The sequence below is a fragment of the Gracilinanus agilis genome, chromosome 5 (genome assembly GCF_016433145.1).
Source record: "Gracilinanus agilis isolate LMUSP501 chromosome 5, AgileGrace, whole genome shotgun sequence".
NCBI lineage: Eukaryota > Metazoa > Chordata > Mammalia > Didelphimorphia > Didelphidae > Gracilinanus > Gracilinanus agilis.
The window spans coordinates 225,125,595-225,260,833 of record NC_058134.1 but is presented as its reverse complement, the minus strand read 5'-3'; the positions used below and the strand labels follow the sequence as shown (position 1 = coordinate 225,260,833).

General features: G+C 41.4%; 1 protein-coding gene across 1 annotated transcript; it reads right to left on the bottom strand.

The window, feature by feature from the left end:
• Positions 1-16,788: 16,788 nt before the first annotated feature.
• Positions 16,789-114,107, bottom strand: SLC41A2 (solute carrier family 41 member 2). Its single transcript, XM_044677633.1, has 10 exons — positions 113,553-114,107; positions 106,606-106,713; positions 94,231-94,302; positions 91,305-91,449; positions 82,622-82,768; positions 70,317-70,464; positions 67,558-67,637; positions 39,025-39,156; positions 37,821-37,969; positions 16,789-17,411 (listed from the first exon to the last, which is right to left on the bottom strand). Exons 1-10 carry the CDS (start codon positions 114,105-114,107, stop codon positions 17,226-17,228), a joined length of 1,722 nt encoding a protein of 573 aa, XP_044533568.1. The 3' UTR covers positions 16,789-17,225.
• Between the last annotated feature and the right edge of the window lie 21,132 nt (positions 114,108-135,239).

Here is a 135,239-nt window from a genome sequence, read left to right as displayed (position 1 = left end):
AGGAAGGAAGGAAGGAAGGAAGGAAGGAAGGAAGGAAGGAAGGAAGGAAGGAAGGAAGGAAGGAAGGAAGGAAGGAAGGAAGGAAGGAAGAAAGAGTCCTTGCCTTCAAAGGGCTTATATTCTCTTGGGGGACTGGGGTGGGAAATGCAACATGTTTACAGATAATCAAATATAGGATAAAGACAAAATAAATATAGAGTATCCAACTCTCAAAGAGTTCTCCACAAAAGCTACCCAAAAGAATGAGCAAAGACAGAGGATCTGAATTCTGTAATCATGAGGTACAAGGAGAATATCATAGCAACCTGAAGAGTATTCTTTGGAGTTCTAATAGAACTTAGGGATGTAAGGGTTAAATTAGGAGTTTTGACAAAATAAGAGAGCGGCTTTTAATAATCTAAATTTTAATGAGAATGTAGTAGAGTTGTAAATTAATATTATCCCTTGAAGCCAGAGAAAAGAAAACTTCTAGCAGCTTTTAACAATTAACAATTTAGTTTTATTAAAATAGAGATAATAAAAGAATATACTAAAATGAATATAGTAAAGGAGGGAAATATAGAAAAGAGGTAGAGAAAGAAATTTCTTAATGTCTATACTAGTTATCCTATAACTACTATCTAAAACTGCCTATATCTACCTATAACTGCCTATAACTACCACTAATAACAACCACCCCACAAAGTTCCAACCCAATCCACCCAATCAAAACCAACCCAATCAGTGTTTAATCCAACCCCAATTAGGTCTGTCATCGAAGACCAACCACCTCCCAAAAAGTTCGAGAAAGAAAAAAACCCTAACAGCCCAAACCAAAAGCCAAAAGCCCTCTAAAGGCTAAAGCCCTCTCAGTAAGCTCAGACTTGCCTTTATATTCCAGCAACTAAACGACAACCACCAACCCAACACACTCCCAGCAGCCAACTACCCTGCAACTGCCAGCACCTACCTGTCAGCAACTGACTTCCAACCCTCACCAACTGACACTGGCCCCTTTTATCTCCCCTTCTTACCTCACTTCTGTCTCTCTGGTTTTTACTTCCTGTCACTGAGGGCTGGTTAATCCGTACACATCTCTATGGTAAGAGGACCTCCAGTTCCTCTGTTAAATTAGAGAAAAGGAATAAAGAATTCCTTTTTGCAGGGATAATTAGAGATTTTTCTAATTGCAAGTCTTTAATTTCATCCACTGTTTACACCAACCTGCTCCCTCAAGGTAACCTTGTAGATTTAACCAAATCATTTGGGAAAGGCTTTTGTGGTATTAGGATATCCTTGTAGTCAAGATGGAGTGATATGGGCAAATAATGACATTCAATGGATTCAGATCAGACCCAATAGGAAGTTAGTGATGAGAGAGGATCAATGTTGACTTGGAGGGAAGTCTCTAATGGGGTTAATAGAGTTCTGTCATTCACAATATTGTTAAAAATTATTTGGATAGAGGGAAGCTAGGTGGCTCAGTGGATAGAGAGCCAGGCCTAGATACAGGAGGTCCTGGGTTCAAATGTGACCTCAGCTATTTCCTAGCTATGTGACCCTGGGCAAGTCACTTCACCCCTATTGCCTCGCCTTTACTGCTCTCCTTCAGTATTGATTCTAAAAGGATTCTTCCAAAAAAAATAATTTGGATTAAGTCTTTAGTGGCATGATTAGGAAGGTGACATATGACACAGAGCTGTCAGAAACAGCTGACATTTAGGTCCCCCAAGTATCTCAATAGTCTAGAAGGATGGACCGAGTGAACTTAATAGGTTAGCCTTTAATAGGGAAAAATGCAAGTCCTTAAGAACTCAATAACTACTGACCCACTTAACTACTGGCTCATGTCTACAAAATCTTTACTGGAAAAATCTATATCAAGGGCATCCTTCATGAAAATATAATAAGGGAGTGGGCAGGCTTTCAGAAACAATATTCTCCAACAGATAGCTTTATTAGAAGTCTCAGTATTAACTGAAGGGAACAAATGTTGTCTCAGGGATCCTTATTTGGGTCCCTAGGATTCTGTGAGTCTCTGAAATCCCATTGAGTTTACCGTTTGACTGTAAAAAAGCATTTAATTGGATATAGTCAGATGCTTATTTAAGTACTCTCTTCTAACAGGCATCTGACTTGGGTTCCATGTCTGGCTCCTTGAGGGCAGGGATTGTTTTTTGTTTTTTTTTTAAACCCTTACCTTCCATCTTGGAGTCAATACTGTGTATTGGTTCCAAGACAGAAAAGCAATAAGGGCTAGCAAGTGACTTGCCCAGGGTCACACAGCTAGGATGTTTCTGAGGCCAGATTTGAACCCAGTACCTTCCTTCTCCGGGCCTGGCTCTCAATCCACTGAGCTACCCAGCTGCTTCCGAAACTATGATGTTCTTGAGAATCAACCTGGCATGGTAGAGTGGGAGCAAATCTCAAAGCCAGGATGATCTGGCTTCTAGTCCCACAGCTAACATATTGTGTTTGGGTAATCACAGACAAATCACTGAATCTCTCAGTGTCTTATGCAGCAAAGATTAAGATGACCTAAAAAGCAGATCTGACCATGCCAACTCCTTACTCAGTAAACTTCAGTGGCTCCCTATTACCTCCAGGATCAAATATAAAATCCTCCATTTGGCTTTTAGAGTTCTTCACAACTTGGCTATTTACTGTCTCTCCAGTTTTTTTAGACTTTATACCTCGCTGGACAGTGACTACATCTCTCTTGCTGCTCCTTATACAAGATACCTTCCATATTGGTTCTTTTTCCATCGCTATCCCTCATGCCTGTAATATGTGCCTTCCTTGTCTCTGCCTCCTGGCTTTGCTGGGCATCATCCTTCAAAAACTCATCTCAAGGGACAGCTAGGTGGCTCAGTGAGTGGATAGAGAGCCAGGCTTGGAGATGGGAAGTCCTGTGTTCAAATCTGGACTTTGAAACTTTCTAGATGTGTGACCTTGGGTAAGCCACATAACCCTAGTTGTTTACCCCACCACTCTTTTACTTTGGTATCAATACTTGTATTAATTCTAAGACAGAAGGTAAGGGATTTTTAAAAATCCATTAAAATCCCACTTTCTCCAAGAAGCCTTTCCCAGTCCCCCTTTAATGCTGGTGTCTTCGCTCTGCCACACTTAAATCCAATTTATGCTCAAGTCAAAAGACATCAGCAGTGAGCACCAAAGATGACAACCAACCAACCAAGTCTCCTATTAACACTGCATGTGTCTTGCTTCTACAAAGTTGTTTACATCTTGTCTTCCCTTTGACACAGAGACCTCCTTGATGTCAGGGCTGGGACCATATATATTTTGGCCCTTCTGTTATCCCCCCAGTACTTGGTATAGAGCCTGGAATATAGTAGGTGCCCAATAGATGCTTTTTGATGATGACCATAAGTCATAGAGGAGCTCTTTCTTTGTGGAGGGAGTTTCCCATACCAGTTAAATCACAAGCCCAGTTTTCATCCCTGTGCTATGCTTACATTCTACTTTTCCACAAGATGATCCATGGAGTCAGTCCATAAATCTTGGACAGATGCTCCAGATGGATAAGCTTTCCTCCACCTCATTCAACAAAGCTGGGTGGAAAATGGGTCACATTTTGGCAATTATGCCCACCACCCGAAGCTTCTCCATCTTTTTCTTTCCAATTTCCTTCCAATGCTCCAATGTAGCCAGAAGTCATACATGATCCCAGGCTCTGTTTCTAAAGAATCAAAAGTTGTGGATGACCCAAGGAGTAATGAAAAGGCAGAAGGTGGGCATGAAGGGACCTCGACATATCAGCAGAGACAAATGGCACCCTGTAGCAAGAAGCCATGTACAAGGCATATATACCTAGATGGGTGGGAAAGGAAGCGAGCCAGTCACACGGGGAAACTACGAGAGAATAGATGGATAAACCATGTGCTGCATGGGAATGAAAAACATTTATTAATTAATAAATTAAATTAATTTACTGTATGTACCAGCCATTATGCTAAGCTGAGGGTTACAAATTCGCAGAGTAAGACAGTTCCTGATCTCAAAGAGCTCACATTCTAAGCAAAAGTTCTTAAACCTTTATTTGTGAACTTGTTTTTTTTAAATATATTTTGATGACCTTACTTCAATAGAATTGGCTTTATTGCTCACAAGAACAAATGCCAAAATTCTTTATAGGCTTCTCTGGCATTCCCGGGGCATTTCAGAGGGCAAGGCAACATTCTAAGTTCAATCTCTAATGAGATCTAAACAGTGTAATAATTAATAACTTTTCCAAACAATAAAATAAAGCATTTCCCAGTTTCCTTTGCCATCTTAAGTATTTTATTTTATGAATTTTAAAACGTTAGTCTAGCTTTGATTACAGAGCTCCAAGCAAGAAGTAGTGAGGGGCAAGGAGAAGGTTGCATGGGGCAGGGCAGATAGCACATGGTCAACATAGAGGGCTATCAGGGTAATTTAGGGATTTGGGACTAGCTGGATAAAGCCATTTCTATGAGTTTGCATGGGGCCCCAGAGCTGGAGTTCCAAAGCTGAATGGAAGTCTTAAGGTATCCAGAAACCTCATGGTCAGCACATCTCTAGATTTCCTTTATCTTTGAAAAATCATTGGAAAAGGAAGAAAGGAAGACAAATGTTCTCTTGATCTTCACCAAAGAGCAGAATCTTCAAAGTACAGTCCAGTGTACTGAAATTCTTTGTGACTTCAACTTTTATGGTGGAGAAGAGTGCTACAGATAACCCTTCTCTATACGTCCCCCCATGAATCACTCCTCATCTTTTGTAAAGGTCCTTAACCAGGAATTCCAGAACCCAGAGCAAATTCATTTAAGTGGGGACTAAGAGGGCAGCTTATGTGCTTGGGACACAGGCTTACAGAATCACCCGTCTAGACCTAGAAAGGACCTTCTGGACCATCTAGTCCAACTGCCTCAATCTACAGTTGAGAAAATTTTGCCCATAAAGATTAAATTTGATTAGATAGATTTAGAGATTAAATTGGTCATTGTGCAGGTAGTAAGGGGAAATGGTGGGATCTGAACCCAGGTCATCTGCCTCCACACCCAGGACTCTCCTCTATGCCATCTTGCCATTCATGATTGAGGTAGACTTTAGAGTTTAGGTAGACATACTAGTGACAGGGTTTGGCTAAGGAGGCCAAAGGAATTAGGATGGCTACTGAATTTATGAGAGGAGAGACATGGGGGCTAACAGATGGCAGTGACAAGGATCTGGACAAAATGGAATAAACCTCAGAGGAGGAAAGGTGGTACCAAGTCATGGTCATAGGTGGAATTCTGGTCTGTAAGTGGGAGGCAGAAAGAATGTCCATTCCTTCTAGTCCTGAGTTAGGGGTGGTAGGAGAAAGAGCAGCCAGCCTTGTAGAAGATGCCAAGAGATTTGCTATCTTTAGGAGGAAGCCAGGATTCAGTGATTCCAAGAAAGAAAGAAGGAAGGTTGAAGAAAGAAAGAGGATCTATGAAAGGAATTGTTAACAATAAAGGAGAGTTGCAGAAGGCACAACAGAAAGGGAATGGGAATAAATAAGGATAGGGACTGTCGAGGGATGGGTCTGAGCTGGATAGGCATGAAAGAAGGGTATTAAGAGAGAACAGGAGGGAATTTTTAGTCCTAAGGGAAACCAAGATAGCCATCAAGGAGTTCACTATCTAGTTGGGAAAACAAAACTGATACGCATGAAAAAATTCTTGCAGGCAGATGGTGGCTTTTTATTAACAAAAACATGGCAGTAAAATTGAAACATGTTGCTCTTGACAAATATACATGATAAAATGCATAAATGGGAGCCAAGGCAGTTGGAAAAATAATGATCGTATTTTGCTTACTCTTATATTTTGGCTTCAACATTTGCATATTCTAAGGCAGAAAAGATTTGGGGAATGTCTAACTCTAAGTCAAATATTTGTCTGAGACATAAGACTTATCATAGTTTCAGACACAAGGATTAGAAAGACTTGCCTTTACAACTCTGAGTTACCTCACACCTCTCAAACTGGCCAATATGGCAGTAAAGTGGTAAATGTTGGGATGGGATGGAGAAAAATTGGGACACTGAAGCATTGCTGATGGAGTTGTGAACTGATCCAACCATTCTGAGGACAATTTGGAACTTTGCCCAAAGGACTCTGAAACAATACATACCTTTGATGTACTAATACCACTACTAGGCTTGTATCCTAAAGAGATATTTTTAAAAAGCAGGGGGAGAGCTACTTTTACAAAAATATTTATAGCTGTGCTTTTTGTGGTGGCAAAGAACTGGAAAATGAGGGCATGTCCATCAATTGTGGAATGGCTGAACAAATTGTGGTATATGACAGTGATGGAATACTATTGTGCTATCAGGAATGATGAACAGAATGATATTAAAAAAAGCTGGAAAGACCTCCATGAACTGATGCAGAGTGAAATAAGAAGAACCAGGAGAACATATTGTGGGATGATCAACTTTGAAAGACTTGGCTGCTCTCGGCAGTACAATGATCTGGGACAATTCTGAAGGACATGACAAAGAATGCTCTCCACCTCCAGAAAAAGGATTGTTGGAGTCAGAATGCAGACCAAAGCATATGATTTTTCACTTTGTTTTTTTTTTTGGGGGGTGGTTTATATGATTATTCTTTTACAAAAATGAATATGGAAATGTTTTGCATGATAATACATATATGACTCAGATCAAATTCTTGCCCACTGGAGGCCAGAAGGACAATTTGGATCATATAACTTCAAAAAACTTATGTAGAAGTTTGTTATTACAAATTATTGATAAGATAAAATATCTATAAAAATTTTTTAGGTTTTTATCAATAAAATTGTTAAAAATAAAACAAAAAGACTCAATTTTAGCTTTAGGATGTGCTGTCTGGCTTTTCTTAAAGCTGAATATGATGACTTAGCCTACAACCTTGATTGAAGAGGTATAAACCTGTCCTTAATAGGGTTTCTACATGAGCAGACTGGAGCCATGAGGGTTACCAGGTGTCCCAGAAGAAAGGGGATTGCTCTGCCTATTGACAATCATAAGAAAGGTGGAGTGCTGTGCCCAAGAGGGATTGGAGGTTCAGGGGAGAGAAAGAGAACTGGGGTGTCCATCAGGGGAACAGTAGAGATGAATAACATGCAGCTTGGCTACAGACCCACCAGAGAATAGTGACTGACAGAAAGAAAACTGGTCTAGAAGAAGTAACCCAATGGCATGACTAGGATGCATTACCAATCCTAAATTAAACACGGGGGTGGCCCCTGCACGCATCCCCTGCCACATGATTTTCCTGTGTGCCAGTATGCATGATCCTTATGTACATTCACCCTTCTCATAAGTGTACTTATGGGAAATGTACACACTTAGGGAAAAGGTGGAAGATAAATACACCATTGAAGCATTTCTCATTGTGCCAGTCAACTAAATGTGTTTTAAGTAGTCTGTCTTCTGACTGTTAAAAATAGATTCATGGATAGGGACTTACAAGTGGTTTTTTAATTGATGTGAACCACATGTTCCATTAGACCAGTGGTTCCCAAACTTTTTTGGCCTACCTCCCCCTTTCCAGAAAAAAATTACTTAGAGCCCCTGGAAATTAATTTTTTTTATTTTAATAGCAATTAATAGGAAAGATAAATGCACCTGTGGCCATCACTGCTCCCCTGGATCGCTGCAGCACCCACCAGGAGGTGGTAGCGCCCACTTCGGGAATCACTGCATTAGACCCTACTTTACCTTCTGCTTCATTTTTACAAATAAAGAAACTGAGGCATAAAGAGCAGATGGGTTTAATGAAAGTTGAATAATTAATTAGTAAGAGAACTGTGGCTGGAACCTAGAGATGGCTTTTTTTAAACCCTTTTCTTCCATCTTAGAATCAATACAGTATATTGGTTCCAAGACAGAAGAGGAATAAGAGCTAGGTGATTGGAAGTGACTTGCCCAGAGTCCCACAGCTAGGGAGTGTCTGAGGCCAGATTTGAGCCCAGGACCTCCCATCTCTAGGTCTGGCTCTCCATCTACTGAGCTACCCAGCTGCCCCCAGGATAGTTAAAAAATGTTTTTAACTTAATTAAAATTTTTTTTCTATGATTACATGATTCATGTTGTCTCTCTCCCCCCTCCCAGAGCTGACAAGCAATTCCACTGGGTTACACATATATTATTATTCAAATCGTATTTCCATATTATTCATTTTTGCAATAGAGTATCAGGATAGCTTTTTTGAGGGCTACAAGTGCTACATTAATTACTCATACAAGAAAGTATATAAATGGATCCCTGAAAAGAGTAGTAAACTGAGAGACCTTGGGTTCCAGTCCTAGCTCTATGTCACCTTAAATGCCTTCCTGTTTTTGGATCTTAGCTTTTTCATTTGTAAAATGAATATGCAGAAGAAGAACAATTGCTTGATCCCATGAGTTGATGGGGATATGATGGGGGATGTAGAATCTAAACAATCACTCTATTGCAACTATTAAAAATATGGAAATAGGTTTTGACCAATGATACATATAAAACTCAGTGGAATTGCACATTGGCTATGAAAGAGGGGTGGGAGGATGGGACAGAAAGAACATGAATCATGAAACCATGAAAAAATATTCTAAATGAATTCATTAGGTGAATTATTTTTTTAAAAAATGAATATGGCAGGGATAGCATAGTACAATGGGAGAAGTGGTCAGTTTGGAACTCAAGGCCCTGGGGGGTCAATTTCACACTCTGTTGTAAAAGGGAATTAATTCTTGGTTCTCTTTCAGTTCACACTTGTGAAAAGGGAATCCTTTATTCTCTTTGCCTACTTGGAGTTAACACTTTGGTTAACGATAATTTTGAATCAACACAAGCTTGAACTAGGTGGAGGAGCTCAAAAACCACTTAGTGAATTCACACCCTACTTAGTACTAGGTGAGAAGCCAGCAAGATACTTGGAGAGTTCCACCCTTTTTTCTAACTCAAACAGTCAGAAACTTGTGAATTCTTTTTTTTTTTTAAACCCTTGTACTTCGGTGTATTGTCTCATAGGTGGAAGATTGGTAAGGGTGGGCAATGGGGGTCAAGTGACTTGCCCAGGGTCACACAGCTGGGAAGTGTCTGAGGCCAGATTTGAACCTAGGACCTCCAGTCTCTAGGCCTGACTCTCACTCCACTGAGCTACCCAGCTGCCCCTTGTGAATTCTTTTAAGAGTTCTCACCCTCAGAAACTGTGAACCCTTTCAATGAGTGTTTACCCCTCCACAAGGTGAGAGGTGGTTCCCACAAACACTGCCCTCTGGGCAGTGCTAGACTATTTGGAAGCTGTGATTGGCCCCTGTGAAAAGGGAAGGAGACAAAAAGTCACTATAAAAGGCCCTGAATTTCTGAAGATGGGGAGTGAACTCCAAGAGGAGAGTCACTCAAAGAAGAAAGTCGGCCTCAGGAGTCACCTTGAGCTCAAGTCATTGTCTTGACCTGCCTCTTGGAGGGAACTTGGGTGAGTGGATAGCTGGCTTTCCTTTCCTGTCTTCTGGAGAGAGTTTAATTCTGGTTTAAGGTCAACAAGTCCTGGCTGAGCCAAGCATTGGAACAATATTTAGTTAGATAGGTTAATGTCTTCTCTACCCTTTTGTATTCCTGTTTTCACTCTTTCCACCTCTTTTGTAAATAAAAGATTTACATATATTTAGCCAAACTGTTCATTTTAACACTTACACTGTTATGTACTAGTGACTTTGGGCAAGTCTTCTCTGTTTTCATCTATAAGATGAGATAGTTAGATTAGATAACTTCTGAAGTCAAGTCTGGGGACTAAGGATTATTTGTGTTCAGAGAAGGAAGAGATCAATGAGGAATGGAAGAAATCAGTCAAGCCTTCATGAAAGAACAAATACTTTTTGAAAGCTGGACTTGAATTTTATAGCCAAAGGGGAAAGCAGAAAAGCAGTTCTAAGATCATGAGAGGGTTAACATTGGGCATATGGAACAGAATGCTGGCATGGAAGGCCTTGAATGCCAGGCACATTATTTCAGTTTTCTGACTTCTTTGGAAAAATGCCATGTAGGAACCAAAAGAAAAAGGAGGAATTATGAACGTGATATGACAGGCTGTGAAGAAGTCCAGAAACTGAATTTTGAAGGGTAAGGAGGAAAAAAAGTCTCTCTCTCTTTCCCTCCCTCTCTCTCTCTCCTTTTCTCTCTCTCTCTCCCTCTCTCTCTCCTTTTCTCTGTCTCTGTCTTTCTCCTTCTCCCTCTTTCTTTCTGTCTCTGTCTCTCTATCTCTCTGTCTGTCTGTCTGTCTCTCCACCTCACCCCCTTTACAGGCGATACAATGTGTAAAAGCATTTGGCACAGTGCCTGGCACACAGTGGGCGCAATTTAAATATTTATTCTCTGGGGCAGCTGGGTAGCTCAGTGGAGTGAGAGTCAGGCCTAGAGACAGGAGGTCCTAGGTTCAAACCCGGCCTCAGCCACTTCCCAGCTGTGTGACCCTGGGCAAGTCACTTGACCCCCATTGCCCACCCTTACCAATCTTCCACCTATGAGACAATACACGGAAGGTTTTTTTTTGTTTTTTTTTTTTTTTATCCTGGGACTCCATTCTAGGAGCATAGGGCCACAACCAGTAGGCAATGGGACACACAGTCGCTCAGGGTCACCCAGCTGGGAAGTGTCTGAGCCCGGGCTTGAACCTAAGACCTTTCGTCTCTAGGCCTGGCTCTCAATCCACTGAGCTAGCCCAGCTGCCCCTACTTTAGGTTGCAGTTTCTTTAGCAGATGTAGTTTTTACAGGGTGGGGTTGCTAGCCCCACGCCCAACCCTCCTCCTTTTTTTTTTTTTTTTTCATCCGGGCTAGGGACCGTCCTTGGCCCAGGAGTGGTAAGGGTGGGCAGTAGGGGTCAAGTGACTTGCCCAAGGTCACACAGCTGGAAGTGTCCGAGGCCGGACTTGAACCTAGGACCTCCAGTCTCTAGGCCTGGCTCTCAATCCACTGAGCCACTCAGCTGCCAATAAATATTTTTTTTTCCATTTTTTTTTTTTTATACACCGAAGTACAAGGGTTTAAAAAAAATGGAAAAAAAAATGTATTCTCTTCTCTCCCTTTAGATGAATGAGAAAGGCTAGGGCTGAAGGAAGAGACCTCAAACATGGAGTCAGGAGGACCCAAGCTCCAATCCTGCCCACTCGCTGTGTGAGTCACTGAACCTGAGTGTCTCAGTTTCCTCGGCTGTAGAACAGGGAGAGCTCAGGAGAGCCTCCCAGGAGTAAATGAGATCCTCTTTGTGGAGCGCCCTGCAAATGATGAGTACTCCATGAGTGCTACGACTTATCATGATGTGATGTGTAGTAGAAAGGAAGGGAAAAATGAGAATGGGGAAAATTTGTTTGTTTTTTAACCCCTTCCCTCCTGTCTCAGAATCAGTGCTGTGTACTGGTTCCAAGGCAGAAGAGGAGTAAAGGATGAGGCAATGAAGATTAAGGGACTTGCCCAGGGTCACACAGCTAGGAAGATCTGAACCCAGGACCTCTCATCTCTGGGCTTGGTTCTCAATCCACTGAGCCACCTAGGTGCTCCCTATGATTGGTGCTTTCAAAGAGACACTTTTAAGAAACAAAACATATCCCTTCTCTTCTTCCACTGTCAACTAAGAATCCCCCCAAACCCCAATCAGCTGTTGCCTCCAGGCCACCAAAGGTGCCAGGCAAATGGTTCATACTGCTGCTGTTCATGAATTCTCACAAACAAGAATGCTGCGTCAGCTAGAGAAATTTTCACTTTTAATCATTCTAAAAGTATCACTTCCATCAGTGAAATTTAAAAATACCTCAAAGGAGATGATGCATGTGAAAGGTCATTTTTTTTGTTGCCATTTTCTTCTTCTCCATTAAAAATAAAATAAGACAAACATTTCCTTAAGCTTTTAATTACTTATCCTGTTTTAAAGAAGGTCTGCCAGGTGGACCCAGAGTCAGGAAGATGAGTTCATATCCAGCATCAGATAGTGACTAGCTGTGTGACCCTGGGTGAGTCATTTGCCATCTGCCTCAGTTTCCTCATTTGTAAAATGGAAATAATAAAGAGTGTCTATACCTCCCAGGGTTATTGTGAGGACAAAAATGAGATAATACATATAAAATACTTTGCAAACCTTAAAATACTCTAGAAATACTAGCAATTATTATTAGTTACCCTTTCCACTAGGGTTTCCCCAAAAAATGCCCAGACAACTAGATCACAGCTAGGCAAGCTTTTATGAAATCAGGCAGTTTACATCACAAAATCCCTTAGAATATGGCTGTAACGCTGAACTTGATCTTAGAAAAGTCACTTTTTTGTACAACTTCCCAATTATGACCTTGGAGGGGGAAAAACATTTCTAAGAAGTCAAACTATGAGTGGGATTGCTCAGAAAGGAGTTCTGGAAACTGCTTTTGGAACTGACTCCTTACTTTATTATTATTTTTTATTTTAATTTTTTTCCCCATGGTTCCACCATTCTTGTTTTCTCCTCTCCTCTTCCCTCCCAGCTCCCGGAGTTGATGAGCTATCGCATCAGGTTACACATGTATTATTGCTCAAATCTCCTTCTTGCTTCAGACACAATCCTAACCAACTTTATCACCTGGTTTTTTAACAAATTGCAAAAAGTAAGAGGATGAGCCCAGGCTAGAGGCAGGACGGCTGGCAACAGGACATCGATGATGGGTGACAGGAAAGCTCTAAAATCAGACCACAATCGGCAAGGAGGAGGCTCAAGGGATAGAAGAGGTCCTGGGTTCCAAAATGATTTCAGACACTTCCTAGCTGTGTGACCCTGGGCAAGTCACTTCACCCCATCACCTAGTCCTTACTGCTCTTCTGCCTTGGAACTGATATTTAGGAATGATTTTAAGACAGAAGGTAAAGGTTAAAAAAGGGGGGGGGGCAACCTGGAGGCTATGGGCACCAGCGGCTGGGAGCAGAGGATGGAGAGGGCCAAGAGGATGCTTGACACCTGCTGGGAGTCCTCAGCTGAGGAAGAGAAACCTCGGGGAGAAGAAAATGAGGAAAAGCAGCAGGGTGGTCCCAGGAGTCCTAGGGGCTGGGCACACCCCTGGGGGTCCCTCAGAGTTTCTCCATCTTTTCTTCCAAGCTGCTCCGTAGGGCTGTTTTGGGGAGGGTACCGGAGGCTCAAACAGCCAGCTTTCTCTTGGTCCGGAGCCTAGCCGGAGCCTAGCCGGAGCAGGAAGACAGAGCAGAGCGCTGAGCCGGGCCCTACACTGGGCTCGTTCTCGCGACGACTCTGGGCACATTGGGAAGCCACGCCCACAGAACCGGGGCACATTGGGAAGCCACGCCCACAGAACCCGGGCGCTTTGGGAAGCCACGCCCACAGAACCCGGCCAGGAGCTCGCCAGCTACGGAACGCAGCCGGTGCTAGTTCTCTCCCAGGGAAGCGCCTCTCCTGAAGGCTGGTTCGGCACGGAGATCCACAAAGGCTCGACGCCGAGGCCTCCATGTGGCCTCTTCTCTACGAAGGCCGACAAACGCTCTCTTAGCTGCATTTTCACGGAACTGACCAGACAGCAGAGGCCCAACATGGCAGTGGCCCATCGTCAATAGGTTCCCGGGACCCCGAGGGCCGACAGGGCCAGGAAGGAAGTCCGATTCGCTGATAACACAATGACACGTGCAGACACGAATGCGTCATTTTTTTTTATGTCTCCTCGAAGATACATTCAAATGAAGTTTCCACTGTTTTCTTTTCAAGAAATCTTCTAGGGGTTAGCTGGGTCGTTCAGTGGATTGAAAGCCAGGCCTAGAGACAGGAGGTCCTGGGTTCAAAGCTGTCCTCAGACACTTCCCAGCTGTGTGGCCCTGGGCAAGTCACTTGACGTCCATTGCCTACCCTTACCACTCTTCTGCCTTGGAGCCAATACACAGGTTTGACTCCAAGAAGGAAGGTCAGGGTTTAAAAAAATTTTTTCTTCTAAAAGGAAAAAAAAATGCTTTATCACAGATAAATGAGAGGAATGATCAGGATGATCCAACAATGTAGGCCTCTCCCCCAGACCCCACCAAAGACACGTGTCTAATAAGTGATTAAAAAATTGTGTGTGGCTGTTTTTCCTATTGTTTTAAAATAAGCACCATACTGAACAAAATTACTGGGAGATTTTTGACCTATGTTCGGTAATGTGTTGTTATTAAGAAGGATATGCTGATCCATTTTTCAGATTTTAAAAAATGAGTCACAATATCTCCAAATCTCTAGCTTATTAATGATGAACACGCAGAGTGGCGTTTGTATTTATTTTTATTTTTTTAAACAGTGTACTTCCATTTTATAATTAGCTCAACCAGTGGATGATTGTCTGGGCTGTGGATTGTAAATAATGTTTGGGAGGAAGGCGCTTTGCAAAGCCATGAAGTGCTATAAGTTGGGAGCTTTGGGTCTCCAGCAGTCTGGTGGGGTACACAGCTCTCTGGGGGTCTCCTGGCTGGGTGACTTGACCACTCAACCCTCAGCGTCCTCACCTGAATGGAGCAGGTGTCTTGTTAGTTCCACACGAATGATCCTGGGCACTGGGGCCCCTTCTCTTCCCCCTTCCCGTCACTGACCTGCTCTACTGAGCAGGAAAAAACAAAAGAGGAACCTCGGCAGCCCAGCTGCTTGTACAGTTGGTGGAAGAAAAAGGAAAAAAAAAAAAAAAAAAAAGGCTGAGGCATGGAGTTCAAAATGTGAACCCCAAGTTCTGGGCTGATCTAAGGGTTTTATGAACATCACTCATCTGTGGCCTGTATGTACACCTGCAATTAAAAAATGGCCCTGGAGTGGGGGGAGAGAGACAGAGACAGAGACAGAGAGTGTGTGTGTCCTTAAAGGATGCCTATCACACAGGAACTCTCAAGAGGCAGCCTGAAATCAGGGAAAGAGCATTGGATGTGACACAAGAAGTTTTGGATTGGAGATCCATGCTCTGTCCCCAACTAGCTGGCCCTTCAACTTATGAATCAGTTTCCTCATCTGTAAAATAGGGCTGCTGTGAGGATCCCCGTGGGAGATCATCTATGAAGAACTAGATCGGTGTAAACTATCATAATTATATTTTTTAGGAAATGATCGTTCTTTACCAACACTGATGAGGAAACAGATGCAACCAGAGGCTTTGTGAGCGAACGGGGAAGAGCTGTGTTTGGCAAATTCTGTGATGTGGCTTTTTTTTTTCTGCTAACAGCAGACAAAATAAAACTAGGAATTTCAGTCTCCACACAAGTTCTCTAAATAATTATAGAACATACAATCCAAGTGTAAACACATATTTTTCATACTCTTTAAATAAAATCAATCTAAGTATTAGTGGATCTTTAGAAAACCTTCTCAGTTAAATATCTGTGAACTTAGACGTAGTCTTTCTTTTGTAAGAATGTTCGCTGTGTGACACCATAACTCTCTAAAGGAGAAACTCTATTTCCTTCTCTTATTGCCTATGACAGCTGCATTATAAGGCAGAAAAATGACATAACCACAGTAAAAAAACAAACAAAGCAAACCTAGGACTAATCCATTCTTCCTCTCAACAGGAATGATTTCAGTGATAGGGTTCTTCTAGAACTTACGACTTAAATAAAGCAAATATGAACATACGAATCACAAAATTCAGAGTTAAAGTGGAATGCCCTCCTTCATTTGTACTAATAAATTAAACTATTATACAATTGATACACTGATAGGGCAATTCCACTGGTTTATTGATTTGTTATAGTGTATAGAAAATGCTGACCTTTTGCAGTAATTAATCACATTGGTGCAAGTATTCCCAATAGACATTAGAGCTTCTTGAAAAATGAGAAAAGAAAAACTACACCCTCTGTGTATGTTATGGTCCGTTTGTGAGAATCAGCCTAATAGGCAGTGTTGGGAAGGCCTGGGCAGATGGGCCCTAGAGTCCTTTGCACCCCCCTCAAAGAGAAGCTCAAGTTTTTCTTTTTTAAAAAACTTCTACCTTTTCTGTCTTAGAATTGATACCAAGTTATCGGTTCCAAGGCAGAAGAGTGGTAAGAGTTAAACAGCTGGGCTAAGTGACTTGCCCAGGGTCATGCAGCTAGGAAGTATCGGTGCTGTATTTGAACCCAGGACCTTCCATCTCCAGGCCTGGTGCTGCTCTCTCTATTGAGCCACCTAGCTGCCCCCAGCGTAAGCTTTTCAACTGATTTTTTTCAAAACACTAAAATCCTCCACTTGCCTGTCTGTAAATCTCATTCCATTTTCTTGCTGTGTGAGCAAACTAGACTAAGCTTCCTCCTTTTAGCTGGGGATCATTTTAAATGGGGGAACATTTACAAACACAAGGATTAATTCAGGCTCTCAGCAGACCTTCTGGATAAACAGTGTGCCTGACAATGTTTCACAGCAACACGCTTCCAAATAGATCTTCATGCTGATGCCTCATTCCTAACCAAAACTCATGTTTAATTTTCCAACAAAGCAGAAGAGAAAGTGGTTTTTCACCCTGTGTAGTGTCGGGCAAATACTGCTGCTTCTTCCTCTTGTTTGATTCTACCTTTGGGTTTGGGGAAAATAAAATCAATGGCTCCCAATGACCTAATTGTTCTCCTCCAAGTCCAACCCCTTGTGTCCCCCTTTAGCTCCCCAAATCATCCTGTTCTTTACAGACTGGCTGCCAATAGCTGTGGAATAAGAACCATATCAGCAGCAGTTCTGGGGAGCTCCCAGGCCTTCATGTGGTGAAGCCCGAAGTCTCCATCTCTGGTCCAGTGTCTTCTGGGGGCTCGTCATTCGTAACTTCAAGGTCAGCTGTTGTAGAGGTGGAAGTAGTTAAAACTTTTTAAGCTCCAAAAGGGTATTTTTTTAATTTAAATTTTCATTGAAATCAAATTCATTAGAAAAGAGGCTAAATTGCCAATCTTCCATTACAAGTCAAACACTGACCCGTACGTTCCTGAGGTGTGTCTAGTTACACAATTACTCGTATTTAACTCCCTCCATATTTTCTGATTTAATTAACTCCAAAGATTGAACTCATATCTGTTGCAAAGTCAAATCATCCTTCATTCTCTCGTATGAAAGGCAAATCCCTTCATTTTTATTTTCTATTCAAATTCAGTTTTAAAAAAAAAAAAAGTTAAGGCCTTTTAATCATATCAGTTCCAACTTTAAATTAACCTGGCCAAAATGAGATTCCTGTATTGTATTAAAGGCCTTGAAGAGGAGTCCTATGCGCCATCTTCCGTTTTCCTTCTCCAGGATCTGAGAGCAGGTAGCACTTCCATATCTTATTAGTCTCCGACATCTCCATCTCTATCCCCGATGAGCCACAGAAAATGAAAGCTCAAGGCTAGTAAGGCCGTCCCCAGCAGATCTCCCAAAGCCGTAAGGTAAGGGATGGAGAAGCTGTCGGGATCCTTTCCTTTTCTCCAGAAGTGATGCACCATCCAATCGGCAATCCACAGCAAGGTGAATACCTAGAATGAGAAGCCAAAGTTCATTTCTGGTGGGTCCATTAAAAGTCTGCAAACAAGCTCAAGCCACGGACTTCTGCCCCAGAGAAGGAAGAATAAAGAATCCATGGAGGGCTGGCCAGGGAAGCGTGAGTGCCTTGGGCCCAGGGTTGGCAGGGGAGCTCCGGACACGCTGGCACTCACAGGATGAGCGAGGGGGGCTCCTTGTACTCGGTCTGGGCTGCCAACCTCACGCCCTGATCCTGTAACTCAGTGCAGTTCAGGAAAATGGCATGAAGGGTCGCAGGTGCACCCTTCTTGGTATTAGGGATAGAGATGGAGGGCGGATAAGCTCAGGAAATAAAGTAAGAATGAAAAGCATGGCCCTGCATTGTGTCACCCTATGGACGGTTTAGAAGGCTCTTCAAAGATCTCCTCTCACTTCTGCCCAACCTCCCCCAACAACCCTAAGGCCAAGCCCACTTATCCCCATTTTCTACCCACTGAACCCAAGGGGAAAGGGCTCTGCCCAAAGGGATAAAGCGTTCCAGGCCCCTGTCCATCGGCCTAGGCCAGCCTTGGGGAAGGGCTTCAAGTTCCAGGGCCCAGAGAGCAAACTGAGCTGCCTGTGCGCTGCCCCTGCCATTACTCAAAGAGGGAGAAAGGGGAGGAAGGACTCGGGGCAGCTCCCCGCGCTGGCGGAGCTCTGACCTGGGGGCTCCGGGCTGCATCCCTCTAATGCCCCGGGTGGGGCACTTCCCCAGGCCCCGGGCTCTCCTGCCAGGCCTCCGCAAGGACCCCTCCTCCAGCCTACACACGCACAAACACCCAGCTCCCTCCCGGGAGGCTGCTGGGCTCCGGAGCCAGACCAACAAAAGCTCTGGGCTTCCTCCATGTCCCCACCCCGAGACACCCCCCTTCTACAGAACTCTATTCATCCGGCCTTTGGCTTGCAGCGTGCCCGGGCTGCTCTATGCATGAGCCTTTAACCCCTAGTCTGACAACTGATGGGGGGGGGGGGGGGGGGCACTAAGCCTCTACTCGGCGTCCAGCCTGCTCCCGCCCTCCCACGTGCCACGTACCACGTGCCACGTGCGGCAGGCGGGGCTTCCCTTCTCCCAGAGCCTGGCAGGACCTACTTACTGCTTGGGGAAGGGGGAGGGACGAGGGAGACATACGGAACCCTAAAAAGTCAGAAAACAATCTTCAACAATAGCTTCTTGGGGTAACCGCCCGCGTGCGTCCTCCCAGCGGAGGCGGCCCACATTACAACTTGGGTCCTGCAGCTCCACCCCAGCCCGGCGGCTCCTCGTTTCTCCTCCGCCTTCACTCTGGGGCACGTGAGACATCTCGGAAGGAGGAGAGCAGAGGGTTCTCCTGGCAGCCTTTGCCCCATTACTTACACGGCTATTAGAACAGAAGCCCCCCGAAGGAAGGCCCCGCTCAGTCTCTCCAGTAGGGAATTCCCAATGAATAAGCCTCTGCCCAGGCCACCGAAAGAGTCCTAAACAACTGCCTAGACACGGAGCGGCTGCTGCCCCGGACAGAGCGGGGCGGGGGGCCAGCCCTCCCCACAGCACCATCCGCTTCTCCAAGCGGCTGGCCTTTCGCAGAGGCTGCCGGCATTCGCTGCGTTCCTGGCCCTTCCACAGCCACCCAATCCCATCCGCTGCTTCTTGGTAATGGCTCTCCCGCGTCCTCTCCGAGCCCAGGATCCCACTCTTCCCAAGGCTAGGCTGGATCCTGGAATAATCTCACAAATGCCTCATGCCTCTGGTTCTCTGCTCTCCAACTCTTGCGCAAGGCTGCCTCATCAGCCCGTCTAAAACCTCATCACTCCTGTGTTTAAAACCGTAAATGAGGCCCTAGAACTGTGATGGTGAACCTATGGCATGGGTGCCAGAGACAGCACGCAGAGCGCCCTCTGTGGGCATGCGGCCACCTCCTCCACCTCCCCCTCTCTTCACCCCCATTGTCTAGCCCGTAATGCTCTTCTGCTTTGGAATGCACACCCAGTACTGATTCTAAAATGAAAGGTAAGGGTTTAAAGGGAAAAAAAAGAAAGTATATGGATAGTAAGAAATAGTAGAAGTCAGTCACAACTCTTAAGGCTTACAACAATAAATCTGTCCTCAAATCTGTCTCTTAACATAACTAAATAAAACAAAAATTAAACATTGTGATGGAAGGAGCCCCAGTCCAGGAGACAGAAAACCCTGGATTTCTGCTCTTGCCACAATGATCAAGCAGCCCTGGGGCACTGGGGGAGTCATTTCTCCTCTGAGGGTCTTGGTTTCTTCCTCTGTAAAAAGGTAAAAAGAGGAGATTCCTGATGAGAGGTTAGAGTAGAGGCCCTTTGGAGCCTCTATTCCAGACCTGAAATTCTGTGGAATTTGTACTGAAAAAAGCACATCTCAAACCAAACCAAGGTTGGATTGCAATTTTTTTAAGTTAATAAATATTCCCTGTTTGTTCTTTATGAAATATGCATAACTTCTTAAAGTAAATACATCTTCTGAAAAGGCAACTCTGTAGTCTCAGCTAATTATGCGTGTTCTAGGTATGTTGCTTGGAATTCAAACAAATAATACAGTAAATGAGAAGGTGTTTGTTTTGGAAGATAGAGATTCGGCAGCAGCTTCTTCCATGAATTAACACAGACCAGCACTTCTAGGCAGGAACATTCCTTTAAAGCATTCCAAGGCTCATGCCCGGGCAAACAACCATATGTATCTTGTAGTATGGAAGGTTACTTTTGGAGATCATGTCTTATAAATACTATACTGAAAGACTTTTGGACTAAGAAATTCGTGTTTTCCTACTTACTAAGTTTAAAAATACCTAACCCCCACCTCCCACAACAACCATCACCAAACAGCAACAACAAAACACCCCTGAATTGATTTCACTCTGATACAAACAGGACTCGTGAACAATTTCCCATCTCCAAATATGTCAGGGGGAACCTCAGCCCCTAACCGCCAAGCGTGCGGCCCACTCGCCCTTAGATATATATAGCAAACATTTTCACAAATAATCAGTGGGGTAACTCACTTGAAACAAGAAAGGAATAAGTATATCCTCTGTCTAAATTGAAGGGTTCTTAAACACTGCATCCCAGCACCTGGCAACTGCTTATTCTTTTGGTCAGAGAAATGCCTAGAATATGGCAAATCAAAGATGTGGGAGCCTCGCTTAGGGACACAGGCATGGAAAAAGACAGAGGCAGCCTTACCCAGCTGGTGGTTTAAAAAAAGAAAGAAGAGCTCACAGATGGATGGAGACAATCACCTAATAAATGTCTAAAGGCTTCTCCCCTTCAGTAACTTTTTGCTCTATTAAGATCACCCTTGATACTTACTCTCCCCCCTCTCTTCCTTCACCTCTCCTTCCTTCTTCCTTCTCTTCCACTTTCTTTTTTCCTTTGTTTCTTTCCTTACTTTCCATGTTAAAATTAATACTATGTATTGATTCTAAGGCAGAAGAGCAGTAAGGGCTAGGCAATGAGAGTTAAGTGACTTGCCCTGGGTCACATAGCTAGGAAGTGTCTGAGACCAGATTTGAACCCAGGACCTCACATATCTATGCCTGGCTCTCAATCCACTGAGCCCCCTTTAATATCTATTGAAGAATGGCCCCAAGTGCCCTTTTCAAACCCCACGAAGTTATCATACCCCAAATAGTAAACTTTTCAAAGAGAATATGGAGATGTTGGATACTTCTAGGAAAATAGAAATGAAGCCTGCTGAAAAATCTTAAAAAGTGACAGAATAAGTTCTAGAAGCAAAGAGGGCATAAAATTTCCATATTTACACCAAAATTTCATTGCAGCACTTTTTATGATATTAGCAAAACAAATGGGAACAAAGCAGATCCCCACTGACTGAGGAATGACAAAAGTTGGAGAGAAGAATGTAATGGGATATATTACTATGGCTTAAAAAAGACATGATGAATTCAAAGAAGAATCTGAAGGCACATATAAACTTATATAAAGTACAGAAAGCAGAACCAGGGAAATATATACGATGACAGCCACCACGTATATGGAAAAAACAACAAAGACAACCCAAACCATAATGACAACGTTCACACTTTGCCCTTGAGAAGAGGCACGTCCATCTCTCCCTTCTTTACAGAGGTGAATGGACTAGGGCTCTGGAACACACAGAGTCTGACTTGGTTGAAATGCTGATTAATTTTCCATGATGGCCTTTTCTACTTTCTTTAATTGTTTGCTATAAAGGATGGTGGGGGAGGGGGAGTTCTGGGGAGGATATAATTGGAAACAAAGGTGACATGAAAATAATACGTTATGAAAAATGTTTAGAGGAAGGACCAGAGGCATCACTTGGAATTCCTGCCTGGCATAGGAATGTAAAATCACAAGTGGGCAAAGATAAACCAATACATTTTAAGGATTAAAATGTCTTTTTTAAAACTGTGTGACCCTGGGCAAGTCACTTAACTTCACAGTATGTGTGAATTACCCAGGACAAGCAGTAGTTTAGATCAGGGTCATTTGGTGGCAGCAAACTGTCATCATTCTAAACATTAGGCTGACTTGGAATGTCTGACCAGATCGCACTAGTTTCTCCATCCGTGTTCTACTTTGTAGTGGTTTTTATGTTCCTATTTTTGTGCTTTGAAAAAGTAGATCAATGACCTCAAGGAAACGTGCAAAAGTCGTAGCTCTTTACAAGTCAACTTTAATGACAGTTAGAGATATCACAGTGGCTGTTGGCATGGGGAAGTCATGTTTCCAGCATCAGTCAAGTCAACAGTGAAACAAGATCAGTCACAATGAAGCAGAAAACACGGGGCTGTCCGACATAAGAAGCAAAGACCTTCAGAGGGACCTGGATGCTAGAAGGGTGGCTAGTAATTCCTCTACCATGTGGGGGAGGCTTCTTAAAATTGGAAGAAGGACTAGAAGACTAGTAAAAATCAAAATCTGCTAACCATTGTTATGAAAAATATGTATGGGACAGCTAGGAGATACTTCCTGGCTGTGTGACCCTGGAAAGTCACTTAACCCTATTTACTTAGCCCTTTCCCTTCTGCCTCAGAGTTGTTTCTAAGCCAGAAAATAAGGGTTTAAAAAAAAAAAAAAAAAAGAAAAGAAAAATGTGCTTGTTATGGCTACGATAGTTCAAAGAGTAGAGTGCCAAAGATTAGAAAAAGGACATTTTGACTGATGAAGTTCATTGTTTTGATTCAAAACTATACAAAAACCACTGCCTGGAATCTAAGTGAGTCTGTAACTTTGAAGCTTCTTCATCAGACTGCAAAGCAGCCATGCAAAAAAAGTTGGAGAGATTTTTTATTTCTAATGGGTCTTATCCCAATTGATGGAATGATAAATTCTGATAAAAAGAACTAAAGCTGAGATATTCAGGAATTACAGAAATTTCCAAGTGGAGAAAAGAAGACCATGACATGGCCCTCTCCTGCACTATGCCCCAGGTCAAGAAAGATTAGGAAATATATGCTTCAGTGCCTGGGAAGCAGTCTGAGTAAATGTGAATGAAAACATATGGCTATAAATTAGATCAGACTTGAAAAAATGGACTGTTCTTCATCTCTGATATGATAAAAGTATGGTCTATGCTGGGCAATTAAAGAATATGTCAGAATCTTTTGCTCCAGACGTCAAATCATGCAAAACAAGTGACAAGAGAAATGAGGGTATATTGCAGGCTGTTACTAAATGGAATTATTTTACCTTTTCCCAAGTATATTTCACAGCACTCTTAAGTTGCAGAAGACATGCTGGTCAGTATTTATACGAATAGCTTCTTTATTCCAGGGAAGGACAAACAACTCAACCAGTAACAAAACAAATCAAATATTTGTAAAAAGAAGCAAAGGGGTAGGCACAGTGGACAGAGAGTCAGGACAGACTCCCTCCTAGCTGTGTGACCCTGGGAAAAATCATTTAACTCCAATTGCCTAGCCCTTACCACTCTTCTGCCTTGGAACCAATATACAGTATTGAGTCTAAGACAAAAAGCTAAAGGCTTAAAAAAAAAATAAAGAGGCCAAATCTAACACAAATCCTTAGCTATTTGCTAGACACAACCAAATGAATTAACAATAGAGAAGTAAAGAAAATGCTTTCACGGCTCCTTTTTAAAGGGAAGGAGCTAAGGATATGGATCAAGGGGGCATCAAAGACGAGACTCAGAACATAGGTCTCCTCTGGATTTTAATGATGTCAGGTCACTGACTTGATAAACAACTGAGCACATTTGTAGACTTGGCAGCCAGCAGGCTTGATTGATTTATCCAGGAAAAGGTCATATGGAATTATTTGATTAATGGCTTGAAGGCACAGGCAATAAGAGAATCTGCCCAGACTTGAAGAAGTCTTTGAATACAGCATCCCACAGCTCTAAACCCGGGCCTGTAGTCTTGAGACTCCAAGCCCAGTAATCTTTCTACTAAATCAGAGGGGAAAAAACCAATAACCCAATCCATACAACTAACATTACTACAGTCCATTATAGTTTTCTTCTCTCTCTCTCCTTCCTCTTTGTTTTAAACCCTTCTTTTCTTAGAATCAATACTAAGTATCAGTTCCAAGGCAGAAGATGGTATGGCCTAGGCAATTGGGGTTAAGTGACTTGCCCAGGGTCACACAGCTAAGAAATGTCTGAGGCCAAATTTGAAACCAGGACCTCCCATCTCCAGATCTGGTTCTCTATCTACTATGTAATCTAACTGTCCCCAATTATAGTTTTGGAAACTCCAAATCCAGCATTCTGATCACTCTTTTCACAGTGATTCACACACTGCTTCCTTTACTATCCACAACCACCATGTAAAGTGAGATGACAAGGGAATATTAAGGTGCACACAGGCGAAGTGCAGAAATCTTCTTGGCCCTTCTGCCTATGGGACTAGCTTTCCCTTCTGAAGCCAGCCTCCTGTCTCATTCTTCTCCCCCAAGTATGTAACAAAAGTCCTAATATCTGAATAGAGCCATCACTTCCCCCTTGTCCAGTTCCTTTAACCACTCTTTATCGGGCTGTCTGAATCTCTTCCCATCCCGATGACCATCCTCTGGACATGACTCAGCTTGTCCGACTCTCATAAAGTGGGCTGCTCCTGACTGAAGAAAATGCTCCACGTTCGTTCTGAGCAGGCATGAGACACTTCTAATCTCGCACACGATGGGGCAGGAATCCATGGAGAAAATAGAGCTGTACAAAGACAGTTAAGCATCTCGGGGCTTTTGAGAATGTAGAGATCTAGGCCTCGAGATCTCCGAGCCAGATGCAGGCAAAAAACTTCTCTTGGAGGCCAGGCAAGGCCTGAGAGAGCAGCACTGATTCAGAGCTCCTCATCACTGGGGAGTGACCGCAGTTACAGACATCAAGGCCCACTCAGGAGTGGAACCAGTGTGTTACAGGTCAGAAGTCATTGTGAATGGGACAGAAACAGAGGATGAGCCCTCTCCCCATCCCCTAGAGGAGGGCTGCTTCACTGAACACATCAAAAGGCCTTCCAAGGAAGCCTGGAGCCTGCCCCAATACCCCAGGCCCCCACGACAAGAGAGCTGCCACCCAGGAATCCCCAATTTGGCATTCCTAAGGAGGATGCTCCTCCGGCCAGCCGGAACACAGAGGACCTTGGGGGAACTGGCCCTGGAGGCTGGCTCCCAGGTAGGATGGGGATAGGAGGTGCTGCTGGTCATGTGGCAGAAAGAACAATGGTCTCACTGGTCTCTGAAGTCACAGGATCTAGGGTTAAGCCTGGCCCTGGCTCTAACACTGACTGGTCCACTTGCTCTACCTACCTCAGTCTCCTCACCTATAAAATGGGAACAATAATACTTATACTATCTTCCTTCATAAGCTGACTGTAAAGAAAATGATTAGTAAACCTTCAAACAATAAGTGTGGGCCACCATCACTTAACTTTTTTTGCCATACTAAAGTTTTAACCAATGAGAGATTTATTTGTGTTAGCAAGCACTCACTTCTATTTATTTATTTTTTAATTTTAATTTTGAATATTTTCCCATAGTTAGATGTTTCATGTTCTTTCCCTCTCCCTAAAACCTCCCCAACCCCCCTTAGCTGATGCACAATTCCATTGGATTTTACATGTATCATTGATTAAGACCTAATTCCATATTACTGGTAGTTGGACTAGAGTTATCGTTTAGTGTCTACATCACCAATAATATCCCCATCAGCCCACGAAGCATTCACTTTTAAAAATGCTAGGTGGAAGCAGATTGGCTAATATGACAGCAAAGGAAAGTAATTAATGTTGGAGGGCATGTGGCAAAATTGGGACACTAATGCATTGCTGGTGGAGTTGTGAACTGATCCAACCATTCTGGAAGGTAATTTGAAACTATGCCCAAAGGGCTCTAAAAGATTGCCTGCCCTTTGATCCAGCCATATCACTGCTGGATTTGTACCCAAACTTGTACATAAATATTTATATCCTCGCTCTTTGTGGTGGCAAAATGTTGGAAAATGAAGGGATGCCCTTAGATTGGGGAATGGCTGAACAAATTGTGGTATATGCTGGTGATGGAATACTATTGTACTCAAAGGAATAATAAACTAGAGGAATTCCATGTGAACTGGAATGACCTTCAGGAATTGATGCAGAACTAGGAGAACCTTATACACAGAGACAGATACACTGTGGCATAATCAAACGTAATGGACTTCTCTACTAGCAGCAATGCAGTGATCCAGGACAATTCTGAGGGACTTATGAGAAAGATGCTATCCACATTCAGAGGAAAAACTGTGGAAGTAGAAATGCAGAAGAAAAACAACTGATTAATCACATGGGTCGATGGGGACATGATTGAGGATGTAGATTCTAAACGATCACCCTCATGCAAATATTAATATGGAAATAGGTCCTGATCAATGACACATGTAAAACCCAGTGGAAATGCTCATTGGCTACGGGAAGGGGGAGGGAGGAGGGGAGGAAAAGAACATGAATCATGTAACTATGGAAAAATATTCTAAATTAATTAAATAAATAAACAATGTTTTAAAAAATGCTAGGTGACATAGTATACAGAGCACTGGACTTGGAATCAGGAAGTCATCTTCATGAATTTAAATCCAGCCTGGGTCACTTTCTAGCTGAGTGACCTGGGCAAGTCACTTTGGGCCTAAAAAAACAACAACTCATATAGAATGAATGAATGAATGAAAAGGCATTCATTAGTCCCTTCTTACATGTGCCTGAGTATAAAAAGATTGGAGACAGGCCCTCCCCTCTCAGAGCTTATATTCTAACCCCTCATGGGAAGGTTAAAGTACCAAGTGATCTTGAGCAAATCCCTTCCCATTTCTGGACTCTCCCTACTCCATCTGTGAAATGAAAGAGTTGGGCCAGATGGTCTCCTATGAATCTCTCTTGCTCCAAAATTCTATAATTCTGTGAAGAGATCCCTATGCCATGAAAACTGTATTCTACTAGCATGAATGCATATCCACTTCAGCTCATACAAGAAGTTTTTTGCTGGTTGAAATTAATTTAAAAATTTTTTAGATCTCATAAAGACTCTTCCTAGGGATGGCTACGTAGCCCTGTAGATAGAACACCAGGTCTGGAGACAAGAGGTCTTGGGTTCAAATCTGACCTCAGACACTTCCTAGCTGTGTGACCCCAGGCAAGTCACTTAACTCCCATTGCCTAGCCCTTACCACTCTTCTGTCTTGGAACCAATACCCAGCATTGATTTTAAGACAGAAGGTAAGGGTTTCACAAGAAAAAAAAAATTTTAAAAAAGACACTTCCCTTGATACTTTCAAACATCTATGATTTCATCAGTGGAGGTAGGGAGGAGATGCTTCTTACTACCAACACACCTCAGCTCCGCAACTCCACCCCCCTTATAGCAGGATTTTGAAAATTCAATCATCTTAGAGACCAACCTTCTGGCAAGGAGTCACCCTGACCTTGGGCTGGCCCTCCCTTAGATAACAGTCTATGGAGCATTAAGCCCACATTCAAAGCCCCTCCAACCAATGTGGAGTTCATGAGACAGACTTTGAAAAGTAGAATTACTCATTTGTTTTTCTTCCTTAAGATTAGTACAATACTCTGAGACTTCCTTTTCTCTCATAAAATGTCCCTTCCAAGTACCAATGACTAAAGGAAATCATGATGGAATGATTTTTGTTGGAATGACGTTTGTTATCATTATTACTATGAAGGACAGCAGCATAAATGAATATTTTATAGAGCATATTGCATAAATGGTTTGTTGTTGGTCAATCATTCAGTTGTGCCCAACTCATTGTGACCCCATGGACCACAGCCCACCAATACTTTCTGTCCACAGATTTTTCTTGGCAAAGATCCTGGAAACGGTTTGCCATTTCCTTCTCTGGTGGATTACAGTAAGCAGTTGTATAGCTTGTCCAGGATCACACAGCTAGTAGTGTCTGAGCCTGGATTTGAACTGAGGTCTTCCTGACTCTAGGCCATCCCCTGAGCTACCTAGTTGCCTCCAGTATAAATAGTGATAAGTATAAAATATATGTAAGTACTTTAGATTTTGCAAGACAGGCACCATCTAATATCTCTGTTGATGTTCACGACCCTGCGAGTTAGAGCTAATAAGCATGGTTATCCACCCCCATTATATATACCAAGATGTCTCCAGTAAGGGAGAGAGCAGAAACTCAAGCCCAGCTGTCTGGATTCCAAGACCTTGTCTCCTATTTAAATAGTAAAATACACCTGACAGGAGTTTTAGTTTTTAGGGTTTTTTTCCCCCACAGCATATTCAGAAATGGGGGCAGCTAGATGGTTCAGTGGATAATGGAAAGCCAGGGCTGGAGATGGGAGGTCCTGGGATCAAATCTTACCTCAGATACTTCCTAGCTGTGAACCTGGGCAAGCCACTTAATCCCAATTTTGCCCAGCCCTTACCACTTGGAACTGATACTCAGTATTGACATTAAGGCAGAAGGAAAGGATTTAAAAAAACAAACAAGCAATTCCAGTATATTCACAAATGCTTACAAAAATAGTCTTTAGCTCAGACATCATTGGAGATACAAAGCTACTTTTGGTTTTAAAAAAGAGAACATATGTTTAAAACTGCAGAGCAATGTTAAGCAATTTTTTATAAGTTCTAGAATGTTCAAAACATAAGATTACTTCAGGCTAATGAAAGTTGGGCGTGCTGGGGACATAAACAATCATTTTTACTGTGGCAAACGCTGCCGGATAATGGCTTCTATAGTTTCCCATTAAATGCTTATTCTCAGAAATCTTAACCCATCTGTCCTATAAGATTTGATTGGGCGATATGAAAAGTCTTTGGAGTCATCTTTGCTATCTCAGCAGGATTCTGAACACAGAGAGAACCTTTCAAATGCCCAAAGCAGGATGCTGGAAAAAAGGATGGCTCAGTTTCTCAAGCCTTGCCTTCGTTTTGATCAGGCTTGACAAGGCTGAAAATAAGCCCTTTTCTCAATGCCTTGCTGCACAGAGTTACAGACATGCTATTTCTCAAAGAGGGCAGACAGTCATTTCATCTTCTGGGTACTGCTGGCCTACAGCCCAATGCTCTCTCTTTGGAGTCTAAATCATAAATATGGAATTGGGGAAATGCCTCCATTCCCAAACTCCACAGCCCAAGTAGCAATAGCACAATCACACTATTCAAAGCACCCAATTATATCATGAAAATGTACTAAATGACAGGAGGAATACCCTACAAAGTCATCTAACCCACCCGCTGTTTTCAGGTAAAAATTGCACTCAGTCCTGGAGGTGTTCACATCATTATTTTTATATCAGAACAAATTCTAAGAACTGCATTTTCTCCTTCCAACTTTCCTCCCTGATTCCTTCCTCCCTCTTGATCCCATTTCCTCCCCCAACCCCATCCCCCAAATGACAAGCCTGGAACCGTTCAAGAGAACCAAGGAATAGAGAAAGTTCAATGAACCATGCTTCCCGGCCAGGGCCGCCATGTTTAGGAGAGGCCAGGCCTTCCTTTTTTCTTCTTTTGGAAGTTTAGAGCCTGGGGATTAATGAGCAAAGTGTATGACTGCTCTGTGGCCTAAGCTGCATCCCCCATGGCTGGTGAGGCCTCACACGTCCTCCAGGGTCTTCCATGAGGCAGGGCCTCCATGCCATTGAATCAACACTGAGTAGCATCTACTTGTTCCAGGCAAGGAGCTAGGTATTGGGGGTACAGAGGTGAAGCCCCACGTGGTCCCCGCCCCAACGAGTTTCTCATCTAGCCCCCAGTCCTGTGTTTCCTTAGTAAGTGTTTGCTGTTCAGCTGGAAGGACAGCCCATACTGGGAGCCACACTCGGACATGTCATTCAGGACTCTGACCGTGCTCTTCCTTTCAGAGAGGAGCTCTGTGCAGGGAGAGGGAGCTACATCCAGGGCCCTCCCCAGACCTCTGCTCTAGCCACAGCCACTCGTGTACATGCATCAGAGTGGGCGCAGAGCAGATAAAGGGAGCGGGGTGAGAAGAGGCCCAGGCCAACCGCCCTCGGGCTGAAGGACACAAGCACAGGGCAGCCTCCAGGGAGGCCAGGAGACCACAGCTCTCTGGGATAGCCCCCCCACTCCCGCCTCCCGCCCCAGCCAAGGCCAGGCTAAGCGGCCTCGGTTTTCCTATCACTTGATGCCGCAGAAGGAACAGAAGGGAGGCTGTTTCGTCTTCCAGTACTGCTGCTGCCCTCATAGGAGAGGCTGCCCTGGGCCTCCCCAGGAGGCATTTCCTGACAGTCAGCACTGTCTGCAAGGGGGACAGCCCCAGCCCCGGGGGTGAGAAGCTTCCAGGCAGAGCCCAGACTCTGGCTCCGGTGGCTGAGAAGGTCTGCAAGGTCCCCTCTCCCTCCAAGATAGGGGTGAAAGTCTCCATTAAGAGCCCTGCCTGCCCCACCAGGCCGCTCTGCTGCAAGGCTCACGTGAGAGCCCGCATGCAGTAGGGCAGCTCTCCATCTCCATCATGATGATGGAGACCTTGGCTGGGTGGCAGGGGGCGGGGCACTGAGGGAAGGGTCACCGCCCCCAACTGCTCCAGAACATGGGCGTGTCTGGTGATGTCAGCCCCTCCCCGCCCCCCCCCCCGCCCCCAGGCTAGGACTTCCATCTGAGCCACGACTGGACGAGGCTGCCATGATTTGTTTCTCCAGACAGCAGTTGTCAAAGGGAGGTCCAGGAAGCCCTGGTGATGCAGCGCCAGAAGCCCAGCGCCAACAAGGCCGCCCCGCCGGCTCTCCCCTCGCTCAGGATGAGCACAGAGCAGCAGCCCTCTGGTGTCTCAGCTCTCTGATCACCGCCCATCGGCCCACCTGGCACACCAAGCCCGTCTCCTCTGGGAGCCTCCCGGCCACCGCGCGCCGTCATTCTACTTGCATTCCACTTCCTAAGAGCTTCCGTTTTTAGGCTAAGGACTGGCGCCCATCCTTGCGGAAGGGGGTGTCCCTTGTGGCCCAGGCTTCCTCTCCTGCCCTCCCCAAGGCTGGCCCGCAGCCATGAAAGAGTGTGACAAGGGCAGGAAGAGAGGCGAAAGGCTGGCCTGGCTACCGTTAGAGGGCGGCCGGAGGGGCTCTTACAAGACTCCATTCTCAGAAATAACAATTTTAAGAGATTTTAATATTGGCCTCGCACCAAGTTAATCTTGCTTGACTCTACACTTCTTTCCTGGGAGTTTTTCCTTCCCGGCACCATTCTTAGCCCCTCAAAGGCAGGGACGGTAACTTCTGCCTCCTTTCTCTCTCTGAGGATGAGGAGCACAGGACGGTGCACACAGGAGCTCGTGTTTGACATAGATCTAGTGACTCCATTTTGAAAATGTCTCATCTTGCCTTCATGAGGTCATTGCTTGTTCACCATACAGAAATACTCTGTATTTTAAATATGAAAACATAAGCATAAGGTTGAGGGGCAGCTCGGTAGCACAGTGGATAGACTGCCACACCAGGAGTCAGGGGGTCTTGGGTTCAAATTGGACCTCAGACATTTCCTAGTTGTGTGACCCTGGGCAAGTCACTTAACCCCATTGCTTGGCTCTTACCACTCTTCTGGCTTGGAACGGATACTTAGTACTGATTATAAGATGGAAGATAAGGGTTAAAAAAAAAAGTCCATTGGGGAAGGGGCAGCTAGGTAGCACAGTGGATAAAGCACCAGGCCTGGCATTAAGAGAATCTGGGCTCAAATCTAGCCTCAGACACTTTGTGACCCTGGGCAAGTCATCTATCCCCAATTGCCTAGGCCTTGCCACAATTCCGTCTTAGAACTGATACTAAGAGAGTAAGGGTTAAAAAAAAAGGCATAAGGTCACAGGAAAGATTTTTATAATGGATTTTTCATAATACTTTGTTCAGCCAGGATTTTAAAATGGTTTAAAAACCTAATATTATGTATAAAATAGTTTCTACCTAAAACAGGGAATTAAACATTTTATTTAGAAATGAGCTGAATTGACTGGGACACAATTATATTAATAGACACTGTGGGAATTCTGAAACTTTGAAGCTAGAATAGACTCCATTTTTTACTTCTCCTGAGATGTTATATTAAAGAGAATATTAATATGTTTCTTATGTATCCAAAATTAAAAAAGAAAACAGGAGTAAAATCTAGTTTTATTTTCATAAAATGGATATGATTAATAAAGGGATTTGAATATTATTAGACTTCTTCACCCTTAAGAATTTTCAGAAGCAATTATTAATTTTAAGCATTATTTTGTCCAGATAATAGTTATTTTGCACCTGATTTAACCTACAGCAACTTTTTGTTGAACTTATTATTTATACTGACTATAACAGAGGTCTCTCTCATAGAAAAAAATATGAAGGGTTTGTAGCCCAAAGAATAAACAATTGGAGGCTTTGTAATTTAACAGGGAAAATGAACCATGTGGTCTACTGATCTTTTGTTGCTCAAGAAATTGCCATTTGGCTTGTTTGATGGATAACTAGAAAGGGAGTAATTATCTTTGTAGTTAGTGAGACTTACTATACTGGCAAAGGAAGAAGTCCTTGAAAAAGACCTTTGGGAGGAGGACAAACAAATGGATACGAGCCAAAAGAAAAGAAAAGAAAAGAAAATTATAAGCTTCCCTTCCACATACATCTATGAAGGAAGGCCAATGAGGTGTGACACAGTTTGGAATTTCAGACTATGCTTTCAATGCAATAAATTAACTGGTTTTGAGAGGATAATGAAAGATTAGAAAAGGCAAAAATCTAGGGTCTTGAGAAAGCATGCTATACTGCTGCTCACAAAGAAAGAAAATGTTCCTATGCAAATGAGTAGTAGAAAAAAAGGAAAAGTCCAACCAGAATAGAATTCCAGAATCACAGGTTTGGAAGGAAACTTCAGAGGTCAGCTGGAACCAGGCTCTAACTGAAGTCTGAATCCCTTCCACAATAGCTTTTATGAGAGGTCCTGCAGGTTCTGCTTTTTAATGCTGTTTAGGGATGGAGAACTCACTACTATGCATTATTTGAAGCAACTCTGCCCTTTGTGTTTGCCCATGATTAGCTCAGCTGGGAAAAGCATAAGACCATAGAACCAAAGCTATGGGTTCCATAGCTGTAGAAGTTAATTACTTTCATATAAAAGGAATTCTATTCCAGTCCAAGATTATGGTCTTAAATGCAGTGAACTGTGTCACAAATGCATATTGATAAGAAGGTAATGGATGAGAACACACTTCTGCAAATCTCTTTCCCATCATCCTATTGGAATAATCATTTGAAAGGCTGAGGGTAAGGCATAGATATTTAGACATCTGTCAAGCTATGCCTTTACCTTTCAAAGAGTCTCACTGCCTTATGGGCTGTTGGCCACAAGGAAACCTGCAGAAGTAGAGGCACTATCTGGAGAATTTGCCATGATTCATTTTCTCCAGGAGGGTCTTCACCCATGGAACAGACAATAATGAAGTTGTCCTTGATACGTGAGATAACACTCCTTACTCACCACCACCAGGAGGATTTATGCTTTGAGGAGCTTTTCTGGTAGAAGGTAGTTATTTACCCTAGTCCATCCATCTGTCTATAGCTGATGGCATGTGGTTTCAGGACAACTGGAAGGGGTGCCTAAAAAGTATGCATCCAGGGAACAAGGCAGGCAAACTAATTTCTACAGGTATCAAATGTTGGAATTTGGCCTCCCTAATTCTTTGAGTTAACCAGCTGAACTATTTTGGTAGGAGGTCCTTTGGTCTCCAGGTTTAAGCTTCAGAAAGGGTACTCGGAGCTAAGAAAGTTGGAGTCATAGATGAGGGTTGGATACTAGGAATCTGAAGCATTAAACAAGAATTGCCACTTCTCAACAACTTTGGATAACTCCAGATTGCTCAGTACTAAGGCAGTCCCATGATGCCACAAAATGCACCCCAATCCAGCCTTGGTGAGCTGATTTGAAACTGAGGCTTAGGATGTAAATGTTATCTCTTTATATCTAAATCATTTACATCCTAGAGGTTTCCAAGACCCTCAGGAGAGCAGGGTAATTTTGAAGACTCTCCTTGAGGTCCAGCATGATTTCAAAGTTTGGGGGGATGGGGGAAGAGGAAGGGTCAGAGGGACATCTCTGAGATGTCTGGAGCTTAGAGTCACCTTTTAGATTTTCATTCACAGATAGAGTGAAATTGGATAGAGTGAAATTAGGGAGAGAAGGCAATTCAAGGTCTTAGGGAAAAATGTCTTTATTCAGCCACTGGGCAACTGTCCTTCAATCAGATATCTGTTTGGCTGACTTGAGGAACTCAACTTTAGAAAAAAAATGGGTCTAAAAAAAAAAGAAAAAAATAGGGCCAAAAGAAATGAAAATTCTAATCATTTAATAACAAATTACCGAGTGTCTCCTGTGTGCTTAGCACTCCACTCAATACTGTAAGGGACACCAAAGAAGAACAAGTTTCCTGCATTCGAAAGTTTATGTCTAGTTGGAGAGAAAAATGGAAGAAACATCAAATTATTAAACTGGGGGACTTATTAAAAAGAGATCAGAGTGTCAGTGTGAACTGGAAGTTGGATATTATTTCATAGAATCTAAGGTAGAAAGTAACCAACAGGACACAGATGAGTGGAAAGTGACTAATCAGCCAGAAAAATTATCTATGCCATGTGTCAAAGAGACACATTCAAAGTGATGGGGAGAAGCATGGAGAAAGGGCATATGGCCTAAGGGATCTTCTTGTCTCAACTGTACCCTTCTCAGATCTTCAGGTATGCATTTGATGCATGCGTAAATCATTCCCATTCAAATTTAACTAGAAATGGTAAAGTAAACATCTGGGCCAGTAATTATTAATATTCTTTTGAGTTTTCTTTTCTATAATAGATTTTTCCCCAAAAACTTTTGGAGTTTTCCTGTCTTTCTGAAACCTTAAAATTTGATTTTCCATGCCCTCAAAACTGGGTCACCTCTAACATGGATGTCCTTTGTATAATCTTGGTCTAGTTCAGTTGTTATTCACATTTTTGTTTTCTTTAGTATCATTTCTACTTCTGCATGTGGCACAAAGGGACTGTGACTGTACAGTCCAAATGGGTGACATCACTCATGCTAATGGGGAAAAATGTGTTATCAATATGTATTCAGATGTTTTTCCTTTTCTCTCTGTTCTCCTACTTTCATCCTTAAATGCCCTTGGGCTGACCTTTTCATTTCCAAACCTTTTTTTAAAAATGTGCTTTTCTCTGTTAGAGGAGCCAAGACCGCTCAGGATCTTCCATCACACAACTCCATTAAGATTTTCCAAATGAGTTTTTATCCATGTTGTCCTTAGTTTTCTCATCAATCCGCTCAACAACATCAAGGGTTAGCTAGCTGAGGCGGCTTCTAGGCTCCTTCCTTCTCTCCGTTGTGGTGACTGATTTACAATGGGTAATTTTTTGAAATAATAATAATCTGCTATCTGTTTTTAAAGGATTTTTCTGGCATCAACAAGTTGTTTTCATGGGCTTGTTTGGGGCTGCCTCAAATACATACCATATATTCTCAATTGGATTCTTTCTTCTAATGTCAGTTTGATAAGCAGCCACTATGTGTGACAATTAAATTAAGTCTACACAAAGGTGAGAGCACCTTCCAATTCTGGGAGGTCCTAACCCACGTGTGCTAGAGTGAGTAACCAATCAAAATTGAGGCACCGCCCCCCTGCGCTTTCTATGAGAATCGTCTATTGTGATTGGACATGTGAATTAGGAGGGAGGAGCAGGAAGTGCCGCATAAGTGACCCCTTTAAAAGGAGAAGGTCCTCAGTCAGCTGAGGGATTGGATGGAAGAGAGCATCTGGTGAGGACCTCTTCTGGTTCATGGAGGAGTGCTGGAATGCTGAGACTCTGGTGGGACCTCTGACTGCTTCCCTTTGAATTGTCATGTGGCTAAGTTAGGCTCTCTCCTCCCTTAGTGTTTCTGGAGGCTCCAGCCTTAGGGAGGCCTCTCTTGCCTCTCTAATTGTAAAAGACCTTGTGGCTAGAAGCCTTGTTTAATTAACCTCTGTGCCCCTCTGCTGGGCCTCTAAATTCTTACCTGGTCCTGGCTAGAGTTTCTCTCTCTCAATCTCCCTACCTTCAACCTTCCTAATTGTAAATAAATAAACTCCCATAAAAGTCAATTCTGACTTGAGATTATTCCTTAATTGGGGAAATTTCCCCTGGCGACCACCTTTTAATATATTGAACCCATAAAACCCCTTTCTCCTCCTTACATACATGCAAGGCATTGTGCTAGGGGCTGGAGTTTGATTCTAAGCTTTATCTTTGTTCTAATAAGCCAAGTTATATGTACATATATGTATATATACATGTGTATGTGTATTATTGGAGTACTGGCTGCCAATGAGAAAATCATTTAGAAAATATATATTTATGTGTGTGTGTGTGTGTGTGTGTGTGTGTGTGTGTGTGTACACAAACATATTCCTAAATGATTCCCACATTGGTAACCGGTCATCTCAATAATATTGTGTTGACTTCAGACACTTCTTAACTGTGTGACTTTGGACAAGTCATTTAACCCCCATTTAGCCCAGCAATGGTGAACCTATGGCGCGTATGCCAAAGATGGCATGCAGAATGCTCTCTGTGGGCATGCCAGAGTTGGTTACAGAAAGGCAGAGGGACTTGGGCGGAGCTGCTCCCCTCCCCCTATCCCCTGCCCCTCTGCCCAGCAAGGGAACACAAAGGAGGAAGGTGGGCAACTCACAGGAGGCAGAGCTGGAGCAGAGCTCTCGGGCCACTCCCCTCCCCCATCTACACTTGCTGAGGCCTTTTCTCGCATGTCCGGCCTCTCAGCCCAACAGCTAGTGGGAGCTCTTCCTCCCCTGTGTGAGGTAAGGAGGGGCACAGCTGGCACTCAGAGGTGGTCTCTAAGAGGTTCACCATCACTGGCCTCACCCTTACTGCTCTTCTGCCTTGGAACCATATTGCTTCTAAGATGGAAGGGAAGGGTTTAAAAAATACACTTCAAACTTCAGTGAAGAGCTCAGATTTCTTCTCTTTAGACTAGTTCCAGTCCAAGGCAGGGCCAGGCACACATTTCCCTTAGAGACTCTGTAAGATGAGGCGAGGCAGGCTGGTGTCCGGGGGAGCTCAGCCCTTTGGAGCTCGATCTCCAGCGTCACCGATTATTAGCTGGGTGATCTCGGGCCATTCTCCCTCCTGTGCCTTGATTTCCTCGGCTGTAAGATGGGGAAGGGTGCTCCCTACACTCCACAGCTGCGTGCCAGATAGAGGAAAGTATCTGAAAGTAGGTGCTTATATAAATGTGACCAATTCCTCTCAAGAAGACTTTATCAGCCAAGAGGGGATTATGAAATTGTTCATTTTCAAAGCACAAGTCAATAGCATAGACTCTTAGATTCAGAGCTTGAGAGGACCACAAAGATCACCGAGCCCAACCTATTCATTCTGCAGATGGGGAAACTAAGGCACAAAGTAGGAATGAGATTTTCCCGGCAAGACCCAATTAGTAAGTGTCTAAGGGGGTACCCTGACTCCAGAATTGCAAGGTCAGCGCCCTCTCCACCAATCCATGCTGCCCCATCCTGGGTCACTTCCTCTCTTTTCCTCTTTTATTCATTTTTTTTTTGTAACCCTTACTTTCTGTCTTAGTTATAACTCTAAGGAAGAAGAGTGGCAAGGGCTAAGCAATTGGGATTAAGTGACTTGCTCAAGGTCTCAAAGCTAAGAAGGGTCTAAGGCCAGATTTGAACCTAGGGCCTCCCCACTCCAGGTCTGACACTATCCATTGTGCCACCTAGCCACCCCTTCTTCTTTTCCCCATTGCAATCAGGTCCCATACCCCCAGTAAGAAAGAGAAGTCAGTGTGCACAGTATATAAATACATTCTCCTTTGACTGCTTATCCAAAAACAACCAAACACTTTATTCTCAAAGGAACTTGGGCACCAACCTTTTTAAAGGTTTAAGTTCTTACCTGTAACACAGCAGCAAATAAGAATACGGCGATGAAGATTGCAGTCAGAGAAGTGTGACCACTTTTCATTAAGTGGATGGTATAGAGGAAAATTAAATGTCCAGGAATCACTAAAAGTAGAAGGACTTGGGCAGATTTGTTATTGACTCCTGTAAGAGAAAACATAAAGGCGCTTAAAGCTGAATTGAATTTGGGTTAATCATGATTAAAGGTAATAAATCATGATTGAAGGTAATAAAATTCTGCATTTCACTATCATTTGGGTAGCACGCACATCCACTTTAGGTTTTTCTTAGCATCACTCACAGAGGGATTCAGTTTTTAAAAATCATCCAACACTCTTGCTCCCATCAAATTCTCCTGACTGGTTCGTGAAGACTTGCTAAGCAGATTGGCCCAGAAGTCTCTTGTGAGAACTGAGGGAGAGCAGGGAGGAAAAGGGAAGAAGCCTTTTCTCCTGGGAAGTTCCCACCTGCTGCTGCTCTCTGAAGCACGAGCTGCTATCTCAATGTCTATGACCTTGTCACAGGGGAGAAGGGAAAGAGGAAGCCTGGCACAGGAGCTCTTTTTGACTGGATCCCTCTGGATTTGTATTAAAGAACATGATTCTTTCTACCCCCAAGCATTCCTGGGCCCTTCTCCTTCAATCTCTCCCAGTCCCAACAAGTTACCACAAGTGAGAAGCTAATTCTCCCTCCACAGGGATGTTGAGAGCCATGTCACTGGGCTTATGGGATAATGTGTGTTGTGTCTTAACCCTTCTTCTGGAGGGACCTTGGAAATGCCCTACCTCACAGTCAGCACTTCCTCAGTGTTGGCTGAAATGGCCTTCTATGCACCTTGCTCTCTGGCCCGCTTGGCACTCAGAGCTTTTCTCTCTATTTGGCTTCCCTCATGCTGACCCATGCACACAGTGTCCCAGAATGAGCACCCAGCTCATCATCGGGTGATCTCTCTCCCTCTCTCCCTCTCTGTCCTGAGAATGGACCCCCAAAATGGTAAATCGGGGCTTGGAATAAGAATGACAACAAATACAGATTTATTGGTGAGAGTGGGTAGGTTCAAATCTAGATCTATGCTTCCCATTCCCTCCAAACAATGCCTCATATGGCACTTGACCAGAGGAGTTCAATGGGTACCACCTGCCTGAAAGCTCACCAGTCTTACACAAGATTAAAAAAGAGGATCATCCCAAAGCACATACCTGGACCAAAAAAGGTTCGGCATGGGTAGTAGCAGCCTCTGGCTTCATCAGGCACCTCGCCTGGCTTGCCGTGTAAATGGAGGTAGGTAGAAATTCTACTAGCTTGTATAGCTACTAAATTACCACCAATACCTAAGACACAAGAAAAGACAAACCCAGATACAAGTGGTTAGGTACACTTCGAACAAAGACAAAGCTTTAAACCTCTAGGAAAAGAAGAGGCTGTGAAAAGCTGCAGGTCATAAGTCTGGGGGTTGGGGGCCATGGGTGACTTTGGAAGGGGTATAATTTCACCCACCTAAGCCTTATTTTCTTCACAAATGGTTATTGAACCCACTAGTAAAATAAGGCTGAAAACATTACTTGGCAGTAGAATATGTAGAAGTAAATGACAGCAAGTGATTTCTAACAATCAGATATCCAATTAAGTCAAGTTTCTTGTTGATTTTAAAACAAACTAGAAGTGCTCTTTTTTTAACTTTTGCAAGAGAATATTTCAAAGGATTAAAAAATAAATAAAAATGCACGCATGTCTATACACACATAACACTCCTTTTTCTCTTTACTTTTTCCTCCTCTTTCCTCTCTTCTTTTCTTTCCTTAATAGTCCTGATCACATCATCAACCTGCTTAAAGAGCTTCAATGGTTTCCTATTCTAAAGTTTGCTTTTTTAAAACTCAAACTGTATGTCATCTTCATCATTTTTGGATGTCATGGGAGAAAGTGATTTTCCCAGGCCCATGATTTTACAATTGTAGCCTGTTCCAACTATGTAGCTAATAGAAAGAAGCTAATGACACTCATTTGACATGGGAATGCAGGATCTTAGGAGGAGGGTAACCTACTGGTCACAAAGTCCCTCTCACAGGTATAATAAGACAACTATACTACCAGGTCCCTGAGGTCCCTTAAAACAGAATAGGAACTTAGGACAAGACTTTTCTTTCTTCCTGAATCCTATTAAAAAATCAGATTTGCTCTTGTACTTAACCTTGGAAACCAAACACAAGCGTTCATTATGTGCCTCATTGTGCGAGAGACCAGCAAGAGAAAGATGAAATATCTCTCCTCCAAAAACCTAATCATCTTACACATTTAAGATTTGGGGACAAGGTTATGGTTAGTAGGTTTTGTGTTTGTTTTGTGGGAGACCATTACAGGTTGAAATCTGAATTTTCATTCAGGAAATCCTAGTTCTGTGGAGGCAAACCTTGGCTAGAGGGGGCACTCAGAGCCATCGCCCCAGCACAATGTTTGCTACAGTTTGTTACTAGAAAGCCAGAGGGATGTGGGGCTGGGCTGCTCCCCTCCCCATCTCCACATGCGCCTGAGGACCATTTATCACACCACCCGCCCTTCTAAAAGATTCACCATCACTGTTGTAGTCTCTCTTCACATGCCTTCTAGTAGTGGTATCCAAAGTAGGGCTGGGGCTCATTTTTTTAAAATCCTTACCTTCTGTCTTAGAATTGATACCAAGTACTGGTTCTAAGGCAGAAGAGGGGTGAGGGCTAGAAAAATGGGGTTGAGACTTGCTCAGGGTGGCATAGCTAGTAAGTGTGAGTCCAGATCTGAACCAAAGTCCTTCTCTATCCACTGAGCCACCTAGCTGGTCCTAGGGCTGATTTTAAAGGAGGAGAGGTGGGGTAAGCAGTTAGTCAGAAAGTGGGAAGCATGCCTGCAAAAGCCAATCATACAGTCTGTCTCCAATACAACACTCATCACTCCACCTTCTCCCTCCACTGTGCAACAAGCTCCCACCTGAACGCTCCCTCTGAGCTAGATACTGGGCCTTCTGAGTAGCTCTTACTTAAGTATGACCCAGGTACCCAAAACAGCTGTTGCCCCGGCACCTTTGGAAAACCCCTCTCTCTCACCATGCCCAGCTCTCTCCCCAGACCACCTCGTGGCTTTGGTGGGCATCCTCCACAGGGTTCTGTCTTCTGAGGCAATCATGGGTAAAGGAAAGTTGATCCCTTTTTTCCTTGTGGGTGGGCCAGGGTCTCATGAGATGAGCAGGCACGGACAGGTTGTGATTTGCATTCCTGATCCCAAACCCAGCTCTCTTCTAAACTTTCCAAATGATTCCAAGTATTCAATCATCCTTCCAGTCACCCAAGTTCCCAACTTTGCTGCTATCACCGTCAGGACTCTCCCTTATCCTTACATATCCCATCAGTTGCCAAGCCTCTATAGCCCCAGTACTTCTCATGGTCCCTTTCTTTAAAACATCCTCTACAAAACTGCCAAAGGGATTTAATATATCCATATATATACACATATATTTACCAATTACATGTAATAACAAATTTCCACACAAGTTTTCCTAAGTTATATGATTATCTGGGTTATCCATGTATTATCATGCAAAGCATATTTCCATATTGTTCATTTTTGTGAGTGAGTAATCTTATAAAACATGAACCCAGAGGGATTTTTCTAAGGCACTAGTCTAACCCCACCGCTCTCCTACTCACTACACTTCCTGTGCTCCCAACTGACCAAACAGCGTTTCCTTTTTCTCATACTTTTACAACTTTCAGTAGTTTGGTCATATACATACTTACTGGCATAGTAGCACATGTATATAATTGACAAATTAATGAATATACACAGTAGGGGAATATTAAAAATGTTTTACTTAGAAAGATGTGTGACCAAAAAAGTTCGGAGACTCTGGTCTGGAGCACACTATGGTAAGTAGATATAAAATCATGAACAGCAGGAAGTCAGCGTGAGACCAAAAAGACTCCAAAGGAACTCATTAATTGGTCAAGCATTTATTAAGCCCTCAGTACAGAAGTACAAAACCCTATGGTAAGGGTGCGGATGTAAGGAGAAAAGCCGGCCCAGCTCTCCAGGAGCCCAGGCTCTATCGGCAGAGAGAAGACAGGGAGGTTTCAGCTCTAAATCAAGTGGACAGGTGCCATAGTCTTTCGGTGCAGCAGGAAAGCAGATGACGATGTCTCTTTTTTCATGGATGATAGAATCCTATCAGCTTCTGAGGTTGAGCTATTTGACAGTGCCAGGGGCTTTGGTGACAAGAACCTTCTTTTCTGGGTCTTGAATAATTGTGACGATAGACTCCACAGGGGCAGGGCTAGGCTGCATTTCCATAAGGATCACTTTCAGAAGAATGGGCTGGAAGCACTGCTATTCCATGGGCTCTTCAGTTCAAGGTCCTGAGCCATCTTTGTCTGGGTCCAGGAGGATATTATGGTCATGGTGGTGATGGTGAAGGTTTGATTTGCCTGGCCCATGCTGCCTCCTGTCCTAGACTGGCATGCCTGCCCTGTGAGTGGCAGTTGGTTGGCAGCTGGTGGAGAAGGCTGGCCTCTTCCTTGGATAATGGCTGTGAAACTGGGCCAGTGGTCTGGATGGCTACTGCCACTCCTAGGGTTCTAGTATGTGAAAATGTACCCAACAAAGGAGGGCAGGACCCAAATCAGGAAACAAGTCATCTCCACTAAATGGAGTAGAGATTGTCTCAGTCAAACCACACTGCCTTATGACTCCATCCACAAGCATTTCTGAAACATTCCCTAGGTGCCAGGCAAGGGTGAGGTGTAGGGATACCAAACCAAAAGGGCCCTGGGGAGACAATGTGTCCATATCATACAAAAATATAGAGAATGCATACAAAGTCATTTCAGAGGGCTCTAGCTGTGGGCCTAAGAAAGTAGGACTTCAGCAGAGCCTTAGAGGAAGAGGGGGCGGCCTGGGATGTACTAGAAGCCTAAAAGTGAGCCTGCACCTGACCATGATGGGGGAGATGCTATGTTCCTTGAGAAGAGCAATGAGAAGGCCAGTTTGGCTGGGGTGCAGAGTGCAGGGAGGCTCCAGAACAAGCCTGGAAAGGTGACCTGGAGCTACACTGTGAAGGGCAAACAGCATATGGTGTTTTATCCTGAGAACAGCTGGAGCCTTCTGAGCAGGAAGTGACATGGTCCATACTTTGGCAGCTGTGAGGAGGCTGGATCAGCATGCAGAGAGGCTTTAAAGCAGGAACCTCAATTGGGAGGCATGTTAGGGTGGGTTCTAAAGAAGGGTGCTGGCCATACAAATAGAGAAAAGAGAGTGAAGATAGAATTGTCAAAACCTAGCAAGCAGCGGCTATGTGAGTCAAGGGGGGGGTCTCCATGTTTGTGAACCTAGTCACTAGGAAGCTGGTGCTGCCTTTGAAAGAAATTGGGTTTGGGGAGAAAGAAGATGAGTTTTGTTGTGGACCTGTGGAGTGTGAGATACCTACAGAGGATGTCCAGTTAGAAACGTCCAATAGGCACACTTTGTTCTGCAGGATTTGAGCTCGGGAAAGAGTAGGAGTAGATATACTTGCATAGAGATAAGAAATGAATCCATGGGAATTGATGAGAGAGAGGCAGACAGACTGCAGTTACCTTGAGGATAGAATTCTGCAAAGGCAGCTACAAAGATCTAAAACAGCAGCATCATAAACCCCCCCAGAGCAGTGAAAAGAAACAGGGGATGGGGAATCAACATCATTAAATGATGAAGAAAGATCAAGAAAGATGAAGACCAGGTCAGAGCCATTGGACCTGACAACTAAGAGATCACTAAAACCTTCATTGAGCAACTCCACGTCCAAACGCTGTGAGAAGTGAGGAGAGGCCATAAGTTTAAATGGTTTTTCTAGGAGTTTGGCTGTAAGAGGCAGGGGAAAGATAGGATGATTGCTTAGGGGAGAAGGGAGGGCCAAGAGACGTTTTTCTAAGAATGAGGAGACCTGAGCAAGTTGTTAGCAGCACCTAAGAAGGAGAAAGTTGGGAGGGATTGATGGTGAGGGTAAGGGGAGATAAGTGTAAGGGCAATATATCATTAGAGACAGAAAGAATGGTATCAGGAGCCCCAGGGTGGAATGGGCCTTACTGAAAAGGGTCACCACTTCATCAGATGCTGAGGAAAAGGAGGATAAGATAAAGGATGATGGCAAGAGATTCTGAAGGGTAGAGCAGAAGGGAGGAAAGATCTTATGCTGAAACAACCTCTAGTTTCTAGTCCAATGTAAAGGTAACAATACTTTTAGATCAGTGATGGGCAAACTTTTTAAAGAGGGGGCCAAAGGAAAGGAAATGCTCATCTGTCGGTCTGTTTCTAAGGCAACTCTTTCAAAGTTTCATTGTACTATATCCTACTCATTGTACTCGTCAGATTAGGAATAATGTCCTGCAGCCGGATAGAACATTTCAGGGGGCCGCACCTGGCCCATGGGCCATAGTTTGCCCATCACTGCTTTAGGAGGCTTTGGGCAAGCTCTGCCTGCACATGAAAGGATCAAAAAAGTGGCTGAGCCAGGAGAGAGGAAAAAAGCCCATTCATCTATGGGAGACAACAGAAGAGGCTTTTGGGTTGATTATTTTTTGTCATGACTCATTTGTATCTCCCACATGTGTCCAACTCTTCTACTGTCATACATATTTGAGGAAGAGTATGACCCAGAATTATGGGGAAAATGGTTAGTTGCTATATATTTCTCATAATGCTATTTCATTATATACCCTTTTATTTTTAATTAATTGAGTCCACTGTTGGACTATGAAAAGTAAATATGCCAATGGGGTTCATGAGCCATGGTTTTAGGAGTACGGACTGATAAAGCACATTGAACAGGGAGCTTTCCTGGGGAACCCACAATGTGAAATAGAGTAGAGATGTCCTCAGGCACATGTAAGTATGAACAAGGTCCTCTATAGAAGGGAAGGGGCAGTGAGGAAGGCATGAGAATAGAAGGCAGGAACCAGCTGCTGTGGAAAATAGGATAGAGAACAAATCAGGGAAGAGTCTAGAAGCACTAAATAAATTGGCCTAAGTCACTTATTTCTCATACACTGTGGAAAAAACCTAAAGACCATAGGTATGAAGGGAGGGGTGGAGGAGGACCTGTGCCCTAGATCCAGGAAAGAGCAAATGAGATCTGATGAGTGTAGAGAAATAACAAAAAGTGGAAATACCTTCAGCTGATGAAGATCAACAATTATCTGTCATGCACGATTTCTGAGAGCTGCCCAGGGGCCCTAAAGATGAAGTGACTTGCCCAGTAATCACATAGCAAGTTATGTGTCACAGGCAATCATTCTGGGTTCTTCCCCAGGCAGTCTGCTCTGTCTGCCCCTGCATCCTCCAGACTTTGCTATGTACCCTGTCATGTATAAAGTCCTTCCCCATTCCCTCAATGCTAGTGCCTTCCAAGAGTACCTACAATCTGCCTCACAATAGGGTTTATGTATGGCTATTTGCATGCTGTCTCCCCTTTTAGACTTGTAAGCTCCTTGAGAGCAGGGATTGTTTCCTTTTTCCTTTGTGTTCCTGCATTTAGCACAGTCCCTGGCACACAGAAGGGGCTTAATAAATGTTGGTGACTTGTATCACCAAGCCTCCAAAAACCTTGTCCTGGACTTATCCCATTTAGCTGGGGAACTACCACCCTGTTCTGATGAGTGAATGAGTTTCCCAGCCCACTCTATCCAGTCAGCCTGGCCCGTTTTCCTATCATACCCCAATCATGTTCTTCCCCTTTGCCCTGCCCACTGCTAAATGCTATTGATAACCAGACCTTGCTGTCTGCTCTGTCACAGAATCCTGCTGGGACATATCCTCTTGGCTTGGGAAATGCTGCCCTGTGTAATGCAAAAGATGCAAGAGAGGCTTTTGCTCTTGCAGGGGGCCAGCCAACTGAAAACTTCTGGCAGTTAGAAGCCTTAGAATTCTGAGAGAAGTCAGTTGGTTCCTGAGCCTTGAACAGAGCGGAAGGACCAACCAGAGCTCTCCTTTGGCTTCCGGTTTTGCTTTGGCCTGTGCTTTGTCTCTGGGACAATTTGAACCTAGCTAATTTCTCTGGACTTCTCCCTGACCTTCTCCATATTATTTCCCTGTTTTCCCTGCATGTTTCCCCGGGGCTCTGGGAGGCAGGGTGGCTTTGGGATTTTAGTGAATAGACTTTGTGGGTTTAGTTTTCCCCAATAGGCAAGTAGGACATCCTTGAATTAAAACTATTCCTTTAGTATTCCCTCTACTTTAAGAGCAGCCAAATCTTCCCTGGCTGAGAGAGCAGGTTCTCTCTCAGTCTAACCCATTCCTGAGACCCTCCCCCATCTTGAGTTTCTCCCTAGCGGCTGTCAGAAACCCCAAACCCCTCTCTCCTTCCTGACCAACTCAGAACATTAATAAATCCCTTTGTTACCTAATCAAACCCTCTGGAGAATCATTGTGTTGTAGAATTAGGCAAGGGTTGAAGGGGAAGGATTTATTCTCTTTATTTCCTGAGGGAAACTGGAGGCATCCATCTTGGGAGGAAGTAGTTGCCCAACGCTTCTTCCTGAATCCCTTCAGTTTCACTGACAGAGAGGAGTCTTGTGACTCCTCCTTTGAGGACTTGAGAAACTGACAAGAAAGCCCTCAAGTCAGATTTCAACCACTTCTGTCTGGCCCTATTCCTTGTGTCTGTAGAAGTACCTTTCCTGCCTGGAAGGGTTCAGCCTATTTCCCCTCAGTATCCTCTGTCTCTAGCTTGGGTGTCTAGTCTGTGTTACCTGCCTCTCCTGAATACCTCACCCTGTACCCTTTACCATCCTAATACCGCCTTGTCCATTCCTCCCTAAACTCAGCCATTCCTGTCATTCCTCTCCTATTACCTCAATCACCTTTTACCCCTCCGTCACTCACAAGGGAAGGAGAGCACCCCCCAACTTTAGTGTCCCCCTTTTTATCCATAACACCTGGGGCCTGCACCCGTCAGCAAGTCCCTCAAATAGCATTTCATTTGGGGCCATCTTCTTGCCATCCACACAGCTGCCACGTGCATGCTTTCTTATTTTCTACCCAATCCCCCAACCATTCCCTCTTTCCAGCTCTGGAACTGTAATCAAATCAAATCTGCTATTGTTCATGGAAATGGCATGTTCATCAATCCACCTATGACTCCATTAACCATCCCTGAAATTTCTCAGTGTGAAACACCTCTCTCTACCTCCCCTCCATGTGTTTGTTGTCTCCACTGATCAGAATGGAGGTTGCTTCAGGGCAGGAATCCTCTCAGTTTTGTATATGGACCCCTCAAGTTTAGTATTTGTAATTCAGTCGTAATGTTGTGTCCAACTCTCTGACCCCATCTGAGGTTTTTTGGGCAAAGATACTGGAGCAGTTGGCCATGGCCTTTTCCAAGAGTTTAGTATTTGGTGCTTGGCAATGTAGTGACTCATAAAAGCCTTTTCATCCATCCATCCATCCATCTATCTAGTCTTATCTCTCCAAGGCCACTATACTGTGTTGTCTCTCACATAAATGTTTTTACCCTAGAGTACAGATCCTATTTCTCAAGTTTCAAACCTGAGAAATAAAGAGAAAGCTCTACTGTGAAATCAGATTCCAAATTCTGAAAGACTAATCTTCTAAAACACAAAAGTAAAATAATTCTCTAGCTTTAAGATATTTATCTGAATCCTTTATAGTATTATTTATGACCAATACTTTCAAGAAGACAGGACAAAAATAAGCATATAATTTTCTTTAAAGGTAAGTATTGCATATAATAGATGATCTTTGAAGGAACTTAGATGGTTTTGGAATATATACAAGAATGGGGAGAAAGAGCAACTAACTAAAAGAAGGAAATTTTGAGATACTTGTAAAATTGTGATTAAAAAACTAGCAGTAAGCAAGCTTCCAAACACCCACCATCCTGATTTAAGAACCAGAATGTGGATGAAACAGAGACATTTCATTCTGGATCCTTAGGGTAATAAGGGCTAGGCAATAGAGGTTAAGTGACTTGCCCAGTGTCACACAGCTAAGAAGTGTCACATTTGAACCCAGAACTTCCCATCTCTGGGCCTGATTCTCTATCCACTGAGCCACCTTTAAATGGTTATGCCTAAATCAGATGCAAACTTTTCCCATGTTTTGAAAATATAGATTTTTTTAGAGCTGAAAGTGATCTTAGACATCATCTAATTCAATTTCCTCCATATCCCCATTTTTCTAGATGTTGAAAACTGAGGCCTCTGGAACTTTAGAGGGAATTGAAGGGATTAGAACAGCAAGTGGTAGTGGGAATTGAGTGAACCACAATGACTTCATTTTGTGACTCAATTCTGGAGCAAGCTTAGTTCCCTTTCTATTCAATTATGGACCTAGACCAACTTCTGTCTTGTGAGAAATTTTTATTCACTTGTGGGAATTGGGAGAAAACCATGTTGCATTGTTTGAACCTAGCCCTTCATAGCTGGGAAGCTGGACTACCTGTATCTGCTGTTTAGAGACCCTTAATTTAAGACCTAGATTATGTTGACCAGAAACACAGTAAGACCCAAAGATTGATGCAAGTTTTCTCACATTTATATATCTCAAGGAACCCATATGTCTTTTTTTTTTACATTTTTTTAAACCTTTAACTTCTGTGTATTGGCTCCTAGGTGGAAGAGTGGTAAGGGTGGGCAATGGGAGTCAAGTGCCTTGCCCAGGGTCACACAGCTGGGAAGTGTCTGAGGCCAGATTTGAACCTAGGATCTCCAGTCTCTAGGCCTGGCTCTCAATCCACTGAGCTATCCAGCTACCCCCAACCCATATGTCTTATCTGAAAATTAGCCCTGTATTGATCAATCAATTATTGTTTCTCTGTTCTTTTGATGGTTTATAGACACTTGGAGAAGACTGAGACATTTTTTTTTTTCAAATTTTAGGAAACTGCATCTGTTTGCTCTTCCCCTCCCAAACTGGAAAGTCCTTAATCTTTCCTTCAATTAGAAATCAGATTACCTAACACTGTATCCTGCTTTGTACCCTGTTCATTGTTTTCTTTTAATTAATTGGTTTTATTTGATTAATTGTTCATAATGTATAAACATTTGTCTCCTCCTGTATTTGGAATCTAGTGCCAAAGCTGAGGAAGATGCTGGTCCCAATTTGTTATGCAATTGGCATGCAACTGCTTAATAAATCAATATGCTCAGAAGCTCCAACCTTTCTTTCCTCAGTCATTCCCTCTTTCATACTCCACAGAAGCCACATTAGTTACTTACTACCTGAACTGGGACTAGAACCCATCTCCTTCTAGTAAGACAAAAAATGAATTCCAAGTGAAAAAACTCAGGCATCTAAAATAACTCCCACTATTTAGAAACAGTCTAACAGAAAGCTGGAGATGTGACAGACAGGAAGCCTGCAGACAGCTAACAAGTCCCTCTTACACCCATGCATTCAACACTACCAATTTTTTTTAACACCACTACAGTACCCTCTCCCCACCAAAAGTAAACAGAAAAGTAATCTTAACAGGCGACAACAAGGAATGAAGTAGCTAAATGTCAGGCTGAACTAAGAAAGGGAACTATCCCAAACTCTGCTATCATTAGTGAATGAAAAAGGAAGGTAAGGCCACTCCAAGGGCTTCCTATGGCTTCATGGTCCCCACTGATGGATGTGGCAGTTTAACTAGTTATTTTCCAAAGAGAACACTCTATGCACAGACCAGAAGACATGACCCCAAACAGGGGATCAATATGCTTAGATTAACATACTTCTGGACAAGGGAAAGGCTCTTAAACAATCAGCCCATTCGACTAGGCTTACTGTTATACTGGAAGGTGAGACTGTGAATTAGCCTGAGCCCAGAGGTTTGGGAGGGCCTGGAAAAATTATGCCTGCCTATGGCTGATCAGGCTCAAGATCCTCCTGGACACTGAGAAATGAGGGTGGGAACACAGAGGTTCAGGGTGAAAGAGAATGAGGTGCTCTGGCAGATGTGGGGCACAGACCATGATGACACTGATGCCAACATTCACAGGCAAACAGAGGGCCCAAGACTGACCTTTAGCCCAGCATTGCCTCCACTGGCATCCAAGGCACCCTGGTGGATCATAGCTGCCTCCCAGCACTTGAGTGCTGACCCAAGAAATTTTTCACATAGGAAAAATGTGTAATTTTTTTGACTGAATTGAACCACATTGAATAGTTCTTAAATGATCATCTGTATCTGACAGATACTTCTAACTATTTAGTAACTTTTGGGGCCTAGATGCCAATTATTAATTTCTCATTTGTTGTTACTATTGTTCATTCATTTTCAGTCAAGTATAACTCTTTCTGACCACATTTGGGATTTTCTTAGCAAAGATTCTAAAGTGATTTGCCATTTCCTTCTCCGGCTCATTTGACAGAAGAGGAAACTGAGGCTAACCGGGTTAAGTGACTTGCCCCGGGTCACACACCTAGGAAGTGTCTGAGGCTGGATTTAAACTCGGGAAGATAAGTCTTCCTGACTACAGGCCCAGCACTCCAACCACTCTAGTACATAGCTGCCCCACTAACTTCTCATAGCTTCTTTCAGAGATTACAATTGGCCTTTGTGAAAGAATGGAGGTAAGCAGAAAGATGCCTAGAATATCTAATTTGCAAAGTGGAAATAAGAATTTGAGTGTGTTTTTTTTTTAATCTTTTGAAAAACAGAAAAGTTCAGCAATAGCAACAACAAGAACCTCCCTTGAAATTTGCCCTTCCCCTCCCCTTTAAAACAGTGCAAGTCAATCTCTTTTTGTGCCAATGAACCCCAAATAAAAGTCTGGAGCATTATGATACTTTCAAAATGGAAATGATAATTACTAGGACTTAAACCAAATGTAGCTTCACAATTTCCTCATCATGTCTCATTTAGTAAACACAAAATTCATTAGCACTAACTTAAGATGATTAAAGAAGAATTTCCCTACAAATATGAGAAAGTTAAGAGAAAGTTACGAGGGAAAATGTGAACAAGCCCCAGAAAGGTACATTTTAGCGCAAGAAAAGGAAAGACTTCCTCATGACTGGTGCCTTCTGAAGACAGAATGGGCTCCCTTAGATGGCAGTAACTGCTCCAACACTGGGGAGCATAAACACAAGCTGGACAACTTCCCTGCTTCTATTGAAGGCACTGCCACTATTTCCAAGCATGCCGGAACAACAACTTTTCAGTCAAATATATTATTCTGGTAAAACTTGATTAATATATTTCTATATTTTAATTTTTCATCCAATTCACTTTCTAATTGTACTAGCCGTAAACTATTAAAAATTCTTTGTTTTCTACAGTTGCTTGAACAATTTGAAATGACTTTTGGATAAAGAAAGGCAGCATCATATAGTGCATAATTTGGCTTAGAAGCCACAAAGTCCTGGGTGTAAGGAGTCCTACTGTTGGCATATACTGGATGTGTGACCTTAGGCAGTCCCCTGTCTCAGTTCTCTGGACAACCAATTTGCAGAAGAGATCCCCATATACATAGATGAAGGGAGATTCCACACTGGAGGATCCTTATACCAAGGAAATCATAGTTCTAGTCACTAACTCCATCTCCAGTGCTCATTTGAGAAGAGCACAAATAAGGTCAAGAAATATTCTCCATGGCCCTGGAATAATGATCATATATAGAGTAAACATGCATGTGAGACTAAGAACAAATATCACATATACCACAAACTCCTCAACAGTCACTGGACATCTCAGGAAAAGTCAAATAAAACAGAGTTTCCTTTCACTCTCCAAGCAGGTTCCAGAATTCTCTATGAAGAATTACATTTGAAGCAAAGAGGGCATTCGGATAGATTTTCCACTCCAAGGGATCTGACACAGAAATGCAGGATATGATGGTCTCCAGCTCATCTTAATGTACTCTGGGGACTGTCTCTGGGTAATGTTCACTCAGGGTTCTATTAAATAGGGAATGTTTCAAAGCAAATGCAAAAAAGCATATGCTATTAAACCCCAGAATATCTGTGCCAGCTGCAGCCTCCTTTGTGTGGAATTTAAAACAAGAGATTGCTAATGATCAGCTGTAACTCTTTTGTAAAAAATCACAATTTGACTACAAGAATTTTTATCATTGTTACTCCTCAATTAAAATGTAAAAAAGTGATTTTTAAAAATCCCACCAGGTACATAAATTTGTATATCTACTATTTTTTCTTTTCTGGACTAATATTATCAGAAACACAGACATAATAGCTATTATAACAAATAGCTGTAAAGAACTAAAAATCAAATTAATTGAGGCTTTGAAAGAGAATAACAAAATTTTCTCAGACAAATCAGTCAAAATGAAAAGTAAAGAGCAGAGCTGGTTAAAAAACAAAATGATGTTTTATACCTACCACGATGGCAGCTGATAGACTGTTGGTTAATTCTTACCTTGTAGCTCTTAAATGTTTTCTTTTTTCCTCAATCTTTCTGGCTTCATGACACACACTTTGTTCCAATTCCCAGCTGGGCTATTAACATTTCTTTAGAGTTACCCAGCATTAAAAGAGACAGATACAAATGGTCTGACTGAAGGAGCTGAAGGTGCCAAAGAGAGTGTTCCACAGATTAGCTCTGCCAGCAACAGAACAAACAACGGGCAGAAGACCCTGGGCTCCCCAAGATCTCATTTTCAGGGCCTACAGTTAGAGGAAGCTCAGTGATTGATGGTACAGAGAAATTCTCAGCAGGCACATCTGGGGATGACTTCAAAGCTCAAATCCATGTTTTGTTAAATGAAGAAACACACGTTTCCAGTAAATGTTTAGTGCTTGCCCCATGGAAGATCATTCAGCTTCTGATAAGGGCTCATTTGGCTAGATGCCTTAGGCTTACTTGGCAATTCACATGAAGAAATATAATTTTTCTCAACAATCAAAAAAAACCCAACCCACTCACAAATTCTTATAATTGATCTCTATGTCAGAGAGAAAAAGAAATCTGGCTACCTTGTGTATAAAATATTCTGTTGCAAGGGATCAAAGGAAGGAGATTCAAAATGTCCTCCACATTTCCAGGGAGGAGAGAGAAGAGATCTGATCAGCCTATCTTTACATGACTGTTAGATTATTTTCCTAAAATACCACTCTGAAAACAGAGAAATCTCCTTAATGAACAGACCAATCTCCTTAATGAACATAGATGCAAAAATCTTAAATAGAGTACTAGCAAAAAGACTCCAGCAAGTGATCATGAGGGTTATTCATTATGATCAGGTGGGATTTATACCAGGAATGCAAGGATGGTTCAACATTAGGAAAACCATCCATATAACTGACCATATCAAAAAGCTAACAAATAAAAATCGCATGATTATCTCAATAGATGCAGAAAAAGCCTTTGACAAAACACAACACCCATTCCTATTAAAAACACTAGAAAGTATAAGAATAGAAAGGTCTTTCCTAAAAATAATAAACAGTATATATTTAAAACCATCAGCAAGCATCAATTGCAATGGTGATAAATTAGAAGCTTTCCCAATAACATTAGGCATGAAACAAGGATGCCCACTATCACCTCTATTATTTAACATTGCACTAGAAACATTAGCAGTAGCAATTAGAGAAGAAAAAGAAATTGAAGGGATTAAAATAGGCAATGTGGAGACTAAAGTATCACTCTTTGCAGATGATATAATGGTCTACTTAAAAAATCCTAGAGAATTAACTAAAAAGCTAATAGAAATAATCAACAACTTTAGCAAAGTTGCAGGATACAAAATAAATGCACATAAATCATCAGCATTTCTATATATTTCCAACACATCACAGCAGCAAGAGGTAGAAAGAGAAACACCATTTAAAATCACCCTAGACAATAGAAAATACTTAGGAATCTATCTGCCAAGATAAACACAGGAATTATATGAACATAACTACAAAACACTTTCCGCACAATTAAAACTAGATCTAAACAACTGGAAAAACATTAATTGCTCATGTGTAGGGTGAGCTAACATAATAAAAAATGATAATCTTACCCAATTAATTTACTTATTTAGTGTCATACCTATAAAACTACCAAGAAACTTTTTTACTGGATTAGAAAAAAACTATAACAAAGTTCATTTGGATTAACAAAATATCAAGAATATCAAGGGAAATAATGAAAAAATATGTGAAGGAGGGGGGACTAGCAGTATCAGATCTTAAACTGTACTATAAAGCAGTGGTCATCAAAACAATATGGTACTGGTTAAGAGACAGAAGGGAGGAACAGTGGAATAGATGGGGTAAATGACCTCAGCAAGACAGTGTGATAAACCCAAAAAGCCAAGCTTTTGGGACAAAAATCCACTCTTTGACAAAAATTGCTGGGAAAATTGGAAAACAGTATGGGAGATCTTGGGTTTAGATCAATATCTTACTCCCTACACCAAGATAAATTCAGATTGGGTGAATGACTTGAATATAAAGAAGGAAACTATTAGTAAATTGGGTGGACATAGAATAGTATACCTGTCAGATCTTGGGAAAGGAAGGAATTTAAGACCAAGCAAGAGTTAGAAAATATTACAAAATTTAAAGTAAATAATTTTAATTACATTAAATTAAAAAGGGTTTGTACAAATAAAATGCAAGAAGAATTAGAAGGGAAGCAACAAATTGGGAAAAAATCTTTATTAAAAAAACTCTGACAAAGGTCTAATTACTCAAGTTTGTAAGGAGCTAAATCAATTGTACAAAAAAGTAAGCCATTCCCCAATTTGATAAATGGGCAAGGGGCATGAATAGGCAATTTTCAGATAAGAAATCAAAACTATCAATAAGCACATGAAAAAGTGTTCTAAATCTCTTATAATTAGAGAAATGCAAATCAAAACAACTCATACCTAGCAGACTGGCTAAATTGACAGCAAAAGAAATTAATAAATGTTGGAGGAGATATGGCAAAATTGAGACACTAATGCATTGTTGGTGGAGTTGTGAATTGATCTAACCATTCTGGATGGCAATTTGGAACTATGCTCAAAGGGCTTTAAAAGACTGTCTGCCCTTTGATCCAGCCATACCACTGCTGGGTTTATACCCCAAAGAGATAAAAGTAAAAGACTTGTACAAAAATAATTATAGCCACGCTCTTTGTAGTGGCAAAAAATTGGCAAACAAGGGGATGCCCTTTGATTGGGGGATGGTTGAACAAATTGTGGTATCTGTTGGTGAATATCTTTTATTGTGCTAAAAGAAATAATGAACTGGAGGAATTCCATATGAACTGGAAAGACCTCCAGAAACTGATGCAGAGTTAAAGGAGCAGAACCAGGAGAACCATATACACCTAGGCACAATCAAATGTAATGGACTTCTCTACTAGCAGCAATGCTAGAATCCAGGACAATTCTGAGGAACTTATGAGAAAGAATGCTATCCACATCCAGAGAAAGAACTGTGGGAGCAGAAACACAGAAGAAAAACAACTGCTTGATCACATGGTTCAATGGGGATATGATTGGGGATGTAGACTGTATGCGATCACCCTAATGCAAATATCAATAATATGGAAATAGGTCTGGATCAATGACACATGTAAAACCCAGTGAAACTGCTCATTGGTTAGGGGGGGGGGGGGAGAAGGGGAGGGAAAGAACGTGAATCATGGAACCATGGAAAAATAGTCTAAATTAATTAAATAAATAATTTTTTGGGAAAAGAAATGAAGGTGATATAAAAACAAAATGTTTCTATTAAAATGTCTTTAAAAAATAAATTCTGTGTACAAAAGGCATGACTTCTCAAAGCAATGAATGCTGGCATTAGTATTCTTGTTCATTTTCAAATGGGATCCTCTTCAGGCTTTTTACAAGCACCTTGCCACTCCCACTTAGAGAATGAAATGCTTCTGACAGGATTTCAGTCCTTTAGTCAGACAGAAATGGTTCATTAATCACTGGCATTTTGCTTCTTAATTACCATAAACTAATTATATGCCTTATCTCACTGGAATAAAACTTCCTAAGCTATGTCTTCCTTTTGAAAGGTTTGAAATAACTATTTAGAAACTTTGAGTAGCAAGAAAATAGATTTGAACTAGGTCATTTTTCACAAGGATGACCCATAAAAATTGTTTTGAATTTCTATTGTTCTTCCTTTATTGATAAAAAGGAGATATATTGCTACTCCATGTTCTCTAGAGAATTCTGGAGCTGTAAATGTTATCTAGTCCTTTCCTAAAAGAGAATGAGATTCAATCTTGCTCTTTAAATGTATACTCAGAGAAAGAGGTTAAGCAATATCCTTTTAGTAATCTACAATTAATGTTCTTAAAGGCCAAAAATATATCTCTAGGCACCAATTCTTTCTTACCTAAGGACATTCAAACCTTCAAATTCTCCATGGTTGCTCTTTCTCTGGAACACTCTTAACTGGGGAAATATTGCCTCACAAAAATTGTACTCCATCTCTAGAAAGGCAGCTATAATTTAATGGAAAGCAAGAGAACTCGAACTAAAATGCTCTTCTAAATTAGAACAAAGGATCTTCCTCTAAACTCAGCTCTGTTATTTTCCATCTGTGTGACTAACCTCAGGTGCCCCATTTAAACTGCCTAAGGCTCAGTTTACTCATCTGTAAAATGAAGAGGGAGGAAGATTGCATTAAAAAAGAAAAGAAAATTGAGTAGTCTGATGATGCCATATTGATATTTGGAAAGCATATTTTGAGGGGTCCACAGAAGGGATAGATAAGATTCCATAGATTAAAATTCTATGAAGAAATGTGAGGCAAAGTTTGACCAGGGAAGTCGGTATCGAAAGGATGCAGAACTTTTAAGAATTATATTTCCAAGTAACAAAGAAAAACAATTCTGATGAGAAAGGAAAAAAGGAATTGTCTGAAGAAACCTAAGTGGATGAAAGGTGAACTCCCCAACCCACACAGAAGAGGGAAGGAGGCAAGGAACTGAGAATCAACCAAGAGTAGAACACACTCTTTTAAGAAGTGTCAAGGCTACTCAATCCTAAAAAGAGCTGAGGCAGGCATGGGATATTTGTGACTTACAAAAAAAAAGTTTGGTTTTTCCTAGGAAAAAATACTGAGAGAAAGAAGATCTCAAAAAAGAAAAGATAGGATGATAACCGTGGAGGGAGAAAAGGTGTAGCTGCTTAAATCTTTTGTTTGTTTTCTCTGCCAAGAAAAATGATCTTTAGGCTAGAAACAATAGGACAAAAAGGCCTAAAGTGGTCCTGATAACCCAGATAAAGAGGAAGACATTGAGAGCTGTCCATGGCATACTGGCATCCCCAGGTCCAACCAAACTACTTCACTGCTTCCTGTAAAGACTAACAACTGTGATGGCTAAGCCACTGTCAGTGATCCCTCCAAATTTGCAGACTGCAGAGGGATCACATAACTGAAGAAGGTCGAGTGGTACCTAGATATTCAAAAGGAAGAAAGAGAAGAGTCAGCAGACAATATGTAAAGTAGTTCTACTTCAATTTCAAGAAAATTCTAGAAAGCATTTCAATTTTCACTGATACTTTTCCTATCACTTTCATTTCCAAATGAAGTCTTCCCCTCTCAATGACCTAGTGATCCATCCCTTGTAGCAAAGAATAAAAAAAGAAGAGAGAAAAAAAGCAACCAATTCATCCATCATGACCAACAATATATGTACTATTCCTCACCCACAGCCCTCTTCCTCTGCAGATAAGGCATAAAAGGGTATGTGTCCCAACTCTAGAGGTTTTTATTAAAGGAAGAAAGAGCTTGAGGTTACAGTGAAAGGAAGTGGGGATTCTAAAAGCCCATCATGATGCCACCAAACATAGTTTATGCCACATTCAATTCTTTTCCATACAGTATTGTCAGATCCTTACCAGCTCAAGGGAATGCTTCAGACAATAACTTAGCTAGCCTTCAAGAAGCATTTCATAAAATCTCTCCTGCTAGTCCCTTGGGCAAAACGAATGCCATTTAGACAAGAGCACAATTAAGCAGATTCAAAATGGGATAAAAGGCCAGATGCAACCAACAACTGCTAATAATTTGATGTCAACTTGGAAAGAGATCTCTTGTGCAAAGCCCTCAAGGATTTGGGCTTGGTCCTTGGCCATCTGAAAGTTTTTATCAATGATTCAGGTTTTATCATGATTCAGATTTGTTGTGGGCATGTTTGTCATGGCAAATGGCACAAAGCTAGGAGGGACAGTTAACATAACAGAGGATAAAGTCTAAATCAAAAGCAATCTTCAAAGCCTAGAATACTGGGTAGATCTGAATAAGAAGGCACTTAATGGAGACATGAGTGGAGAGCAGCTCCAGGTGCATGATAGCTGGCAAGCCCTGCATGAGCCAATAGAGGGACCCCGCAGCCAAAGGAGCTACATTAAGAGAACAGAGGGGCAGCTAGCAGGCTCAGTGGACAGAGAGCCAGACCTAGAGCCAGGAGGACCTGGGCTCAAATCTGGCCTCAGACTACCATTTTCCCTTAGGGTTTGTTCATCTCCATTCTAATCATGACCTAGTTCAATGATGTTGAATCTTCTAGAGAATGAATGCCCAAACTGCAACCGTCACACTGCATGTGAGCCCCTCCTTATCCCAGACAGGGGAGGAGGAAGCGCTCCCATTGGGCTGCTGGGCACAGGGGCAGGGATGGAAGAAATGTCCTCAGGAGCACGTGTGTGTGGGGGGGAGTGGCCCCCTCGGGCACACGTGATATAGGTTCACTAACACAGGTCTAGTTCCTTCAACTGAACCTTCACCAATCCCTTCCCCATCATCCTCATTGTCCTCCTTTCCAGATGTACTTCAACTTATTGATATTTCTCTTGAATTTTATACCACATTGCAGAAGTGGTTTGCCCCGGGGAGAAGATGATGGTCCTACCACTTCCCTTGTGTCCTTAGTTCCTTCTTCCTTCTTTTTTTAAACCCTTACCTTCCGTCTTAGAACTGACACTGAGTATTAATTCCAAAACAGAACAGCAGGAAGGGTAAGGCAGTTGGGGCTAAATGACATGTGCAGGGTTGCACCCCTAGGATGTATCTGAGGCCGGATTTGAACCCAGGATCTTCTGATTCCAGGACTGGCATTGTGCTACCTAACTGCCTTGTATCAATATATTTCTTAGATCATGGCACCCAGAACTGGGCCCAGTACTTCAGATGAGGACTAAAGGGCAGAATAGAGTGGGACATTACTTCTCTGTTCCTAGGAGCCATACCTCTCTCAGGGAAGCCCTAGATTACATCCACTTTCTTGGCCACCATAGCCCACTGCTGATTCAAGATGTCTGCGGTCCCCTAAAGTTGCCCTCTGACGATTCCGCTGCCATCTTCTACTTGGGACAGTGATTATGTCCGCCATCCCAGGACTTTACATTCATCTCTAATAACTTTCTTCTTAATGGTGTTCTTGCTTGTTGAGATCCTTTTGGGCTCTGGTGCCATCACTCACTGTGTTAATTATCCTTCCCTTCTGGCTTCATGTCCTCAGTGACTACAGAGAGGCAAATTTAGGTTTGCTCTTATTGAAAAAAAGAAATACCTTCCTAACAACCAGGGCTATCCCTAAGCAGAAAAGCTGCCTCAATACATGTGGTAAAGAAGGAATTCTTGTTTGTTTATGAATTGAATGGAATGGTCGCTGAGGCCCCTTCTATTTCTGTAATTCTTTGATCTTTAAAGTCATTCTGTTTTATTTTATGACCCTCACATTGAGATATGGCAGCCTTGCCTCACATTCCTTCCCATCCTGTATTCTATACTCCAACCAAAATAGGCCCACCATGTGCTAAACAAAGCCTTCACTTTCTTCACTATACTTGAATATTCCCCAATGCTCTGCCCAGTACTGACATCTTTACCCATTCCTTCAGGGTCCAATTCAACTGTTACTTCTCCCATGACATAGTCCTACTTCCCCCAAATTCTAAAGATTTCTATCTATTTGTTCTCACATCACTTTATATTCATCTTGTAATTAATTAAATTCTAATTTGTAGCTTATTTGTATAAATATCTTATCTTTCTCTATTGCACTACAGTTTCCTTGAGAGTAAAGACATGTTATATATTCCTTAGAGATACCCTTAGCCTAGAAAAATACATTGTAAAAAATAGATTTTATTCAGATTAGATTTGAACAGATTAGATTAAATCCATTGTTGCCTACATTCAAAATTAATGAAAAAAGCTAAATTTCATTTAGAGGTTAATGAAAATAATGATGTCAATTTTTATAGAATGTAAAGTTTTCATAGTTGGGCAAACTAACTGGAGTTAAGAGAACCTGAATTCAAATCTGTCCTCAGACACTTCCTAGCTGTGTGACCTGGGCAAGTCACTTAACCCCAATTGCCTAGCCCTTACACTCTTTGGTCTTAGAATGGATATTAAATTCAAATCTAGCCTCAGATACTTCCCAGCTATGTGACCCTAGGCAAGTCACTTAACTCCATTTGCCTAGCCCTTTCCCTTCTGCCTTAAGAGTTATTACTAAGACATAAGGAAAAGTTGTTTGTTTTTTTTTAAGTTCCCTTAGTCCCTAGGTAAAGAACTCCTAAAGGAGAGGATTTTTATTCAGCTTATTCTGCTAATACATATTCAATTCTGCTATAGAATTTTTAAATTTATCCATGTCTCCTTGACAACAGAAATTCTATTACCATTTGTCATTTTCTTGCATACTTATTTCTACATATTCTTGCTTTGAATGCTTGTTTCCTACTTAAGTAATTTTCACCATTGATCTGGCTGCCTTTTAACAAAACAGCCAGTGAATATTCTACAGCTCTCTTTGTAATAACTAATAATAGAAACCTGAAGCACATAATTTGACAACTAAAATACTACAAAACATTTGTTTTGCAGGCATTTTCATAATTTCTACATAAACACCAAACCATCTGAAGGCATACCTATACAACATTCTTCTGTTATGAAAGAGAAAAATGGTTAGGGAGTTAGAAGATTTGAGTTCTAGTCCCTGTTCCACTGCTAAATAATTGGGTGACTCTGAATTCATTCTCTAAACTCTCCTGGTTTCAGTGTGTGTCTTTGTGAGATAATAGATCTCCAAGGTTGCTTCTAGCGATGTAATCACTCTATGGTTACACAATAGTGAGTAGTTTTCGTTTTTTTTTTAAACCCTTATCTTCCATCTTAGAATCAATGCTAAGCATTAGTTCGGAGCCAAAAGAACAACAAGGGTTAGATAACTTGGGTTAAGTGACTTGATCAGGGTCACATAGCTAGGCAATATCTGAGCCCATATTTGAACCCAGGTCCTCCTGACGCCAGGTCTGGCTTTCTATCCATTGAGCTGTCCCGGTTCTATAGTCTTTTAAGGACTATACTTCTAAAGGATCCTAAGTCCCCTCCCCCAAACATCATAAAAAATGGGAGAGAAAGCTACTGTTTATATTATCATTTTTGTGCATAAAAGAAACTAGTGGGGTCTCATTCTTCACTGGACACAATGATATCAACTCCCAAAGCAGCTAGGAAAAAAAAATCAAAATTCTGCTTTGCAAGTCATCTTCAATCTTCAGTCTCTGTTTGGTCTGATCATTCCACTATTGCTGCGTACTTGTTATATACTATATTCTGCGCGTAACTTCTCTGTAAACGTAAATTCCACCTAGGGAGAAGGCAAATCCTTCCAGGGCCATGACTATTTATATCTCCATTGCCTAGCCCAGTGATTAGCAATACAGAGATTTAATAAATCCTTGTTGGTTGGAAGGTAAGGGTTTAAAAGAAAAGCAAGATATGGTTTTAGCAACAGAAGAAACACTAAGGAATATGTATTAAAGTCTCCTTTGTCACTGCCCCCTAAGATATTTATGCTGAAACTTCCCATATGATTTGTCTCCCTGTTAGAACGTGAGCTCCTTAAAAGCAGGGCTGCATGGACTTCCTACTTGCTTCCCTACTGCTTAGCATAGCCCTTAGCATATAGTAAACACCTAATAAATGCTTTTTCATTTTTTCATTCAAAAGATATGAACAAACAGTTCTCAAAAGAACTGCACTCTACCTATGACCTCATTAGTGACACCTCCAAATCGCTAATAATAGAGGAAATACAAATCGAACCAACTGTGAGGTTTCACATCTAATCTAGCAAACCACCCAAGATGGCAAAAGGCATCCTAAGGGCCTATTCGGAAAGTCCCAGAATCCTTGAAAGCGATTTAGAATCCTGCTCAAGGAGCCCCGGGTACCTCTGTGAGAGGGAGAAATGCCTGCTAGGAGATGAGTTCTGCCAGCTGCGTCGCCAAGATTACTAAGGAGAAAGCACAGGCTGTTGAGCTTACTTAAAGCATCTGTATTCTATGCTCTGCCCACCCTGGAGGAGCAGAGGTCAGGGAAATGCAGCGCCCAGTGGTGGGATGGCCCCGGTCCCATGAGAAAGGGATGAGCATCCGTACCCTCTGACCTCTAGAGTCCTCTGATATCCTGAAGGAATAAGAGGAAAGAAAAGGCTCCATATACACCGAGCTATTCATAGCAGCACTTTCTGTAGTAGCCCAGCACTAGAGGCCAAGTTGAAACCCATCAGCTAGAGAATGGCTACACAAGTTTAGGTACAGTGCTTCAGGGAATGAGGAATACAGGGATTACAGAAAAGCATGAAAAGACATGTGAACAGATGCAAAGTAAAGCAAGCAGAACCAGAAAAACCTATACAAAGACAAAATCAATGGAAAGAACAGGAGAACAAATCAAACTGAATTCTGTGAAGTTAAGATGGCCAAGCTTGGACCCCAATAAAAATGTCCGCCTTTCATCTTTTCCAAGAGGGAGGGAAGCAGCAAAGGGATAGCCATGAAGGTTGAACTCAGTATACAAAGTAAGATTTCACTGATATGTTGGTTACCAAGTCCTTTCTTTTCCCCCTCCTTGAAACTTTTTTTTATTATAAGAGGTTCTTTGGAAATGCAGGAAAGCATGTAGGTGATGTAAAAACAAAAGAAGTAAATAAAATTTTAAAGTGTGAATTTGATTAAATCAACATTAGTGAAATATATGCTATGTGCAATAAATATAAATAAGAGGCCCAGAAAAAGTGAGAAATTGGAGGGAGAATCTCACTTTTAAATGGGAGATGCTCACACTATCAGAGAGTTCTCTCCAGGAACTGGCTCACACATAATGGAACAGCATGGGAGCTTACACAGTTGTAGAGAAAAGTCAATGTGAGAACAGGCTTAGGCTTAGGGTCCACCAAGATAATCTGAATTGATACCATGTCCCTTCTTTTTACAAAACAGCAATTGGGGGCTGCTGGTAGCTAAGGTCCACAAAGCTCTGAGTTCATTCTCACACTGTCCAATAGAGAGAGCAAGGAGGATCTCACTTGGATGGATTGTGACCTCTGTGGTGGGGGCCCCTTTCAATGCTATGGACAATAGTCCACAGACGTCTTTTCCTCCTTGTTGTTTCTTGTTCAGAGCATCCTATAAATCTTCAACAAAGCATGTGCTGTATGTGGTAGAGGACCCCCAGCAGGTCTTTTAACACTCTGGCCTGCCATGAGCCTTCTTTTCCTCTAAAAGATGGGCCCTTTCTACTCTGCTCCTGGACATCATCTTTCATAGGAAGAATTATAAAGGAGATAAAGTGCTGGAGGGGTGAAGTCAAGACAACCTGGGCTCAAATCTGATTTCTGATGCTTAAGAGCTACGTGAACACAGGCGAGTGACCTAATCTCTGTCTGAGGTTAAAGCAACTCCCTAAGTTATGGAAGGGCCACAGCCCCTACAGAGGAAGGAGTCTGTGTACAGATAAAATGGTGTGAGAGCTTGCCAAGGTCTTTTCGGAGCTGCTATTCCTCCCATGGCACCCAGCTCTCACCTGTGGCTCTAAGAAGCTATAGCCTAGACAAACAGCCACATCCTGGTTAACTGTCTCTGCAAATAGACTAAATCAGTTTGGGGGCAGTTAACAGGCCTCAAACCCATTGATTTAGGGGGATGTCGATTCCAAGCACATGAAGACTTCCCCAAGGGGTGGATGAGCATAATTTGTTCCAAGAACCATGGTGGTGACTAAAGTAAGTACTGTGGAGTGCTTAAAGCTCAGTCCCATATTGAAGAGGTCAAGGCCATCCACTGCACCCCAGGCCCCTGCTGGTCATCTTGACTTTTGTCTTGCCATTGGACTTGAATGACTCTGGAAGAGAGAGTGAGGTCGATGACTTCATACAACTCTGCCTTATTCAAATCCAATTTATGTGACAGTCAAAGGACATTACCCTATGAAGCATTTTGGTCCTCTTCTAATATGAAGGACAATAACCAATAAATGAGATATTTCATATTTTCTTCTATTTTTTTATTCATTTGATTTGATTTTATTGTTTCTTGATGTCTTGTGAGGTCATTAGTTTCTATTTGCCCAATTCTAATTTTTAAAGACTGAATTTCTTCTATGACCTTTTGATTCTCCTTTTCCATTTGGTCCATTCTATTTTTTGTGGAACTCTTTTTTGCATTGAATTTTTTGCCTCTTTTTCCAGTAGGTCAATTCTGTTTTTTAAGAAACTCTTTTTTTCATTGGATTTTTTAATACCTTTTTTCCAGTTGACTAATTTGGTTTTTTTGCATTCCTTTTTTTCTTTTTCTCATTTTTTCTTCAACCTGTCTTATTTGATTTTTGAATTACTTTTTGAGTTCTTCCAGCACTTGAGACCAATTTCCATTTTTCTTTGAAGTTCTGCATATGTTTGCTTGAATCTCACTGTCCCCTGTTGATTCTGTGCTTTGCTCTTATCATTTAAATTTTCTAGGGTTAGGAGCTTCTTTTGCTATTTGCTCATTTTCCTACCCTTTTTTTTGCCAATACACTGGGAATTCTGAATTCTGATTCTGTCTCCTCTGCTATTGGCTTGCAGGGCTTGGCCTTGAGGCTAGGTATTTACCTCAGTGCAGGTTTGAAAGGGTTTAGCACTATGTACTTCTCAGCCTCACTGCAGACTGGTGCCAGGGCTTGGAACTTCAAGGGGTGGGTTTAAGGTGCTCTTTTGTTAGTGTAGCCCAAGTCCCGGGATCCCAAAGTTGGCCTATGCCTAGATTTGGAAGCTGGTGTAGTAGGTAGAGAAGTGCTTGGCCAGCATTCCTATGTGTAGTTTTGTTTCCAGTTCCCCCTTATCTCATGACAATCAACTCTCTCTGCCTCCCTCTCAAGTTGTATTTGGTGGGAGAGCCCCCTCACTCCATCTTGCTGTTGGTTTTTTACTTCTATCATTTTGAGACATTTTTAAAAGACTGGTTTGGAAAGATTGTCAGAGCAGTTTTAGCTTTTCTACTACTCAACCACCATCTTGGCTCCAACCTCTGGCAATAATCAATCAGTTAATCATCAAAGATGAAATGCTGAGACCATCTCTTTCCCCGACTGAATCTCTTTCCACTTCTCTCAGGTTATGTGCTATTTCAATTCTTTGGGGGTTGTGTTACTCATAGCACCATTGGGAGAACATCAATATTAAAAAAGCTGAGTTTTGTGTCTGATGGGAATGGTCTAAGATAACTATAAATGCAAATAATTATGTAGAACAAAATATACACAAGATAAACTGGAAATGATCACAAAGGGAAGGCGCTAGTATTAAGAGACTGAGAAAAGCTTTTCTTGCAGAAGGCAGAATTTAGCGGAAGCCTGAAGGAAGCCAAGACATTCATGAAATGGAGATGAGATCAAAAGCCCCAATTGAAGGGGGTAGCAAGTGAAAATGCCCATGTTAGGGACTTCCAGCAGTGGAGCCAAGATGGTGGAGTAATCCAGAGTAGCTCTATACCACCACAAGAATGCTCTCTGACCAAGATTAAAATATAGCCACAAAATGAATATGGGAGTGAAAGAACCAACAAGGAGACAGAGTGAAACAACTTTCAAGAAAAGAAAAACCCAAAAGATAGGCAAAGAACACCTGGGGCACTGGGGTTAGAGGAAAGTAGAGCCAGCAAGAAGCTGTAGCAAGGAGGGAAGAGCAAGCCAAAAGTGAGCCATACCCCCTCTCCACATCTGCTGTACAAGGTTTGGAACCTAAGCCCAAGTCATCATCCAGACTGATATCCTGACTGGGCAAATAGAGGTATAAGACAACTCATAACCCTTGAAATTTCAAACCTGTGGAGAAGTCTGGAGCCCCATGCCCATGGAATTCTAATCTGGGCTTGGAATAAGGACATAGTTCACACTCTGGGGTGACTGAAAGTGCTAAGTACTTATCTTTTTGCCTAAAGCTCAGAGTAGGGCTCCAAAACAGGACAATCAAGGGTGTGCCTGATTGGATCAAGTACACAGTGAGACCAAAAACTTGGGCCTAAGCCTGGGACTAGAATTTGATCAGCCCCAGACCTGATCAAGATCAGAGTGAGTGCAAAACCTTAAACTTAAGCCTGGGGCAATTCTTTAAGCCATTTATATCTCAAGGGTCAATTGAACTAGCAGGGGAAGGGGGCTCTCAGAGCTCTCAGCACTCAGACCATGGCATCATCCCTGAAGTCTTCCTATAAATTAAATAGGAAAGATGAGTAAACAACACAAAAAATACCTAATTCTAAAAAAATTTTTATGGAGACAAAGAGCAAGGTACAGACACAGAAGGGGACAGTGAAAGCAAAGGAAACACAAGAAAAGTCCAAAAGAAAAATATGGATTGGACACAGATTCTGGAAGAACTCAAAAAAGACTTCAAAAACCAATTAAGAGAGGCAGTGAAAAAGTGGGAAAGAGAAATGAAAGTGATGCAAGGAGAAATGAAAGTGATACAAGAAGAAATAGGCCAATTGAAAAAGCCAAAAACTGACAGAGGAAAATCAGATCTTAAAAATCAGAATTGGTTATTTAAAAACTAATGGTTTTGTGAGAAAACAAGAAACAATAAAGCAGAATCAAAGGAATGAAAAAACAGAGGAAAACATGAAATATCTTACTGAAAAAACAACTGACCTAGAAAATAGATCTAGGAGAGACAATTTGAGAATTATTGGACTACCGAGAAGCCATGATCAAGAAAATGCCTATGTTAGCTGTGGGGCCTGTTCACAAAGGGGCCTCTCTGCTATATCTCTAAAGTTGAGGGCCCACTCAACAGCAAGGACACCATCACCCTCAAAGTACTTCTTGGCTCTGGAGAGCTCCATAAAAGCTATGAGGATCGGCTCAGATTCGTATCCCAGCCTGATCCAGCTCCTTCCCAAGAGCAGCAGCTTGTGCTCTCTCTCTGACTCACAAACACATCTATGCTCTGTGTCCCCAGAAGTCCCACTTTAGTTGTCTGTCCTTGTTCCATAGATATTTTATCCATCAGCATAATCCCTGCCTATACTGTTGGGCAAAAGTCAGCTTCATATGGAGCTCCAGTTGTTCTTATTCATTGTTAATCTCCTCTTCTCACAATCTGGGGGCAAAGGAGTCTTCTTGTGATTCTGGTCAGGCCCTGAATGGGGAAATAACTCTCAAGGATGGGCCCACTCTCAACACTTCCCAAGACCTCCTTTTTACTGGAGGCAGAATTTAAACTCAAGTCTGCTGACTTGAAACTGAACATTCTTTACACTACAGTACATTTGCCCTCTCTGCCCCTTTTCTTCAAACATCATGTTTGCAGGGCTCATAATCTCTTATTTCTAGTAATGTAGCAAGGGTAGATCCTAAGACCAATGAGGCTAAGGTCAAAACCTGGGAATTATAACCTAGAAAAAGAAAAATCTCTCAAGAAGTTTATTAGACAATTATACCTTATAGAACAATTATACTAAGATTCACTGATAATCTTATTTAGCACTTACCATTAATAACTGGAGTATACACAACAATTCCAACCAAATTCGGATCTGATACTGTTGTGTCTAGAATAAGACCTCCAATACTGAAAGATAAAACAGTAACATTTTAGAATGAAAAAAGACTCCAATTAAAACATGATATTTGTACACAGAAATCCTTGTCTTTTTATAAATGTTTAGGAATATTTGTTAAAAATCAGAAGAAAATTAGGGGCAGCTAGGTGGCTCAGGGGATAGAGAACCAGGCCTAGACCCAGGAGGTCCTGGGTTCAAATTTGACCTCAAACACTTCCTAGCTGTATGACCTTGCCATTGCCTACCTCTTATAATGGTATTGATTTTTTAAAAAGAAGAAAATATAAAGTAAAATCAAAGGAAACGTGACAAAGGCTTATAGTCAGTCTAATATGCTGGACTGTAGCCCATGTAAGATCTTTCCTATTTCCTTTGAAAAGTATGACTTTACGGGGGCATTTGGGTAGCTCAGTGGATTGAGAGCCAGGCCTAGAGATGGGAAGTGTCCTAGGTTCAAATCCGGCCTCAGACACTTCCCAGCTGTGTGACCCTGGGCAAGTCACTTGACCCCCCATTGCCCACCCTTACCACTCTTCCACCTATAAGCCAATACACAGAAGTTAAGGGTTTAAAAACAAACAAACCAAAAAAAAAAGTATGACTTTACAAAGTGGGAATAAATTTTGCACAAGTGACCATATGACAAAACACTGATGGAGGAAGTCTGAAGATGCAAGGTCACATTGTGGTTCTATCATTCAATCCCTGGTAAGAGATGACCTTGAGAAGTGAGTGGCATGGCAGGAAACTCTTCCTACAGATGTCTACCAGCCCACTAGATCCTTTATAGTAGAATCAGGAGGTTGTAAGAGGTTGGAAAAGCCACTTCTTCTGAGTGGAGATCAAGCAACTAGAGAGAGACTAGAGAAGGGCTAAATCACAGAACAGGGCTGATGGCTAGAGCCCTAACCAGGCCTCAGATCCTCCTTTAATTGTTGGCATTAATTCTACATTAGAGATAGTGCTGAGCATGGCTGGTCTTGAAGCCAAGAAGCCCTTGGCTCCTCACCTCTAACAATTAACTAGTCTTTATTCCTCTGTACACCGGTGACTTGTGACCTTTCTAAGCCTCCCAATCCCCATGTTAGGTGGAGATAATATGCACAGAAATCCTCTATGGAAAGCACTTTCCAAACTCTACACTTCTATGCCGATATAAGTTATGAGACCTCACTGGCTCACTCTGCAACATGAAAAATGTGTCATGAACTGTATCTAGCATTCCTATAAAGATAGGCATAAAGGGATAAAGAAATAATCAAAGGGAAGGACAACTTGGTAAAAGGAAAGAGAGCCTGTATCGGATCCAGGAAGGCAGCCAGATTATGACTTTGCCTCTTACATGGCCTAGTTGGGAGTTCTAGAGCTCATCACTCATCCCCACCCCCTCCCACCAAGAAGATAAATTGGAGAGACTGCAAATTATAGAGGTCACAAGGCATTGATAGCAAATTCTTCAGCAAGAGCTCTCCATCCCAAAGAAGTCAAAGGCCTAGTCAAAAATAGAGTCTAGATTTGTGATGTCACTGGCAGAGGGAACTCTCAGTCTCCTAATGCAGGCAGGTATCTACTCTGCAACTTCAGATCTTAAAGAGTTGCCGAGAGCATGAGGAGGCCAATGATTTGCCTAAGTTCACAGTGGGACTGGAACCCAGGTTCTGAGTTCTCTGAGACCAGTTCTTGATCCATTACATGAAATTGTCTTTACACTTTTAAATCCTTAGGCAATTGGGGGCTCGGTAAGTGACTTGCCTTGGGTCCACAGCTAGTAACAGATCAGATTTAAACCCAGGATATCTCCATCTCTAGGCCTGGCTCTCAATCCACTGATCTACCTAGCTGCTCCCATTTTTGTCATTTTAAAGTATTTTTTCTAGCAATGTAATGATCCAGGACAATTCTGAGGGGCTTGTGAAAAAGAATTCTATCCACATCTAGGAAAAAATATGTGGGAGTAGAAATACAGAGGAAAACATATGCTTTATCACTTGTTTATGAGTGCATGATTTGGGTTTTTGGTTTTAAAAGATTATTACAAGGGGCAGCTGGGTAGCTCAGTGGATCGAGAGCCAGGCCTAGAGACGGGAGGTCCTCGGTTCAAATTCAGCCTCAGACATTTCCCAGCTGTGTGACCCTGGGCAAGTCACTTGACCCCCATTGCCCACCCTTCCCACTCTTCCACTTAAGAGCCAATACACAGAAGTTAAGGGTTTAAAAAAAAACAATAAAAAAAGATTATTACAAAAATGAATAATATGCAAATGGGTTGAGTGATAATATATGTATAACCCAAAGGAGTTGCTTGTCAACTCTGGAAGGGGGGAGGGAAGAGGGGAGGAAAATAAGAATCATGTAACCATGGGGGAAAAATTTTTTTTAATGAAAAAATATTTTTTTCCTCTAACCTTCAAGATCAAACATTGAGTGGAAAGTATGAGCCCATTTTTAGAAGAAAAAACTGAATCAACATAAGCCTACTGAAATGGTATTTATCCTTTAAAGCCAAACTAAAATACCACCTTGTCTATAAAAGGGAGGATTTTTCTATTTTTGGATTTCAACAATCCTTGTTCTCTCCATTTCTCAGCAATGGGGAATTATCTAGAGGCCCAAACAGACAACTCCATTTTTACTATTCATCACCACTTTACCCACACACACCCCCACATCCACAAGATAAAACTAACCTGCTTATAACCATGGCTGTTATGACGGGCTCCCAGCCTGAATGGAGAACGGTCCTCGTAGCTGGATGTTTGGCAGCTATTACAATCCATATGGGAGTCAGAGCCAAGAAAAAGGCACCAACTAAGGGAGCGATGTAATAATATGTCTCTAAATTTTAAAGAGAAACAGTTCAAAAAATACTCAGTCACGGTCCTGAGAAGTAAACACATGGATTGCCATATATAAGAAAACCAGAATTTTAACTGATCTGAGAGCTTATATTAGGATGAAAACATTTGGACTATCCCTTGATAAAAAACTGAAATGTACACTGACATTCTTAATTACAGCAACTCAAATTTTAAAATTCAGTTGGAAACAAAGGAGCATTAGAGCTACACATGTCAGCAACTTTCTCCAGCACCAGAAGGTAAGAAGTTTTGGGTCATTTCCCCACCCCTGAGCCTGGTGAGTCTTCTGCCCAAAAGAGGGGCCTGATGTTGGGAGAATGAATGAACTTACAAATGCTGAAAACCCATAATCTTAGGGATGAAATCTAACATAATAGCTGTCAAGGTGTTAGATTAATTCAGAAAAGAAAACTTTAAAATCATTTTAATGGTCCACTATACCAACTTGTATGGAATAAAAAAGTAAGAACACAAACATTTACTTCTTTGGTGCTTTTTATTTCATCAAACTGACTTTTCAGTACTAATGCTCACGTGATGTTGGTACCAGAAAAGAAAACCACTGAGAAACTTCTCAATAGAGGAAACACATAAATGTCCCCATTTGATGATATACTCTTGATATATGTCTCTGCGAAGCTGTCCTGCTTCTCAAGAAAACCTCTCTGCAGTGACATCCCTATCAAATACATTTTCAAGTTTCCTTCCTTTACATAAGCATTCTATTTTGTGCAATTTTATCAATGATTTTTAAAAGATTAAAAATAATTTATAGTCAAGATTCAGGGTTCTCTTTTTCCACCTAATTCAGAGAATCACAATATTCAAAGGGACTCAGAACTCCTATACTCTACTCCCAACCTGAATCACAAACCCTGTTTACAGGTCACTCCATTTTCAGATATCTCTAATCTTTAGAAAGTTCATCATACAGAACTGAAATCTGTCTTATCCAAACTTCCACCAGTTGGTGCTGGTTCTGTCCTCAGACACAAAGCAGAAAGAGTTGAATATACCTCCCACACAACCATTTTCCAAGTATCTGAAAACAGAGATAAATTTTCCAACCCTTGGCCTTTATTCCTTTATTCAAAATAAATATCTATAGTTCCTGCAGATTTCACCCCCCCCCACTCTATTTTTTTTTTAAATCCTTACCTTCCACCATCTTAGACTCAACCAAGGCAGAAGAGCATTAGGGCTAGGAAATGGAGGTTAAATGATTTGCCCAAGGGCACACAACTAGGAAGTATCTGAGGTCATATTTGAACCCAGGACCTCCCATCTTTAAGCCCGGCTCTCAATTCACTGAGTTACCCAGCTGTCCCCTCACTCTCTTTTTATAACCCTTACCCTTCCTGTCTTAGAATCAATACTAAGTATCAGTTTCAAAGCAGAAGAGCAGTAAGGGCTAGACAATTGGGTCAAGTGTCTTGCCCAGGGTTTCACAGCCAGGAAGTCTTACGCTAGATTTGAACCCAGGACCTCCCAATTCCAGGCCTGGAGTTCTATCCACTGAGACACTTAGCTAGCCCATCCTGCAGAGTTTCAACTCCATTTACTCCATTATTTCAGTGAGTCCTTTGGGGCTAGTCTTCTAGAAATGGATCTTCACATGGAGGCCTATGAACTTTATATACATACAGATATAGATATATATATATGTATGTATGTATGTATGTATAGATATAATCTCATTTCAGTAAAATTGGTTTCCTCTGCAACCCTCTATTTTTTAAAAAATACATTTAAACACATTATTCTGAGAAAGGATGCACAAGCTTCACTGCCAAGGAGGTCCATTTGAAAAAAATTTTAAAGGAAGTTGAGAACTTTTGGTATAGAATCTATGAACTTGACTTCTGGGCAATTTGAAGCAAATGATTAAAGAGATGGTTGGTGAATATCAAGAAAAAGAAGTAGCTAACTACAAAAAAAACACCATAATTTTATCAAGAACCAGACAGGCCAGAGTAAAAAAGAAATGGCATTATTTTTAAAAACAAATTTACAAAACTAATAAATGAAAAGAACATCAAAGACAGAATTTATAGAGATTTCTGTAAATCTTTTGACAATGTATTTTGTGCCATTCTTGTGGTTTTTTTGATGAGATAATCAAATGGATTCTGATCTGGTTGGGTGGACAGAGCCAAAGTGTCATTAAAGGATAAATGTCAGCATGACAAACGAATGAATACCATACATGAATGAATGGTAAGAGCATTTATTAAGCAATCATTACACATCAGGCAAATGCTAAATGCTAGAGAGAGTCCCTGTCCGAAAGGAGCTTCCCCTCTTGAAGGAGATAAAACACGAAGGGCAGTGAGAGCGAGAGGAAGAAAAGAAGGTCAGGAAGTGATGTGGAGGCCCACTTCCAGGCAAAAGAAAAGCAAAGCTCACCTCTCTGGGAAGGAGAGAAGCAGCAGCCTGAATCCGTGTAGCGTTTTTATCAGTAGCTGGGCAAAGGCACAGACGACTGCCCATCACTATTTCAGAGAGCACCAAGCTAGGAGGGATGGCTGACAGCTGGTCAGTATCCAACAAGGTCTGGACGGGCTGAAAGCGGTGCTATGGGGCTACTAACTGGACACAAGGATCTACAAAAGCACCCATGCTTAGCTGTTCCTTTCTTTCCTGAAATCCCATGGGACCTACTTCTGAATCTGATTCAGGTCACACTCAGAATGTTGTGAGGCTCCCCCAGCCCAGAGGTATGTCTGACACCTCCCGGCAACAACAGGGCTCTGAGTCTGATAAGAAAGGCAGCAGGACTAAACAGAAAGTCTTCCTGTTGGGGATGTAATCGGTCACAAGGCTAAGATGCTGGGAATCAGAGTTACAGATCAGTTTAAAAAAAAAGATCTGGGGGTTTTAGTAGACTGCAAGCTCAATCTGAATTACTCCCAGGATAAGCTCAGCTTACAAAGATCATTTCTATGGCAGTACTCATCAGTGATCTCAGTTACTTCCATTCCTTTGATTGGACAGTAAGGGAAAAAACCCACCCCCACTGCCTCCTTCCCCATCTCCCCTTGGAGAGGGTTCAAAATCTCAGGCACCTCTTCCTTCTCCCCCAGCTGCTCTGCCTGGTTTCTAGGCTGTTCTCACCATGGCACCACACCTGTCCCCAGTTCTGTTTCCTTTTGTGTTAATGTTTCCACCATGAACCTATAAGCTCCCCGAGGGCAGGAACTGTCTTTCTTTTCATTTGTGCCTCCGGCACTCAGCACAGGGCCTGGCGCAGAGTGGGCATGTGTGTCATCCGTGTTCATCCTCGCTGACTCAGATTCTGTGGGACTGGCATGATTTCACCAATACCATGAAAGGCTTCCTACAACATAGATGGCAAGCTCTCTCCCCTGCTCATTCAGCAACACGTCTTGTTCACCCTCTCCCACACATCCTTCAGCAAGAATCTCCTGGGCACAGTGGGGGCTTTCCTTGAAGTCTCTGGACTTTCCATGAGCTCCCTGGTGCACTGGAGTGATCTGTCCTTGGCTCAGTCCTCACGACCTAATGAGGTCTTTTTCTGGCCTTGTCTCTTCCATCAGTCACTTTGTGCAGGGTTTATTTTTGGAAAGATAGAGCCTACACCAGTCATTCAACAAGCATTAAGCTCCAACAGTGTGCCAGGCATGATGTTAACCATTGGAGATCCAAAGCAAAATAGTCCCTGCCTTCAAGAAGCTCCAATTTACATTTCAGCAAATTCTGCTCCTTGTTCCTTATCCTGCCCCCTGAGCTGAAGCAGAAGCCCAAGTTTCTACATGACAATATTTCAAATACCTGAAGATAACTATCAGGTATGGCTTGTCCTTACCACTCACCCTGTAAGTCTTCTCAAGGTGAAACACCTCCCTTCATCCTTCCTTCCTCTCCTCTCTGTTTCTCTCTCCTCCTCCCTTTCTCACCCCTCTCCCCCTTTCACTCTCTTTCTTTCTCTCTTCCTTCCTTTTTAAACCATTACTACCTCTGTCTTAGAATTGATGCTAAGTATCAGTTCTGAGGCAGAAGAGTGGTCAGGGCTAGGTAAGAGGGACTGAGTGACTTGCCCAGGATCACACAGCTAAGGAGTGTCTGAGGCCAGATTTGAACCCAGGACCTCTTGTCTCCAGATCTGACTTTCAATCCACTGAATCACCTAGCTAACCTCTGCCACAGGTTCTTTCAAATTACATGGTGAGGAGCCCCTTTCACTCCTCTGATTTAACCTCCTCTGGACATGCTCCAGTGGATCCTCCTAAAATGCAGCATCCAGAATGGACACAATGCTCTAGTATTTCTGGGATGGGTCTAAGACAGTGATGGGCAAACTCTGGCCCCCGGGCCAGATGCGGCCCCCTGAAATGTTCTATCCCACTGCGCAACATTATTCCTAATCTGAAGAATGCAATGAGTAGGACACAATACAATGAAACTTCGAAAGGAGTTGCCTTAGAAACAGACTGACAGATGAGCATTTCCTTTCCTTTGGCCCCTCTTTAAAAAGTTTGCCCATCACTGGTCTAAGACATTCCCAGACAGGAAAAATTGAATCTGTAAATAACTGCTAACTTTGTAACACCTGAGGGAAAAGGTGCATTGAAAACTCAAAGGAAAATCTTGTCTAATTCAGTCTAAGCGGTAATCTATCCTAATCTGAAAGAAAAACTCATCAGCATTATTAAGCATTTAAGGTAACATAAGGAGTAAAACCAATGACTAAAGAGATTACTCTCTCAAATCTCGACCTTTTAACACAGAAAAAGGAGTCCACTGCATCCAATCATCTTGAATGAATGTTTCTGTTAAATAACTGACTTTCTTTAATATATTAGTTGAAATGTTGAAGTATTTAAGGCTCACTAAATACTCTAATGAGACAAAAGTCAAGCATAAGGAAAGAACCTCTAGAATTAGTGGGGAAATTCTGGTACAATAGGGCTTGCCAAAGTGTTTTATAATAATTCTGTTCTATTTTAAGAGCCTGTTCAATATAACCTTCCTGGTTCCAACAAACAGCATCACAGCATCGAGAAGAACTTGCATACTTATACCTCTATCCAACAGACTAAATGTCATCAAAATTATTATGGCAACTAAAGAAACATCTTAAACACTGTTCTTCTCAGAGATAAGATTCTTTTATAGATGACTACACATTAAAAGAGGGGACTAATGACACAATCCTGCAAGAGATATCATTAACTTCAAACTAACCATGACAATGGCATCAAATGAAAGCACAAAATGGTTTCTTCCTTCTAAATTAAAAGCCTGGCAGACAAGCTCACAGTTAATATAATAATTTGCATTAACTAGAAAGTGCCTTCCGGAACATCGAGGGTGCTAATCAAACTCTCTGTAACTTTAAATACACTAACTTCATAATCTATGGACGCAGTCATTATTTTTGCTTAACCAATGTTCTTTGTGACAAAGATGAGTTCAATGGGAAATGCGGAAAGGGCTTATTTTTTAAATGGCTACATGTAAAAATACTCTTCATTTTTAATTAATTAATTTAAGTGTAATTTATTATTTACTTTTTTGGGGAATCATCAAAAGATCTTAATTTTTTTCAAAAGTCTCTCTGCATTTCACTCTTTACATGGTGTGGCATTAGAGGCCCTGGGCTTGGGTTCTAGTGTTTCATCTAGTCTCTGAGTTTCAATTTCTGAATAGGTAAAGAAGGGTATAATAATGCTTGAGATATCCACTCTAATGCTCATTCATTAAGTACCTACTCAGAGCAACCAATACACTGTGTTAGATGTACAAAGACTCCAAGATTGTAAACCTGGACGAGCAGAAAGATGTTGGCGCCCTTCTCACAGAGAGCAAAATCCAGAGTCAGGATGTATTGAGAGGAGAAGACAAAAGAGCTCCATTTGGGGAATGTGGAGCCTGAGGATGCCTGGCCAGGAGGTAGTCTGGGATGTTGGTGTGGAGAGAGACTAGACCTAGATAGACACTTGGGTCTGGGATCTTCTGTTCAGAGCCCCTGAGAACTGATGAGAGGACTGAGTGTCCAGGACAGAGTCTGGGGAGATATCTCCATCTAGTGGGCAGAAAATGTTTGATGTTCCAGGAAAGGAGAGGAGGAAAAGTAGGAAGAAAACCAAAAGAGAAGAGAGGAGTGGGGAGAGGAGAGCTAGAGGAAAGGAATAGTGTCAGGAAGAGTGAGAGAATAGCTGTGAAGCCCTTTGTAACTCTAAGGCCATATGGTCTAACTGCTGTGATAAAGACAAACTCCAAGATGGGAGTCTCCAAACAGAATGCGGTCCATGTTTCTAGGCTTCAACTTGATGCCCGTCTTTTGTGATATACAGCTCTCTCTGCTTCTCTGACCTGCTGAAAATATTGCCCTGCTACCACTGGATGGTTTCATTAAGATCAGAGGACTTCAATCTGAAGGGTCCTTCCAGAGCTTCATTTGCTACCTTCAAAATTCTGACTAAGAAATGCATTTCTTTTAAACCCTTAAATCAATACTGTGTATTGGTTCTAAGGTAGGAATGCTGTAAGGGCTAGGCATTGGGGGTTAAGTGACTTGCTCAGGGTCTCACAGCCAGGAAGTGTCTGAGGCCAGGTTTGAACCCATGATCTCCCTTCTGTGGACCTGGCTCTCAATCCACTGAGCCACCTAGCTTCCCCTGAGAAAAGGTATTGGTGATGAATTAACAAGCCTCCACAAATTTGCTTTTCCTGCATGAACATCCAAATTGACGGCTGTTTAAATCAGTAAAAAACCTTTAAAGAACATCACCAAAGTTCTCTTTGCCATTTAACAGGACTGATATCCTCAGCTTAGTCTAACGTTGAAGGAGATGGAGCTTTAAAAATCTCTGTAAAAGAGTGATTCCCAAATGACATGTTCGGATAAATTTAGATTCTTCCTTCACACACTGCCACCTTGAGAACAGTACATTAGAGCCATCAGGAACAAGCTCAAGGCTGGCAGTCCTGAAAACCACAGAGTTGAAGGCTCATCATCACTTCAGTTGGGCTGATCTTTTTAAGCTGGCCCTTCATAAGTAAACATGCTCAAACAACTTGATTAAAAAAAAAGAAAAAATAAAAAATGTTAACTTTTCAAAGCAGTATATTCCCTATACATACAGGAATAATGCAGCTATGCTCCTATCCATGAGTAAAAAATATGGAGTAGGGACAGCTAGATGGTACAGCAGAATGAGCACCAGGGCTTGGAGTTAGGAGGACCTGGGTTCAAATCTTAATTCAGACACTTCCTAGCTCTGTGATCCTGGGAAAGTCACTAAACCTATTTGCCTAGCCCTTACCCTTCTGTCTTAAGAGTTGTTACTCTAAGTAAGTAAGTAAGTAAGTAAGTAAGTAAGTAAGTAAGTAAGTAAGTAAGTAAGTAAGTAAGTAAGTAAGTAAGTAAGGGTTTAAAAAAAAAAAAAGAATATGGAACAATCATTCTCTCTTCCATTCTTACAACTTCTCAAAGCCCCAGTTTCCTCATTTGGCAAACTGAGACCATACATTCCTTAAAGCACTTTCTAGTCCTAATTATCTTCTGATTCTGTATCAAAATGAAGTTACTGTTAATACTAAGAAGCCGAAATTGCTGGACTAAATGAATGACATTTGCCAAAAATATTTAGGATAAAGATAGTTAACACTTTATTTGGTCTTACTTTTATTTATTTATTTTTTAATCTTCACTTACCAACTCGGAATCAATACTGTATACTGGTTCCAAGGCAGAAGAGCAGTAAAGCCTATGCAATGGGGGAGTTGAGTGATCCGTTCACCATCACACAGCTAAGAAATGTCTGAGGCCATATTTGAACCCAGGTCTTCCTGTCCCTAGACCTGGCTTGCAATCCACTGAACTCCATTTTTAATTGTTTTTAAAGACAAACATTCCTGGGCTTTGGTTCCCTAATTTATAAGAAGTAGGAGTTGAGCTAAAGTATCTCTAAGTTTCCTTTCCTGATTTAAATCCCAAGATACTACTGCTGTCAACTAATGCTGTTACATGTTCTCAGCCTCAGAGATGCTGGTGCCTCACATCGTATCACAAATCAGGGTATGGAAGGGTACTCTGAGGAAATACTGGACCAGAAATGGAGGAATCACACTTTTCCAAGCTCACACGAGGTCTCTCCTGACCATGTTACCTTTCCTTTGACTTGAGTTGTTGCTCCATGGCCCCAGTACCTGGCCTCTGACCCCTCTAGACTCCAGTCAAGTCACTGAACCTCCCCCCAGGCTCAACTAGTTCCCTCAGTTGTAAAAGTGAAATAATTATGCCTTCCCTGGCTGTACCCCAGAGTTCTGAGAGTTGAATGGGGAAATAGAAGGGTCTAGCCAGCAATGAGCAAACTACCCAAACTATGGCCTGTGGGCCAGATGCAGCCCCCTGAAATGTTCTATCTGGCCATGAGACATTATTCCTAATCTGACGAATACAAGGAGTAGGATACAATACAATGAAACTTCCAAAGAACTGCCTTAAAAACAGACTGACAGATGAGCATTTCCTTTCCTTTGGCCCCCTCTGTAAAAAATTTGCCCCTCGCTGGTCTAGACAAATCCAGAGGTAACTAACCTTCAGGTCCTCTTTCCAAGGAGGCTCCGGCAGCCGAATCAGGACATGGGGCCACCTACTGGCCTTCTAAGCCAACCTTAACCTCCCAATGGGGGCTAGAGCTTCACTGAGGAAGGGGGAGGAAGGTCTCCGAGCCTTTATCAATGTGAAGAACTCCTGGAGAGGACCCTTCCACTCCCAATGCCTGTCAGCCACAGTTCCCTGCCTTATTCTGGGCGGGTTTCAAAGGCCACTGAAAGAGGAGGTGTTTGGCCCAGTATTACAGAGTGGGCCAGGCTGGAGGCCAACCATCAGCTGCTTAAAAATATAGGCAGTAACGTGATATGGATGGATGGATGGATGGATGGATGGATGGATGGATGGATGGATAGACAGATGGATAAATAGATATAGATACAGTGTCTATATGTACCCACACAATGGGCCAAGCTTCCTGCAGAAGGGAAGAGGGAGAGCCTTGCAGGCATTGGTTGGGGGGCCAGCAGGAAGAAAGGACAAGCTGGAATTGGGAGCATCACATGCAGAAACAGCAAAGAGGCTGGACTACACAGGAGCCAGCCTGTGAAAGATTTTCAGGGAGATTTTCAGTTGAAAACACTGAATCTAGTTCAGACACTGAAACTATTTGTTTGTTTTATGAGAAGCATGTAAAGAAAGTACCCGGCCCAGGACCTGGCACATGGTAAGGACTGGTAAAAATGCCCCAGAATGCTGGGTTTGGGAATTTTAGGAGTCGCCTCATTCCGCCTCCTGCAGCTGGCCAGCTGAGTACTTGTGCTAACAACTGTGATCCTGGGAGGCCCCCTAGTGTCCCCAGCAGAGTGCCCCTAAATGGGGCACAAATGGTGAACAGGACATTTTCCAATCAACCAACTGAAGGCTAGGGAGCTTCAGTGACCAGTCCTTTTGCATGACACCAAATGACAAAGCAGAGACCAGGGCACTGGGAGGAAAGCTGCCATAAACAGATCAGCCCACATTACCACCAGCATAGCCCACAAAAGAACAGCAGAGCAGGTCAGAGAAGAAGGCTGAGAGCCTGGAGGTGACATTCAGCATCAAGTCCCTCACTTCTCCACTAACACTTCCTAGGTGGGAAGCCCTGGGCTGGGCTCCTGGGACTGCCTTCCAGGAGACCAGTAGGCCGGGGAGACACCAAATGACAGAAGGGAGAATCTGATCCGTGAAGGCTTCCAAGGGAAGAAGCCCTAAAGAGTGGCTCACGGAGATTCTCTGGGCATGGGCAGCTCCTCTCCAAAAGATGACAGATAGGGCCAGTGATTACCTGGTCTTAGAGAGCTGGTGGGTCATGGGGTTCTTTTCCAGGCTGCTCCTTACCAGTTATACTGCCTCTCGAAGGAGGACAGATAAGATCTCCTTAAGTCAGACCCCACAAACCCATCAACTTCATAAGCCTCTGTTTCAGCTCCATTTAATATCAGAAATTTTTTTCCTTAAGCAGTCATGTTATACTCTGGGGTTTGGCATCAGAGAACCTGAACTGAAAACCCTGCTCAGTTCTTCCTCACTTCCAGAATGAATGTGGGGAGCCCCCCATACCTGTAAAATGAGGGAGACACATCAGGTCATATCTAAGGCCCCTCTGAGGTCTAGAGCCGGCCCTTCTTTGCAGTCAAATACTTTGCAAAATAATACTTAGAACACCTTGAAAGGTGTAAGAAACCAATCCATTATCTCAGTATTGATTTGCTAAACCTACAAAAAACTATTACATGACAAGTCAAGTCAATGAGGGTATCCAAAGAAAGGCCAAACCGGTCTCTGCCCTCAGAGGGCTCCCTGTCTAATGGAGGAGACAATATGGAAACAGCAAACAAGCTGCATAGAAAAGAAATGGATCATCTTGAGCACCAACGTTAATTAAGGGGGACAGGGAAAGGTTTCCAGCAAGGGGTGGGATTTTAGGAGAAATTAACATAGATTTCAAGAATTCATTCCAACATTAGATATGTTAGAGTAAAAGGAGCAAAGCAGTCCCTTTACTTTAGGGAAGAGGTACTTGCTCATAGTTTATTTTTTTTCCACAGCTACCATCCAATCTTCTAAAACTAACTGCCCTGCTCTTATGAGAAATTTTCCACTGGACAAAGACAAGGGAAACAGAAGAAAATCTCTTCAACTATAACACAGATGGGTTGGCATCTATGCTTCCTGCAGTGTTATGAATACAAATGTGTAATAACCTCTTGCTCTGGCCAGGTAACTCAGCTCTCCTGTAATATAGTCCCCAATCTGTGGGCATTTTTTTCTTCTTTAAAAAAACAAACAAAGAAAAAACCCTTACCTTCTCTCTTAGAATCAATAGAATGTGGTAAGGAAGTAAAGGTAAAGAAGAATGGTAAGGGCAATAAACACCCTTGTTTAAACTGAACCACTTTATCAAGTAATATGGGGGTTTTTGTTGAGTCCTTTTCAGTTGTGTCTAACTCTTCATGTGAGGTTTTCTTGGCTAAGATACTAAACTGGTTTCCCATTTTCTTCTCTAGCTCCTTTTACAGATGAGAAAACTAAAGCAAACAGGGTGAAGTGACTCACCCAGGGTCACCCAGCTAGGAAGTGTCTGAGGCTAGATTTGAACTGAGGAAGATGAGTCTTCCTCTATCTACTGTGTCACCTAGTTATCTTGTTAATATGTGTATGTGTGGGAAGTGAGTAATGTAGGTATGCTGTCTTTATTCTGTTCCTTAGATCATGGAGGTAAGGTGTTTTATTTTTAATTGGACCTAAATATATTCTTCCCTTAATAAATAGGTTGGAATCCATTAGTTCAACAATGTAGTGGGGAAAAAGCAGTGCATTTGTAGTCTGAGGCCCTGGGGTTAAACTCCAGCATTGCTCCTCATGCCCTGGGTGACTTACTTTCTATGAGCCTCAGTTTCTACATAAATGAGAAATGAGAGACTGCACTAGGAGGCCTCTCAGGTCCCTTCTACCTTGAATCTTAAGATGTGATGATTTAATGAAGAATTTAAAACGAATACCTTAGGTTGTTATTTTTTAAAAACACCACCTGACATTACTGATTATAAAGTGTGCTGTACACTTGTAGTTTTTAACTACAGCCAGGATTACAGCTTGATGGAATGAGATCTTAACCTGAAGAAGGAAAATGGCATTTGCACTCCTGACTCTCCTACTTTCTAGTAGCATGACTGACCTTGGTTACCTGTCTGGGCTTTAGTTTCCTTGGATCAATGAAATGGGGATAACAATACAATATATTTTTCTATTTTTTTTAATTGTCAGTTCCAAATTATCCCCTTTCCTCCACCAACCTCCCCCAGCTATGGAAAGGGCAAGAAACATAGCATCCAAAGGTATCAAAGAAAAAGGCAAAAGCTCTCTAAGCACAAAAATACTTATTGTAGCTTTTTCTTGTGGCAGCAAAGAATTAAAACTGAAGTTATGCCCATAAAATGGTACAATATTTAATTGAGTCAAATTAATCACTTTATTTAGAAAAGTAGGAGTTAATTTTATGAGTTTCTTCCATATGGATATTATTATTGTGACATGATTTTATCTTATTTTGTTTTAAGATACTTACCAAGGCAGGCATAAAGACCCTGACTTATCCACGCTAATATGGCCAGAGTAATGAGGTCCCCAAAACTAGCAGCAATTGGAGTGGCTACATTGTCTGGGTTGATACCAGTCTTCTTTGAGCCAACGATGACACCAACCATGATTATCCCTAAAAGAAAAAAGATCAGTTTATTCTTCATATCAGGACTTCTTATTCTATGATTCAAAAAAAGCCTCAGCTTCCTAAGGATGCTTCGTAAACTGAAGTATGAGTGTTCATCACTGGAACCAAATCACCAATCAGCCTGGATTAGATGCCTTAAAAAAGCAAAAGATATAAAGAAAATGTTTTGGCAAAAATGCCTTCTAACAATTCCAGATGGAGGTCACTGTTGAGTTAAACATTTTCTTTCATCCATTATTCCCTAAAAAAATCAGTGATGAGTTGTCTAGTTGGAGATAGTTACTTTGTCAATCTGGAGAAATAAATTAAATATATACAGAGGCTGAAAAACAACATTCAGATAGAAAATTCAAATTTGCTACCACATATATCTTAGATTTAATATATGCAAGTGCCTCATGGTTCAATATTCTTATTTTAAACCTCCAAAGAAAGCAGTAAATGGGAGCAACAAAGAAAAGAGGGCTGTGTTTCCATGTGTGGGCAACTAGGGGAAAAAATAGTAAGAAAATGATCTGTTTTTACAGATCTAAATTTGGAATTATTCAGAAAAGGGAAGTAATATGAATCCTAGTAGGCCAAACACATACAAAGAGCTTTGGAAACTAACTTTTTTTTTCTTAGATATTTGCCTTGGGGAAATAAATTGTCAACCAGAATTACAAAGGAGTCCCTAACACAGGAGGGTTCAAGAAGAGACTGAAACACCATAGAAGGAATTCCTGTTCACTTAAGTACAGGTGGGATGAGACACCTCTAAAGTTTCCTCCTACTCTGACTTGGCAATGCTGTGACATCTGTTCCTTAGAGTCTTTGATTAGATTTAGTCTAGTGGCACATGGAGTACATTTAATGAATGGCTCCCTAATTAAATTTAATAGATGTTCAAGGAATGCCAAGATTAACATCTAACAGGGTTTAAGGCTCCTACTCTATCGAGAAAGCAAGATTCAATAGCAAGCCTTGAACTTGTTGTAAGGAAGACTCATATTCAAATCTGGTCTCAGACTCTCCCCAGCTGGGCCACTCTAGAGAAGTCTCTAAGCTTCTCCTTTTTTCAGTTTCATCTATAAAATGGGGGTGATCTGAAGGATACTTATTTCATAGGGTCAGCATGAGGAATCAGATAAGAACTCAAGTCTTCCTAACTCCAGGCCCAGTACTCTATCCACTATGCCACAAATAAGTCTAAATATGAATTATTACTATTCTTGACTAATTATTAACTCAGTAATTATAGGAAAGCTATGATCAGGGCAACTAGGTAGCTCAGTGGTTAGAGCACTAGGCCTGAAATCAGAAAGACTCATCTTTGTGAGTTCAAATTCAGCCTCAGCCACTTAATAGATGTGTGACCCACTTCACCTTGTTTTTCTCCATTTCCTCATCTATAAATGAGCCGGAGAAGGAATAGCCAACCATTCCAGTCTCTGCCTCTGCCAACCAAGCCCCAAATGGAGTCACAAAGAGTAGGGCATGCCTGAACCAAAGGAACAACAATGGGGAGAATAATAGCATCTACCATATAAAGAATTGCTTCAAGGAGCAAATGAGATAAAATATAGAAATTGCTTTATAAATCTTAAAGTACTATGTAACTGTTTTTACAGATCTGTAACTAATATCATTATTGTTATACAACATGGCTATCCCATCCCCCACTTCAATCCTGAATTCCTCAATAATATCCCTTTTGTCACTTCTCAAGCAGATAGCATTATTGGAAACATGCTGGATTGAGAGGCAAAATACTGAAGTAACCAGAAGGAGTACACAGCCCAGCTTGCCCCCACCAGCTATCTAAGAAGAACATCAGACCAAGGAGTGACTGGGAAATCAAAGTGGAAACTCTAGGATCGAGAGAACAAAGGAGAAAATATAGTTTCTCATCTTTCCAGCCCAAGATCATAAATTCAACCTACAGGTAAGTGACCAGGGCAGGATCACAGATTCAGAGCTCCAAGCTAGGCCAGTTATGAAGAGATGTCCAGAACTGATCTTGGATTTGTGTTCTATCACCCCAGTCCCAAGCTGGAGGCTTGGAGTCTCCTAGAAAGGACAAGAATTCAGGTTCTGTGCTCTGAGCCTAAGCCAGGGGTTTCCCATCTTGGCTCAGTCCCCTACTCAACATAATAGCCCAGTTTTTTGAGGGAATTTAAAATGAAATTATAAATTAAATAAGGATGGCAAGAGGAAAAAAACTTTGAAAAGAAATGAGGGCTATGGAAGAAAGACTTGTAAAGAAAATTTACAGCTTAACACAAAAGGTTCAAAACTTTACCAAAGCAAAAGGCTCCTTTAAAAGTGGAATGGAGGGGACAGCTGGATAGCTCAGTGGATTAAGAGTCAGGCCTAGAGACGGGAGGTCCTAGGTTCAAATCCGACCTCAGACACTTCCCAGCTGTGTGACCAACCCTGGGCAAGTCACTTGACCCCCATTGCCCACCCTTACCACTCTTCTACCTAGGAGCCAATACACAGAGGTTAAGGGTTTAAAAAAAAAAAGTGGAATGGAGCAAGAAGGATTTAATAAAATAAATTTTAAATTACTGGACTACCTGAAAATTGGGATGGGAAAAAAAGAATAGTGAGAATAAAGAAAAATGGGAAGAGGAAGAACATACACTAGGGAAAAGGATGAAGAAGTGGTAAAAGGCTTAACTTATATAATTGGGGGGCACATATACAAGTCTAAACAAATGAGAGCATGGGTGAGAATCATTTGAGCTTCACTTTTATCTGAAATGGACCTGGGAAATAGATTAAGTAAAGATGACTTGAGAATAATGGGATTATCCCCAAACCCAGAAAAGGGACCAAGTATCATATTTCAAGAAATCATCAAAGAAAGTACCCATAACTCTTAGAACCAGAAGATAAAGTGAAAATAGGAGGAAAAAACCATATTCTACTAGTTACTTTCTGAAAGAAACTTTTCCTCACCCTCAATTTTGACTTTTCACATTCCTTCCATCTTCTTAATATCAGAGAAACTTAGATCTCTCCAAAAGACACTGCATCCCTGGCCACCCTCTGCAGTGCTGAGTGACTGATCTTCTCATGTCCCCAACACTGATACAGAAGGAACTGGTGTACTCCTTGCTTCCCTGGACCTCTTTCAGACCTTTACTTTGACAACATCAATCAGCAACCTTTTGTCTTTTAAGGTTTACTCCCTCCATCAATATCAACTGATCTAGACCTTGTTGCTGACATCTACTGGACATCAGAGGTCGCTCTTTCCATTCTCTAAGGATTTAGTAACTGGCTAGAAGTCTCTCTCTCCAACCCAAAACCTGCCTTCGGGCTACAGGCAATCATCATATCAATTCCTAACCTTCAAATGAGGGGGCCATCCAGTTCCTCAGGCCCTTGGCTGCCCTCAGGAATGGTTGAGCTCTACCCCTTACCATCGTCATTAACTGAACCACCTCCTTGACTTCCAACTCAGAAATGCCTTTCTCTAAACACAACCTCCTGTCTTTCCTCATGACTCAAGTGGCATTCCTCTCTCCAAAGTTATCAGTGCTCTGTTAGTTTCTCCCTGACTGTGGAGGTACTCCAAGGCCCTCTCTTCTTCACTCTTTCTGAATGGTCTCATTAGCTCCCAAGGGTTCAGTTATCTTTAGTCCCAGGCATACTCTTGAACTTCAGTCTCAAATTCCCAACTGCCTATTGGACCATCTGAACTGGAAGACTCCACATTCCTCAAATTCAATATGTCCAAAATGGAACTACTTCTTTCCCCACTAAAACTATGTCCCCTCCAAATTTCCCCTAACTCTCTCTGAGAAGAATTTTCCTGATACCCCTCAGATTGGTCAAGGCCCTCCTCCTCCCATGGTATCTCATACTTCCTTGGTCTATTTTGTAGCTACTGAGATGAGGCCGTGTGTTTTCTCCTAACAGGAGGTAAATTCTCGAGGGCAGGGACTGCTTTAACTTTTGTCTTTGTACCCCCAGTGGTTAGCACGAGCTTAGCTGAATGTTTGTTGCCTGAACTGCTACTCCCTCTGCCTTTGTCTTTCTAAAGCCCATTTTCATCTCCTCTATAACCTTCCGTCCCATCCCCTTCTTTTCTCCCACTCCATACCAGCTCTGCTCTGGACTCCCTTTCCTCTTCACAAGCTTGGCCTCAGAGATGGTCAGTTCAGCTGACCATCCTTGATTCGCTCATCCCTCTTGTCCCATTACCGTTCACCAAATTGACCCCACCACCTACTCTCCCCATACACACTCCTAAGCTGCTGAACATTCTGTAGTCCTTCCTCCTTTCACTACAGACTCCCAGAAAGAATCACCTGCATTTGCTAGCACCATTTACCCAGCACTGAGCTTCTCAATCCCTTACAATCTGATTTCAGACCTGAATCTCATGACAGCTCAATCCATTGGTCTTTTCTTATCCCTCATCTCCTTTCAGCACTGGGCAGCATTTAGCCCTCCCAGCCATCCCTCCTCCCAGGAAAGCACATCCCTCTGATTCTGCTCCATGATGTCTAAGCAGTCTTTCAAAGTCCTCTGAGAAACCCCCACAGCTCTCTAGTACCCTTCAGGGCATGTTTCCCAGGGATCTGCCTCTGGCTGCCTTTCTTCTCTGAGACTTTCTCTCCATCCTGGCAGATGTCTCCTGAATCTGGATGCCTTGTCCTACTCTCTGTTGCAGGCTGTTGGAGATCCACTAAAGAACCCCGGCATACCATGAAGACAGCATAGGGCAGAATAAGGAACAATGAACTTGGAGCCAGGATCCAGACTCAGCTTGGCTACTCACTGACTGTAAGACTTTGCTGTCTCCCTGGGGCTCATTTTCCCCATCTATAAAATGGTCAGTGAGGTAGTATGATGAATAGAGCACTAGGCCTGGGGCCAGGAGGACACAAGTTCAAATCCAGCCTCAGACATTAAGTCACTTAACTTCTGTTTCCTTTGGGTTCCTCAATGGTAAAGTGGGGATAATAACAGCTCCTTCTTCCTAGCTTTACTGTGAGGATCAAATGAAATGAGATTGAAGAAGTATCAGATATTTATAAAGTGCTCAGCACAGTACCTAACACATAGTAGGCACTTAATAAATGCTTCCTTCCTCCCCATTTCTTTTTCTTCCCCCAACCTTTACCTTCCATCTTGGAATCAATACTGTGTATTAGTTCCAAGTGTGTGAAGTAAATAATTTAGAGGACATTGATTCTGAGTACAGAGTCTGACCCGGGCATCATGCTCCTCTTCCCCCACAGATTTGGTTATTATATATATTCAAAGCATGAGAATTGCCACAAAGGGAGGAACTAGTGAGATTTAGAAAGAGAGTGCAGGAAGGAGAGAGCTCTCTTTATTTGCACTCTTTATTTCCACTCTTGAACACTTGGCAAGCCGCAGCAAAGCATAGAGGGGACCACGCTGGGCTGAAATCGGGGACTTGATCTTACCTTAAGTTAGAAAGGCTGAGACCTCTCTCTACATCTGTCTCCATCTCTCTCTTCTCTTTCTCTCCACTAAAAAATACTTAATACTTTGGTGCTGAGCCTCCAAACCACCTTTTATTTGTTACACAAGACAGAAGAGTGGTGAGGGCTAGGCAATGGAGGTTAAGTGACTTGCCTAGGGTCACAGAGATAGGATGTGTTTGAGGCCAGATTTGACCTAATTGCCCCTCTTCCCTTTTCTAAGTATGACGCCAATGTCTTTAAATTCATTAAGTCCAAAATAAAATTCCTTATCTTTCCATTATCTATGAAGGAATTCAGATCTTTCCTATCCTAAAAAAATTCCTTGGCCTGGCATCTCCTTAAGCTACAGTGCTACATCTGTGTTGTTCTTCAATGCCTGACTTCTAGAAATAATGGGGTGCCATGCCTTCATTTCTTCAATCCCTCTCCCTATAGACACAGCCTTCTCCAGGCTGCCTGTGGCCTCACTGTTGTTAAATCCAACAACTTTTAAAGCTGATCTTCGCCCTCTAGGGCCAGCTCCAACACCTGCCCTCTCTCCCCTGCTCACTGCTCTCCCCTCATCCCTTCCAACCTGCCTGAGTGCTCCTGGGTGGGTTTCATTGTTCCTTTCATCATCCCTGAGCCTCTGACTTACAGTTTTCTTGGTTCTTTCTTTTTTATCTCTCTTGCTGAGCAACTCCCCCCACAGATTCAATTATTATATATGTTCAAAGCAATTCCATTCAATAAACCCTGTGTGTCAGATATGTGGATGACTATGAACTGTCCCTAATGAGGCCAAATCTCTCCCCTGAAATCTTCCTCCATCATCACCTGGCTCCAGCACATCTCCCCCTACACAATCAACAATCACCTCAAACTCAACAGGACCAAACGTATTCCACATTAATCCTCTTTCCCCTCTCCTCTTACTTTGCTCCTCCCTCTGCCTTGATTTTCCTATTTCTGTTGAAAGAACCACATCTTCCAGGCTATCAAGATTCAAAATCTTAAGTCACATTCCACACAATCAACTGCTCTCAAGTTCTTTCCATTCCACTCTCCCAATATCCCTCCTATTCATCCCTTTCTCTCCAATCACACAATCCCCCTGACTCTAGGATTCAAACATGGCCTCTAACCTAAACAACTTAAGTAATCCCTTCCCTTCTTCTCCTTGCTTCTACTCTCATGGCTTGCCAGTGCATCCTTCATATAGCAACCAAAACTAAGACCCAGGCTTAATGAATCCTGTCATTCCTCAATTCACAAGCTTTCCTTGACACCTCCCACAGTGATAATGAGATTAAGTTTACTTTGCCCATTCTCAAATCTAATCACCAAAAGTGTAAACAACTCCACTTAATTTCACAAGTTGGGAGGTCGGTGAGAACTTGCCAGAGCCACCCCAACCTTCAGTCAGCAGCCACAACATGGAGGCCAGACCTTCACCGGCAAAAAGAGCCGGCCTGGGCAAAGGGCAAAGGTGGGTGGCATTTCTGAACAGCTGGGGCCTCACTGCCTCCTGGGTAGTCCTAAGAAAAGAGTCTGTTGTGATTGGACATGTAAACTAAGAGGAAGGCACAGGAAATGATGCAAGAGAAGCCCCTTTAAAAGAGAGTGACAACTTCCTGTAGCTTCTTCTTGTTCATGTCTTGGACCTGAAGGAACTCTTCTTGTTCATGACTTGGACCTGCAGGAGCACTGGACCTGGAACCCTGAGACCTTGGTGAGATTGTTCTTAAATCTTTCCCTTAGAATTACACGTGGTGAGTATAAAGACTAAATCTTCCTGGACTTCTCTAAAGGAACTTTTAGCTCTTTCAAAAGCTCTTAAAAAAAAAAAAAAAAGGAACTAAAAGCACTTTCAAAAGAGATTCTGTGACTGAAGCTCCTGCTTTATTCATCTCCCACCCTCTGGAGCCCTCAGGCCTTGGGCTCAAGGCTGAGCCCCCTTCAACTGAGGACTAATTAGATCTGCCTGAGTTGAACAAGGGGGCCAGAGCACATTACTTAGTGTGTTAGATTACTTAGATTACTTATCCTGTCCTATCCTCTCATCTTCTTATTTTTCTCTTCCTCTTCTCATTTGTAAATAAACTTCCATAAAAGTCATTTTGACTTGAGGTTATTCTTTAATTGGGGATTGATAATTATTCAATTCCCTGGCAACCAAACCTTTTAATATTCACCCAACCAAAACCCCTTTTTACCCCTTACACCACCCCAGTCCCAATGATTAAAATTCTAACTCTATAGAGTAGCACTTAAGGGTCACTACAATCAGGGAAAATATTTCCCATTTTTATGAGGTTTTTACATTTCAAGAAGCAAACTAAAGAGGTTTGTTTTCTTATGTGTTCACTCAGCCCAAGAATCTTTTACACTGAATCTTGCTGATAAGTCAAGGACAAGGCAATCACAAATATTTTTAAGCAACAAAAGATAATGGCTTTATAGGTTTTATTCAAAAATTTTTTTTTCTTAGAGACTTCACATGAATAAAAATGAAGATAACTTTTTAGAAAACTAAATTACTTCTAAGGTCCCTTCCAACTCAAATTCTATAATTAAATGCAAACTCCTGTTTTAGTGGATTAATTTTTTTAAAAATCAGAGGCCTTAAGAATTCTGTGGCCAACAATATACTGTGTGAAGCACGTAACTACATGCTGTCCTGACCAGAGAAGCACTTCAGAGTTTTTGTAAAATCTAAAATATTTTTTTCTTTCCACCACAGGAGCAGTCCTTGAAACTACAGAATTCCTGGAATCCTTGTAATTCAAATACACTTTGCCAGGAAAAAATCTTGATGTTTTCTATCAAGGCTTTCTCAATTATTTAAATATACTGAAACAATCAGGAAATCTAGTGCCTAAAATATTTTTTTGAATCTTTTTTTTGGATTTTCATTTATGCCATGAGTAGGTCTAACTGTACCAGACTGCTTACAGCCAGCCATCAAATTTCTGAAGGCTAAAAATGGATATTTCAAATATGGAAAATAAAATTTCAATTACAAATGAAACCGCCATGAATTGCTAATCATTGTTTAGAAGACCATAAGTGTTTACAAAAAGGTTTCTCACCCTGCAAGAGGGAAGCGATGAAGGCAGTGGCCACACTGCTGGCACACAGAAGGATGGAATGATCAAGGCGGTATCTCCCTTCTGGAATCCAGCCAAGAATGATGGCAGCCACAGCAGCTAGAAAACCCACCACGGTGGCCTGAACCTGAGAAAGGGAAATAAGAATCCATTCCAATGGGATAAGTATATTTCTTTAAGACATAAATCTCTGACACAGGAAATTAAGAAAAACTATAGGACAGCTACATCATCTTTAAAGTGACAGCTAAATCTTAGTTTTTTATATTCTTTAACATTTAAAAAAATCTCACCAGTCCAAAGATATGAATCAAAGAGTGTTTGGACTTGAAGCCTAAAGACTCAGATTCAAGTCCTGCCTCTAATATATACCAGCTGAATGACAATGAGGAACTCTTAACCTATGAGCATCAATCCACTCATCTGTAAAATGTTTAATAAGACCTGCATTATCTACCTCAAGATTGTTTTAAAGATAAAATGTAATAATAGATGTAAAAAATTTTGTAACCACAAATAATTAGTAAAAATGAACAATTTCTGTGGCCGGTCAGAAATTATTCCAGGAAATCTATGATTGGGGGCAGTGGATAGAGCACTGGGCTTAGAGGATGCCTCTTCTTGAGTTCAAATCTGGCCTTAGACACTTACTAGTTGGGTAATCGTGAGCTAGTCCTTTGACCCTGTTTGTCTCAGTTTCCTCATATGTCAAATAAGTGGGAAAAGGAAATGGCAAACCACTCTAGTATCTCTGCTAAGAAAACCCCCAAAGGGGTCACAGAGAGTCAGTTATGACTGAAATGACTGACCAACAACATGATCAGAAAGGGTGCTATTAAAGTCTTATAGGAAAAACAAGGTAAAATAGGACAGCTCAAATGCTGCCTTGTAACCCACAGAATGGGCAAAGATCTAAAGGAAATGGGCAAAGATCTAAAGGAAAGCCTAAGGATACTGAGTGGATCTTCTATGAAGGATTTAGTGGAGATATGAACAAGAATGACAGGCTAAGAATTATGGATTGAAGGGCTGTGATCTGCACCAAGAAGAATGGAGAATGTCTGCATTTTTTTTTTTTTATCCCCAGGACCTACAACATTTCCCTGAGCACCTGGGGGGGGAAGTGGTGTCTAGACCTATTATTTCCACAACGTAGGGAAGCTCCAGCAACTAATCTCTACTAAAGCTACTCTGCAAGGTATGGTTTTTCAAGAGTCGCCTGGGGCCCTTTGCCCATGGTCACACATGGTCAGTAGGAATCAGAAGCGGATCACCAATGTTGGCTATATTGACTCTATCAGCTCTCTAGCCTTACATATGATAGGTACTTAACAAAAGCTTGCTGACATTAATACGTGTGTAATCCAGATCAAATTGCTTACCAGAGTGGGGAGGGAAGAGAAGGAAAGAAACAATTTGGATTTTATAATTTAAAAAAATGTATACTGAAAATTGTTATTACATGTAATTGGGAAAATAAAATATCTTTAAATAGAAAAACAAAAACAAAAAAAAAGCTTGTCGAATTTAAGAATGTTATTATTGACTATACTGATTCTCTCATATTGGCAGATTCTGTCAAATGTTAATTTGAATAGGATAATAGGTTATAATTATTTATTATTAATAGTATTGTAATAATATTATAGTAGAATAACAGAATCAAAAATTTCAGAGCTGAAAGAAGTTTTGGCAATCATATAATCAAACACCTTCAATTTTTATATGAAGAAAGTTATGACCAGGGTGACTAGATAACTTGGTCTAAAAGACAGAAGGACCCGTAACTAGCTCCTCGTTTCTGCTTTAGTGTCCTCAGAAACAGTGGCACAGATGATCCATGAGAAAACAAACGAAAAATGGTACCATCTGGCTTTCTAAAATATTGTATGAAATAATTTTCTTGGAAAATTGACCTTCTTGATTATGTTCTGTTTAGGCTAATACTAAAAATTCCTTTGAATTCTTCAAGTTCACACTTGCTAGAGGTTAGAAAGGAATTGAAATATTCCAAGCCCCTGGAGCAGCTGAGCAGAGAACAAAGCTTGGCTGTGAATAACACACTCCTGGGTAATCCCAGGATCATGATGAATCGTAGTGAAGACAACCACTCACAAGCAGTCAAAAAGGACTATAGTCAATGAAAGGAATTAAAACTGTAAAAAGGAGGCTTTAGTTGAGAAAGAAATGAAAACGAGACACCTAAAGATATGTTTTCACTTTTCAGCCATCAAGACAGTTTCATTCTAGAGTTTTCTCTTGGGCTGGGACCTATGACTTCAGTGGTGAAGGGAACTCCTTATGAGAAAACCTCTTCTACCAATGCAGTGTTCTGTTCTGAACTCCATCAGAAGTAGCACTTAAACTTGGGTATATCAGATTCAGAGGCCAGCACTCTGAACTGCCTCCTTTCTCACTTTGTGTGTGTGCATGCATATATGTGTGTATACATACACGCATATGTATGTGTGTGAATATATATATGAATATGTAAAAGGAGAGGCAGCATTTGAGCTGCACTGGTAGTCATAAAATATTAAGGGTACCCAAGGAAGACCTCTATCACAAAAATATATCACACAAGTTAAAAAGGGTCAATAAGACTATGATCCAAACCAGTGAAGAAAATGCCCACACAGACCACAAGGAGATGACAGATCCATTAAAGGAATCCATCCATAGTATCCATTAATCCTAACCAGTGAGAGAAAGTAGATCAGCTAAGGTATTAACTTAGATGAACTTTCAGAGGTCAAGAGGGTCCACTTAATTAATCTCCGTTCATATATTAAACTATATTTCAATATACTAAAATAATTGAGGCAAAAGTTAAAGAATTTCATGTGCATTAGTTATATTAGGCCTTACAACTGTAACTCTTAATACTATATATGAATTACCTACTTACCTGTTTTAGGGCCAAGTTGCCTATAATTAGGTTCCACTTTTCAATGGGGGAATCCATCTTCCCAACATTTACCTGTTAAAAATTATATTTTCATACATAATTCTGTATTTCACATGTTGTTCTATAAAAAGTACTTTGTTGTTAAAACTCATGAAAAAAGCTATGTGCCAAATTCCCACTAAGGTTAGAAAATACTACTGTACAAAAAGCTGTACAAAATGAAGTTCATCAGAGAATAGTCTCCATCATGCTAAGATACAATTTAGCTGTAGAAACAATGCATACTGATCTTGCCTGACTTTCTACTCCAATCATCTCTTCACACCTGATGACTTCTTATCCATCTTTTAGGAAGCCTTTCCCAGGAACCTCAGAGAACACCTCATCTTGTAAGAATTGTCATCTCTTTGTAAGTTATTCTCTTCTTAGGTGTGAAGCTACAGGAAAGTAGCCTTGTCCTATCTAACTTTTAAATCTAGTATCATAAGGTAAGGATCTTGCTTCTCTAATACACAGATAATGATAACTAATAGCACCTTGGAGTTAACAAAGCCCATTCTTACAACTCTTTGAGATAAGTCATCTTTATATTAACTTAACAACTTCGATCCAGTTCAATAAGCATTTATTATGTGCCTCCTTACCCTTTGATCACTATGTTAGGTGCTAGGAATACAAAGACAAACCTCCAATGGACCCTGCTCCGAAGTTCCATGATTAGAATTCAAGCTCCATGAGGGCAGGGGCTATGTCTTACATAAATGTTGTATCTCCTCTAGAAGCCAGCATAATGTTTTGCAGAGATGCAAATAAATGCTTCCTGCTGCTTATTTTTGTTGTGAAAGAGAAGAAAAAGTTAGATAACTCTGAGGTTTAAGATATAGCTGTCTGGAACAGTGTTGATATTACTGACAAAGCTAGAGAAGTTGAATAGTACAAGCCAGCTTTGGATGTGCTGAAGTTGTGGTGATGGTGAGGCCAAGATGTCCATGCAACAAATAGTTAGAAATGCTGATGTGGAGCTTAAAAGAGAGTCTAGAAACCTTGTAGACCAAATTAAGTCACTGCCTCCCTCCCGAGCTCCAGCCAAATCACAAATGCCAAACGGACATTTCAAAGTGAGTGTCCTGGAGATATCTCAGAGTCAATAAATCAAACACAGCACTTTTTCTCTTCCCCTTTTCCCCCAACCTACACATCTCTCCAGAGACTATTTCTGTCCAAGGCACCACCATTCAATCCATGCTCCTAGTCCCTGGGAAAGTTAATCCATTCATCTACTGAATTCCTTTTTAAGTCCTAACCTAGCAGATTGATGACTCCCCTATATACATTGTCTTTCCCTATTAAAATTGCAAGTTATTTAAGGGCAGGGATTGTCTTCTTTTTTTTAACATATCTCTAAAGTGCAACATAATATCCAATATATGGTGGATGCTTAATAAATGTTTTGCCATTCAATCATTCATTCATTTACATGTCCAATCAGTTGCCAAATCCTACTATTTCTATGTCCAAAACATCTCACTATTACCTTTTTTCCTATCTCATTCCTAATACAGAGATTATCAGATCTTTATGTCTGGCTAGTATGTATTCGAGATGGGACTTGAACGCAGGGCTTCCCAACTCTGAAGCCAGCTATCTACCCCCAACTCAGTCCTCACTGTCTCTCTAATAAATGGTTATCTAAGAACAATGTAGTAGAGGCATTTTCCAAACCTATTTTAAATTTACATATTTCAAATGCTTTACAGTCATCAACTAATGTCAAGATGTAAGAAGATCTTAACATGGAAATAGGTTTTGAACAATGATGCATGTATAACCCCGTGGAATTGCTTGTCAGCACTGGAAGGGGAGAGGAAAGAGGGGTGGAAAAATCATGAATCATATAACCATGGGAAAATATTCTAAATAAAATAAAAATAAAATAAAGGTATTAGAAGGCCAATTCTAAGGCTATGAAATATGTCCCGTATCAGTGATGAAATCATGAAAAGAAATGCCTTATTTGTAAAAAAAAAAACAAAAACAACCTCTGACATTTCCATATACAAACAAAAGGAAAAAGGACTCTATATGAATACATGAATCTATCATTTTAGGTGTGTAGTAAGTATAATATAATATAAATACTGTCTATTTGCATTTTCTTCTGAACTGCCTTCTACTTTCTTCTTATATCTTTTCTTTCATCTTTCTTTTTTATCACTTCATGAGCCACTTGTCTTTCTTTATAACTCCCTACTGGAAAAAAAAATAACAAAAAACAAAATCTCTCCCTTAAAACAAATAACTTGTCAAGTAAAATAGATCCACATACTAGTGGTGTAGTAAAATGTTTGTATGCATAAGCAAAGGTAGGATCCCCTTGACTCAAATTTCCCATTGTGCTACTGCCTTTCTAAACAGGAAATTTTTCCCACTTGGTTAATTCTGTGGAATATGTGGAACTTTGCTTTATATATTGGCTATTAGTTATGGCTCTTACCTGGAATCAAACAGAGCTAAAGGAGCTATTCCCCAATTATAGGTTACGTCGAGTTAGTATCCTTGAAGGGACAGTATTGTTGTAACTATATCTTCCTTTTTTCTCTCATGGAAATTTCTATAATCAGGGCAAGTGAACAATATGTTTTTGTCATTATAATGCTAAAGCTATATTCATGTATAGAAGAAATAGGTCTTTAAAGTATCTCATTCCTTCAAGATGATCTGAGGAACATAGGCATATAGACAGACAGATAGAAAACATCCTCAAAGGGGATAACAAAAAGATGTAAAAAATGTTCAATTTAATGTAGTAAACTTGGAAAAAAAATAACACAATTACACCATCTTCTCTAAGAACTAGTAAATATATAATATATAAGCAGACACATATATACATATATACATAGTCACACAATTGGCTCCCAAATGTTTCGAAGAGGGATATACAGTATATTTTAATAATTTGTCCTTAAAACTGGATTAAGGTTTTTTACATATATAATTGTATTAATAATCGTAAAGAATGTTAAATCATGTCTTTTCTTCCTATTTTTAAGTCTCTGTCTGGGGGCTCATTTTACTGGTCAGTCCTCTTCCTTCAGTCTATGGATGACATTGTCCATATTGAATACAGTTTTGGGTAAAGACAGAAAGAGCAAATGATATGTAAAAGCTGAAACACTCTGAAGTTTCAGGTGAATTATGGGTTCCTTATTTGTTGTTCTTAATAGGGTTAGATCCATAAGGTTTGAGTTAGTTCTCACTACATGAACTAATTACTTTGGAGGTTGTACTTAATTATACTGAGTCTTGTCACTGGCAAATTTTAGCAGAATTACCTAGTAATCTCTGCAAGTGACTTAGAAACAGAGAAGCAGATCCTTCTAGGCCAGTGATGGTGAACCTTTAAGAGACCAAGTGCCCAAACTGCACTCTGTGCTACATGTGAGCCCAGAGGGAGGCAGCACTCCCATTGGGCTGCTGTGCAGAGGAATAGGTGATGAGAGGAATGTCCTCAGGCATGTGAAGAGAGGGAGGGGAGCAGCCTCCTCCAGTATGCTCCAGCAACATGATTCTGGGAGAAGGCTCCTTTAGAGCTATCCTGAGGACAAGGTCCATTCAGGAATGTTCAAAGGAAGATATTTCCAGGAACTAGAAAACTACCTGGGATATTTGGGACTCATGATGAAATGTTTTGATTAAGTGAATATTGATAATGATTACCAGGAGACTTAATGTTGTTTGATATTGATGATCATTATTGTAAAGAAAAAAAAGGTTGTACACTTTAGTGACAATAGTACCATTAGACATACTATCAAAATGCTTGAAAATTCAATGATGTGATACATTATAATGAATAATCTCTGTACAGGAGAACTAACAATGAAACACATCTCCCTCTCTTCAAAGATTATTCATTTGAAATGCAGTATGTGCTATTGGACATTGCTTTGGTATTAGCAGGTTTCATTTAAATGTTTTCCTTTGTCACAAGATAGAGTTAAATGGAGAAAGGTGCCTGAGGACTAATGACTCATAGAAAAAAGGAAAGGTAACAATAAAACTTTTTTTAAAGTTTTAACTGCACCTTTGGAAATTTGTTATGGCTTTGGTTTATAAGTTACTTAGCTCCTCATTTTTAAAAGGATAAGAATTAAATTGTTTTGGCTTTAAGCATTTACTTTTATAAGGTTTTTCCTAACGGTGATGGAAATTGGAGAAAGGTAATGGGAAATGCAAAAGAAAAGACTAGGTTTATAATAAACCCGAGGCAAGAGAAAACAACACTAATTTTTTCCAAAAAATTTAATAGCCATTTTCATTTTTAAAGTTTTGAGTTGCTAGAGGAATTACCTGAGAAAGTATACAGGTTAATGTCATTAAAAATTTAAATTGAATTTCACATACCAAAGGCTACGTGATTTCTATTTGTATATTAAAAAAATGATCATGTCTTCTTCAGGTTAAGATAGCAGCATGAATGGCTTCCAAGGAACCTAGAACTTGAACATATCTTCAAGCAATGATCTTAAAAAACACCAAACAGAACAATAATATTATCCACAAAGAAATGACAGTAAGGAGGGACTTATGAGAAAGAATGCTATCCACATCTAAAGAAAGAACTGTGGTAGTAGAAATCCAGAAGAAAACATATGACTTATCACTTGTTTATATAGGTATGTGATTTGGGGTTTTGGTTTTAAAGGATTACTCTTTTACAAAAATGAATAATATGGAAATTAGTTCAGAGTGAAAATTAAAAAAAGAAAAAAACAAAAGAGAAATTACAGTAAGCTCTGTTATCCCACCAAAGGCTGTGCAACAAACAACAGAAAGAAGCCTGTAGGCTTAGGTAGAAAAGGAATTCCACCAGATAAACCATTTGAATAATCCAGAAGCTTATCAGCAGGAACTAGAGACACTCCCAGGGGCACCAAAAGCCAGAAGCACTCTCTCTGGACTAGAGGCAAGAAGCCCAGAGTGCACTGATAATAAAACTCCAAGTAGTCAGAAAACCACAAGCAGCCATGGCCAGTCCTGAAATACCAAAAATTCACTCTTGTCTCTCTGACCTGAAACTTCCCAGACAGCCCCCAAGACTGAAGTATTCTGAACCTAGAGGATGCAGGGTGACAGGAATCTGTCCGTGCTCTGAAGACAGATATACCAGGAGATATGGAAGGTAGGCAGCAAACAACCAGCATTCATTAAGGGTCTGCTAGAAGCCAGGCACAGGGCTGAGCTTTTGAAGCGAAGAGTACCTTGAGAGCTCAGCAAATCAAGGTAACGCTCAAATAGGACCTAACTCTGCCACAGAGTCCAAGAATGAGTGGAGTCTGACCCTTGCACAAAATCCCAAATCAGGAAATGGACCTGAAAACATGAGAAAAGGGCATCAAATGCTATGAAGACATTTCACAGATGCAGGGATACCCAAATGACAAACCCAGAAGAAAGTGAATCCCTTAAACCTACACAACCAGAGCCTCAGAGGAAAAGCTGACATGGCTGCAAAGACTATCAAAGTACCTGTAAGAAATTAAGCAGTAAATGAAAAATGAAATTACTGCTGAAAGAAGAGGTCTGGAGGAAAAAATTGGAATGAAAATTTATAACTTAGAAGAGTAACTAGAAAATCTTATCCAAGTAATGGACTTTGGAAATTGGAATATACCAAACATTTCAATGACTACATGAGCCAAGAAATATTACAATAAAATTAAAACAGAAATATTAGAACAAAATGATAGAAAATTTAAGGTACTTAATATCAAAAACAACTGATCCAGAAATCAGATCAAGTAGAGAAAATCTAAGAACCACATTCCCTAAAAGCCATGACCAAAGAAAGCATATTGTATGTATATGATAAAGTTAAACTGTCCAGTTTTATTAGAACCAGAGGGCAAAGTAAAAATAGAAGGAATCCATCAATCACCTTTTGAAAGAAACTCCAAAATGAAAACTCCTAGGAAAGTCAAGCCAAAAGCCAGAGCTTTCAAGTCAAATTCACAGCCAGAAACAGCATTCAAAGAACTCAGAATCCAATTAGTATCTCATAAGACTTGTGAGCCACTTGTAAAAAGGAGAGAAAATCTAGGAATACAAGACTAAAATGCAAAATATAAAAGCTTATACACAAACGTAAGTATTACAAATACAATACAAATTGAATATAAACCTAGAGAATTGGCCTCTTCCCCATAGTCCTCAAACATGCCCATATCACCCCTATCTTTAAGAAACCTTGGTTAAACTCTACCTTCATTTCAAGCTATCATTTTATATCTCTCCTCCTCTCTTTGTTAACCAAACTCCCTGAAAAGCAGTCATTGTTCTACTTAAAATCCTTCCACTAAACCCTTAACCCTTTGCAAAATGGCATCCAGCATTATCATTCACCTGAAATGACTTTCCCCAGAATCAAAGATCTCTTAAATGTCAAATCTCATAGACTTTTCTAAGACCCATCTATCGTGGCCCATCTGCTACATGTGAATATAGCTGACCAGTTTCTCCTTCTTAATACTCTAGCCACACTAGATTTCCCTGGAATTGTGTTCTCTTGGTTCTTCTTCTCCTATCTGTCTCATCATCCTTTCTCAGGCCCCTTCACTGGCACAGATATATCAAACACCCTAACTCTGGGTGTTCTTCAAGGTTCCACCCCAGGCCCTCTTTTCTGACCAATGAGGCTGGAAAGAGAATGAGGCGAGGTTTTGTATGGCTTTAAAAGCCAAGCAAAGGAGATTATTATTATTTATCCTACAGGTAATAAGAAGTCAGTGGATTTGGTTGGGTAGAGGAATGACATGGTTGGAGTGGAGTGGTGAAAAAGTTTAGGCAGAGAGATCAATATATATAAAATAATAACATAATATTAATGAGGCTTCCATTTAAGGTTCCATTAAAAGGTTATTGTAGTAGCATAGATGAGAGATGATGAAGTCCTAAACTAAGGTGGTAGCTGTGTACATGGCTGGAAAGGGTTGAATGCAAGAGAAATGGCAAGACTTGGCAAATTAACTGGATGTGTGAGGTAAGGGAGACTGAAGAATCCAGAATAATGGCAAGGTTAAGCACTTGGGTAACTGGGAGGATGGTGGTGCCTTGAACTGAAATGGGGCAGTTTGGAAGAGAAAGAACTTGAGGGGAAAGGTAATGAGTTTGGTTGTTTACATGCTGCATTTGAGAAGTCTCTGGGCTATTCGGTTTTAAATGTTGAATTTATTATATAATTTTTAAAAATCAAGGTGTTTATAATAGATTTGTGGTTTCACATATAATTCTCTTTGTCAGTTCTTTATAAATAGAAATGTTCATAACTGTAGAGATTTTTAAAGTCTAGAATAACAATAAAGATTATTTTGAAATATCAATTTTGAATAAAATATTCTGGCTAGGGAAGATGGCTTTCCTTATGTATTCTTTTTTCCTTGGGCTACTGAAGATGAACAGGCATGAAAAAAGAATTTTTCGTTCTGTGCCTCCAACTACTTTTATTAACACTCATCCTCCCTCTTCCTTAGCTCAGTTGAACTTCAGTCACCAGACAAGTTATAATATCTGAATGAAATGGAAAAGAAGTCAGGCAGCTCAACTACTACTAAGGATTGACTATGTACTGCCTTCCTTACACTACCTTGCTGTGTTCCTGAAAACCTACATGGAATCGAAAATTTGGTGGATTTTGCTAAAATGCCTGAGGCATACCCAGAAAATCCATGATTTCATCACTGTGGGTAGCCATTCCTCTATGTTTTAAGGATGAGTTGCCGCAGTTAAAAAAAATTTCATTTCCTTTTGGCCATGCCTTTATTGATGAGGCTTCCAGAATGAGTCAGGCTAGATCTCAAGACAAGAGACATATTCCTCCAATCAATCACAGGCCCCATATTCAAAACTTTTCCATCTAGGACCTTCCAACATTTATATTCTCCTAACATAGCCTTGGAAAATTCTGGGTCATATCCATTTCACTAGGAGACAACCGAATAGGATTTCAATGGAGGCTGGATGATATAATAACAAGGATACATTTGTACAAAAAGCTTCCAAACTATTTTTTAAAAAGTAAGGCAAATTTATCCTTACTCAACTTTAAGACATACACTCAAATTTGGAGTAAGTCCTCTTTTGCTAGAGTAAATCTCATGGGACTTCTTTTAAATGGATCATCATCTTTAGTCCACCAACTGGTGATCTCAACATCATTTGGACAATTCTCAAGAATGTGTTTTTAGAAATGTTTGTTTGGAGGTATATTGGTTTTCCTAGCAAAGTTAACAGGTTGCCTAAATGTCTTTGCATTTGATTGTACTTATCAGAGCAAAGTTCACTTTCAAAGCATACAGAAAGGAAACCTCTTCTCCCCAATATCCTGCTCCATTTTTACCTATTTGTTGAAACTGCCCTATGTGTTTTCTCATCATTCCTTGTACTCTGCCCTTCCTAATAAGTTCATTTTTAATCTTTCTTCCAATGTACCATTCTTTTTACTAATATGTTCCATGAGAATTATACTACTTCTCTTTCAACAGATAGCAGCAAAAGCCAAACAATTTTTGCATTTCTCATTTGACAGTAGGAAGCTTCACCTCTAAACAGTTAGATGCTAGTATTTCAGATGAAGAGACTAGGAGATTAATGATATGTCATCGGGTCTTCTAATATGAAAAGGCATTTTGTATCTTTCTTAACAAGTGTTCTTTAAAGTCCTTAATTAGTATGCACTGATTCACAATTCACATGACAAAAAGTAAAGTATTTCCAAGATTGCCCCTAAAATACTAAACTCATCAGAAAAAAAAATTAATCTTTATCTTCTATCTTAGAATTAATCCTAAGTATTGGTTTTAAGGCAGAAGAATAAGGGCTAGGCAACTGGGATGAAGTGACTTGCCCAGAGTCATACGGCCAGGAAGTGTCTAAGGCCAGGTCCTCCCAAATTCAGGCCAGGCTCTCTTATCTACTGAACCACCTAAATGCCCCTAAATTAGAAAATTTAGATTGTTGAAAGAAACCTCAATGGTGCTTGTGGGAAGCCAATAAGAGAATAGATAAAAATCTGAGACCCTCTTTTGACACCTCTTATGATCCATACCTTTTCTTATTGGAAAAACATTATAGACTTATTGAAAAGCTTTGAGTCCTTAAGCAGACCAGCAGCTACTGAGTTAACAATTCTTCTCCTTGACAATTTCTCTCCTTGATAATTAAGAAGCCTGAACCCTAAAAAATATATTACTTAGATAAGGACTGGAGCCAGACAATTTAGTCCAGACTATCTGACCAGGTGCAGATCTGTAAATCAAGGCAGAACGCAATTAGTAAACATCTCCATGAAATTGATTTCTGCTCCCAGAATTAAACCCCTACTAATTGGTGGTTGGAATTTGGCCCTTGCACCATATCTCTACTTTTTAGACTTTAATGGATTGTGTATGATTTGTAGCCCCTTCACAGCTGTGACTCTTTCTTTGTGTTCTTTGTTTGAAACCAGTATAAAATAAAGTCCAAATCCCATTGCATTAGAGCAACATGGGCTAACCACTAGTCTGGTTGTTCTCATTTTTCCTTTTCCTGTCTTAACCATCCTATGCCACCAACGCCACTCAGGACCCAAAACCATATAGAGGCTGGCTCTCTACAGGTGCTCATCTTTTTCAATTCTTGTCTAAACCACAAGGAGATTTTTGAATCCTTTTGCATCCTAGGCATGACCTTTAAAGTGACCATAGCCAAAGAGGATGCTAGAGCTGGGGGCAGGGAGGGTGGAGTGATGGCACCTCAGGGGCCACTGAAGGGGCTATTTCCCTCATTCAGAGAAGAGGAAACTAAGGGCACTGCATAGCAAATTTTCAGTGGCTGAATTTATTAGAGATGAGAAACAAAAAGAATGAGTTCATTCATCCACTTCTTCAACAACCATTTATTAAGAACCTACTCTGTACAGAGAATTCATATAGTCATTCGTGAAGAGCTACGGAAAGCCACAAAACGTTTCCCAGAAAGTTCTGATATTTATGAAGAGACAAAAGGAAATACTCAAGAGGAAGAAGAGAAAAGAATACTAAAAGAACATCTAAAACTGACAAATAGGAAAGGGCAAAAAAAGAGAAAATCTAGGGAAGAAATAGGTATGACTCTAAAGGAAAGGCAGCTAGGAAAAAAGAGAAATGAACAAATGAGAAAAGTGTAACAATATTTAAGTGTGTGTGTGTGTGTGTGTGTGTGTGTGTGTGTATGAACAAAGAGAAAGGATTCATGATCTATGGCAGAATCACTGTAAAGAGTCATCCAATCCAATAGCCATACATTCCTGTGGGATTGTCTAGTCTGGCCTGTGTCAGAAACAGGAACACTTACTAGCTCTCTCAGGTCACCAGGCCTTCCTTGGAGCCTCCGGGTGAGACTCCATCTTGATGTCTCCATCAGCCCCACGTACTAGGCCTAACTCTGCCTCTAGAGGCGAGCACACCTGAGGGGCTCTGATGATGCTCTCTTCTTCCGCAAAAATAGAGAGTTTGGGGGCAGGAGGGAGGGACAGGGCCTGGCCTCTGACACGCCAACCTAGGCCAGAATTTTCTCTGGGATATAGAGAGAGGTATCACAGCCAAAGTCCTGGCTTCAGGTCTCACTCTCTATTATTCATTGTGTGATGCCACAGACTCTGACAGGGATGTCACATTTACACATTAGACTTGAAATGCTGATTGAACTTACAGGGAGTTCTGCTGGAAGAGTCCAGAAGCAGATTAGGGCTGCGAGTGTGTATGTGCAGAGGAGGAAGCTAGGGGGTGCAAGGGAGAGAGCGCTGGGTCTCGAGGCAGGAGGACTCTAGTTCATATTTGGCTTCAGACCCTTATGAGCTATGCCCCTGGGCAAGTCACCCACCCTGTCTGTCTCGGGCTCCTCCTCTGTTCACTGGAGATCAGGCAAGCACCAACTTTCCAGGATTGTGAGGATCAAATGACTTAATGATGGTGAAGTACTCCGCACAGTGACTGGCACAGAGTATGTACTATGTAAATGTTTTACACACACACATTTGAGAGTCATCTGCATAGAAATAACTGCATTTATGGGAAATGATATAGAAAAATTAGAGAAGAGGACCCAGGAACAGATGCCAGACTTAGAGAACAAGGGATGGATGATGAAAGCAGCAAAGGAAAATGAGAAGGAACAGTCTGAGAAGACAAGAGCAGAGCCGCCACAACCAATGAGTAAGAGACTATCTAAAACAGATCCCTTAACTTTTGGAGGTTTATAGTGTCCCCACCACTGGCAGTCAATCTGGTGAAGCCTATGCAACCTTCCTTCGAATGTTTTTAAATGCACAAAATAAAATACATAGTATTATAAAGGAAACCAATTGTATTCGAGTACAATTAAGATCTTTAAAAACAGGTTCCAGGGGCAGTTGAGTGGCTCAGTAAATTGAGAGCCAGGTCCAGAGAAGGGAAGTCCTGGGTTCAAATCTGGCCTCAGACACTTCCTAGCTGTGTGACACAGGGCAAGTCACTTAACCCCCATTGCCTAGCCCTTACCACTCTGTTGATTCTAAAACAGAAGATAAGAGTTTAAAAAAAAAAAAACAAAAAAACAGATCCCAGGTCCCAGGATCCCCTGCCTAGAGCAAGTAAGACAACTTTCCAGGTTTGATGTCAGGTACAATGCTTTAGCATGACCCTTCCTGAGTGACCCAGAAGCCTAGCTGGCTAAATGCAAACCTATTTTCTCTTCCTAAAAATCAGAATAACGGTAAATTTCCAACTCTTTGGTACCAAAAGAGTCAAATACATGGTTACAGGATGGGGGGAAACATGGCCAGCAAACAGTCCGTGTATACAAGACGGTATGGTCTTTGCAGGTACTACCCAGCCCTGGCACAGTCCCCACACAGCCAGGAGGCCAGGCCCACAAGAGCCTCTAGAAGCTGATGTTCTGGGTGGAGGAATGACATGGAACAAAGGTAGCATGTCCTGGGGCCGCGGGCAATGGAGAAAGAAGAAACCCGCCTGAGAGGTGTGGAGCAGAACAGGACATCTAGCTGCAGAGGAGGCCAACCGCAAGGATCCAGACGCTCTGCTCCGGCCCGGAGGCCACAGAGCAGCAGAGGTGGCTGCAGCACCAGGGAAATCTCCAAAGACCGATGGCCAGGCTGCCCACCACACTAGACCTCCAGGGGAAGCCGGGGGATCACTGATCAGGAATGCCACCTGAGGACACTCTGTGATTGAAGTCCCTTCTAATGCCAAGACCCTTGGATCCTGCCAGTTGCCAGGGTTACTTAGTTAGTCCTATGATAACGGCAATTCAAAAAGCAGATTCTGCTGAGTGACTGTTTGAAGTGAGGAAATGGCTTACCGCAGTTGATAGTCTAGATGCCAGGGTCATTTCCAAGTTTCCTTTGAGACCAAGAAGTGCAGGAACCAAAATAAAAACTTCAGTCACATTTTTGAACACCTCCCAGTGCTGTAAGGAACCAAACAGTCCAGATTAAAGTTTCAAAAAAAGGAACATTTTATACAATGACCACCTTAATTTAATGTGCTACGGAATGAAAATTTAATTTTATCTTAAAATTTTTAAAAAACTCTCTCATGACTAGCTTTAACATGTTTTGTAACCAGTGGGTTTCCACCCTTTTCCTCTGTTCTCTCCACATGCCTAGTTTTAAAACTGAACACAGCCATGGTCATTTCACCCAATCTGTGGACATACTATACATCTTGGATCCCCCTTTGTGGCTTTATTTACATCTAAGCCCTTATCTTCTGCCTTAGTATCGATTCTAAGACAGAAGAGCTACAAGGACTAGGCAATTAGGGTTAAATGACTTGCCCAGGTCACACAGTGAGGAAATGTCTAAGGCCAGATTTGAACCAGGTCTGGCTCTCTATCCACTGTGCGACCTAGCTGCTCCTTGGCTCAATTTAATCCATTGCAAAAGGAAAACAAGGGTTTTTTTTTTCCTCCTTCCTGTCAGGCTGTGAGGCTTATCAAAGAAACACTTTCACCATCTGCCTCTGAGTGTGCAATTTTATCATATCAAAAACAAAGATCAAAATGATTATAACTTGTTTTGCACCAACAATTTGCAATCACCAGCACAGAGTTGGCATAGATAATTGTGATTATGAAATTTGAAACCTGGAGAGACATAATTACCATTGTGCAGAGTATAAGGAAGTTAGAATATAATCTGAAAATCATACAAAGTGATAAAAGAAAATGACTAAACATGATTTGCAGATTACCAGGACAATGTTGTACTTTCATCAGACAAATTCTTGAATCCATGAAGCAAGTATCAGCAAGAAAAAAGTGACAGACGTGCAAATATTGACCTCATTAAAGAAGTCAGCCCGGTCTCTAGCTAGACTACTCAGAAGTTCTGCTCCAGTCAAGTCAATATAGGTAGAAACAATCAATATAGGCAGAGAGAGTTAAAAAAACAACTATGAAACAATTGGCAATGACCTTCCCCCAACCCCCACCAAAAAAAAGGTCGGGGGAGGAGAAATGGCCATTGTTGAGAGGCTGGGAAAAGAGAAACACCATTAAGGAATTCCTTTAAGTGAATGCCTATAACCATTCTGGAAAGCAACTTGGAACATGACCCTAGAAGCCATCAAACTGTACATACTCTGATCGAGAAATACCACAATTTGGTGCATAGTCCCAAGAGGTCAAAGACAGAGGGAGAGAACCCACATTACAAAAATACTTAGGAGCAGCATTTTCTGCTGTAGCTAAGAGATGGAAATATATTAAGGGGTAGGGGAACTGATTTTGGTATGTGAATGTAATGGATTATTATTCCCACCATAAGAAATGATAAGAGACATCCAATCTGAGCAACTTGGGGAGATGCTGAGTGAAGTCAGGAGAACCAAAGGGTCATTTATAGAACAATAACCATAGTGTAAATGAAACTAACTGAGAGACTTCAGAACTCTGATTGGTGTGCAAAAGACAGACCACCAGGAGAATGATGCTGCTGAAAGCCTCTCAGCTCTTGGCAGACAGGTAATGGACTAGAGGAGCAGGATCAGGCATGACTAAAAGCCAAATTGGTTTGGCTTGATTATATTTATCTAGTACAAGGGAAGACTTTTTACTGGGAACAGGGGAAGAATGGAGGAGGTACAGTAGTAAGAGTTGGCAGGGGGAGCAATGGTAATGAGCCATATAAGGAACAGAAAAAAATGAACTCCCACAAAACTTTTTAAAAATAGAAAGAAGAGAGGAAGTTCAAAAGTGAAGAATAAACCAGGGTAAACCAGGCAAATCTCTAAGGCTATGAATTAAAGAGAAGGTGCAAACCTGTATCAGTGCAGGGCATTTCTTCATCAGAGAATTCCTTATATTAAAGAAATAATAGTCCCAGTCCCCATCCTTATAAAGAGCACCAGGAGAAAGACCCACATGAACTGATGCAGAGTGAAATAAGCAAAACCAGGAGAATATTGTACACAATAACTGAAATATTGTGGAAAGATCAAATGTGATAGATTTTGCTACTAAAAGCAATGCAATGATCCAGGACAATTCCGAGGGATTTATAAGAAAGAATGTTATCCACATCCAGAGAAAGAACTGTTGGGGTAGAAATGCATATTATAACATGCAATTTATCACATTTATTTGAGTATATGATTTGGGGTTTTGGTTTTATAAGATTATTCTCTTACAAAAATGAATATGGAAATATGTTTTGCATTATAATACTTGTATAACCCAAACTGAATTGCTTGTCAACTCCAGGAGTGGGGAGGGAAGAGGGGAGAGACAACATGAATACTATAACTTTGGAAAAATTATGTGGAAATTTGGTATTAAAATAAATAAAGATTAAAAAAATAAAGCATATTGTAAAAAAAAAAAATTAAAGAGCACCAGGAAAACCTACCATTCACCACATTCTCCTCCAATGAGAAATATCACTGAGGACAGGTCCTTAATGGCTTAGTATAACTAAACTAGCCTCTAGGCAAATAGGAAGAGATCTAATAGAACAGTTCTACGTAGCCTCAAAGGCACTGGCCTCCAAGGGCTAGGACTGCCAGTACAGTACATATCAGATGTAACATTTGAAGATAAACTTAAAGGGGCAGCCTGTTAACTCCAGGATGTTCTTTATCTAAAATGCCATTGGGGGGGGGCGGGTTGGGGGGACAGCTAGGTGACTAGAGCCAGGCCTGGGGATGGGAGGTCCTGGGCTAGCCTCAGACCCTTCCTAGCTGTGTGACCTGGGCAAGTCATTTAACGCTCATTGCCTAGCCCTTATACTGCTCATCTGTCTAGGAACCAATACTTGTATCAGTTCTGAGAAAGAAGGTATGAGGAGGCTGTGGAGGAGGGCAAAAAGATGGAGAGAATGGCTCTTCTCCACTACCACCTCTTGATCTCCTTTAAGACTCTGCTCGAGGTTCAGCTTGATGGCTTAGTAGATAGGGCCAGATCCAGAGATGGGAGGGAGGTCCTGGGTGTTCATATGTGACCTCAGCTACTTCCTAACTATGTGACCTGGGAAAGTCACTAGACCCCCACTGCCTAGCCCTTACCACTCTTCTGCCTGAGAACCCATACTTAGGACTGATTCTAAGACAGAAGGTAAGGGTGTTTTAAAAAGCCAGACTTGGCTCTAGCACAACTTCCAGCCTGACTCCTTTGCTGGAAACATAACTCTGACCTGACCCCCTCAGCCACACTTTCTTCTTCTCTTCCCTGATGGGGTAGATTTGCATCCCTTGTTCATGCCTATGTATGCCTATGTGGCATGCCTGTCTTCCCCATAATAATTAATGGAAGCTCCTTCAGGGAAGAGGCTATTTGGATCTTAGTTGTGTTCTTCAGAGCCTGGAACATAGTAGAGGCATATGACAAATGTTTATGAACTGATAAAGTTTTAATTTTTGTAAATGAAGAAAAATGTTTTTACAAGTTAACATCTAGATGACAGGATTGCCCCGAAATGCACAAGACATTTGTGGGGGGAGGAGGGAAGAGGTGGCCTCCTGGCTGGCCCTTGGAGCATCTCTCTGGAAGCTTCCTGTGTATCTTGTAGAGCCCACTACAGACAGATAGCCACATACACACATGCAATCTCCCTGCTGGAAAGCAGGCAGGAGTTCCTCCTTGCCTTGGTAAGGAGTCAGCACAATGGGTTATAGGTGCTTAAGAAATGCACATTTGGGGGGCAGCTGGGTGGCTCAGTGGATTGAGAGCCAGGCCTAGAGACGGGAGGGCTTCAAATCTGGCCTCAAACTCTTCCCAGCTGTCTGACCCTGGGCAAGTCCCTTAATCCCCATCGCCTAGCCCTTACCACTCTCCTGCCTTGGAGCCGATACACAGTATTGATTCCAAGATGGAAGGTGAGAGTTTTAAAAAAAGAAAGAAAGAAATGCACATTTACTAATTTACCATAAATAAAACAAAACCTGAGTGTAACTGTTTACTCATTTAAGGAAGTTTCTATAAGTCAGAAACAACAAAATACATGCCGAAGAGAAATATGCTACTTTTCCCCTACATTTCACTGAAAAAGTGAAACAAAGACAGAGAATGACAGGCCAGCAGAGACACTAGATATGACTTGGGCCAAGCCCCTCGTTTGAAAAATGTGCTCTGGCATACCCAAGACTACAGAGTAAAGAGACAGATCCTGGCTTTTCTGACATTTGAAACCTGTTCTCTCCACTAAGCATGATTACTGCCTGTTCCCCATCAGTCACACAGACACAATCCCAGGAGCAAATGGGAAGACCTAATAGAATAGTCCTACCTAGAAAAGCCTCCAAGAGCTGCCAACAGTATATGTCAGATATAACGCTCTAAGATAAAGGGGCAGCCTATTATCTCCAGGATGTTCTTTAAAATTCCATTAGAGAAAACCAATTCTTTAGCCAAAATTGAAGTGTAAGAAATCAAGTGTTATTGTCTTAACATAATGTGTTTGTGGGAAAAACTCATTCTCGCCTTGATATGACTCTTTCCTTCTGCCTACCCTTTGAAAACAATGGTGTCTTGACCTTAAAAAGCTCAAATCAAACATTTCCCTGGGCACCTGCTCCTTTAGTTTCCAGATCAGAAGAATAGCCCTATTCAAAGTTCCAGTCCAAGAAAAATTAACCCAGGTATTGAATCATTCAAATTGGTTTCCAAAGATGACAATGAAGACTTTACAATTTCTCTGGTGAGAGGGAGGGGTATTAAAGTTAATTACACCAATGGATTTTAGAAGTTCAAGGACGAGTGGATTAGGAGAATGTAGCTTGTACAAGGGAAGTCTGAAATGGAAGTTTCTGGGCTAAAATCAATTCTGTTTTCCACACATTGAATTTGAGAAACCTAAGACCTCCAGATAGAGAGACAGAGCAGATAATTGGTGACAACTCAGGAGAAAAAAACAAACAAAAAAAAGAAGAGGGGGGCAGCTGGGTAGCTCAGTGGAGTGAGAGTCAGGCCTAGAGACAGGAGGTCCTAGGTTCAAACCCGGCCTCAGCCTCTTCCCAGCTGTGTGACCCTGGGCAAGTCGCTTGACCCCCATTGCCCACCCTTACCAATCTTCCACCTATGAGACAATACACCGAAGTACAAGGGTTAAAAAAAAAAAAAGAAGAAGAAGAAGAAGAAGAGGGCCACAACAGAGCCCCAGGGCAGGGGTGACAATCTCAAACTGAAATGGCAATCACTACTTCATATTTAAGTACCCTGGGGGGAAATGCTGACTTAGGAAGCCACACATGCATGTGTGTGTGAGTGTATAGAAATGTTTTTAATATATCAACATGATAAAATAAGTAGAAATTAGATTTTTAATCTGGTTCAGGTCACACTCAAAGACTGTTATGGGCCATGTGTTTTTGACACTTCTGCTTTGGGTCTAAAGTCATGCGGTGGAGAAGACTGAGAAGGAGCAATCAAATAGGTAGGATGATAATCAGGAAAAAAAACAATGTCATAAAAACCCAGGGAGGTTTATGTCAACAGTATCAGCTGCTGCAGACAGATCAATCAAGAAGGTTAAGAACTAAGAAAAGAATACTTTCTTTAGGCATTAACAAATTGTTAGTGAGCTTGGACAGAAGAGTTTCACTGGAATGAAGGCATCACCAGAAACCAGGTAAAAATATGAGTGTGATGTAAGGAAACAAAAACAACCACAGAGAGCTTTTCCTAGCAGCTAGACAGTGAAAGAGAGCAGAGTTATGGGGTGATCCTTTAACTGTATGGCCAGGCCAAATGGAGATTTAAGTATCCAGAAAAAAAGGATGGCTCAGCATAAAATGCACAAATAGGTTCAGAAAAAGTTTAAGACCAAGGTCACAGTAATTGGCAATACAAAGGATCCTTATGGACTCTGAAAAAAGCTGTTTATGTAAAGCAGTGAAGATAGAAGCCAGTCTACTCCATGAGAATACCCAGCAGGAGGAGTGAGAGATGGGAATAGAGGCAGAAAGTATCCATTACTCTGAGTTTGGAAGAGCTGAGATAGGATGGCAAGAGTTCATGGAAGGTTTCTTATTTTTTTTTTTGGATGGAGAATGTTACCAGGTTTTCGGGGGATCTTACCAGAAAGGAAAAGATTGAAGCTTCATAAAAATGAATGATAGAACAAAAGTGATTATAAAAGGATTGCAAAAGAGAGAAGTAGTCAACTGAGTGAGATATTCAATTCTGAAACTAGTAACCTGCTACCTCTTCATTAAGAGTAAGCAAGTCTCAAATTAGGATCCACATGGGCAGCATCTCTTTAGGAGAACTGAGAGTCTTAAGAAACAGGAACAGAACAAAAGGCCTAAAAGCAGAATCTGATAGGCAACAGGTTCTCATTTTTATTCTAAAAAGCATTTATTTGAATCATATCAAATAATTATTAAAGGTATAACTTTTCACTAATTTGAAAAGCAGAAGCATCAAACTTGAAAAAACAACAAAGAACTTGGGGTTGGTGGAGCTGTGGAGAAACAGGTACACTCATTCACTGCAGGTGGACACTGTTGACTAGTATATTTCTTTCTGTATCTTTCCAGTTGACATGTTTTTTCCTATATTACTTATACTTCATGGCCAGAATCATGTTGATTTTTCATCTCTAAAATAAAATAGTTCCACTGAAGCCATCTAGTTTATAGTTACCAGAGCAGAATATTCTGTTCATTTTGCCAGTGATAAATATAATTTATAGTAAATCTTTCAGAACATCACTAGCCACCAACACCAACTCTAACCATCTCAATCTTCTGTAGAAAGGGGGAATCTGGAAAGCAGATTAATAATTAAAACACAAAAGCATAACTACTCACCTGTACTATGTCTAAAACCATGCCAGCTGAAACTGTTCCAAAACCCGCCAGCAAAAATGGCACCAGTATCTGCAAGGCCATTGTGCCACTGGACTCTTTTGGCAATCGGGGACTCCCTTCCCCAATGAGATCTTCATCACCATCACTAGACATGTCTTCATTTTTTAACATGGCAGCCGTTTCTGAAGTCTCTCTCCCATCACAGTAATTATAGTTAGCATAGTCATCATACTTTGGGCTACAGCTTGACGGAACATGTCCATTATTGCCATGAAAAGATTGCTCTGAGAAATGATGATACTCCATGTGCTGATCTGTTCTTAAGTTAAATGTCTGTGCTGATGTTGGAAGGCCATCTGGCCAGATGCCATTGGTTTTTTTATGCCTGTCATCTTGACTTTTCTGGTAAATGACAGGAACCATACTCAATAACAGGCTTAAAAATTTGTCAGGCTGAACTGTATTTAAATTGAGAGTCCAATTTACCAATCTTTCCCTATTTCCCACTATGCTGCTGGTTTTGTTTGTGATAACTCTTCCTTTACTATTAGTCATATTGTTGTCACAATGCCCCTGTCACTGTGCTCCGTAGGTCTCAGCTAGCATGAGAAAATAGCAGATGACAAATACAAATAGTGATTTAAAGCAAAGAGGCCATTTCATTGAGCAGAAAAAAAAAAAACCAATGGTTTCAGTGATATGAAATGTTTGGTAGTTTCACAGATAGAATTTGACCTGGAAAAGAAAAAAAAAAAGCAGATTAATCTTCTTGCTACCTGGACTTATATCTTTAAAGAAATGGAACATGGGGCTAATTAAAAACACACACACAAACACACATGCATGCACACACACACAGTAGAGTACTTACAAAATAAACTAATAGACTTAAATTTAAAAAGGAGTTTCAAATATCATTCAATCCTTGACTCTACAATCTCCAAAAAGAGATACTTCATTTTGAATAGCAAATGAGCCTTTCCCTAGATCTTCATTTGTCAAGTTCGTTTGGAATAACAAAAACATTAAAATTTGATGGGGAAAAGGTCCCTAGAATTACAGGATCTTCTCATTCCAATCCTACCTGAAACAAATGAAGCCACTCTAAAAACATCCCTAATAAGTGATCATTTGCCTCCAATACAAAGCCAAAAAAACCCAAAAAACCTTCTTGCACTCAATGAGCTAAAGTCACAAAATGTACTAAACTCATTTATGTTTGGATGATCCATTCTGAAGGACAGGTGAAGAAGAATGGTCTGGTGTAGTCCAGGGGTTGGTATGACCAAAACATCACCATGCACTGACCAAAAAAAAAAAAAAAGAGAGAGAGTAATAACATTTTTTAAAACCCTGACTACCTGGGAACTTCACAGTCCACAACTTTTTTTTTCTTTCATTTTCTGTATTGAAAGTCCCTTGAATTCCTTTCTTTTTCTTTGCATAGGTAAGTCATGTATATAAAGTTTACTCATTACATTTTTTACAAACTATAGTTTGCCAAAGAGAATAGATGCAGATCCTCAGGTTTGGTGGCCAATACAATATATATAGTGTGTCACCCAAATTGGGCAGTAAGATGGCCCAGTGGATAGTGTGGGATCTGAAGTCTGGACAACTCTTCTTCATGAGTTCAAACCTGGCTTCAGACACTAGCTATGTGACCTTGGACAAGTCACCTCTCCCTGTTTGCCTCCATTTCCTCATTTGTAAAATGAGGTGGAGAGGAAATAACAAACCATTCCAGTATCTTTGCCAAGAAAACCCCAAACGGGGTTATGAAGAGTCAGATATGACTGAAAAATGACTGAAAAGCAATAAGGCAGGGTTCAATGGCAATTTTCCATTGATTCCATCCCCAGCAATATGTAGTTGTTGTTTAGTTGTTTTTCAGTCATGTCTATAACCACATCAGAGCAGTTAAGGTACAGTGCCATAAGTGTAGTACATGAAAATAATAAAATATTACTATACCGTATTAACAACAATATGAAAAAGTGAGAGGAACTTGGCAAAACTGCTATGAACTGACTGAAGTCACTGGAACAAGGAAGTAGCATACACAAGGACAATAGGGTGAACAAAAACACAAAGAAACTGAACAAGGTGTGATTAAAACACCCAATGATCCAAGAGGGGAGTTGAGAAAATGGAGCTCTCTCTTTGCTTACACACCCCAAGGTGTGGCATACCACATCTCCCCAAATAATGTCAAAGTAGTGTTGCTGAACAGCTATTTTTTTTTCTTTTTTCTCTTTCCTTTGTAATAAGGAATGGCTCACTGTGGGGAGAGGGGAAAGAGACAGACAGACAGACAGAGAGCCAGAGAGAAACAAAGAGAAAGATTCAGAGAGACAGAGATCAAGGCAGAGGCAGAGACACAGAGAGACAGAGAAAGAGAGGGAGGGAAGGAGAGAGTCCAAGACCAACACTCAATCCACTATGCCACCAAAGTACTAGAAAAGTAGGATGGAGTCAGCTCAGAAAGTATTTATATGCTGTGCAGAGTTTGAATTCAGTCCTAAAACTCTTGGGACCTGGAAGAATTTATTGAGAAGAAGAGGGAATGTGTTTGGACCAGAGATTTAAGAAAATCCCTCTGGCCACTCTGGGGAGGACAATGCTGAGGACTTGGAGCAAGGGTGCACTCAGGAGATAAATGAAGCAGTTCAGATGAGAGCTGAGGAGAGTGTGCACTCTCCTCAGAGTGGGGTAGAAGGTTGGGAAGAGAAAAGGAATTTGAAGAGGGATATTCAAGTAGAAATAACAAGATTTAGCAGCTGATTGGATACTGGGGGTAAAGTGAATGAGGAATCAAGGATAACCAAGGGTACAAACCTGGGGCACTGGAAGGATGGAGGGAGAGGGGGGTGACAGAAAAAGGAGAATTTGAAAAATGGGTACGTTTGGGCCAAAGGAAAATAATTAGTTGTCTTTTAGACGTGTGGAATTTGAGATGTCCATAGGTATTTGGTACAAACAATCAGAGGGGAGGAGAGGGAAAAGAGCTGTGTATAGGGATCTGGGATTCATTGGCATCATTATACCCAAAGCAGCAGATAAGATCACCAAAAAGTGTATACAGAGAAAAGAGGACCCAGGACAGTCTTAGTCAGCTCACAGTGAGGGTCAGGATATGGATAATTAAACAGCAAAGGAGACTGAGAAGGATCAGTCAGAGTGGAAGGAGAGCCAGGAGAGGGAAGCAACAGAGGGATAAACACTGTCAAATATTGCAGCAAGATCCAGGAGCAAGGACTGTGAGAAGAAGGCCATCATATTTAACGACAAGATCATTGTGGAGAAAAAAGGTTAGGCGCAACTTTGGAGAGAGGGATTCTGGATGAATGCTAAGATCAGATGGCAAACTGTAAGGATATGAACAGTGAGTGGGAAGGGTAGTGGCAGAAATAAGTGTAGACAGCTTTTTTTCTAGGGGTTTGGATATGAGAGAGCATACACATGACAGATCAACAGCTTGAAGGTCTAGGGAAGAGTTGTTAAGGATGGAGACTTGATTGTTTTTGTAGGCAGCAGGGAAGGAGTCACTAGATGGAGAGCCTGAAGACTGGGAGGGAGGTGATGAATGTGGAGGCAATGTACTGGAGAAGGTAGCATTTAGGATACATGGTCAAGGGGCCATTCATATGGAATACAAACCTTAGGGAGTTAAGTGAGTTCACTGTCCCTAAAGGTATTCAAGCAGAGGCCAGACAATGACGACCACTTGAGGAGAATGTTCTAGTAGGGCCTGTATCCTTGATACAGGCTGGACTAAAAAAACCCCAAAGTCTCTTTCTATGAATCTATAAAATGGACAACTGGCCAGCTTCAGGCTGAAAATCTCTCTGAAGCACTACCAACTCTTCAGTTCAGAGATGTACTTAGGTACCAACACTATAATAAAGACCGGAAATAAAAGAATTAACACCTTATAAGTTCTCCCTCTCCCCAGCTCCAGGTACGTGGTATAATGGATAGAATGCCAGGCTGAACTCAAATCAGGCTCAGATACTTCCTAGCTGTGTGACCCTCAGCAAGTCACTTAACCTCTATTTACTTCCATTTCCTCATCTGCAAATTGGAGATAATAAAAGGACCTACCTCTTAGGGTTGTTGTGAGGTTCAAGTAAGATAATAATTGTAAAATACTTAGCACAGTGTCTGGTATATAGTATTATAATTAATAATTTACCTTGAATTATATCCAATATTTAAAAATATTAATGCCACAATTGTTACTTAAAATTAAGAGCAATGCAATGTTCTTTGTTGATTCACTGACCATCCTTATAAGAAAAATAAAGTTTTCTAACTCTCTTAAGAATATAAATAACATCATCACTGAGAGCTTTCTTCTTGGGAAATAGGGCACATTCCAATCAATTAACAAGTAAGTTATATATCATGACTAATAAAAATAGCATTACCAGGGGCCTACTGGGCATATTATTAAATATGCTAAATTAAGGTTCCCATTGATTTAATCTGGTCAAGTGAAACTCTCAAAACTATAAGAAAAGAATAATGGAGAAAAGAAAAGGTACAGAGAAGGGCTGCTGTTCTGGATGGAAGGGACAATGATTAATAAACCATGGAGGGCAAGGCAATGGGAGTTAAATAATTTTCCCAGGGCCATATAGCTAGGAAGCATCTGAGACCATATTTGAACCCAAGTCCGACACTCTATGTGCTATCAAACTGTCTCGAGAATGAATTATTTTAAAGTGTGGGTTACCAAGCACCACACTGAGTTAGCATGGTATTTTCATTCTTGATTTCATTCTAGATTATTTTCATTCTTGATTTCATTCTAGATTATGCCAAGAGAACCATATTTCCTTTTTTGAAAGGGTGACCAATGAGAGAAATGTTCTACATAACATTTACCTAGATTCCATCAAAACATTTGACAAAGGCTCTCATTTGATTCTTGTGGAAAAGTTGAAAGAACTGGTCTACATAATAGTACAGATAGGTGAATTAGTGGTTGGTTTAATAGCTGGACCCAAAAAGTAGTTTTTGATAAATAGCTCAATTGTCATTGTAAGGAAAGCCTATAGTTCTAAGGTTCTGTACTGTTTAACATTTTTGTTAATGATTTTGATGAAGTCATGCATTTACTAATTTACAGCTTGCAAAAAGATAGGAAGAATAGTGAATATGTTGAAGTCAAAATCCAAAAATATCTGGGTCAGCTCTAATAAGATGAAATTTAATAGTGATTCATTAAATAAGAAAGTCTCACTCTTGAGTTCATGAAACCAAATTCACAAGTATAAGATGGAGGAAGTGTGGTTAGAAAATAGTTCATCTGAAAACCATCTGGAGATTTTTTAGTAGACCACAATCTCTATATCTGTCAACATGATACGGTGCCCCAAAATAAGATGTGATCTAGGCCCCAGAGCCCAGGCATAGTGGTCAGGGCTATCAAAGCAACAGTCAAGTTGTACTCTGTCCTATTCAGACACCACCCAGAATACTGTGTGTGCTTCTGGATGCCACCTATTAAGGGCATTGATGGAAGAATGTCTAGAAAAAGGGGGAAAAGGATGACCCTTTGGAAGGTATTGTGTGAAAAGAGATATCAAACTCCCTCTGAAAAAAAATGAAAGAATAGTCCAGTATTTGAAGGACTGTTATCTGGAGGAAGGATTAAATTGATTTGTTCCTGACATGAGCAATATGGAAATATGTATTACATGAAAATATAGGTATAATCTGTGTCAGACTATTTACTGCCTGGGGGAAAGGCAAATGGAGGGGGTAGGTGGAGGCAGGAATCTGAATTCTGAAGTGTCAGAAAACAATTGTCAAGAATTTTTTCTACATGTAACTAAACAAATAATTAAAAAAAGTATTGGAGTAAAAAAGAAAGAAAATACATTGGAATTCCATTCCCTCTCCAAAAAAAGAGAGATGGGTTCCATTTGACCCCAAAGGCCAAAACTAGAAATAATGGGTGAGTGTTATAGAGGCAAATCTAGATTGATGTAAAGAAAAACTTTCCAACAATTACTAGAGTTATACAAAATGGGACAGGCTGCCCTGGAAGTGTGAGATAGTGAGTTCATTCCTTCCATTGGAGGCCTTCAACCAGAGGCTAGAAAACCACAGAGGATTCTTGTTCTGTTATCCTTTCCAATTCTTAGATTCTATATCCAACACAAAACACTCAACAAATTCATTGCATGGATCCTAACAATAAGCAAATACCTAGAAGTTAGGCTATTACAGCTTTTGAAGTTCTGTGTCTTACCTCTGTAGGTATACATTGAACTTTACATTTTTTATTTAATAGCATTTCCTCATGAGTTTCTGTTTGCCATTAAAAATATATAACAAGGAAACAATTAGTTTTACATGTACAATTAATTAGCTTTCAGAAATGACATATTTAGCCAAATGGCATACTTAGTTGTCTTAGCTTATAATAAATTTATTTATATCTTTCTGAGTATTCTGCTTTAAATAATATTAAGAATTTCATTTCATGTTTTTCCTTTAAATTATAAGTCTCTCAATTCAGAGAAGATATCTAAAATTTGCTTTTTTATGACAGAGCCCAAATGGTATAACAAAGATCTTAGTTAGTGCTTAACTTAAGTGGTCTCCATAAACTTCCATAAACTCCATAAACCTCTCTTCTCCAATCTACCTTTTATACAACTAGCTACTAGCTGCTAAACTGATAGCCAAGAACAAAGGTGCTCCCCTGCCACTTCACTCCTGAGGCTTTGGTGGCTTCCTTTTCAATCAATTACACACCCCTTTAGTTAGTATTTAAAGCCCCTTCCCACCCTAGCTCCAACCCTTGGACTTCCTCTACTTTGGCCAAACTGGCCTATTGGTTATTCCCCAACTTTACACAACCCTTCATCTCATCACGCAGACCTATCCTGCTGGCTGTTTGTAGGCCTCAAATCTTCTTCCACTTCTTCTCTGCCTCTTTAAACCCCTAATTTCCTTCAAAGCTAGTCTCCAGTGTTGCCTCCTCAAAAAGGCCTTCCTTGATTTATCAAGCTGGCAGCTGGCATTCTTACTCCCTTGGAAAAAACTTTCTTATATATTCCATGTTGCCTTACCTATGTACATACATGTTGCTCCCCCTCACACCCAGGACCCAACTTCTTTGAGGGAAGAGACTGTTTCATATTTGCCTTTGTAACTCCAGGGCCTAGTACAATGCCTAAAGTATAGTAACCCCATAAGTGTTCAATTTAATTAACTAATATTCTTTGAAAATCTTCTGCTCAGAATATTAGAGTCCAATTTCTAACCTCATCGATTTCTTTCAGTGGCTAAGTATTTCCATTTTAAGCAGGAAAGATAGTCCAAGATCAAGATTCAATATATTGAATTCCTTAAGTTTTTCTATTCTATTTATATATTTTTCTATTTCTATAGAAATATTTCTATTTCTATCTACCTGTGAAACTTGCCTTTTTAAACCCTCACCTCCCATCTTAAAATCAATACTATGTATTGGTTCAAAGGCAAAAGAACAATAAGGGCTAGGCAATGGGGGGACTCACCCAGAATCATCCAGCTAGGAATTATCTGAGGCCATATTTGAATCCAGGACTTCCAGTCTCCAGGCCTGGGTCTCTATCCGCTGAGTCACCCAGCAGTGCCCCATTCATTACAAATCTTCTAAAGCCATCTTCAACACCTTCCTTTTTGGCTCACCAACATTCAACCTGACACTCTATCGTGCATCCTTTTCCATACCAGGACTACTAAGACACAACACATAGTCCCTCCGCTCTAATGACCTTGGACTTTGTAAAGCACTGTAGCTTTCTAAACAGCCTCTCTTTTCCTGGACCCAATCACCACAGCAGCTATTAATACCATTCACCAGCCTCATCCTGCGTCATAGATCTCCTCCTCTGGCCTGACTGCCATTGGGATGGGCCTCAGTGTCTCCTCCTGGCCACTCTCCCAAGTAGATTCTACCAACCCCAAGATCACAGCCATGGCATTGGCAGGGCCTTCAGAGGCCGTCTTGACCACCTCCCTCACTTCAAGAGAAGACACGAGCAGACACCTTCGGTGACTGGCCAAGGCTTCAGAACCAATCCCTAGGAGAGGGACCCTCTGAATGCTGGACTTCCAATCCCACATCCAGGGCCACCTCTTCCTACAGGCACTCAGATGCCTGCTAGATCCATTAAGGTAAATAAGAAGATAGATTAAGTGAAATTAAATGGAAATAGTCTTTGTGATTTAACATGCATGTGTTTGCATACCCCATAATTACTTCATCTGTCACTATGGCCGAATAATTCATTAACAGATGGTCAAACTTCTGGCAGAAAAGCCTCCCCAAATTAACATTTCTAGAATCAACATTCTCTCTCCTGACCTCCATCCAGCATCTCCAGTTGCCTGCTGGATAGGTTTCACCTACATGTTCCACAGGTATCTCAAGTGTAGGCTGAAAATCTCTACAGAGGATCCTTCCTCTATAATATTTTCTCGTTCCTCCGAGCATCCCTCTCTCCATCCAAGATCATCACCGTTCTTCCTGTGGCTAGGGCTGCCTCCCAAGAGTCAAGTGGGATTCCTAGAGCTCACCCACTGTCCCCTCCCCATACTGTTGCCAAATCTCATCAGTTCCATCTCCTCAACAATTCTTGACATCTCTCTCCTCCTCACATCCCCACTAGCCTTGCAAAGGCCAGGATTTACTGGCAGATCTCCTGATGGCCACAGGTCTCTTCCTTCTCCAACTAAAGCTCCCCAGAGCCGACAAACTGATCTTTCTAAAGGGCCTGTTGGATTATGCCACTTCTCTGCTCAAGAAGCTTCAATGACTCCCCACTGCTCTTAAGACAGAACACAAACTCCTCTGCTGAGCATTTAAAACCCTTCCCAACCAGACCTGGAGTCAGGAGGACCTGGATCCAAATCTGGCCTTGACAAGTCACTTAATCCCCATTGCTTAGCCCTTAACATTCTTCTACCCTGGAACCAGTACACAGTAGTGATTCTAAGACAAAAGGTAAGAGTTTTGTTGTGTTTTTTTAAATCTAGAAAATAGAGATCTGAGAATCATCTTCCCAGAAGTGATTACTGAACTCATGGGAACTACTAAAATTGCCAAACAATATTATATATAGGGAGAATAAAGGGACAGTACCTTTGCCAGTTTCCATTGATAGTGAACAAGACTTGTATTCAGCAAAGGAGACTTAGAAGCCATCACACAGGTAGGAGGAGAAAGAAGAGAGGATAGGGGCCTAGAGACAGGAGGTCCTGGGTTTAAATCTGGCCTCAGACACTTCCCAGCTGTGTGACCCTGGGCAAGTCACTTGACCCCCATTGCTCACCCTTACCACTCTTCTGCCTATGAGCCAAGACACAGAAGTTAAGGGTTTAAAGAGAGAGAGAGAGAGAGAGAGAGAGAGAGAGAGAGAGAGAGAGAGAGGATAGGATCACAAAACAAATGAGCAAAAAGATTATTTAGGAGAGAGTGATCGCCAATGTCAAACATGCAACTTTGGAAGAGAGGAGTTTAACTTGAATTGTAAGTTTGGAAGCTAGATTTTAGACCATTTAGAAGCAAATAATAGGCTAGGAAGTGGAGGCACCAGGTATAGATGGCTTTCTCAAATTGTTTAAAGAAGAAGAGGAGGAAAGATATAGGACAATAGCTTGCAGTGTTGACAGAATCACGTAAGAGTTCTGTTCTTTGTTTTTTGTTGTTTATTTTAGAAGGGACAGACATGGGTATATTTTAGCAGCAGGAAAATTGCCAATAGATAAGGAGATAATGGAGATTAGAGATAAATTGGGATGAGAGTGGAAGCAATATCCTTTAGAAGACAGAAAGTGGTGACATCAATAAATAGGCACTGTTAGATGGATTTACTTTAATAAAGAGATAAACTACCTTTTCATGTTATACAGAACTGAAGACTGGTATGGGTGAGAGGATGTCTAGTCATATTAGAGGAACAGAAAGCAAAAAATGGAAACTCAAGTGAAATGCCCTCAATTCTTATTTTGTTGAATAAGACACAATGTCTTCAGCTGGGAGGGAGAATGAATGAATAAAACATTTTTAAATTACTTACTATTTGTAAAACATTGTGCTAAATACTGGGGTTGCAAATGGAAAAATCAGTCAGTTCTTGCTCTTAAAGAGATTACAATCTAATGGAGAAGATACCACATATAGTAGCTTTTAGCAGCAAATTAAATGGAAAAATCCCATGATACTTGGGATGTAGTGAGGAGGAAAAAAACATGCGAGTGCTTCTTTTTTTCCTTTATACATTTAATTTTTATTTTATCAATTTCATGTAAGCAAAAAAGGTCTTTTTTTTAAATTTTGGGTTCTATAGTCTATTCTTCCCTGATTCCTCTGTTCCTCCTTGAGAAGGCAAACAATTTGATATAGATTATACATATGCAGTCATGCAAAACATTTCCATCTTAAGCCATGTTGCAAAATGCAGACCAAAAGGGGGGGAAAAAGAGTATGCTTCAAACTGCATTCAGACTCCATCAATTTTTTCTCTAAGGGTGGATAGCATTTTTCCTCATAAGTCCTTAAGAATTTTCTTGGATCACTGTATAGCTGAGAATAGCTAAGTCATTCACAGTTGATCATGTATGATATTGCTGTTACTATGTATAATGTTCTCTTGATTTTGCTCATTTCACTTTGCATAATTTCATCTAAGTCTTTCCAGGTTTTTCTGAAAGCATCTTGCTCATCATTCTTATAGCACATTCTTATATTCCATCGCAATCATATACCACAATTTATTTAGCCATTCCCCAATTTCCAATTCTTTACCATCATAAAAAGAGCTGCTAGAAATATTTTTGTGCATATAAATTATTTTCCTTTTTTTTAAATCTTTTTGGGGTATTGCTGGACTAAAAGAGTATATACACAATTTTTGAGCCCTTTGGGCATAGTTCCAAATTGCTCTCCAGTATAGCTAGATCAGTTTGCAACTTCACCAACAGTAAATGAAAGCCCCAATTTTTTTACACTCCCTCCAACAGTTGTCCTTTTCTTTTTCTGAAATATTAGCCAATCTGATTTATGTCATGTTGTAGCTCAGAGTTGTTTTAATTTGCATTTCTCTAATCAATAAATTTAGAGCATTTTCTTTCATATGACTATAGATAGCTTTAATTTCTTCTTCTGAAAACTGCCTGTTAATATCCTTTGACCATTCTTCAGTTGAAGAATGACTCATATTCTTATAAACTTGATTTAGTTCTTTATATATTTGAAAAATGAAGCCTTTATCAAAGAAATTTGCTGTAATTTTTTTCTACCAGTTTCCTGCTTCCCTTCTTATCTTGGTTGCACTAGTTTTGCATATACAAAACCTTTTTAATTTCATGTAATCAAAATTGTCCATTTTACATCCTATAATGTTCTCTATCACTTGTTGGGTCATAAATTCTTCCACTATCTATAAGTCTAACAAGTAAACTATTCCCTGATCCCCTAATTTACTTATGATATCACCCTTTATGTCTAAATCATTTGTACATTTTGACCTTATCTTGGTATACAGTGAGATGCTGATTTAGTTTCTGCTAAACTGTTTTCCAGTTTTCCTAGCAATTTTTGTCAACTAGTGATTATTTTGTCTTCAGATCTTAGATCTTTGGGTTTGTCAAACATTAGATTACTGTGGCCATTCACTAATATATATGATATTTCTTCCTCCCCCCCCCCCCCCAATGGCATATTGCTGCTTTGGCTTCTTTGTCTTCTGAGTTTGTGTCTTGATGTTTCCTGTCTCCATAGTAGCATTCTATGGTCCGATTCTTTTTGTTGGTGTTTGTTCATTTTTCCAGCTTCTATCTTGACTTTTAATTATATTTTAAAGTTGGATTCTGTCTCTGGAGTGTAGCAGTATTGACGGGAGCTTCAGGCACACGTGTCACAGAATGACAGGCTCACCTCATTCGGTGTCATTCAATGCCTGCATCACGGAACATCATACAACACAGCTCCGTCTCAACGACACATCGCCACCCAACGTCCCGCCATGACACACAATGGCATGCGGCTGCAGGTCTGTCATGCAATAACACGTCACCACGTGCCACACGCTGTGCGCCTGCATCACAGTGACATCCCGCACCACGCCACGGCACACCGAGCAGCCTCCATCCCACGACGATGCACATGCCACACCTGCAGCGGCACCTCTCTGCCCCGCAATGCCACGCGAGCCCCATGGTCACACGACGCGCCCTGCAGGAGCAATGCCAGGCAACGGCTCCCTCGTCCCCATCGCACCATGGCACGCCATCACCCCACGTGGGGCGCTCCCACGCGCTCACAGCCCACCACGGCACACGCCCATCGCTCCTGAGGCACCGAATGCCGCGCGGCGCCTGCCCCGCAGTGCCCTTCATGCAGGCGCAGCACGCACAGAAGCCCGGCACTAACAAGCCTCATCCCCAGCGGCACACCTGTCGGGCCCAAGATAAAGCACGAGAGCCCGCGCATCCGCCCTCCACGCACCTTCTCAGATGGCATCGCCCGACGGAGCCGGTACCAAGAATGGCCGCCCCACGGCCTCATGGGGCAAAGCACGCGGCAGGCCTCCCTCACGCAAAGCCACGTAACAACACGCCTCCGCCGTGCACCTCTGCACGCACTGACGACCCGTCACAGCGCTCATCTGAGAAACAGAAGGACAGGCAACATGCAGGGACAGAAGGGGGTCTGCCTGCTGGGCACAAGCCGCAGCTCCATCACCTCCCACAAGGGCAAACCCGCATCACAGGACATGCCTGCGTCACACGACAACACCCCCACACCAGGCAACCCCACACACGGGCTGGAGAAGTGTGGCTCTCTCCCCCGTGGCAGCTCTGCTCTAATACGTGTGGTCTGGATCAGGCTCAGTCTGGGGGAGCCTCACCTCTACCCGGGGCACTTAGGCCCCTTTTCTCACACTCCTGCGTGATGTGCATCAAGAATGGAGCAGATCGCTATTCCACATACAATATAAGAAAGGCCAAAAGACACAAAAGACACACAACACTTACTGACAAAACAACATAAGAAGATTCAGTAATGAGTCCAAGAGAAAAAGCAGGAAACCATCTCTTCTCTAACAGACCCGGCACCTTGGCCTCCTGCCACTTGCTCAAGGGCCCCCCATGGGTTTGCTGTCATGTCACTTTGGTCCTCTTTAAGAACAAAATCCCATAACCACCACAATACTGCCTCCAATTGTCCCCCTGAGGCATGGGAACCCTGTTTCCAAGCCCAGCATATCCTATCATTTTCGAGACTGACATATTTCAAATATTTGTACAGTTTATTACAAACTTCTCATTTTCTAGATGAGGAAATTATGTCCAAAGAAGAGGCATTATTTCCCCAAAGTTAGTGGCAGCCCTTCAGCCTGAACCAAACTTGGGTCTCCTAATTCCCAGCCTATTCTTTCCATTAAGCATGGGTTTCCCCAGCAGTGTTCTAGATCATGTTAAAGGAGGTATGAATAAATTCCAGTGCTAGTATTTTCCCCTCCCAGAGATTAGATGATATATATTAATAAATTCTCATTATGTGCAGCCATTTTTCATATGGTCTGATTGCATCTATCCATATCCTCCCAGACCAGTATTTCTGTCTTCTGTCAATATTTTTCAAGCCCCACAATGTTCTCTGGTCACAATATGACCTCCCCTGTGCCTAGGCTTATTTCTAGGTGACTTCTCATCTCTTACAGTCTCTTCTCTTCCCCATGTCCCTCAGAAGCCTCTTTCCTTCTGCTCCCAGGACAGCATCCTAGAAGTCCCCCCAATCACTGCCTTTCATTAGGAATACAGTAACCGAGCCCCCACTCTCAGGACATACCTACACAGAAGGTTCTCTCAGGCTGACTGCTACCAAGGCTTCTCTGTGCCCTGCCACCATGCCAAGGGAATAAAAGGGCATCCTCCTTTTGGAAAGGCCACACCCCTGGGATGCCAGGACTTTCCCTGCACCCCGGCAGCTTGCCTGGCTGGGTCGCTTCAGCACAGCATGTGCACACTCAGTTCAGGTACAACCACTATTTTTACTACAGTTCAAGGGAATCCTGGAGTACAAACTAGAAGGATTAGGTAAACTGGCTGTCCACAGCCTCAGGTTACTCAATTACCTTGGCATCAACTGCAACCAGCAGCTTCCTGTTTCACAGCCTTTGCCATCAGCAGGCTCCTCCTCTGGCTACCAGATGCTGAGCTCTCCCCGTCCTTCCTCCATCCCCAGACCAAGGCTGAGCTCCCACCCTCTAGCCTGCCCACCTGCCAGGGTGTTCGAGGGTGGGGCCTTCTCAGCCCCAAGTCCAAGCTCAAACTTGTACCCCTAAGCCACACAAACCCAGGCCAGACCTGGCCAGCGTCCCTCGCCCCTTACCCCAGAACCTTGCGGGCAGGGGGGAAAGGGGGGTGTCTCCCCGCATCTCCAGCATCCGTCTCTGGGTTTTCCTCTCTTTCCCAATACCCAGCCTAAGGCTTCCTGGCTCTAGTCACAACTCTGGCCAGCAGCATCACTGACTGGCCTGGATGACGAAAGTCTTTATTGACCTCCAAAGAGTCCATCAGACAATTCCTGTAACTACCTCTTTCCTTAACACATGGATGATTTACTCCATTCCCCTCAACAACAGGCCCTATTGATCCACCCAACTCTGGAGGGGGCAGTTATTGCTCCAAGGGGGAATGTAAGGTAATTCTAGTTAAGGCTGTGTGCGTGTGCATGTGTTTGTGAAAGAAAGAGACAGACAGAGAAAAAGAAAGAGATAGACACAAAGAGAAACAGACAGAAAGAGAGAGACAGAGAATCAGAGACAGATAGATATAGCAAAAGAGAGAGACGCAGAGAGAAACAGACACACAGAGAGAGAAAAAGAATCAGAGGCAGAGGTAGAAAAAGAGAGACAGAGACAGACACAGAGAGAGACAGAGAGTAAAAAAGAGTCAGAAACATAGAAAGAGACTCAGAGACAGACAGACACAGAAAGACAGAAAAAGAGACAGAGACAGAGTCAGAGAAAGAGACTCAGAGATAGACATAGACAGAAAGAGAGACACAGAGACAGAGTCAGAGAGAAAAAGAGACTCAGAAATAGACAGAGAGACACAGAAAGACAGAGACACAGAGACAGAGTCAGAGAGAAAAGAGACTCAGAGACAGAGACAAAAAGAGAGACACACAGAGACAGATAGAAAAAAATCAGAGACAGAGAGACAGAGAGACACACAGAGAGAGAGGCAGATAGAGATAGAGAGGGGGCTTCAAATGGAAGCAAGTCCCTACCCTCCCAGAGTTTACATTTTAAGTTATATTATGCCTCCCATTAAGTGATTTTCCTAATCTTTGTTCCACTCTGATATTGGATTCAGGAAGAACCCCTTCAAGGTGGATTCAAGTTCTGATGCTTTGGATGCACCCTGAGTTTAGGGTCCTGGACAAATCCTTCACTTTCTCAGGTACTAGAACAATTCTCTAAGCTGCAACCCAGGTGCTGATCTATTCTGCATAGGAAAGGGTATTTCCTCACTGGGAATTTCCAGCATTAATGAAAAAGGGGGGGGGGGTGATAGGAGGAGGGGGAGAGTGAGAAATGACCATACAGAAGGAGAGCCATCTCAAGTTGGCAAAGCACATTCCTTATAAAGTACTACCCAGGCCACGTCTCTATGTGTTTGTTAGCAGTGGCAGTGATAGCAAAGTTGGCAGCAGTAGTGGTACTATTACACTTAGGCACATTGACATATTATCTGTTTTAAATATCAATATCTCCTTCCTCCAAAATCAATGGGAATTTCAGCACTAAATTCCATATCAAGAAAAGGAACCATGAAAAAACCTGTGAAAGAATGTCAAGAGGCAGAGAACATGAAAAGAATTAGTGTCCTGAAGGCCACAAGTGAGAAAAGTTTTTGGAAGAAAGTTTTAGTTAAAGAAGAATACCAATACAGTTTCTAGGCTTTTAAAAAAAAAGGTAAAACTGTCATTCGAGAGAAGTTTCCCTATTTGAATATTTTAAATGGCTTCCACATTTTAAAGGGTGGAAAAAAGTAACTATAGAAAGTGTTACATCATCTTCTGGAAGCTAAACCTTGAGACTTCCCATTAATCTTTATTACTATTTACACCAATTTGCTTTCACTGAGTCCAAAGTGGAAGATTAAGTAATAGTGGTAAAGGTTTTCTCTTCCCACTCAACTGTTCCCTTGGCATTGCCAGCTTTCCCTAAGCTTGTTTACACCTCCCTTATCGAGATCTGATAGTACCCTAGGACACCACCCTCCTGAGGGGCTCAAGACCTGGGGCCAGGCCAGCAATGATCCCAGAGTGATTTGGAATGAAAGAAAATATAAAAGAAATGGCTATACACAATTGATTCTAATTCCAATTCATTATAGATGGTAGAAAGGCCTACACCAGCTTATACCAGAGCTAAGTCAACATGGAGAATAAGGAGATCTTTTCTGGATGGTCAATCTCTTCTTATTCAAGGAGATTGGAGAAATGGCAGGAGGGTCTGACTTTCTCCCTGTCGAGGACCCCCAATACTAACTTCAATGGATCCATGATTGTATGAGGTTGTGTATCCTACATGGACACAATTGGTAACTCATCCACACAACTTCATCGGGCTGTGTGGTTCCTGTCCAGGTCTTCCTACCCTGAGTTTCCACAAGGACCTGTCTGAGGCCTGGGGGTTCCCCTCTGGCTCTTGGAACAATCCACAGATGGCTGTGCTGCTGAGGAGTCAGCTGCCTTTGGTCCCTCCATCTCTGCCTGGCTGCCTGCCTCTCTCTCCAGCCTGGGTTCAAGGAATTATATCTTCACACATCCTGAATTAAAGGCTTCATTGCTAAAATGCTGTCTTTCAACTCCACTTTGGAATGACCACAGTTTTGATTCTTTGGAAATTGCAAAATACATTTTCTTTTGTTCAATTCTTATTGTTCAGTTCTTTAATCCTATCTGACTCTTCATGATCCCATGGATCATTACTGTCCATGGGGTTTTCTTAGCAAAGATTCTGGAGTGGTTTGCCATTTCTCTCCCCAGTGGATTAAGGTTAAGAGACTTGCCCAAGGTCAAACAACTAGTAAATGTTGGAGGCTGGATTTGAACACAAGTCCTTCTGACCCCAGATCCAGAGCTCTATCCACTGAGCCACCTAGCTGCCTCCTATTCACTAGGGCAGTGATGGGCAAACTACGGCCCACAGGACAGATGTGGCCCCCTGAAATGTTCTATCCGGCTGTGGGACATTATTCCTAATCTGACGAATACAATGAGTAGGATACAATACAATGAAACTTCGAAAGAGTTGCCTTAGAAACAGACTGACAGATGAGCATTTCCTTTCCTTTGGCCCCCCTCTTTAAAAAGTTTGCCCATCACTGCACTAGGGGGCATAGAGGGAGAGACCCAAAGAGCTGGAGATAAGGAAAGGTTTCATATGTGCATGTAGGTGGCAATGCCTGAGCCAAATGAGCTAAATCTTGAAGCAAAATATGAATTATAAGAGGTAAAGGTCAGGCGAGGCACATGCTGGGCACGGGATGTGGCCTGGGCAAAGGTGCACATGTGTGAATGCATGTGTACCTAGTCTACACCACTTTGCACCTGATGCCCTGCCTGGTTTTAACTCCATGGAACAAGATAACCCTTGGTGCCCCATCTCTCTGCCCACACCTTTCCTGCCGCCTTTTATAAATAATTCCCCTTTCTGTAGTTTCCTTTAGGACAAGGACTGCCTTCACAGTGACTGACATATAGTAGGTATTTAGTAGATATTTGCTGCATTAGGATTGGAAAGATATATCGATGGAGAGACAGAAAGAGCGAGAGATAAGATGGATAAGTAGACAGAGACAGATAGAGAGACAGGCAGATAGGCAGATAGATCAGACTGCCTGGATCCTAGAGAGCCTAAAGAGGAATAATTTTTAATAAGGTAAATTGAGGCTTTAAATTCCCAAGAGAAGGGAGCAGCTAGGTGGCTCAATGCATTGAGAGCCAGGCCTAGAGACAGTAAGTCCTGGGTTCAAATTTGACCTCGGATACTTCCTAGCTGTGTGACCTGGGCAAGTCACTTAACTCCCATTGCCTACCCTTATCATTCTTCTGCTCTGGAGCTCAAACTTAGTGTCATTTCTAAGCAGAAGATAAGAGTTTAAAAAAGCAAAAGAGCCCAAGAGAGAAGCTTTTATTTCTTTGAGGATCTAGGAAACCACTAGAGTTTATTGAGCTAGGAATGGAGAAAGACCAATTCCAGGGAAAAGGAGATGAAAGTCTGAACTAGAGTGATAGCAGCTGGGTGGTAGAGAGAAGAGGGTACAAACAAGATAGACTATAGACACAGAAATAGCTAACTGGATGTTTGGGCTGAGAATAGATGGAGATTAAGAACATATTCCTACAGCAAGGTCCAGGGTCAAACATAAACTCTTGGGTCATTTAAAATCCTTCATAATCGAATTTCCAACCTTTTTTTCAGCCTTGATATACATTGTTCCACCTTTGCATTATCTCTGGCCTTCTTGCTATGACATCCCATCTTCCATGTCTCTGTACCTTTGCTTAGACCCTAATCCTGAAGGCTCTCTTTTCTCACCTCAGCCCTTTAGAATATTTCATTCCCTCCAAAGCTCAGTTCACATATCATTTCCTACACAGGACCTATCTGGATCAGCACTCCCTGGCTCTTAGTATCCTCTCCTCCCCAAATTATCTTGTACTCATATATTTATCTTGCATAAACTTAAATATTTACATGTTGTCTCCCATGATAGAAGATTCCTTGAACCCAGGAAAAAGTTTTGTTTTTGTCTTTATAGCCTCAATGCCTAGAGCAGGGCTGGGCATACAGGAGGGACTCATTAAAAACTTAAGTAATTTGGACTTTGAACAAAACATCCCTTCGACAATGACAAACATCATTGGCAATGACCTGTTTTATTCTTTACTTGATAGCAATAATCAGATCACTAAAAAAAAAAAAAGATATTTCTGTGGTCATATAAAATAAAGAATCTTAAATTATATTAATATAAGCATGTGACACCTTGTTAGAAGAAAATCTTTAAAGTTCCTTTTACAGCCTTAACTCCCCTTAAAGGCCAAAATGGAAACTTATTTCAATATGGAGTTGTGATACAATTGATGGAGGTATTCCTTCCCTCCATCAGCACAGAGAGCAGCTATCCAGGTATCTCATCTAAGTCCAACCCTTCTGGAAACCATTTACTAGATTACCTGAGAATTTCTTGACACTGCATGAATACCAGTTGGGCACCCTAATTCCATACTCAGGCTACATTGGCCCATTTCTGATCATGAATATCCTTGATACCCTCTTATGCCAACTTCTCCTACTCCCGCATACCTTGCCATTGCTCTCTTCTGTTACTCACAACTTAATTTCTTTGGTGATCATGGAAAGTTATCAAATTAAATGGTTATAACAGAATCATGGACACCCCCATCCCCATTCAGACAGAAGTTGTAGGTACTAAAGTAGAGATGGATTTGGAGTCAAAGGTCCTGGGCACAAAAATCCCAAGTCTGCCTCCTATTAGCCATGTGACCTTGGGCAAGTTATATGAACCTTGTTTTACTCATCTCCAAACTGAACAGCTCTAAATCCATGTAAATTCAGCTGAAACATAATAAATTTTGCTTGAATTCTTTATTTGAAGAAATCTTTATGCTTCAAGTGTTTTCTCGTAAGCAATATATTATTGGATTCTGCTTTCTAATCTATTGTGCTGTCTTCTTCTGTTTTAGGGGTGATTTCATCCCATTCACATTCATGGTTATAAATGTCAATGGTGTACTTACATTCTATACTGTGGTATTATTTCTTCTCTTTGCCACACCTCCCTTATTACAAATAATAAGGTGGAGAAGAAGGGGAGAAAGGGAAAAGGGGATAAGGGAAAGGGAGGGAGGGAGAAAAGGGGAGAGAAAAGAAGAGAGGTGGGGAGATAAAGACTAATATTTGTGATATATAAAATGAAAATCTGTTTCTCCTCCATTATCCTTTTATCTTCCTTCTGCCCTGCATTTGATCTCAGGTTTTTAATTCCTTTTTCTTTTCCTTTGGCTCCTCCTTAATGCCCTGTATCCATGTTGGTAAACCTATGGCACTTATGCTCTCCTCCCCTTCACCATACTTGAGGGCATTTCCCCCATCATCCCCCCCCTTTCTCTAGTAGCCCAATGGGAACACCTTTTCCCTCCCCTTCTAGGGTAAGGTAGGGGGCTCAGTTTGTGGCATGAGGGTTCCAGTTTGGGCACTTGGTCTCTATATCCTCTCTGATTGGAGTTTGATTTGTTTCTGATTATTCCCTTACCTATCCCCATATCTTGCTCCCTCTAAAACTTATTCTCCCCCATTCCTCTTCTCATCTTCTCCTACTTCCCTTCTGAGTTAAATGTATTTCTATACTGTGATCTTTGTATGTGTGTTGGTGGGGCAGGGTGGGAGTAGTTGTGCTCAATCTTCCCTGTGTGGTTCAGATGAAAGGGGGATCATCCGAATGGTTCCTCTGTCCCTTTAGAATTAGATTTCTGAAAGCTTCCTCTTCCACTTCCTTCTGGGCTAATTTTTCCAAGCAGAATTTCAGGCCATGATATCCTGTCTCTTCTTTCTCTAAGATGTTTGGAAATCTGCTCCCTCCAAACCTAATAAGCACATCAGACTATGTCCAGCTTTAGCCTCCTTTTCTAATCAGAATTCTAAGATGAAGCAGTCACATCAAGATTCCCATTATATACCACCCTGCAATGAGTTCTTCCTTGTTAGGGAAACCCAGGTTCAGAATTAGATTTGTCTTCTCAAAGCCTTTTTATTCTCCTACCCCTGGCATACTGTCTGCAGAGATCTGGCTGCCATTCCTTGGCTAAAACAATGCTTCTTCAGTCCTTTAAAGAGTTATGACTTGGGGGGGGGGGGGGGGAACTCCTCTACTGATACAGACCACAAGCATTCTAACATAATCAATGAATTTCAAGAGTTGCTGCCCAAGAAGTTATCTGCCAGGCTGGCTTGTAGGGCAATGAGCCTCTCCAAATTCAGGTGGTCTTAGAGAACAATACGCACAATCCACAGCTGCATGAACTGATGTAAAGAAATATAAGCAAAATCAAGAGAACAATTTACAAAATGACCACAATAATGTAAGGGAAGAGGAAAAAAACAAATATTTACTCATCACCTGCTATATACAGGCACTGTGCTAAGTAAGCACTGTTCTGATACGATCTCATTTGAAAAACAACACTGAAAGATAGCTGAATGCTGACTCAATGCAGTGACCACTCATGACTTCAGGAGATTGCCTGGGCCTCTTCCTCCCAGCAGAGAGGTAATGAACTCTAGGGATGGAATAAAGGAGGTATTGTCAGATGGGGCTAAGCTGTGGAGGGATCTGTTTCATCCTACCTTTCTGGCACAAAGGAGTAGATTTTTAGGGTGGGAGGAGTTGCTGAGAAATAACAAAGATATTTCTTAAAAGCAGTAAAAAACAAAAAGCCCAAGCCTAGCCCAAATATACCACATTTTACCAGAAAAAAAAGATAAAAAGAAAGGAAGAAAGAGAGGAGAGAAAGAAAAAGAAAGAAAGAAAGAAAGAAAGAAAGAAAGAAAGAAAGAAAGAAAGAAAGAAAGA

What these genes read in the sequence shown, in the direction of transcription:
- SLC41A2 (XM_044677633.1), bottom strand. Translation starts at nt 114,107, where the DNA reads ATGACTAATAGTAAAGGAAGAGTTATCACAAACAAAACCAGCAGCATA. An exon ending in GCAACTTGGCCCTAAAACAG is followed by an intron (nt 91,450 to 94,230) that starts GTAAGTAGGTAA and finishes TCCCTTTCTCAG; the next exon opens with GTTCAGGCCACCGTGGTGGG. An exon ending in TATTTGCTGCTGTGTTACAG is followed by an intron (nt 17,412 to 37,820) that starts GTAAGAACTTAA and finishes TTCTCATTCTAG; the next exon opens with GTATTCACCTTGCTGTGGAT.